This window comes from Alnus glutinosa, chromosome 2, assembly GCF_958979055.1.
Source record: "Alnus glutinosa chromosome 2, dhAlnGlut1.1, whole genome shotgun sequence".
Taxonomy (NCBI): Eukaryota; Viridiplantae; Streptophyta; class Magnoliopsida; order Fagales; family Betulaceae; genus Alnus; species Alnus glutinosa.
In genome coordinates this window covers 20569133-20713311 of record NC_084887.1, presented here as the reverse complement: position 1 = coordinate 20713311, position 144179 = coordinate 20569133, and the positions used below count along the sequence as shown (strand labels likewise).

The following is a 144179-nucleotide window of genomic DNA, read 5'->3' as shown; positions in this document are numbered from 1 at the left end:
GCAAGAAATCGGACTAGTTTCCCATTCTCGATGAACTTCTCGATCAACTGCCTCAATGATACACACTGCTCGGTCAGATGACCGTATGAATCATGGAAGGCACAGTATTTGTGAGCCAAACGCGAGGGCGGATCTCCTGGAATGGGTCTCGGTCTCTGATAATTCGGATCTCTTTTGAGTTCCATGAGCACCTTGGTGAGGGAGGCGTTCAATGGTGTCCACTTGTAATCTCCGAAATTCTTCTTCACCTTCTTGTATTCTCCTGGACCGGTGTCCTGTACAGGCTCAGGATTCTTCTTCTTCTTAGGCTTCTCAGTGGATGACTGTTGTTGTTGCTGGGAGTTATTGAGAAGGGCTCGGAGCGTTTCTTCCTGATTGATGTACCTGTCCATCTTTACCATAAAGGTATGAAGATCTTTCGGTGGTTTCAACGCCAGTTCTGCCATCAGAGGCCCATCCTTCTTCAAGCCTTGAAAGATTGCTCCATAAATGAAATCATCTGGCGCACTCTCTGTGTCCAGATTCTCCTGGTTGAATCTCCATAGATAGTCTTTTAGAGACTCGTTTGGCCCCTGCTGCACAGAGAGTAGGTATCCTCGGGGTTTTCTTCTAGCTCTCCCGGATACAAACTGGGCCAGGAATTTCCTTCCAAGGGCGTCAAAACAATCAATCGACCTTGGTGTGAGATTCCTAAGCCAGTCTCGGGCTTTTCCTGACAAGGTGAGTGGAAAAGCTCGGCATGCCACAGCATCTGGTGTCTTGTGCAAGGAGACATGGGATCAGAAATTGTCCAAGTGCTCTACCGGATCTTCACTGCCTGAAAAAATAGGGATATCAGGTACCTTGAATCTTCTGGGTAGATCGAAGTTGGATACTTCTTCGGTGAATATTGACTCCTTGTGCTGAAAGAGGTTGTCCACTAGAGACTCCTTCCCATCACGCTTCTGATCAATTGTTTTTAACAGCGCGTCATATTTTGCGCCCAGGTCCTGGACCATCTTCTGCAACCTTCTTTCCGATTCTGTTGGTGGAACCGGATTGATGGGCTCTCCATGATCTTCGTTCTGCGGCCCTGCTTTCTCTCCTGACCCTTCTGGGTTGCCACCAAGGTTTGTCCCTTCTGCTGCATCATGATTGAATGGCGGCGGCGTCTGAGCAGCTTGGAGCAGAGCATTTTTATCCAGCAAATCCTCCACATTCTTCTGCGCCTGGACCAACTGTTGACTCAGTTGGTTTATTCTGGCCTCCGGTCCAGCAGATTCTGCTTCTCCATGAACATCGTCTCGGCTGGTAGGCGGTGCATCGTTTTGAATCGACTTGGAGCGTCTCGTAGTCACCATCGCGGATTTGTTTTTCGTAAGAACAACTTATCGTTCCCACAGACGGCGCCAAACTATTGGTACAGTTTCCGGTATGGTGACGTGTCGCCTGGTGATTCGCTGTTGGGTTCTGATCTACTACCTCAATCCTGCAAAAAGAACAAACAACTCGTCGGGGGTGCCGACTACGCCCACTTCGATGCCTAAGTCAGTTTAAATCAATTTTCTGCAGAGTATTCTTAATCTTAATCTCAAGAGCTTAGAGAATTCGTGATTTCATACCTGGCGCGGCTGTCGTATTTATAGGCTGGACTTGCAGTCTTACCAGATTTGCAATCTTACCAGAATTCTTGACACCTAGTTGGATTAGGAGTTTGAGTCCTAGCTTAGTTGAACTTTAACCATATCTTCAGGGAATTCAAATGGGATTGTAGAGTCTGAAGTTGATTGCGTTTGTACCTCTTTAAACTTGATTCCGTATCAATAACTATCTTATCCCATTAATTATGGAATTGTGGTTTATCCCTGATCTTCTGGGATTCTATCCTCATCGCATTCTAGGACAACAGCGGCACACTTCAGCCAACCTCCGAGGTGATGATACCCGAGATATGTTCGCTCCGACTTGGAGATCTCGGGGTATCGCCGTACCATACCAGGGTTGTGTGAGGCCGAGATGTTGTCGCGCTAAATCGATATTACACCGAGGCGTTATTACCCCGAGGCGCTATTACCCCGAAGCGTTATTACTCCGAGACACAAATACCCGAGACATGTTTGCTCCGTTCAGACTAGGAGATCCCGAGATATTTTATATACCGCAGCCTAGAATATGAAGACCGAGACGTCGTTATACCTCCGAGATGTCTTTATATGTCCGAGACATCTTTATATGTCCGAGACGTCTTTATACCTAGACGATCTTTCTTTGCTGGGCGGAACAAGTGTCCGAGGCTTAACTCCGAGATGTCTTTGAATCCACGTGTCTCTAAGGTTGATTTTATCCCTAACACATTCTTCTGATTATCTTGCAAAACATGGCATAGTGATGAAGTCTATAATGTGGCCGATAAGCTCGGAGAAACATTACTACAAGAAAACATGTAAGTAAATAGAAAGAGCTTCCACCTAGGGCAGGAAAAACACCACAGTACTCAAGATAAGTTCCTCTCTACCCACTTGATTGGCAAGAACTAGTTATAAAACGTAGAACAACAACAATGGTTACTAATAGTTACTAACGATTATTAACTGTTACTACCACTAACACTAGTAACCCACTAATAGTACAAAATACATATAACTATCATCCACCTCCTCTATTACAACTTCCCCGAGCAGATCCATGTTGTGGTGACAAGTTATAAAAGCCTATCATTCACTGCCCCTTCAGCTGGAACCTCGTCCCCAAGGTTTATGCTTGTTGCTCTGCCATTTATACTCCGAAGTATAACGTTCATTGCAATTGAAACATAACCCTTTTTCATGCCTCTTCTGCATCTCTTCATAAGAAAGTTTCTTTATCGAGTAAATGGTACAAGGGTCAGGTGATGTTGTTCCATCACTATCTGGCATGTGAACTGCCCTATGTACATCTGATTCATTCAGTTGATGTTATCGTGCCAATCTCTCATCCTGCATTTAGACAACTAAATGGTTTTCCAAAGGGACTTGGGTCAAAACATTTTCACACGCATGGCTGTCTCTGTCTTAAGTCTCCAAGGAAAGTTCCAATTAGAGCCTTTTGTGGCCATCCAATAACCCTATTAGCCAGTGTTGTGAGTTTAAAAGAGTACTCACAAGCGCACGAGTCGTTTGCAATATAGTGTGTGTAAGTGCGAGGTCGAATCTACAAGGAAATGGTCAAAAATCAGTGTTGTATTTAACTAACCTCATTTTAACCTAGTTCCAAATATTGAGGTTTAAACATGCAAAATAACACTAAGTTAAATATGTTGAAACAAAATATGTAAAAAAGAACTAAGGCTAAAGAATCCACCAAACTAAATCCAACAACTCACACTCTCGTTTACTAATTAAACACCCAACGAACATTTAAGCTTAAGTTGCCATTCAAGTTCTTAACCACAAATGTTAGAACCATTTAATGAATCCAACTCAAAGATAAATCACAAAGAATACCCATTTGAAATCAAATCATCCATTGTATCCATTCAAAGAATAAATCACAATAGTTATCCTCTTTCAAACCGAGAAATCGATGTATCCATCAGTTGAAACATACTAAATGTCCTACTTCTTTAACCAAACACATTCATTCCAAAAGATAAGGCATTAAAGTGAATGAAACTTGAATAACATATTAATAAAACATCAAATGTACAAATAGCATAACAAGAGTGTGAGTGTTATCAATGGTGAAGTTTCATCCTCAACCTTAGTTGAGAGTTCTAGCCTCCCATGACTAAAAACACCACAAAAGCTTGAAGAAATAACATAAACTCAAAAAAGACTTAAAGAAAAGAGTTACAAAATGTAAAGAGTTTTTGAAACTAAATTATTACAGAAGAGAAATGGCCTAAGACTACTGCCCAATTCATTGGTTTACAAAGGAGAGAATGCTATGGCTTTATAGAGGAGCATTAGGGTTTGAAGGCCATGTAGAAAGACTCATCTACCCCCCTTTAGGGTTCATCTTTTGCAAGAGATAACCAAAAACACGAAACCAGCATGTTTTGCTACGAAAATCAGAGGGAGAAGTGCCTTTGTGAAAAGAAATGGTCTGATTGGAGTTCTGGTACAAGTCTGTATTTTTGCCAGTTTTGCAGGGTGCGCTCGAGCACAACAGGCCTGCGCTCGAGCTCACTCAGGCTTGAAAGACTTCCTTTCGCGCATCCTGGTGCTCTGATGGCTGCTGAAGGGCAGGTGTGATGGCTGGGCTCGAGCTCAGCATGGCTGTGCTCGAGCCCATTGCCTTAGAATTCGAATTTCCAGACTTTTATGCAATTTTGCCTCAAAACCTCAATTTTTCACTTAATGACCTGCAAAATGCTAAAACACCAAAACTACAAAATACATTAGAAAATAACAAAGCTAAAGGCCTAACAAGTGTGAATTAAGGAGTCCAAATATACAGTATTTGGCACTCATCAGCTAGCCTCTCAAACTCTCTTTGATAGTCACATAACATCCCATGTTATTTGATGCATGATAACATTTCATCAAAGTTTTCATATTCAGTGGAACGAAATCGAGTCTCTAGTTCTCTTTCAAACACCTCCCAAGTAACCACCACACCTTCCTCCCTGTAAAATCACACTTCACTTAGTACATTTGACTTTAGTAACTCTGACTAAAATGCTTTAGCTAGAGACTTAGAATAATCAATTTCCATTAAATATATCTCAATGAGATATTTCATGTCGCTTTGATTAAATAAAATGATTATGGATTCCTTATTGAGGAGCAGTGCTCCCATGATGCCACATGTGATCACCTTACATACTGAGATTATGATCATTAAAGATCTCACTTCTGAATGTATCAAAGTGATATCCACTTTACATTTGAGTTCAAATTCCTCTCAAAATTAAAAGTCAATGCTATAAGTAGTCGTGAGTAAGTTATTCATATTGACAGTAGTTACTGTTAGTATTATATATTAGGAACATTCTGGTTGACAAAAATACTTTATGTAACGGTTACTTTTTAACAAGATTATCGATTCTATTTAGAGTCTTCAAGTAATATGGACAATGTCTCATTTCGTACCTTGTGTATGGTCACAAGTTTCTAAGAAGATGTCCATGAAGATTCCATGTTATTTCCAAGTCAGAACAGCCGGTTCCTGTGCAACCGTCCGGACGAGCCTTTGAAGGCGTCCGGATGCCCCGCAGTGTCTAGAAGCTTCAGCGTTGAAGACATCCAGACGTCAGAGCAACACCATCCAGATGGCTAGGTCAAACAGTATACAACACGGAGTTGGATTTCAGAAGCCGACACTGTCAGGGAAGTCTCTGCAAGTCGTCCAGAAGATGTGGCAACACGTCCAGACGTTGTCTAGCATTTCAGAATATTCCAGTGTTCCGTTTGAACGCAGGAAGGAGTTATAGCGAAGACCGTCCGGACGCTCGGCCAAGCCGACCGGACGTCGACCTGATAAAGATAGAATTGCACTGTTTCTGAAAGGATAGCGCCAAAGATTGTCCAAACGTGGCTAACTTCCGTCCGGACGCTCGACAGCCAGAGTCCGAACCTCAGCAGATTTAGGTTTTCTATAAGCCTATAAATAGAAGGCCCTAGGATTGTCAATTGTATGAATTCTGTATCGAATTCCATAATGCTTTGAGAGGTGTTTAGGGAGAATCGAAGATCCGGTAGCTCTTAAGCTATTGCCGGTGTGTGCTCAACAGTTCGTGTGAAGTCTATCTTAGGGATCGGCCCTAAGGTAAAGGAATCCATTGAAGACCCCTTCAAGTAGAAGACTTGGTTGGGAAGCATTCACGATGGGCTTCGTGTCAGAGTTAAATGTATGACTACTGCATAAGGGTATGTGAGTACGAGTGTCTTGTAACTAGCTTTGTTTTCAGTATAGTGGATATCCTGGGTTTGGCTGCCCCGGAGTAGTTTTTCTCTTCACAAAGTTTCCACTTCGTCAACAAATATCTTGTCTTCTTTAAGTTTCGCGTTTAAGATATTTTATTGCACACAAACACACACTTGGTTTAGAAGTCATTATTTTATTTTCATTTGGTATCAGAACGGGTACACTTGTGTTTGGATTTATTTCCTAAGTGTGATCCATGACTTCTTCTAACATAAATCTTCCTAAGTTCTCTAAAGATGATTTTTATGATTTCTCTGAAGATACCTTTTTGATAGGTAAACTCTTGAAGAAATCCAATAGAGAACTCAAAAAGATTAAGTAAGAAAAAGAGTCTTTGATTTTACAATTATCTGAATGACATGTTTTGATTGACTCTTTGAAATTTGAGAATACCATGCTTTTTGATACTATTGATGCATTAGAAAATAAATTAAAAGAATCAGAGGATCTCTTGGAAAAATTCTCTAGTAATAATTTGAAAAGCATGCTTTGTATTCATACAGATATTTCTTACAAGCCTGATTTAATTGTTAATGATTTAAGCACTTCTACTTCACATGCTTCTGATTCTGAATTAGATTCTATTGATATTAAGCCTGTGATAGAAGATACAGCTTGTTTAGATAACTTTTGCTTAACTAATCATGTGATGCCTAACTCCAAGGAATCAGGAATACAAGGTAAGTTTATTCCTAAGTGTCATAATTGTGGGAAGATTGGTTATATTAGGCCAAATTGTTATGTTTTGAAATCCCACACGCTTTGGATTAAGCAGGATGCTTTGAGGAAAAGTAAAGTTGAAAATTCTTCCTCATCAAAATATGTCCATCCGCATAAGAGACATATAAAAGGTAAAGACAATATTGTTTGTAAGAATGCTAACCATATTTCTGTAGAGAAAGTCAAGCAACATTCCAACAAAATAAGCATGCCCACCTGTCATCATTGCGCCATCATCGGTCACATCCGACCCAAATGTCCACAGCTCCAAGCTTAGAAGAAGAAGGCTCAGAGGAAGTTGCCTACTAAGACCACATCAGGTACTCTACCTTCGGCGGGACATCAGGTTCCATGGCATCAGTGGCAACAACAGTGGTTTATTCCGAAGAACACATCAAGGCACTACAAGAAAAGGCTGCAAAAGCCCGATAGCAACCATGCCTATGAAAGGTTGCTAAGCTTGTTACAAGGGATGTTGAGGAGAATGGACAGTATGAGCAATACCCGATCACATCTACCACGGGTACACCAGGGTTGGGTCAGAAAAAATGAGACCATTCACCCTTGAGGGGGAGTGGACTCACCTAGTATAGGTACAGTCTCACCATGCCTAGGATTTTGGTTCCTAAATCCTAGTACATACTAGGTATGTTTTGCATTGTATAGGTCAATCAGTATTCAACACAGAATTGGATTTCAGAAGTCGATACTGTTAGAGAAGTCTCGGCCAGTCGTCCAAACGACATGGCAACACGCCCGGACGCTGTCCAGCATTTCAGAATATTTCAGTGTTCCGTTCGAACGCAGGAAGGAGTTATAGCAAAGATCGTCCGGATGCTCTGCCAAGCCATCCGGACGTGGACCTGATAAAGATAGAATTGCGCTAGAAAGGATATCATCCGAACGTGGCTAACTTCCATCAAGACGCTCGACAGCCAGAGTTCGAATCTTAGCATATTTAGGTTTTCTGTAAGCCTATAAATAGAGGGTCCTAGGCTTGTCAATTGTATGAATTCTGTATCGAATTCCATAGTGCTTTGAGAGAGTGTTTAGGGAGAATCGAAGATTCGCTAGTTCTCAAGCCGTTGCCAGTGTGTGCTCAACAGTTCGTGTGAAGTCTATCTTAGGGATCGGCCTTAAGGTAAATGAATCCATTGAAGACCCCTTCAAGTAGAAGACTTGGTTGGGAAGCGTTCAAGATGGGTTTCGTGTCAAAGTTAAAGGTATGACTACTGCATAAGGGTATGTGAGTACAAGTATCTTGTAACTAGCTTTGTTTTCAGTATAGTGGATATCTTGGGTTTGGCTGCCCCGGAGTGGTTTTTCTCTTCATAGAGTTTCTATTTCATCAACAAATATCTTGTCTTCTTTAAATTACGCATTTAAGATATTTTGCTGCACACAAACACACACTTGGTTTAATTAGAAGTCATTATTTTATTTTCAGTTACAATAAAATAACAACTCACATAGTGTAACGCTCTAAAAATTAAATAATTACATTTATTTAACTTGGAGAGTTATTGATGATTCCTCAAGACCAATTAACTGGTAACTGACTGGTGGAATTACCCATAGACTTAGCAGAGTAAAAAGCATGCGGAAATCGAAAATCATGATATGAGATTACAAAGTATAACCATCTACTAATGACACTACGTATTATCAATATAGACTTAGAACTTCCAATATCTTTCTAAAACAAGACTTCATTCAAACCAAACCTGCTACAATGAGTCATTCACTTGACATTTTCGTCCTAGCGAATTTCCTACTCGACATACTGGCAAACCTGTTGAAAATTATTTCATGAAAATTTACGTTTCCCTCAAATTTCAGTATTTCAGTATTTCAACATTCCCTTTATTTTTCAATTATAATTTGTCCCACGTTGAAAAGCTATGAGTTTTTTTTTGTTTTTTGTTTTGTTTTTTTTGTTTTTGTTTTTGTGTACTTTATAAGGATTTATCTTACTCTTATTCTAGATTAGATTTTGGGTACACACATGCACGCATGCATGCATGTCGCAATAGTCACTTTAGACGCATTTCACACGTACTCATCGTCTCACACGAGCGGCAAGCTTATTATTTACATGTGCATCTTTTTTTTTTTATGTGTACAACTGTTATTTTAACAGTCATATTTTTAAAGGAGTTAACTGTTTTTTCAACAATCAGAAACCGTCATTTCAAACTGCATTTTCAACAGTTAGAAACTATAATAAACTGTTTCTGTAATATAAAAAATATATATTTTCAACATATTTGAGAGTATCTCTCTCTCTCTCTCTCTCTCTTCTTCTTCTTCTTCTTCTCTGCTGTTACAGAATTTCTTATTGAGAGTAGTATTCAGAATTTGCAATTTGCACACTACATTCTAGCAGGTATTGTATCCTAATAACAGGATTGTTGTATTTGAAAAATAAAGACTTCTAATTTAACCGTGTGTGTGTGCAATGTGTAACAAAATATCAAAATGTGGAATATAAATGAAACAATTACTTTGTTAACGAAGTAGAAACTCAATTAAGAGAAAAACCACTATGGGGCAGCCAAACCCATGAAATCCACTATTCAGAAGACAAAGCTAGTAACAAGACAGTAATACTCACATACCCTTATGCAGTGATCGTATCTTGCACTGTAACACATATCCCAATGTGAACGCTTCCCAAACAAGTCAGCTACTAGAAGGGGTCTTCAGTGGATTCCTTTATCTTAGGGTTTCTCCCTAAGATAAACTTCAACACGAGCACAACAACAGCATAACGACAACGTCTTGAAAGCAAACTGATTAGCACAATAACTCTTAAATTATACTCTCTAAGCTCTACGGAATTCAATACCGAATTCTTACAAATTACACGCTTAAAGGCCTCTATATATAGGCTACAGAAGACCTAAATCGAGTTTGGAACGATTTTCTCTAAGCGGCGTCTGGACGGTAGTTGAGAGCGTCCGAACGGACAACTGTGCTACTGGCTTTCCAAAAGCGCTGATATTCTTTCCTGAATAGGGCCGCGTCCAGACTGTGTTGCCCTAGTGTCCGGACGGTTACACTTCAGCTGCATGCAATTTTCATAATAAGGACTAGCTTTCGGACGGTGTTGCCCTGATGCTCGAACGATTGCAATTCTTTTCCACGTCTTGCCTTGTCAAGGATAGAGTCAGGACTGTTGCAGTTGTCTTCCCATATCTGTGTCTGTGAAAGAAATCCTTTTACTTGTCGAACACTGAATGATGTCTAGACGTGTTGCTGAGACGTCCGAACGGATGCAAACTTGAACAGTTCGAATCTTCTGGACACTGATGGCAGTCTGGACAGAATAACCATGTCGTCCGAATAGATGTTGCTTGACTGATGAGCGTTCGAACGGTTGACAGGGACATCCTGACGGAATCTTGGGATCCGACTTCTCTAACTTGGAATCTGTGTAGAATCTACTTGAAGCACATATTTGAATAGAAGACTCTGAATTAAACGGTATTCTTGATTAAAAAGTAATATCACATAGAAGTGATTTTGTTTGACAGAATGCAGCCAATCATAAACTAACAGTATTCCATATAGCAAAACTTATTGTATAAGTGGGAGACAATATTTGTCTATAAGATAGATTTATATCCGCGTTACTCTCCAAGAGTTTAGTGATTTCCATATATATATATATATATATTTTACTTTCATTAATTTCTGGTGTTGCCACATCTTTATTTCTAACAACCTGCTAAGCCGTAAACACCGATGTCTTCGATGGGTGGAAGGAAAGTAACTACATAAGCACACGATTTAGTAAATAAATTATTACAAAACTAGTTATGCAAGGATCCTTCAATGACAGTTTATGTCTCTAGAATATCAAACGTGAGTTTTTCATAAAAATGATATGTGTTGCCTCCGTTATTATGCCAAATAAAAACGTAGTTTATTCTAAAGAAATGATGAAACATAATTTCGATAACAATCACTAATATTTTAATGAAGAGAAAACTTGTTATACTATATAAAGTCATAGTTATCATTTATAAGGTTTACCCAGGATAATAACCCCTTCCTGGCAGGGTTGGCGTTGTCCCGAGTGACCTGTAATACAACATCGGTGCCCTAGATATTGTACACATAACATCATATACTAGCAGCCCGACCGAGTTCGACATCAAGTGCACTCCACTACTAGCAAAGCCGTAACCATGACCCTCATTCGTATATGGTGCGCCGGTCACAAAACAACTATTGTATCCAAAGCCCATTATAAAATAAAAGTAAATCTCTATGACAACAGGGTATAGTAAGCCCATGACCGTTCTACGTTACATACTGGTATACTATGTCATACAATGAAAATATTGTTAATTTATCATCATTATAAAATAAGTAAATAATTATTTTGAAACAATTATAAAAATTAGTGGGCTCATGACATAATTCTTGAAAAATAAAACATGCTCATTCAACTCACATATCGCATGTGCAAGTAATAATGGTTTCTTGAGCATTTATTTACCTCGTTCGCTTATCCATAATCTCGACATCTAGATCTTCCTGAAACATATCTTAATAGTAAGAATAATACCTCGAGAGTCTAATCCAAGCTTGAAAACCCTGATAAAGAAAGAGACACAATAACCAAACACTAAAACCCAAATTCCTCATTTTAGTCACATTCGAATGTTCATCTCACGCATCAAACGTTCGGTAGGCAAGGTTCGATCGTTTGATCAGGTTTAGTGGAACGTTCGATAGGTACTAGAATGCATGAAAGACCCAAAACGTATCGACCCTTAACCAAAGCTTTCAATAGCCTAATAAAAACATGTTAAAACATATTAACGTGATAGATCATGAAAATTAAAAGTAAGTTCATAACTTTTTAGAAAACCATTTTCTTTAAAAGGGATAATTTATAAAACTCATCATGCTATGCTTAAATTTTTTAAAAAGCATAATAAATCACATGGACTAAAAATTAATAGTATGAAAAACAAGTTCAGGTGCCAAATTTTATCTCAATGAGGGTGGAACAACCTCAAAATGACCTCATTCTCTCTCAAGAAATATGGTGGCTAGGATTCATGCGTGAGAGGTGGTGTCTGAATGGAGTAGGGGGGGCTGTATTTATAGGATGGGGGAGGTGGATAAGATTTAGTGAGGTGGATAGTAAGTTAAATTTGCTTTTTAAACATGTTTAAATGTTCATGGAAATGACACGTCGATCGTTCGAATAAAGCATCAAACGTTCCAAGAAAATACAAAGGTGACGCTGGCTAGGGTAACCATTGAAAGTTCTAATTAAAGTTATTCGAACGTTCGTCCTAGGGTTACCTTCGAACATTCCAAGGAAGGTAAATGAACAATCGAGGCTACAAAATGTTGGATGAGGATGTTATTGTGGCTTATGACTCTGTTAGAGATCATGTTAAGACCTTAGACTCTATCTAGAAGTGGTTTGGTTGGGTTTTGTTTTAAAAATGGGTTTTTGACAAGGACCAAACGTTCGGCGAATTTGGATCCTCTCCAGTTCACTTGAACTGAAGAGGAGCCAGTTAATGGTTATGATTGTTTTAAAAAAAAATCGAAGGCTTAAAAATAGCCACGCCATCAAACTATGATGGACCTCCTTCATACCCAATTGTCTTATTCTTCTCCCACAACACCCTCCTCCAAATTCAATTTTACCAGCAGCAAGTTTGCAACAAAAAGTCGTAAACCTGTCTTCCACCCATTTTATCAAAAACACACCTATTCCTGCTTCCCCAACCAACACGACACCAAATCATTAACCCATTCTCAAAACCAAAGCAAACCCGCATTCTTGTCAACTTGGATTCCCTGCATTAGCACCTTTGACAACTCTCTCTCTCTCTCTCACGCATAGAGCTGCTCGTGTTTTGAGGACTCGCATCGAGTTTGAGATGCGTAGGGTAGGAAAAGAAATGCTTTCCTAGAACTTTGCAAAAGAAATTTGAATTTGTCCTTCAATTTCATGTTCCATTCATTTCTACCGGCATTCAAGATTGATTTGAACATTAAGGAAAAAAAAAAAAAAGATTGATTTGAACAGTTTTTGGCTTATATTGTGATTTTTACGCACCCACATATATATCTTCACACACAAAGGGCAAGAATTTGAAATGGGTTTTTTTTTTTTTTTTTTTTTTTTTTCTATTTGGGTTATGTTCACCCTAATTGTAAACTTGAATTTATGAGATTGTCTTTTTTTAGAACATCTCCAACAAGCTCTCCAAACTTTAACCAAATCTAAGCTAAAAAATTTACTTTTGTTATTTTAACTACTACTTTTAACAAACTTCTGACACCAAGCTTTCCAAATATTTCTCTATTTTAACTAAAAAAAAAAATATTAATTTTTTATTGGTATTAAACAAATACTCTTAACAACTTTAACTGTCATGAAATAAACAACCACTCCTAGCAACTTTGATTTTGTTTGACTGAGTTGGTGATACGTGTAATCTAGAAGCAAGCAGATGTGTTCTGCATTACAAGCAAATGTGTTCTGCATTAAATATTCTGCAAAATGCTTGTTGAAGAGTCGAAAACTTTATAACAAACTATAATTCTCACAACAAAACTCATCCAACCGAATTAGAGAAACCATAATTCTCATTGTATCTTTTACAGTTTTTCAAGTCCATGACTCCATATACTTGGATCAATCAAAAAACTCTGTTTGTTACAATGAGAAACGATCATTACACCTTACAAAGTGGTGGCCAAATATAGACATGTACCATTTACCTTGTCTTAGCAGAGGGTTAGGAAGTCTAGTAAAAGTTGGGGAAAAAAGATTATGATTCTTGCTAACGTGTTCAGGTCAGACAAATCACTCCAACTTGCAGAATCAAATACCAAACATATCAATCCAAAAACTCATTTTACAACTATGGCAATACAACAAGTACTAAAAAGTTCCAAGTTGCAGAATCAATCAACTCTTTAAAGCAGGTGTAGAAAATCATCAAAATCTCTAAAGCAAGTGCAGAAATAAATACCCAGATGAAAAAATTCAAATCTTTGTAAAAAAATTTGAAATTTTCCATAAAAAACCATCACCCAGTGTAGCTCAAGTGCAAATCAGTGATAAAAACCTTCACCCATCTATGTATTCTGTATATTCTATAACACACACACACACACACACACACACACAGAGTAGTACCAAACCTGGAGCGTGGGTGTACTAGAGCTGGAGCATGGGTGTGCTACAATAGGGAAAGTTAAGTGAAAGGGGAGAGGAAAGTGGAGTGGAAAAGTGAAAAGAAAGGCGCAAATTGAAATGTGAAAATGATTAAAAAAAAAAAAATCAATAGTTCATGGAATTTGTGAGCCAAATTTAGGGTGAAATTTTGACAAGAGACAAAATAGAGAAATTATAGAGAGTTTGCTGAAGTGGGCTTTTTTGAGATATTCACCAAATTTTAGTGAAAACTTTGAAATGGAGAGCTTGTTGAGGATGCTCTGAGGTCTAAGTCATTTGGTGGAAGACAAAGGAGGAGGGTGGCGTGCGGAGAAAAAGAAGACGATTGGGTGTGAAGGAGGTCCATCATAGTTCAATGATGCGACTATTTTTAAGCATTCAAATTTTTTAAAAGCAATCATAACCATTAATCAGCTCGTCTCCAGTTCACGTGAACTGGAGAGAATCTAGATCCACGTTCGACCCCCATGACCGAATGTTTGAATTCGTGGTCGAACGTTAGACCCTTTTAGACCGAACGTTCGATGGTTAGGCAAAAGACCTATTTTGAGCACATTATAATTTAGAACAAGTTTTAGCTTGGGATTATGAATAATGATATATTTTTTTTTTGGGTAATTATCTTTTCCCCCCATGAACTACAAAAAAATGTGCGATGCTCCCTATCAACTCGACCAAAAAAGAGCATCCAACTATCAACTTTACACATTTTGCCCCATTCCGTTAGTCAGACCCGTTAACATGGACGGAATATACCAATTTTGGACGTTAATTTTGATTAAAAGACAAAAATGCCCTTAATTGATAAATAAAAAAAAATGCTTTATTAATTTAATTTAAATTTATTAATAAAAAATATTAAAACTAATATATATATATATATATATATATATATATATATATATATTAAAAAAAGAGCATAAAAAAGCAAAAAAAAAAAAAAAGAAAAGAAAAAAAAAAAGAATAGGGCACCCCTTCTCCTTTTATTTTTGTTTTTTTTTTTTTTTAAGTTGATGGCATTTAGGTCATTTTTTAAATTGAGTAAGGGTATTTAAGTATTTTCACGAGTTAGGCTAACAGAAAGGGGCAAAACATGTAACTGTGGTAGTTCAATGCACTTTTTTGGTCGAGTTGGCAGTTCATGGGGGCATCGCGCATTTTTTTGGTAGTTCATTGGGGGAAAAGGGTAATTACTCTTTTTTTTTTAAAGATTTCGAGGCAGTGGAACATCAGAAGGATTTTTTAGATGAGCTTTACAATACAAGTAAGTAAAACTCATACGGACACTTGTTATTATATTTTTCGCAAAAGCATGATTATTTTATATACATAAAATCTGCATGTTTACAACTCATATGAAATACTTTTTAAACAATTGTGAACTCTTCTACTTGTGAAAATGAGCGATGTATTAATAAGATGAAGAAAATGATGTTTTGTAAATAAATGCTTATAAAAAACAGTGAAGAATAATTGCATTGTATCACATGGTACACCGATACGTGCGGGATAATGGTCATTGCCTTGCTATACAAGTTAATCCTATGGTTAAATGTTTATTTTTATGTTTGGCCATAGGTCCAATGGTTCTTGTAAGCGGCGTAACCAAGTTTGATTGGTGATCATATAGGCTGATGTAATTAGTGGCGTGGGCCACCCGAGGTCGAACTCAGTCGGCTGCTAATGATAGATGGTAATTACAGGTCTCTCGGGACAGCTCCAACTCTACTGGAAAGGGGTTAATGTCTTAAGTAAGCCGTATGGTATTGAGATATGACATGATTTTATTATTGCATCATATATTATATCCATACTGCATCCATGATGACATAGTCAAATGATAAAGTTTAACCTTGTATTGTTGCTGCCATTTATAAATAACTGAGTTCATTACATGATAACCTGTACCCCATTTGAATTATTACTAACAAAGTTGTGGACTTACACTTGAATCTTTTCCACCAATGAAATATGTTTTGTTTTATAGTTGGACCACCTTTAGATGTCAGATTTGAGATGGACCTCGAGGATGATACAACTGTTTGGCGTAACTATATTGATTCAGTTAATACTTCAGAACTGATTGCAGGATTTTGAAGGCTACTTATGGTAATTAGTACTTTCTGGTCTTGATTGTATATTAAGGTTTTGTTTGAATCTTTTATATTCAGTTAATGTGATAAATCTTAGTAGATGCTCTGGTTGTAATTAATGTTGATAGAATATTTTATGTTTTCGCTGCATAGTATTCTCTTTTTGAAGAGTAGAGATCCCTGAATATTATTTCTTGTGAAATGGGACTAAGAGGCGAACTGTGAAATTAATTATCAATTAATTAATTTTTTGAGGCTTATGACATCTGAACCTTATGCTCGAAATACTATAGAAACTAAAATGGTAGGTGTTAGGAGATATCTACCAGAGCATATAGTGTGATAAGTGCACAATAAGGATTTTGGAGGATATTGGACTAGAGGATTTTAGGATAGGACATGGTTTAAAGTCGGGATTAAGATTGCTATGTTGATGTCGCTGTAGGGATTTGGAATAATCTGAACTAGGATAGTTCAATACAAGTGCTAGGTATAGATCTTCGTTAAGATATAAGATAAGTTGGTATTAGGATAGAAGCTTTGTAGGGTAAGTTTCGTAATAGGGTTCAATGTCTTAAGCGAGACTCGACGCGTGTTTTGGAGCAAGGACTAACGATCGTAGTAAATGTAGAGATGTCCACACAACCAAGACAAGACGACATAGGCAAGGGACCCTCCCAACCCAATGAAAGAACGGAGAATGTATTGGACACCACCCAGGCATTGGAGAAAGTGACAAGTCTTCATGTGGAGGATTTGTTCAACGTTCGAGGAGAATTGACTCCGAGTGGAAAGAAAGGTTGCTCTTTTAAGAAATTTGATGAGCATCCATTCCCTGTGTTTAAAGGGAATCTGAACCCCAAGGGAGCGAAGAATTGACTTTTGATCTTGGAGGAATAACTACGAGCTTTAGACTGCACTAAGGAGCAAATAGTCAAGTACACGACCTACAAGTTTTTTTTGGAAAGCGAGACGATGGTGGTACACCAGGAGGGATTTGCTAGTGATGAAATTAGGAAGTCCAGAGTCTAATAGGTGGACCTAATTCGAGAAAGAATTATGTCGAAAGTACTCCTCGAGCCCGAGAAGGATGATACCCCTAGAGTTGCGGCTTAGAGGAAGCAGAGACGTTTGTGCAAAAAGTGTGACAAACTACATTTTATGAAATGTAGATTAGGAACGAATTGGTGCTATTGATGTGACAAGGTGGGACACTTCGTGCAAAACTGTAACTAACCAAACAGGAACGATACTGATCTACTAAGACAAAATTAATGGACAAGAATAAGAAAAGCATGACCATTATAATTTCTTAGGGCATGTGGGTTTCCCTTTGTTTTGAAATATAAGGATGAGTTATTTTGTGTATGTTCAGTCAGTAGCTAGTTTAATTTTGTAATAAACATACGCTTGACTTGGAGCTTTGGACTTGAAGTTGTAATATTAGCTAAGAATTTTGTTAATGCATGACCTTAGTTACAGTAAGTTGAATGTGTTAATAATAAGACTTAGGCTTTTGTTAATTGCCTACTATAAGAATGCTAAGCCGTGATATTGTTAATGCTAATTATGGTAATATTGGGCTCGGATAATGCTATATGGATAGTACTAACGACGTAGTAGAGGGAAGTGACTTAATGAATAAATTATTCTGTGCGTGGCTCGAGGAATAAGGAGAACAATTGGATATTGGATCTTGGAATATGATCGAGGTAAATGGTAGCTGGTAAATCGTTTAACTTTTGATTATATGATCATGCATTGTGTATGAGGTAAGGAGTTTTTTAGAGAATGTTTCGATACATTTAAATGATTGGACTAACAAGTTCTCGGGTAGAGGTGTTGTTCGTTGAGGACTTCGATTCATAAGATGGCGACTTTTTAAATAATGGGGGAATGGACCACGATAGCATGGAGGATTAAGTAAATGGACATGTTGCAGATATGTGTCTTAAACTTCGGGAGAAGTTGGATTCAATATCTACCGCTAATTATGTTTACCTACAATACTAGCTACTGGGTGACTATTGAAATTCCACCTTGTGAGACGCTCTGTGGACGAAAGTGTTAGTCGCCATTGTATCAAATTAATGTTGGTAAAAAACAAATAGTGTGAGACTTGTCTAAATCACCAAGGGTATGCTTAATTACATACCAAGTTGCCTTGTCACTGCACTTGGTAGGCGAGCACGATGTCCTTCACGTGTTGATGAGTTATTTCAGGGAGCATAAGATCATGGATAAAATACATACGGACCTAACTATGAGCGGAACTATACTTTTCATGAATCAAGGGACATAACATGACGATGATGGGGATACCCTAGATAATTTAGACTACGACGCCTTTGATGATCTACAAGTAATTTTGTGAGGATGCCGTCTTGGATTAGTTTTGATGGATGAAAAGGCTCTAGTTTCGAAAAATGGATGGGATGAGGATGAACAAGAATTTACCGAGTATGGATCTCATGAAACTACAGACGTTGAGGTAATTTTACTATTCCTTATTGTGTTATCATTTTAGGATTATGAAATTTCGAAGATGAAATTTTTATAAGGAGGGAGGAGTGTAATACCCCGATTATTAATTAGGGTTAAGTGAGTTTTGGTTGGGCTAATGGTTTAATAAGGATTGTTAGAGTTCATTTAAAGAGAAAATCTTGACTTTTGTTCATGGCTGAACATTCGAAGTGGGATAGTTGAACATTCGAGTCAAATCCTAATGACAAACGTTCGACGAAAGAGGCCTGAACGATTGCATAAGAATGTTCGACGGTATAGTCCGAACATTCGAACATTTGTCATTTATCATATATTAGAAAGTACAACCCACGCGTTTGGTATGTATGTTAGATCGTACACCGAATGTTCGATTCGTACACCGAACGTTCACGAGAACCCTAATAGTACACGAACGTTTGACAGTTAGCCCGAACTTCGACAAGTGGCAGTAGTGTAAAAAATTAGATCATCCTTATTCTCAACACTTTTCTCCTTTGTAAATACTCCTCCCCTTCTCCCTTTTCACCTCCTTCCTGCCCTTATACTGCTTTACATTCCTAGTAAGAATGTGAGAGTGATTTGAAGAGAGAGAGAGAGAGAGAGAGAGAGAGAGAGAAGTAGCTCCATTGGTTATTGTTCTTCAAATGAGGTAACATTATTAGCCCAACTCGTTTCATTTGTTGTTGTTATGCTATTGGTTTCTTTTATAGCATAAGCTCGTAGGTTTAAGCCTCTAGATGATTTTGTTGGCCTAGTACTAGCTTAACAATGGTTTAGCGTATTGATATATTAGACACACCTTGTGTTGTATGAGGATGCTATTGTGGCTTATGACTTTGTTAAGGATCACGTTAAGACCTTAGGACCTGCCTAGAAGTGGTTTGGTTGGTTTTTAGTTGTAAATGAGTTTATGCCCAGCACTGAACGTTCGACCCTCCTCGACTGAACATTCGATGGTCAGACAAAAGACCTATTTTGAGCATATTAGAACTTAGGACTAGTCTTAGCTCGGAATTATGACTAATGATAGGTATTTTTTCAGATTTCGAGGTTGTAGAGCATCAAGAGGATTATGTAAATGAGCTTTACGATATAAGTGAGTAAAACTCACACGGATAATTATTATTATATTTTCCGCATAAGCATGATTATTTTATATATATCACACGTGCATATTTACAACTCACTGTAATATTTTTTAGGCAACTGTGAACTCTACTTTATGAAAATGAGTGATGAATTAATAAGATGATGAAAATGATGTTTTGTAAACGCATAGATATAAAAGGTCTTTTGCTTGACCATATACGTTAATGATCTTATTAATTCATCGTATAAAATAGTGGATGTTTTGATTGTAATTAATGTTAATAGAATATTTTATGTTTCCACTGCATAACATTTTTTTTTTTGAGGAGTAAAAATCATTGAGTCTTATTCCTTGTGGAATGGGACTAGGAAGCAAACCGTGAAGTTAGTTACTAGTTAATTAATTTTTCGGGGTGTTACACAAGAAGACTCTGACATTCTTCCCTAAAGAAGATGATTGCCGCAATTAGGATGCTCGCTTATATAGTAATGACAGATCTTACGAACGAATACTTACAGATTGGAGAAAGCACCGCAAATGAAAAAGTTTTGAACAATTTGTTAAAGTTGTAGTTTAAAATATGTGAGCAAGTCACTTCTGTAGTTCTTTAACGTAATTATTGATGGAAAATAAAAATATAGCTAAAAAAATGTCACACATTAAAAAACTACATAATTGATAATATTAATTACAACACATCTACATTAATTACCAATGTCACTTCTAGGACGTGACCGGTGGTGTGCAGAGGTTTTTGGTGGCCGCCTTGCTGCAAGGGTTTCCCCGGGATGGCGCGTATTCTTCACATGCCATCTTCGGTGACAACAGTCTCCCGACGTCGGCTCTGTGTTGGGTGCTTTCTGTATTTGTTTTTCTCAGTTTTTTAGAGTAGTTGTTTGAAAGTATGTCTGTTAAATTTGCAGATATTACTGAATTTTTATGGCTTGTTTAGCTAGATCAGATATCTTTTATTTGTGAGGGGTGCTTTATTGTTAAAGAGTGACTTAAACGTTTGTCGTTGTAATATTTGTTTATTTGTAAGCAGCACCAAAGTCAGATTTTTCTGGCTTAGTGGGTGGGGTGTCGTTGTACCTCTATTCATTGTATTTGCCTTCGGGCCTCTTTAGATTAATGCATGATAGTTCTAGTTACTTTGTTAAAAAAAATAAAAAAAATACCAATGTCCTACAGGTGATCACAAGTTTACAAGTGGAATCGTGTCAATAGCTTTGTATTGAAATAAATGTGCAGATTTCTTTGGAAGAAAATAAGAAAATTATACCTGAAATAATTACATACATAATTTATTGTCAAAAATAGCTGTCAATTAAGTGAATGACAGAAATTGAATCTTTCATGATGATTTGTGTCCTCTTGGATGAAATTATGGGTGTAAAAATTGTTGAGACGAATTCTCCGACATAAAACAAATCCAATTCTCCACTGTGCATCTTACAAATTTGCTAGATTATGTAAATTTGTAAGATGTGCACCGGAGAATTGGATTTGTAACATGACTATGATATTAGAATGGAATTTACCTTTAGTACCTACAAAAAATATTTATAAACAATCAACTTTTATAAATTTATCTTTTATTTCAGATTATAACATCAAAACAGTTGAAATAACATTTTCTTTAAATAAAGAATATGAAACTATTAAATTATTTTCAAAAGATAATATTGAAAATTATAAGTAAAAATATTCTTTTATACATATAGGACTTGTCCAAGTAACTGTTAAACCCTTAACAAGACAATGATTAAATAATAGCGTCTTATTATATTTAAGAGATGGTAGACATTTAAATTTTAGAGATTCGTTTTAGGTTCAATAGAATCATCTTTCTTGAAGATTTCGTTCTTGATTCATGATATTAATTTTTTCATTATTTATGACATTGTCACTATTATCAGAAGAAGAAGGCATATGAGATCTAGAGGAAGAACTCTTAAAGATTGAACTCATTGTTTGCTTTAAGACTCTAAGTTTTCAAAAATCAGGTTCAAACTCTATCGAGACCACTGCTAGGACTACCCTATATATATTTTTAAGAAAAGAGATTATGGGTCGAAATGTGTGTAAGAGAGGAAATGAGGTTTAGAGCCGGTTTAAGATTGCGTTAATGAATTTAAAAAGTATTTTAAGTACATAAGAAATTGTGCTGAACAAAAACTAACTCGTTTGGTAAAAAACTCAAAAAAATAAGTCACTGATTTTTTTGTTCTAAAAAAAAAATGATAATGCCCTATTGAGAATAGCTAATAAAGCTTTTCCCTCTTTTTTTTTTCTTTAAAAAAATTTAAATTTAAATTATTCTATTTTCTAACCCAGTTTCAAACACACTCTTTCAGGAGGCTAAAAAGCTCGTGTTTTTATTAAAGGCGAAACTAGTTTTACTTGTGCCTAACACCTGGCTTTGCCAGCTTTCCTTTCAAAAAAACATGTTAGGAAGAGATGCTTATGCCATACCACGTGGATTGCTGCGGCATGATTTGTCATTATGATTTGGATAATACTATAATCTACGACTTAGATCTACATTTTGTAATGGGTGGAAGATTGCCAGCTTTTCTAACCATGTGAACTAACTAAAATAGAGGGTTTAAACAGCATTTGTTTTGTAATTTGTAATGGGTCGACTGTTGCAAGAAGCCAACTCTCCATTCCACCTATAGTCTTTTTCATACTATGAAAGTAGTAAAAACACATACGAAAAAAATAGTCCCTCTGAAATTGTGTTAAATAGCACATAAAAATTTGGAGTAATTTTATATATAATCATTTTATTCCCATATTTAAAAATTAATTTTCATGCACCAAATGTTACGAAAGACCAAGCAAAATCAACTTTAAAAAATAAAAGATGGATAAAGGAATAATATAAAGCATTACTTAAAAAATATTTGCCAAGCAAAAATAGTCAATTTCGTAACAAATTGAAGTCATTTTATTTATTTTTTGATATTTTTGTTCTAAAAGAGTTTAAAATTGTGTTTTGAAATAAGTTTGAGAATGAGGCTTTGGGAAAAGTTATTTTTAAGAGTAATGTTATATACTCTCCCACTTCTTTATATTTATTTCTCCATACCCTTAGAGGTGGCTTTTAAAACCACCATTAGATTAAAATCCAATAAAAATCTATATCAAAACTAATGGTGGTTTTAAAAACCACCTAAAGGTGTGGAGAAATTGGTGTGAAAAAATGTGAGTGTGTGTAGCATTACTCTATTCTTATAGACGACAATTTTTCAAATATCAAATTTTACTCATATTTTATCCAACTTTTTTTAATTTTATCTCAAATTTTTATAAACCATTTGAACATAATTTTAAAAAATAAATTTTTTTGATATTCATAATTTTTCAAAAAATTGTATACTCAAACGAGCGATATATATTTTTTAACGCAATTTCAAACCTGCTGTGATTTGCCACCGCCCTCTACTGGGCCTCATCTGCCAAATTTGGGCCCAAGCTCGGACCGGGCCAGATGTGGGTAAGCACTACATGCTTAACCCATGGTGCGCTCCGTTTCTCTCACTCTTTCGACTGTTTCCTTTATTGTCATTCGTCACCTTTCTGTGATCCCATCTGTTACAGAGCGGTAGAGAGAGACCAAAGACCAAAATCACTCACCAAAAAACAACAACAATGGCAGGTGAGGAGAGGTGGTGTGTGGTGACGGGAGGGAGAGGGTTTGCTGCGCGGCATTTGGTGGAAATGCTTCTCACACACGATATGTTCTCCGTCCGCATTGCTGACTTGGGCCCCACCATTGACCTTGAACCGGTCGAGGAGAAGGGAACCCTCGGCCAAGCCTTGCGCTCTGGCCGCGCAGTATATGTTCCCACCGATCTCCGAAACAAAGACCAAGTAGTGAAAGGTCTCAACTATCATTCTACTTCAACTGCTTGATAAAATGCCCAGCTGAAAATTTGTAAAAGCTTTTAAAGACTTTTTATTTTTTATTTTTAATTTTAAACAGCATGTGAAGGAGCTGAGGCTGTGTTCCACATGGCTGCGCCAAATTCGTCTATTAACAATTATCAGCTACATCATTCGGTAAATGTGGAAGGTACAGCGTGGTTTGCGTGATGGGTGTTTGGCTTTGTTGCTTTTGATGTGCTTTCAGACTTGTAAATCTTTGTTTGCTGGTCGGACTTGCTTGTTTTATGTTATGAGTCAACTATGGTCTGCAGGGACAAAGAATGTTATTGATGCTTGTATTCAGCTAAAGGTAAAGAGATTGATTTATACTAGCTCTCCTAGTGTGGTCTTTGATGGGGTTCATGGGATTTTCAACGGGGATGAATCATTGGCGTACTCGGCTAAGGTACTGAATTCACTAAGTCTCAACTTTATTATTGCTCGAGAGTCAAGTTTGTTGTTATTGCTGCTTACCGCCAGTTATAACGTGATTGCGACACAGCTGCTGTCTATTTTTTATGCATCATATCACATTCTTCTTTCTTCTTTTCTTTGGCGTGGAGTGATATAAAGCAAGTTAAATTTATTTTTATTTTGAACAATATCTTTGCTTAGAATGTTTAATCAATGCCCATATTGTCTTCACCTGTTTCAGCACATAGATTCATACTCGTCAACTAAAGCTGAAGGAGAGGCATTGGTCATCAAATCGAATGGGACTAATGGACTCTTAACATGCTGCATACGTCCTAGCAGCATTTTTGGCCCTGGCGATAAGTTGTTGGTTCCATCTTTAGTTTCTGCTGCAAGGGCGGGGAAATCTAAGGCAAGTATGTTCATTGTTCTGCTTAATTTTGAATTTTCCTCCTTTTCAGTTTATAGTTGTGCATTAGATATACAAATTCCATACTTCGGCTATGGTTCAGTCATCCACATCCATTATTGGATACATGAATGCCATACATGTGCACATTGTACTTTTGAAGGATGAGATATCTAACAGTTGTGCTCCATGATCTAAATCTTATTGGCCTAGGATCAACCAATTGGTTTGGATGCCTGAGAAAAATAAGTGCCTTTTTGTTTTTGTTTTTTGTTTTTTAAATGGCTAAAGTCCATAACATAAAACATTTGATCCTAGAATTAATCTGTGCGACCATAAAATTTTAATTCCTGTTCCACTTTATAGGGGCCAACTGCCAATTACATATTGGTATGATGTTCATAGTGCTTAGCATCTTTTGTTAAGTTTCTCTATATGAATATGGACTAGTGGCTTCTACTGGCTTGTAATTCAAAAACTTTTCTAGAGAATGAAATATAAAGTTCATGACTATGAACCATTACAATAAGTTCACTTGTCAATTCTTCTCTTCCAAGAACTTTTTTTTAGGGGTTCTCTTGTATACTTCCCGTGTATAAGGGTTGCGCCCCTCTGCGCTTTTTATATTTATATAATTACAATTACTTATCAAAAAAAAAAAAAAGAACTTTTTGACGTGGTGAGGAGAACTTAGATCTAAAGTAGATTTGAAATGAACCAGCCAAAAATGCCACGTTTCAAGAAAATTGACTCATACAAAGGGTTTAAGAAGAAGTTCAAGCAATAATCAAGGCTATATCAAAGAGAAGAAGATAACACTGAAGTTGGAACAATATAAGATCAATTTCTAGGCTCCAAGAAGTCAAGAACTCAGATATGAAATTTCATATGATAGAGAATAAAAGGCCCCTACAATGACTCAAAAGAGGTTATTTATATTAGTTTTTAGTAATCCTAGAATCCTTACCCTTCATCTATCATAGAGCAAATAAATCTTAACCATCCAACTTCACTAAAAGTCACATGCTAGTCACATGACCTTTTTAAAATACTAAAACATAATAACATAAAGAATAAATAATAAAAGACTAGTCTTGAAATAGCTAATGGACTGGATAAAATAGACTAGGGGGCCTTCTTTGCTTTGGGCTTAGATGCTCCTGCATTAGTCCCTCTGGGTTGGAAAAAAAACTTTGCTACGATGAGAAAACCTCGACTTTTTTTTTTTTTTTTTTGTTTCTAATTAATCGAATTTCATCAAGCTTAAAGGCTGGAACGTTCTTCCCAACCTTGCAAACCAATGCATACGTAACTCCCTTATCTTGACTCTCAGCTTCAAACTTTGCAGTAGTCAAGAAGCCATTAACCTTATTGTGTTTAGAGGAACTAGTGTCTACTTCCCTAAGAGGATGCAAGGTATAGTTTTTGTTACCCCTTTGGAATGAATAAGTGTTGGCTCTAGTGCGATGGATCATGTCATTGTCATATAATCATGGTCTACCCTATAGAATGTGGCATGCATCCATAGGCACAATATCACACACAGACTCATTGTCAACATTGTCACCCAAGGAAAGATTGACTAAACAACAAGATGTGACCAGAACTTTGTTACCTTTTTGAAGCCACATAATTTTTTAGGGATGAGGATGCTTTTCAATAGGCAATTTCAACTTTTCGACTACCTCTTTGGAAATAATGTTCTCACAGCTACCCCTATCGAGAACAACGTTACATACCTTCCTACCACAAAGAACTCGTATTTGAAAGATATTATGCCACCTCAAATCTTCCTCCTCCGTGCTTGGCGTTGTCATTACTCGTCGTACCACCAAAGACTCTCCTTCTACTGGGTAAATATCAACATCCTCTTCCGTATCATTAGAGACATCATAAGTCGTCTCCTAATAGAACTTCCTCTTCCTCTTCAAGTTCTACTAGGTTCACCCACTGCTGTGGAAAACCATCTGAAGTGTCCCCTCTCTCCACACGCAAAACATTGCACTTGTGATCCAGAACCAGCATTGGTAGATACTGGACCAGAATTACTCTGTGCACCATATCTTACTACTTGCCGTTTTCACTTTTGTCAATATTGGCAGTATTTCTACCCGCTGTCAGGTTTATTTATTATACTAGTATCTCGACCAATCTTTTGAGCTGTTTGGTCACTACAAACATTCCGAAAAATTGTTGAACCCCTTTGTTTTGCACCCTCAACTTTGCTAGACAAAGGTCTCCTTGCTTTGTAACGCAACACCTGATTTTCTACCATTAAGGCATATTGTCGAGCATCTTCAAGATTAAATAAATGAACCTCTCCCGATTCATCTCTAATGAATTGGTTCAGGCCAGCAAGATAACGAGATGTCATTTGCTTGTTAGTCTCATTTAAACCAACTCGAATAGAGAGGTTGTCGAAATCTGACGTGTTTTCTTCCACAGACATCCCTCGTTGTTTCAATCAGTGGAATATTTCATACAATTCCATTGCATAATCAGTCGACAATTTTTTTTTTTTTGATAAGTAAGAGAAAATTCATTAAAACACAAAAAGCGATCAAGTACACAGGTAGTATACAAGAACGGCCACTAAGAAGAAGAAGAAGAAAACAATACAAGAAAATCATTAAAACTAATCACTAAGGGGGCAAGGAATGAGCCGTCCAATAGTACAAAGAATAAAAGAAAAAAGAAATGAGCTCCTCAATGGTTCTTTCTTTGTCCTCGAACTGTCTATCGTTGCGTTCCCTCCACAAGCACTATATAAGGCAACAAGGAACCATCTTCCTCACAACCACACTTCGTGTGCGACCACCTGTCCACTAGCAAGCGAAAAGATCAACCACCCGACGAGGCATAACCCAAGAAAGGCTGAAGCGGCTAAAAATAGCATTCCAAAGAACACAAGCGGCATCACAATGAAGAAGAAGATGATCCATAGACTCCCCATTCTTTTTGCACATACAACATTTATCAATCACAATGATCCGCCTCTTTCTAAGATTGTCCAAAATAAGGATTTTCCCTAATGTTGCCGCCCAAGCGAAAAAGGCCACTTTCAAAGGAACCTTGGTACGCCAAATACTTTTCCAGGGGAAATGACTTGTCTCCTTAAAGGCAAGAGCCTTATAGAAAGATCTAACATCAAACTTACCTTTACGAGGAGACCACCAAATCTTATCTTCCCCATCACGATCAAGACCGATGGAATACAATAAGGTAAAGAAAGAAGTCAAGACGTCCACCTCCCAATCGTGTGCCGCTCGAATAAATCTGACATCCCACTGAAAAGATCCGCTCTCCAGAATCAAATGAGCTGCCATGAACGAATTCTTGTCGCAAGCTATGTCATACAAACCTGGGAAAGCTTCTTTGAGGGGCATCTCTCCGCACCACACATCATCCTAGAATCTGATCCTGGATCCATTGCTCAAAAAAAATCTAGTATGGCTATTAAACAAGCTCCACCCCTTCCTAATGTTCTTCCATAGCCCCACCCCGTGAGACCCATGGGGGTCTAAGGAACACCAACCAACCCACGTAGAACCATACTTTGCATCCACAACTGATCTCCACAGAGCCTCTCTCTCATGCGCAAAACGCCACAACCACTTCCCTAACAAAACCTGATTGAAAATCCTCAAATTCCTGATGCCCAAACCACCTTCTGAAATAGGGGAACAAACTGTGGACCAGCTAACCAGGTGATATTTGAATTCTTCACCTATACCTCCCCACAAAAAATCTCGATGCAACTTCTCTATACGACTGGCAACACTGGATGGAATGGGGAACAAAGAAAGGAAGTACGAGGGTAGGTTAGATAAAGTACTCTTTATAAGGGTAACTCTGCCGCCCTTAGACAGATACATTCGCTTCCGCAACTTCACTTTCGTGTGCTCCCATGTGTTAATTTTTGGCTTGCCTTGTTGAGCATGTTGCTCTTCAATTCTCTTCCACCTTTGAAGCGCAGTATCCTTCAATTCAAGCCTCACAAACAGCACCTTTTTGTCTTCACTTATGGGCTTCCACTCAAAGTAAGTCTCCAAACTAGCTTCCCAATCTAAATAATCCTTTGCATGCATCTTGCCAAATAAAATCAACAACCTCTATTTTGATTTCTTCACCATTTAAGTCAAGTGCATGCACCAACCGATCCTCTAGTCCGCCTCGTGCTGCTTGTTCTACGGGCCTGACATCGTGAAAAGGGTTTTCATCTTCTATATCATCACTCTCATCCTCAAGACCTCCTTCTGCCTTCTGGTATGTCCAAGGGCTTGCGTTCTCCTTCCAATATCTCCATACGGGCTCCCACTAGTTGCCTTCACTGAAGAGCTTGTACAGCTAGCGACAAATCTTCAATCATACCCCTCATCTCAGCCATCTCTGTTTGCTAGCCTTGATTTCCTCTAGCCCCTCGACCTTTACCATGACCAACCATAGCTTAAAGTTGCAACTTTGGGATAAATGCAAAATCAGTCTCTGTGGTTGGCCTAAATTATAAATTGCTCTCTACATTATAAAAAATAATTCAGAGGTCCTTAGGGTAGACCAAAATAACAATTTAGTCCCTGTAGTCAAATTTCGTTAAAAACTTGATGGATTTCATTAGTGTGCCATGTTATCACTAATAGAATGATGACATGTGCCACTCGTTTTTTTTTTTTTTTTTTTTTTTTTTTTTTTTAATATAAATATAGAAAACTTACAAAATTAAAAAATTAAATTTAAAAAATAAAAATGAAAAAGAAAGGGGATGGCTGCCGGGGCACCCCTAGTCACCCCCTTCCTTTTTTTTTTCTTCTTTAAAAAAATTAATTTTATGTTTTATATATTTATATATTTATTGTATTAATATATTGTTTTTATTAAGAGTGACACATGTCATCATTCTATTGGTGCTTACGTTGTAAGCTAACATAATCCATTAAGTGTTTTGACGAAATTTGACTGCAGGGACTAAATTGTTATTTTAGCTTACCTTCAGGACCTCTGAATTATTTTTTATACCGTAGTGAGCGATTTGGAATTTAGGCTAACCACATGAACTAATTTTGCATTTATCCCTTAAAGTTGCAACTTTTGTCTCAAATCTGAATTTTGTGGCTTCTATCTAGGATTTGTTGCTCCAATACCACTTGATGCGGTGAGAAGAACTTAGATCTAAAGTAGATCTGGAATGAACCAGACAAAGATGCCACCTTTCAAGCAAATTGACGCTTACAAAGGGTTTAAGAAGAAATTCCAGCAACAATCAAGGCTATAGCAAAGAGAAAGAAGATAAGATTGAAGTTGGAACAATAAAAGATCAATTTCTATGTTCTGAAGCCTGTGTACTTAGGGACGCCTTACACTTTTTATAAAATTTCTATTACTTGTATATAAAAAAAAATTCTAGGCTCAAAGAGTCCAAGATCTCAGATCTGAAATTTCATATATTAGAGAATAAAAGCCCCCTACAATGAATCATAAGAGGTTTTTTATATTAAATTTTAGTAACCCTAGAATCCTAGCCCTGCATCTATCTTAGAAGAAATAAATCTTAACCATCCAACTTCATTAAAAGTCGCATGACTTTTTTATAATACTAAAATATAATAACATAAAACATAACATAATAATAAAAGACTGGTCTTGAAATAGCTAATGGACTGGATAAAATAGACTAGGGGGCCTTCTTTGCTTTGGGCTTAGATGCTCCTGCATCACTTTTGTTGCATGACCGTGGGTGTAAACTCATCCTTATGCAGCTCTTCTTCATCTGCACTTCTTTGTTGTAATTCAGGTGTTTAATTTCTTTTATTACGATATGTGCTCCCATACTGTATTCATTGGAGAATCGTTATTTGGATTCAGTATCAGGGTTTGACATGAATTATAGCGGAGGAATGGGGAGGTTTAGGGTAGTAGTAGGAAGGTACTCCTATTGTGTAGCCTAGCCAATGAAACCAAAAAAGAAAAAAAGTGAAAAAAAAAAGGAAACCTACAACTCTCATCTTGTCTTGCTCAAGCAATTCGAATCAAATTGTGAAATGATTCAAAAGATCAATCAACTCCTGGGGAAACAACTAGTAGCTGCCACCCAATCGTACATAGGACACAAGAATAGAAGTTTCAACTTCAACATGGGTAATTCAGTTCCTTAAGTTTTGTGCACTCCTCTTTCCAATTATACCACATGATTGATTGCTAATGTGACTATTGGATGCTCAACTCATTTGATGGTGGATTTTAGCTAGTCTAATGACTCTAATTGGTAAAGTCTCTTGATGTTGTACTAGAGAGATGAGATTAAATCCCAACCACATTTAGGATAGGGCTTAAGGAAGAGGAGTGCTACTTGCTGTATAGCCCAAACATTGGAAAAAAATAAGATAAGAAAGAGAGAGGGAAAAAAAGAAAAGAAGAAAAGCTTAACCTATCTCTTGGGAACTATCTTTTGAAATGTGAAACTCCAATTGTGGTACATATGATATTTGGGTCTTTATATTTGGTGACCCAATTTTTTTTTAAAAAGAAACAATTAATTTTTTTGAGCGAATTCTCCTTGACGCTTTCTTTTCCTCCGCTCTCTCTTGTGCTTGGGACTTCATTCTAAATTAGGTCCCCCGTTTTCGCAACAATTTTTTTGAACATGAGCAAATTGATAGTCATGTTGAGCTAGGGTACTCCCCTATTTTTTTTTTTGATAAGTAATTGCAATTTATAAAAATAAGCGCAGAGGGGTGCAACCCTTATACACGGGAAGTATACAAGAGAACCCCTAAAAGGGACGAACAAAGAATAATTTTAAAAAGTCTACATAAGTAAAAACATTCAAGCTATGATGGGACGCTATCTAAATATATAACGTATTGAGCAACCGCTTCCTTAGCTTCACCATAGATGTCTCTAGATCTTCAAATAGCCGTGCATTCCGCTCCTTCCAAATACACCACAATAAGCACAAAGAAGCTAACCGCCAAGCTTTTTTAGCACGACCATACCCAATTGCCGCCCCCAACTATTCAACAACTCCAACACCGTTCGTGGCATAACCCACTCTACCCCAAATAAAATAAGAATGTAGCTTCAACGATCCCGGACGATTTCGCAGTGAAGCAACAAATGATCAATAGACTCCCCACTCTTCTTACACAAACAACACCACTCAATCACTATAACATTCCTCTTATGCAAGTTATCATGCGTCAATATTTTGCCCAAAGCTGTTGACCATACGAAGAAAGCCACCCTTGTTGGAGCCTTAACATGCCATATATTCTTCCAGGGAAAAGATGGAAAAGATGGGTCATCTTTCCTAATAAGCTCTTCATAGAAGGATCTCACCTCAAATAAACCTTTTTTAGAGGGATTCCACACTAACCTGTCACCCTCTCCATGTCGAGCCGAAATGGAGTACAGTCGATCGAAGAAAGAAAGGACCATATCATCTCCCAATCCTGGATTTGTTGCGTAAAAAGAATATTCCACTGAATAACACCATTATGAACAACCAAATTATCCTCCACCATCGCATCTTTGTTCCTCACTATACTAAAAAGAGCTGGAAAGCATTGCTTCAAGGATCTAACCCCACACCACCAATCATGCCAAAAACTAATATGTGTTCCATTCCTCACCTCAAAACGAACTGAATTGCGAAACTTCTCCCACCCCTTCCTAATATGTTTCCACACACCCACTCGAAAGGAACCTGACACCTCTTTCGAACACCAACCACCCTTGAGGCTCTCAAATTTTGCGTCAATCACAATCGCCATAAAGCCTCTCTCTCCCTACCATATCTCCACAACCATTTTCCCAGAAGTGCTCGATTAAACTGGATGAAATTGTGAATTCCCAACCCACCTGAGTGCAATGGAGTACAAATCCTATTCCATTTTACTAAATGAAATTTGACCTCATTCCCAATGCCGCCCCAAAGAAAAGCCTTTCGAATATTATCAAGACGATTAGCCACCCTCACTGGAATAGGAAACAATGACGAGATAAGTAGGAAGGTTGGAAAGCTTACTTTTAAGAAGAGTCAGCCGCCCACCCTTTGACAAATACATATGCTTCCATCCAACCAATCTCATTTCCATTTTCTCAATAACACCATTCCAAATAGACACGGACTTGTAAGAAGCACCCAATGGCAAACCCAAGTATGTCATAGGCAAAAAAGCGACCCGACATCCAAGTAAGTGAGCCAATCCTTCGACATCCTCTACCGCACCAATATGAGCAATTTCTGATTTTCCTAAGTTAATCCTTAAACTCGAAGCTGCCTCAAAGCAAAGGAAGATACATCTCAGATGGCGAATTTGTTTTTTCCTGCGCCCCACAAAAAGTCAATGTGTCATCAACAAACATTAAATGGTTCACAACTAAGGCCTCAGGCTCCCTAGATCCCACTGAAAACCCAGTCAAGTTGCCTTGATCCAATGCAGCACTCAGCATCCGGCTCAAAGCCTCCATAACCACCACAAACAAAAAAGGAGAAAGAGGATCTCCTTGCCGCAAACCCCGAGAGCTGTTAAAGAAACCCGACGGGGTTCCATTCACAAGAACAAAAAATCTCACCGTAGAAATACAAAACCGAATCCAAGTCCTCCATTTTTCCCAAAAACCACAACGGTGCAACAAATATAGCAAGAAATCCCAATTCACATGATCATAAGCCTTCTCCAGATCCAACTTACATAGCAGCCCAGGGTCTCCTGATCGAATTTGACTATCCACACATTCATTGGAAATAAGCACTGAATCCAAGATTTGTCGACCACCTATAAACGCATTCTGAGTGTTGGAGATAATCTTGCCCAAAACTGATTTAAACCTGTGCGCGAGGACCTTGGAAATAATCTTGTAAATGCCCCCTACCAAACTAATAGGGCAAAAATCTGTCACATCCATGGCACCAGTCTTCTTTGGAATCAGAGAGACGGAAGTAGCATTAAAGCTCTTCTCAAACTTGCCTCGAGTGTGAAATTCTGCAAAAACATCCATAATGTCAGTTTAAATGGAAGAGTTATCCTAGCTGTGTAATCCTTGACTATTTTGCTCTCTTGGTATATTGCAGACATATAGGTATGGTCATGTGGTTAGGCAAAATCAGACGCCTACTCATCCGTCTTGAGTGTCATTGCCTTCATGAACCTAGTATATCTCATCACAAGTCATTTGTGTCACACTTTATCTTGAATAATCTGTCATAGTTTGTGAGGAGTGAGTGGCATGTAGAAGTGCTTGCTAAATGATTTAGCACAAGTTTTGAGTACTTAAAAATATTGATCATAATTATATGATAACGTATCTCTTGTTCTCTATTCTTAGTATATATATATATATATATATATAGATAGATTTTTATTGGTTTTTCTTAACAGTGTTTGGTTGTTAGATAGATTTTTATTGGTTTTTCTTAACAGTGTTTGGTTTTTCTTAACAGTGTTAGTGGTACAGACTTTCTTCAATATAAACCTATTGATTTTTATTCCTTTTTCAAATGGTCAGTTCATTATTGGTGATGGAAACAACATTTATGACTTCACTTATGTTGAAAATGTGGCACATGCCCATGTATGTGCGGAGCGAGCTCTTGCATCAGAAGGGACGGTTGCAGAAAAAGCTGCAGGGCAGGTACCTTTGTTATTGCCATTGGATTAGTATTTGAATGAGAAACGCACACATAGACACATATTAGAGAGAGAGTTCAGTTGATTGATTTTTCTACAGCTTCCTCCATCTCTCACGTCCAATAGTCATATGGGGAAAATTTGGAAAAACAAAGTTACAGTCGGGGTAAAGTTTGAGATGCATTTTTCTTTTGTTGACGGGTTGCACTTATTTTCTTCTTGGTTTGATCATGCACTACTAGATTCAGTTTGGCTTTTATCCAATTTATTGCATGCGTGAGTACATTCTTGTCATCTTCTATGTAAGGGCTTGATCAGTGACACTTAGAAGCAGGAGCGAGATATGGCAATTTCCATTGCTAATGTTTGAATAACAATGAAGTTTGGTGGTAGGCTTTGGGTGGAGATATGTTAGTTGATATGGTTGATGGTATAGAATCATTAACTTGAGTGGAGAATGGAGTGACCTGATGTAACGACTTGGGAAATTATTTTTGATAGGTAAGCAGAAAAATTTATAAAAAGCGTAAAGGTGCCCCCAATCATACAAAAAAGGCACCAAAATAGGAAAAAAGAAAGAAAAACACCCATAAAACCCAAAAACAGGGGGAAACCCAAACACCCCAACATGAACCAGTACCACATGATGTTATTAGGTTGTACTGATACCATTTTAAGAACGAATTAAGAAAAATGCTAGCCATATTTGTGCAATCACTTTAAAATGATGAGTCATTTGGAGTTTTCCTAGGATCACTTACAAAGCCCAATCTTACCTAGTAAGGAACCGATATTGGACTTACCACCCATGCGTATTTTTATAAACCACCCTCCCTATGTGGGCTACTCATTTTCCTAATATGGGATTGAGATGTTACACCTGAGTTAGAAACTAGGAGGAGTCAGTAGTGTTTGTGTGGGATTTTGGCCTAAATGGACTTTACCTCATTAATTTTTGGGGCATATACTTGTTTTCGGGAGAATAGAGTGCAGCCAGAAAGCCGGGATGCCCAAACCTGATTGTGGGTGGGGCAGCACCTTGGAGGCTTTCTGTGTTGTGACAGGCACTTCAAAGCTTCCTGGTACCTATTCTTGATCCAGGTAGGCATTTTGCATCACAATGCATCGTCTTAATCTCAAGGCACCTTTGGGTTGAACAAAGGTTGTTGCAGTTGGCTCTTGCATGGTATGCGAAGTGTCCACCTACAATGAAAAGTTAGGGCCTTTTCTTTTTTTTGGAGGAAAGGGGGAAGGAACTGTTGGCAACTTTACTTGTCAACTGGAAATTTATATGAACTTAAGACCAATCTAAATCTCTTTTCACTCTTTTGTGCCAAAGTCCAGGTGGCATGTTCTTTGGAGCTTTAATTCATTTAGTGTAGGTGATGAAATGAGCAACCTTTTTAATTTATGGACCTGCAAAGAAAATTTATACTGGATAGGTTCAAACATGTTTATTCAGAAGAAATTTGAAGACCTTTGGGTTATAACTATCAAAAATTGTGTTGATATGTGTCCCCTTTGTCGATTAGTTTTAATGATTTTTAGTTCGTTTTTCTCTTTCTAGTTATGCAATTCCTTTTGTATACTCCCAGTGTACTGAGGGACGCCTTATGCTTTTAATGACATTGGTTATTGCTTTTAAAAAAATCAATTTAATATTCTGTTTCATAGATTTTTCTTTAGAAATTGCAAATTCATGTTTTGAGATTAATTGGCGTGTCTCCTAAGAAAAACAAACAGAAGGATATAATATAATTAAGGACATGTCAAACTAGGATATCATAAGTTGGTTTTGGCTTTCTTTGCTAAATGGAGGTTGGTTTCACAGGCATATTTTGTTACCAATATGGAACCCGTAAAGTTTTGGGAGTTTATCTCACTTATTCTCGAAGGTCTTGGCTATGAAAGGTATTTCTTTTTCTTGTACTTTCATTTTGAGCAGATGTAACCAGCTGTTAGTTTGTTGGTTTTATCCTTCTTCCTCTTTGATCTTTGTCTTATTTAGGGTCCACTTTGCCATTTCTTAGTTAGTTATGTTACATCTGGCAATTTTGATTCTTCAAATTATATTGTCTTCTCATCTAATCTCCAAATTATTATGTCATTATGTTTGTTTTCTCTTTTTCTATCCATCAATATATGAAGTTGGACTCTAACGTTCTTACGAGGGCTTAGCAGTTAACTTTTTCTTTTCTATCCATCACAAGTATGTTATTTATTTATTTATTTTTTTATAAGTAATCGAACTATCATAAAAAGCGTAAGGCGCCTCTAGGTCTATAGTAAATATACAAGAGAAAACAGCTAGATAACTAGAAGGAGAAAAAAGAACAAGAAAATCATGATAACTAAGCACCAAGGGAGAAATAAATGTGGCTGTCTAAAGAAAAAGAATACAAAAGAAAAAGGACTCAAGCTCATCCTATGTTCTCTCACTAACACCAATCAAAATGTGTTGTTAATAGCTAATAGCTCAGAGATCATGCATATATTCTTGATATGTCCTGTTTACGTAAAGAAAAAAGTAGTTTCTACTGTGGTCTCTTATCTTAAATATTGTGCTTGCTCCTGTAGTCCATTGGCATTTTCTTCTGCTGAAAATGTCATGCTGTCTAAAGCATATTTGTTGGTAGCTGTTGCGATGGACATGCGGCACCAACAGGGTTCGATTATTGCCTTCCTATGAGACACCATACAAGGAAAAGCGAATGGCATTCCAAGACTCAATACTATTTTGAAATCTCCTTTCCAGTTCATAAGCAACTCCACTACTATCCTAGCATCATCCCTTGGACCATGAATGCGGTAAATGCCAACGAACAAAGTGCCCATACTATTGAACCATGCAGTAGCAAATGGTCAACTGTTTTGCTGCTATTTTTACACGTGGCACTTATCCATGATTATCTTTATTCACATAAAATTATTCGGCTAAACTATTTTTTCAGTCCTTGAATATGAAATACCAAATTTGATTCCTAGAATATAAACAACTTTAAATTTGTCCCTCAATAGTTTTATTTTCAGCAGTTTTGTCCTTCTGTAAACCAGCATTGACAGAAATTGAGGTAAGTTGTTGCCATATCTTTGTTTTTTTTACTTGGCATGTGGAAGGTCCACATGGTATGTTGCGCATCAACAATTAAGAAAAACTATATATCTTTTAATTTTTATCCTTTCTTAAGTAAGAAGATCTCTCTCTCTCTCTCTCTCTCTCTCTCTCTCTCTCTCTCTCTCTCTCTCTCTCTCTCTCTCTCCTCTTCCACCTGCCAGCCCAAACTCCAGCATCACAACCACCAGTACCAAGTTCAAATCACCACTTCCTTAACCTTTTTTAAGTACAGTGGCCCCAATTACTGTCCCATTATTACTCTCCTGCGAGCTTGGTACCACTGAGTTTGTTGGTACGAAAACTCTACCATTGAAAACTGAAACTCGCTCCCCCTCCTCCTCCTCCTCCAACTCTTTTATCTATTCAAGCTATATCAAGTTCACCATCAGCACAAAGAAAGGAACTTTCCATTTCACTTCTACCATAGAAACACTACATATTGAGTATATCCAACATCACATACAAAGTAATTACTAAGACCCTGCCTCAAAATCCAAAGAATTCAAAGTACCTGCCTTAGATCTATCAACAAACTTTGGTTTGACTGCATGGGCATGTTGACTCTTGGTGGCTTTTGGGTTGGGATTTGAGATGGTGCACTGGCATACGGTGTTGGATTTGGTTATGCATTGCAGAACTCTTGAGAACATAAGCATAGAATCTACCCTTGGATTTTGTGGGGAAATATAAGAAATTGCTTCACCCACTGCTGCCAGTTGAAGCCCATAATTATAGATATCTTGATAATTTTTTATGAGCAAAGGAGGCATGGCAAGGGCATTGCCAAAGTGATTTCTATTCAGATCTCAAGGTTTGCTTCAGTTTTCTCTGATTTTGGTGGAGGGATTTTTTTTTGGTAAGTGATTTTAATGGAGGGAATTTAATTTGTAGATATTTTGGGATTTTTCTAAGGCTTATGTATTTCCGTGTTTAAGTGATTATTAGCATTTCAAAGTGTTGGTGTTGGAATTTGTTTGCAGTAGGTAGGGAGGGAGTGGATGACTTATTGTTTTGTTTATTAAAAAAAAAAGCAAAATATTCTTCTTAGATTTTGATATGGCATGTGCCAGTGAAAAAAGATGAAGAAGTTCGGAAAAAAGGCTTTGTTGGAAGAGATTCAAAATCTTGATGATTTAGAAGAGGAGCAAGAGTTGGCAACAGATGAGAGAGATAGGAAGGAAAAGGCTAAATATGATTTGGTAGAAGTGACCCTTATGCAAGAAATCAGTTGGAGGCAGAAATTTAGGGCTACTTGGCTTAAAGAAGGAGACTGTAAGTTAAATACAAAAGTAGGGTAAAAAGCTTTAGACGCTTGATACTTAGGTTTAGTATTGATACACTATTTATAGGGATTTACAGTGTGCGTGTATATGGCATGGTATAATGTCATAAACTAACTAAGGTAAGTAATATTCTATCCTAGGAAAGTAAAGGTGGCAATATAGCCGTTGTGTATACAATAGGAAAGGAATGAGAGAATAATGAGTGATAGCTAGCTATAGGTTTGATATGGTGAGGAAATTAGAATCTGTTCTTGTTTAGGAAGATCCCCTTGAATCACGGCTGATTGTACTAGGGCTTGTTTGCTGTCATCGAGTGATGTTGAGGCTGTACTGTAGGGTTTGTCAACTGTAGTGGCAGCTGCTGAGTAGGATCCGGGTGTGTGGCGTGAGTTTACTATTGTATCCTTAACAGAGACCACAACAGAGGGTTCTTTCATCGTCTTGCTAATTTTAATAGAAGACACAATTTTATCTTTGGCCTATGCATCGATGGCAATGTCACTTCCAAGATAGAGTTGATTAAAGATTCTATCACTCAATATTACTTGAATCTCCTCACCGAATTAGCCCATTGACGTCCCTCTTTAGATGGTTTAGCGTTCCCTTGTTTAGATTCCTCCGAAGCGGTTTGGCTGGAAAGACCGTTTCAAGAGGAGATTTTTCAAGCCATGTTGAGTATGGAGGTACACAAAGTGCCGGGTCCAGATGGCTTCACCATTGCTTTTTTTTTTTTTTTTTTTTTTCGTTCCTGTTGGTCTATTGTGAAGGCCGGCCGATCTCATGAAATTATTTCATAATTTTCATGAGCATGAGAGGTTTATGAAGAGTCTTAACGCTACTTTCATTACCCTTATTCTGAAGAAGCTTGGTCGATTGGAGACTAGGGACTTCAAACCTATCATCTTGATAGGGAGCGTCTACAAGATCCTGATAAAAGTTCTTGCGAGGAGATTGCGGCCAATAGTAGGAGCTCTTATCTCCAACAGCCAGAATGCTTTCATTGGGGGGCATCAGATTCTAGATTCAGTTCTTATAACCGATCAATGTCTGGATAGCAGATTGAGATAAGGAATTCCTAGGGTTTTATGCAAACTTGATATGGAAAAGGCTTTTGATCATGTTAATTAGGACTTCCTTTACTATATTTTGAGGTGCACATGACTTGGCCCTAAATGGAGGAAGTGGATTGTGATTTGTATTTCTACGGCTCGCTTCTCGATCCTGATCAACGGCAGCCCGCATGGCTTTTTTGGTAGTTCACGGGGTCTTCACCAAGGGCACCCCCTCTCTTCTCTTCTCTTTGTTTTAGTCATGAATGTTTCATTAGGATGCTTTCTAGAACAATGGATGGGGGCTTTCTTTCGGGCTTTCGAGTTGACAATCTCAATAATTTCCCCATGGAAATTTCACATCTTTTTCTTGCAGATGATACTCTTATTATCTGTGATGTTGACGCAGATCAAATCCATAATTTGGACCACATTCTATTGTGCTTCGAGGCCATTTCGGGTTTAAAGGTTAATCTTTAAAAATTCGAGTTAGTCGCAGTGGGGGAGGTCCCGCACATTGAGGAGCTAGCGAATACTCTCGGTTGTAATATCTATTTTTTTTCCGTTACGTTACTTAGGTCTTCCTCTTGGTGCTCTCTTCAAATCTAAAGCCATTTGAGATGGGGTGGTTGAGAAAATGGAAAATAGGCTAGCGAGTTAGAAGAAGATTTACTTTTCCAAGGGAGGATGTCTTACTCTCATCAAGAGTACTCTTTCTAGTATTCCCACTTATTTTTTATCTCTCTTCCCTCTACCAGTTGGCGTAGCTTGAAGGCTTGAGCGTTTTCAGAGCGACTTTCTGTGGGACAGTTGAAGCAGAGACCACAAGCTACATTTGGTAAACTGGAAGACTGTTTGTTCCCCAATTGCGAGAGGGGGATTAGGTATCAAAAACCTTATTCTGTTTAATAAAGCCCTGCTCGGTAAATGGCTATGGAGGTTCGGGAATGAACAAGATTATTTATGAAGGCATATGATTGCTTTGAAGTACGGGATCCGAAGGGGGTGGTGCTCAGAGGAAGTGCGAGCTCCTTATAGGGTGAGTCTCTGGAGGTATATTAGGCAAAATTGGGGAGCTTTTTCCAATTTTGTTTCCTATAAGGTGGGGGATGGCCTTTGCATCAGTTTCTAGCATGATATTTGGTGTGGTGATAGTGCTCTAAAGTGCTCTTTCCCTGAATTCTTTTCCTTAGCTCGTAACAAGGAGGATTTGGTATCAGAGTACATGGATTGCTTCAGTCCCCACACCCTTTGGAATCTTAACTTCATTCAAGATGTTAGTGATTGGGAAATTGAATCTCTGGATTCTTTTCTCACTCTTTTATACTCTATGAACCCACCTCCAGGAGATTCGGATAGCATGGTGTGGCTCCTTTGATCCGCCAAGGTTTTGTAGTGAAGAGCTACTTTACCATGTTAACTTCCCCTTGCAGAGAAGAGCTTAGTTCATTCCCATAAGAAGGCATTTGGAAGGTGAAGACCCTTCTGCACATTGCTTTCTTCATATGGGCTACAACTTTGGGTAGAATCCTTATAGCAAACAATTTTAGAAGGCGGAGGTTTGAGCTGATTAACCAGTGTTGCCTTTGTAAGAAGGATGAGGAAACTATTAATCATCTTCTCCTTCATTACAAGTTTACCGTTGACATCGGGCACTTAGTTCTTAATAGCTTTGGCGTCTCTCGGGTCACATCTGGTAATGTTCTTCAGCTTTTCCATTGTTGGAAATTTCTTGGGATTGGACATCCTAGCTAAGCTATCTGGAAAGTTATTTTCGCCCTCTTAATGTGGAACATGTGGAGAGAAATGATACGTTGGCTCTTTGAGGATATTAAGATGAATGTGCTTATTCTTAAATCCTCCTTCCTGAGATCTCTCTTGGATTGGGCCATTGTTCATGTTACTAACTTTCCTTCAAAGAATTGTAATAGCAGCTAGTTCTTTGGTTTTCTTGATTGTCTTGTATACTCTTCATGTACGGGGATTTTTTTTTTTTTTTTTTTTAATAAAATTATTATTATTCATAAAAAAAAAAAGATGACATTTCAGCAATTTCCATCAACTTCTGTCAATCAACTCCCATGGGCGGAATGATGGAATTGCTAAAAGTTTAGTTATTGAGGGAGAAAATTGGAACCTAATTCTAAGAGCCAAATTGGAAATTCATATATATTTCAGGGACCAAAAGTACACCTTACCTAGATGTTCTAATGTTAAAATCTTTCATGAGACAGTTGGCTAAACAAAAAAGTAACTGTTTGCGGCAGCACATCAAATATTGTTCCAAGAAACATGATATCTAGTAGTGCCCTGCAAAGCCTCATGGTAAAAGCAAACTTCAAATTTACCATTCTTAGTTGGCTGCCTGCACATTCTATCATCACTTACTGCAACTTGAGCTGAATACAAGTAAAGAGAAAAAACAAGGAAGCTGCAGATTCTAGCTTCTAGTCATGTATTGCTCTTACAAAACCAAGGATATACAATGAAGAGTCCCAACATTTCCATATTAGAAGCAACAGATGTATCCTTATCAAATGCTACAAGCAACAAATTTAATTTGGAAGAGGTTTCTAGTGCGGCTTCCCTAATTCATACATCGTGCCAGCAATTGAAGTCTGATACGAACTTTATTGAAGTTTGGAAACAAGTCCCAACAATTCTGATGCTTTTCCGTAAGTTGTCCATTGAATCCTATCTTCATTGCATTTAATCCAATGCATCTCCAAAGATGATCCCTTTCCTCTTCATAATGTCACAACAACTTCCCTAGCAAGGCATAATTAAGGTACACAAGCTCTCTCACTCCCAAGCCTCCTATATGGGTGAACAATCATCTTCCAATCCAATAAGTAATTGAATCTCATAAAGAAGCACAGTGGGGTGCAATCCAAGTACTCAAGAAGTATACATGAGAAACACTCAATTATGAAACAGTACACATCAAGAAATTCCAAAAAAATTAGAAAAACAAAATAGTTGTAAGCAGCCATCCAAACATAAAAAGATTTGAACATAATGACTTTTAAGTTTGTCACCGTCTTCTTATTAAAAAAAAGTTTGTCACCGTCCTCTCACAGTCTTTGGAGTTCGCGCATTGCGTTCTCTCCAAATATACCACATTATGTATAGTGGAATTGTCTTCCAAACTTCTATATTGTAATGTCTTCCAAACTGTTCTCTCCAACAAGCCAACAACTCCACTACCCATTGAGGCATGACTTACTCTATTTCGAATAGATGGAAGATCGATTCCCAGAAGTCTCTCGCTACTTTGCAATGGAGAAAAAGATGATTAATGATTTTTTTTTGCTTTTCTTACACATACAACAACAATTCACCACTATGATATGCCTCTTTCTCAAATTATTCATAATGAGAATCTTCCCTAAAGCTACCCTCCATACAAAGAATGCCACCCTCGAAGGAGACGTATTCCTTCAAATGCTTTTCCATGGAAAGGGAGAGCCATTGGGGTGAATCCGTGCATTGTAAAATGATTTGACCTCAAAACCTGCCTTTTGGAAGGTATCTAACAAATCTCATCCTCACCGCCTCATTCCAATGTGAGATAATACAAAAGATAAAAGAACGAGGTAATCGAATCCACCTCCCAATTAGTTGATTTGATAAAGGTTTTAAAGTCTCGCTCACTTAGCCACAAATCCTCCCAGACTTCTCAAACTGTGTCGGATTGTCTCTTGGATGTCGATACCAGTCTTCCTTCCTGTTCTAGAGAGGATTCCAATGAACCATCGAGTTTGTGTCTTCCAGCTGTTCAGGAAGACCCTGTACACATCTCCCGCAGGGAAGGAAGCAACATGCCTAGGGGAAACATCTTTGCTCCTCCTGCGTCGATCATATCAGTGTCTAGGTCTTCTCATGACAGCATAGAGGGTATTCCCTCAAAACCCCAGACGAGTAAGGTGGTGCCTTCATAATGGGTTAAATGACCCATGTATAGACTACAAAATTCCTGGGAATTTCTTATGAAGGTCCTAAGCAGGAGGCTTCGAATATATTTTCTGCTATTGAATCCAGACGCAAAGAGCACTCCATGTCTCCGAGACCTCTCAAAAAAGTTTCAGGGAGCAGGGTGAAAGGGGTAAGAGAACTCATCAACTTATCAAGCTCAGTGTACTACGACTATAGTAGAAACCTGTCCAAAACCCGTCCTTGGATTTGTGGCAAGGCTTCCACCCCACTAGGAAAAATCTTTAGCTGGAATGTTAGAGATCTTAACGATGCAGGGAAAAGACTTAGCACCACCAATTTTTTGAAAAGTTGGATGCCTAATGTAGTATGTCCCATTCAACCTATGTGGGTATTCTCATAGTTCATTTCAGAACAAGGGTTGATGGATTTACCATTGACTAGAGGTTCTTTACTTGGTCCTCCCCCTTTTTTTTATGTCCAGGATTGATAGATTCTTAGCCTCTCTTTGGGAAGAGCATTTTTCAGACTTGATTCAGTGCTGACTTCCTCGTCCTTTATTATATAATTTTCCATTATTGCTTGATTGTGGAGGTATGACTAGAGGTTCAGGCTCATTTAAATTTGAGAACATGAAGGTAAAAGTAGAAGGTTTTGTAGAGTTAGTCAAACAGTGGTGGGATTCATATCTGTTCTTCGGCACTCCCTGTTATGTTCTAGCTAACAAATTAAAGCAGCTGAATTTGATTTGAATCATTGGAACAAGGAGGTTTTTTGAAATGTAGAGGTGAGGAAGAAAGCTTTGCTGGAGGAGATCTCATTTCTTGATGGTTTAGAAGATGAAAGAGAGTTGGCAGATGAGGAGAGAGTGAGTGAAAAGGTGAAAAAATTGACTTGGAGAAAGTGGCTCTTATGTAAGAAATCAGTTGGAGACAGAAATCAAAGGCGACTTCACAAAAAGAAGGGGATCACAACACCGGTTTTTTCCATCGTCTTGCCAATTCTCATAGAAGAAACAACTTTATCTGCAATCGTTGTATTGAAGGTAGTGTTACTTCCTAGCAAGAGGTGATCAAAGATACAATCACTTAGTACTACAAGAATCTCTTTATCGAAACAGCTCCTTGACATCTCAAATTAGATGGTTTGCAGTTTCTTTGTTTAGATTCTACAGAAATGGTTTGGTTGGAGAGACCGATTCAGAGGAGGTTCGTCAAGCTTTGCTTAGTAAGGATAAAGACAATGCGCCGGGCCCTGACGGCTTCACTATTGCTTTTTTTTTTTTTTTCATTGTTGTTGGTCTAAAGTGAAAGCTAATCTTACGAGTGTCTTTCATAACTTCCATTAGCATTAGAGGTTTGAGAAGAGGCTAATCTTATTGCTCTCATCCTTAAGAAGATTGGACAGCTAGAGGTAAGGGACTTCAACCTATCAGTTCGGTGGGGAGTGTTTATAAGATCTTGGCAAAAGTTCTTGCTAGTAGGTTGAAACAAGTGTTGGGTGCGCTTATTTCAAACAGCCAGAATGCATTTATTGGGAGGAGGCAAATTCTAGACTCGGTACTTATAGCCCAACGAGTGCTTGGACAGCAAGACGAGTTCAGGAATTCCTGGTGTTTTGTGCAAAGTAGACCTGGAAAAGGCTTATGACCATGTCAATTGGATTTCCTCTCTTATCTCTTGAGGTGTAGTGGGTTTGGTACTAAATGGAGGAAGCGGATTTCTGCTTGTATTTCCACGGCTTGCTTTTCCATCCTGATCATTGGTAGCCTACATGGCTTCTTTGGAAGTTCTCGGGGCCTTCGCCAAGGGGACCCTCTCTCACCCTTTCTCTTTGTGTTAGTCATGGATGCTCCCAATATGATGCAATGGGCCTTTGGCACAATTTTACAGTGCTTGCTAACTAAATTCTTGTACTTGATCAACCTGTTTCTAGAGGATTGCTTGTTAGCCTTTTTTATAGGCTGGGCACTGGTCGATCAGTTATTGGGTTTTGCTGTATGGCATGTAGCCTCTTTTAAATGAATAACCTGCAATTTCTTTATGGTGTAGTCCGTTTTTTTTTTCCCAAGAACTAGGGAATAAAATATAGTTACGTAATTGTTTATCTGAACCAATGTGGTTTGCAGGCCAAGAATAAAGATCCCTGCCTTTGTAATGATGCCAATTGCACATTTGGTGGATTGTACATATAGGCTGTTAGGTCCATATGGGATGAAGGTTCCACAGTTGACACCTTCAAGAATAAGACTCCTCACTTGCAGCAGATCTTTCAATTGTTCGAAAGCAAAGGATCTACTTGGCTACACACCCATCGTATCACTTCAGGTTCTATCATTTTTCATGACAAAGATAAATAAGTTGCTCCCAAAAAATAAAAACGGAAAAAAGAAGCAGAAAAGTAGCATATATAAGGATTCACCATATGAAAATATTTTCTTGATTGTTTTAAATCAGTTAGGTGTCTTCGGTAGGGAATTATTTTCTTGATTGTTTTAAATCTAGTTTAATTATTTGTATTTGATGATTTGTATAAGGATTCACCAAATCTGTTTAGTTTATATCATGTTCTGCTGCATTCCCATGAGTTTTATGGCCCTGTGGTTTACCTGTAAACTCAACTTCAAGGATTTGCCCTATGAAATGTGGGCCCTTCTAATCTTTCTGGTCTCAACCCTCTAAATGATTTATTTCGGATGGTTGATGCAAATTTAAATGCCCATAAGGATTCTTCCCCTCTATGTTTAGACTATTTTAGGTTTAATTTTGTGCTCTGGGTCTTATGTACATAATGTGGCTTTGAACTGGATAGTATTGGTTGATGGGCAGTTATCAATCGCATTAATAAAGGTCTATTCACCCGTATAATCTAAGTGCAAATTCTTGTATAGGTAGCATTCTTTTAACATTAGATTTTATCTTTCTGCAGGAGGGTCTAAAGAGGACAATTGAGTCATACTCGCACTTGAGGGCTGAACGACTACCCAAAAGAGAAGGGCCTTCTAAAGCTTCCATATATCTTGGAAGGGGAAGGGGTATGAATCGTCAATTTAATGTCATTATTTTATATATCTGGCTGTGTTACATTTCCCTATGTTATACTCTTGGGTGTTTTCTTACAGTATGTTGTAGAATGCAATCATCCAGGGCCTTGTACAAATCAAATGATGGATGCCTCTTGCACTGCCCTAGCCAACTACTATACTGATTAGGTGTCTATTTAGTTAAGGCTGACAGGCCCTGATTGGCACGCTGTATATAGAGGGTTGTTTTGGATTGGATTATATTGTCCAATCATGTTCTTGGGATACACCTGGATTGGATTGAATAAAAATAATAATTGGTATGTTTTCTTTTTGATGGTTGGCTGGAAGCTTGAGTGATCGGTGGGGAAAAGATGATATTGAAAAAAGAAAACTTATTGGTGGTTTTTCACTGTCAAGCTTAAGTAAGCAATGTTTGGATGTTGGCAGCAAGCTTGAGTTGGTGGCAATTTTGAGACCATCGCTGGTGATCTCAGGTAATCACAGTGTTTGGGCATATGACAAGGAACACATGTTATCCCCATTACCGTAATACCACCTCCCCCCACGGTATTGTCATATACGTTGTATGGGGTACTAAAAAGATCAAAAGGGTATTATATTCAATCCAATTGCACAAGCTTAGATGTTAATACTTTTGTCCAACCGAACCTCTATTAAGTATTTTTTTTTTCATCTCAAGATGACATAACTAATGACCTTAAATTAGGGGATCTGAAGGCTGCAAGATGGACAGGCCGAGTTTAAGGAGGTTGCAATTGAGTTGATAAGAAAGAGTATAAAATTTGTTTCCAACATATAGACACGCAACACTCATATGCATATGACAATGTATGTTTGTACGCACAAGTGGTAGTGGTAGGATACGGCCTTCCCCTTCCATGAGCTAAACCTAAGTGCTTCCTCCTTTCAAGTGGACAGAGGTATTACTTTATACAAGGATTGGTGGTATAAACATATTTTGTTGTATTCAAAATGCAACATGGGAAGATTGTTGACAATTGACATTGTATGATGGTTTATTATTCTCCTTTCTAATTGTAAAATATAGGCATTTGCAAAAGAGAGTATATTTTGGCCTTCACCTTATGTTACTATTTATAAAAGCAAAATACATCATTCTAAAGGAGAGGACAGTTGGTACAATAGGGACACCGAAGCCTCTCCTTAAAGCGAGATACACTAAACTTCTTTGGGAAGACTGCCTTCAAAGTCTGATCCCCACCACACACTTCATGCCAAAATATGATCTTAGAATCATCACCCACCTCAAATTTAATAAATCTAGGAGAATTCTCCCCACCCCCTCATAATATTTTTCCACACGCTAACCTCGAAAGACCCAATAACCGCATTAGAACACCCACCCTCCCCATATGTTGTTGTATTTAACTTACACAACTGATCTCCACAAAGCCTCTTTCTCTATGGCATAATGCCATAATTACTTCCCCAAAAGAGTTCGATTCAACAAAAACAAATTTCTAACCCCCAAACCACTTGACGATATCAGAGTACAAATCTTTGACCAACTTAATCTTCTCTCCATCTTCATTTAATACCGTATGTTTAACAAGTATAGGTAAAAGATAGTTATGGTGATGCAAGTGCATTCTCTCGGCAGAGGAAAGGTAAGGCTCACGTGTTGTAGAAGGGTGTGCTTCTTGAGGGTTCGGGTTTAAAGGCTTTTGGTTTTTGAGGGTTTGTTGGGTTTCTTTCTTTTTGTGGGTTGCTTCGCCTGCTCTTGTGTGTACTTCCTGTGTACTTAGGAGTGTCTTACATTTTTTTAATAAAATTTTATTACTTATAAAGAAAAAACAAATATAGGAACCTTTTTGGATTGTATCTTGATCTTTATTTAATTCCATATTTTGTCCGTAATTACACTATTATTGTTCTTCTTTCTTATTTGCACAACTTCGAAAGTAAAATAGGTAAAAGATAGTTATGTTACACCTTATAAGGTAATTTGTTTTGCATCATTAATAAAAACTAGGGAAAAATATAAAAAAGCTCCCTAAACTAGTAACCAATTTTAAAATAGCCCCCTGAATTTCAAGTGCACTAATGTGACCCATCAAACTACCAAAGTGTGCCAAAAATGTCACTTTTGTCGAAATATTCATATAATACCCTTATTCTCTTAAAACCTAAAATAAAAAATAATAAAAAAAAACTTTTTTTTTTTAAAAAAAAAGAAATTTTAGAAAACTATTAAAAAAGGGGTGGCTTCCAATTAAAATTTTTTAATTTTTTAAGTTTTTAATTTCTTTAAATTTTTTAGTTTATATATATATGGGAACGACGACGTCATCCAACGAAAACATAATGATGGGGATGAGGGCGCCATGTGCCTCCAACCCCGACCTATAGGTAACAACTTAAGTGTGCAATCCCAAGTGCAGGTTGTCGCGAAGTAGTAAATTCTTTGGAGTCCGAGTGTTGAACCACAGGGATTTGGGAAACAAAAAGCACTAACAAAATTAGATTAGGAAAAATCTATGACAATTGATTTGGTTGAATGATTTTATAAAATGCAATAAAAGATATAGGGGAAACAATAATTAAAAGAAACTGCTAAGGCATTGGGGTTTTACTTTTAACAAAACCATAATATTTATTCTTTAACTCATTTTATAACTCAATTGAGAGGCAGCTAAGGAGTGCATCAAATCGGAAAATAGAGCCGTGATCATATAGAGAAAATATCATTGTCCTGTTGTAGAACTAGTTGAGGAAAAGGAAAAGAGAAGGAAGAAAAGAAAGAAAAAGGAAAGAAAGCGAAGGAGAAAGGCTCCTGCTGTTTGTTAATTTCTAAGCTCTGATACCATGTAAAGTATAGGGATTTTTAAAACAGAGGCATGTTATTTTTTAGTCCTCACCATATGTTCCTATTTATAGAAGAAAAATACATCATTCTAGAGGGAAGGACAGCTGGTACAATAGGGACACCTCATTTTCAAACATTTATAAATCATTTCACTAGCTTTATGTTTTACAAACCAACATGTAGCATACTCACCGAGACATGTTGGAAATGAGCGCTTATATTCTTGTCAAGTTTATATATTCTAATCCAATGTGTTTGAGCATCCAGGGTGAACATAAAGATATTTATCATATGGGACTTTTAATTTTTTTTTTCTTCTTTTACCACGACATTGTAAGCAGCTGACACATTGTGATTGAAGTCGTAATATACATCTATATCTATGTGTTGATGAAGTGACCCATTTGCCTCTATTCCATTTGCAGTTGCTGACACGTTACTCTGGAGGGATAAAAAGCAGACTCTTACTGCTTTGTTAGTTTTGGTTGCAATTTACTGCAACTTTGTAGCATCTGGATTTACCCTCTTGAGTGCCCTTTCAAAGCTTCTCTTGGTGACATCAATGTTCTTGTTTATCCATGGCATTTTACCAGGAAAGATGTATGTCTGACTATTCTCTTATTCTGACATGTCTATATGCTAATGAACATGCACACTGCTGTTAACATGTTTCGCCCATAGACCTGATTAATATGTTATGAATTGATGGGAGGCTTTCAGAAGCATTGAAATAATGATACTAAGTTTGGTGCTAATTATAAACGTGTCTGCCATTGCAGAATGGGATATACAATTGAGAAAATACCTGGATCTTGCTTTCACTTGTCAGAAGAAATGTCGATAAGGGTTGCTTCGTCTGTGGCCTTATCTTGGAATGCTGCTGTTACTGTTTTAAAATATCTGTCGAAGGGGAATGACTGGATTCTGTTCCTTAAGGTATTTGCCATTCTCTGCATGTTTCCGCGCTGTTTATGGCTCTTAAGTTATGCATTTTTTTGGTGGTACCGAATTAGTTTCTACTTCTTTTTGTTTTCTTGACAATTATTAAAATGAAGGGTTCAACTTAATACCCAGGGAGTGCAAAAGGACCTTTTAAAGAGCGACAATTAAATTCTTCGTTGTCCAAACAATCCAAAAAAGGAGGAAAAAACAGTCTGCCCAGCACAGTCATCCAGTGAGAGCGATTTTGAAAACTTAAGCTGAAGTTCAGTAACTTCACAATTTCCATTGATGCATTGTCTTATGATCTGTAAAATTGACGGAGGATCCAACAGGTTTTGGATGATACTTATTCCTAAAAACTTCCATAAGTTAAAGTTGTGTTTCAAATTATGTTATTTAGCATATAAAAGTAAACTAACGTAGGACAAGGAGTACCATTTAGAAAAAAGAATAAAGAAAGACAGCGTTGTCAGAAGAATTTTGTATGCTCTAAAACTAAGCACTGGTTTAATGCAGGAAAAGTGGCAAGTATGATTTTATTCTTATAAAGTACCTTGTCAGATGGTTTTTGGTTGTATTTTGTCATTTTTTCTTTTTTTTTTTTTGGGGGGGGAGAGGGGGGAGGTGATTCTATCCCAAAAAGAGAGAAAACAAGGTCTGCTTGCTACTTGGACAATTTTGGCAACCTAGGAAAATGTCATTTCAAAAAGGAAACTATTGCTCCTAATGTCCAGAAATATTTAGGGAAAATCAACTGCCCCTTACCAATTTATAACATTTTCTGAGCTGTCGTCCAAATCTTTCCTTATAATATACTAGATTTGATCTTTCATAGACTCCAACTAATACGAAAACTGGTCTCACATAATAAGTATGTCTGTTTGAAGACATTTTTTCCTGCATAATATGCTGATATACAGTTGATGCATATCTGGTAGAAATTTAAGATGATAATTGGAACCACAAAGATTGATGGAGCTAGCCAAAGTTTTTTTTTTGCTGATGAATTAGTCATTTCATCCAACCAAAAGAAGTACAAGAGGTGAAATCACAGTACAAAAGATACTAGCAGTAGAAACTTCAGTCAAATCGTAAAACTCCTCTGCACATCAAATACAGAAAAATGAATTCTCACAAACTACAAAAACCCTATTCCAGATGGAATTTGTAACACTCCTGCTTGTAGCAAGTCTCAACCTCACAGCAGTCATAATGTTTTGAATCAGGCATTCCTCGGATTTTATATACCAGCATGTAAGCTAGAATTTCTGTGAAGCCAGATAATAAACATTTGCTGAGCGGCAGTTTACAGAGTATTTGTAAAAGTCTCCCTTTCAGGATCCATTTGTTTTTGTCGTCCAAGTGGACTTGGATGATGATAAGTCACTACTCTTTACTCTGATGTTTAGATCCTTTCTTTCTTTTGTTTTCCTTCCTGCATTCTTTTAATGTTTTAATGAATTTGCTTTACTTATAAGAAAATGTGTTCTTTTAATGAATACGCATTGGAAATCACCACCATGCTTTTATTTGTACATACCATTCATGATGAGGCACACCATAGCCACCTAAAAAGAGGAGATGTGTAATACACTGCTTCTGAGGCCCCCTTGTTAACGTTTGTTTATTGTGTAAATAATGCAAATTCGAGTTTGGTTCCAACTTGTTTTATGCCTATATTTTTTTGTTCATTTCAGCAATTCTGATGGGGGTTCTTGATTCAATTTGGCTGATACTTTTCTCTGCTTGTCTAATATATTAGGTTGTTCTCTCACTACTGCTTCTTAGCTTCCTCGGAGCCATTTCACTTCATGGCTTTTTTGTTATAGGTTTGCTCTCTCTCTCTCTCTCTCTCTCTCTCTCTCTCTCTCTCATGCGCATGTGTGAGTGGCTATTGGAGAAAAAAAAAATTCAGTGTTTGAATGGTAAAAACAGTTATCCTAAACTTTGTCAAACAAGGCCTTGTCCAAAATTTCTGGGAGAGCTTGAAAAAAAGGCTGTAAATGAATCTGATTGGATGGTCTTGAGGGAAACCTGTCAGATTGTTGGATAAAAGAATATGTAGCAAATGTCATAAAGTTTTGTAATTGTTGGTTCTTACTCCATTTGGCGACTTAGGTTGCTTTTTATTTAGTCATTGAGACTTGAATATGAGCTTCACTTAGGTTGCTTTTGTTGTTTTTGCAGGTCTTCCTGCTGCCTTTGTAGCCTTCTTTATATATGAGAAAAAAGAGCAGGAAATTGATGCTATGGTTTTGGAAACTCTCTCTCTTGGACGCAAATTAAAATGCAAAATTGTCGGAAAATTTGCTACTTCCAAGAAGATTGACAGCTAGTAGCGCAAATTTTATTTGCTAAGACGTGGTGCTAGGATTGTCTGTTTCCTTGTTTGGACAAATGTCTTTCCTTGGGATAAAGTGAAGTACAGAGCCATTTGCCTGATATTTTGATGATTTGAGAAAGGGCATTGGCATGTCAATGCTGTGTGAATTGAGTTCTATTTGTGTCAGGCTTTGAGAATTCTCTAGAAAATATGAGGTGCTTGATATGCTTGTGCACCTGATGATGATTCCTCTCCTTTTTGGCGCTCTTCTTGCACACCCCCTTCTCTTCCCAATTGATTTGTAATAATTTTGTTTCAGCTACATTGCGTTTTCTTACAGTATAACTTACCATCTTACTTTTATTTTGACGAAAGATAATGCTTTGATGAAATATTTGGATTTTGCTTTTTCTTCTAGTTTTCTGTTCTCCTAAATCATGTTTTACGTCATGTTTCGTTAAGTAGCTTTAAGAAATATTTTCAAAAGCACTATCGCGAAAAAAAAAAATATATCTCCGAAGATTTATCATCGTCTCGATAGATATTGTAGATTGATGGGGAATTCCATAGCTCTGTCAACCTAGTTAATGAGCCATTTGGTGCCCAAACTTTAGCCCAAAGAACCCACCCAATTGCAAGCACGTCTACCTAGGGCCGTATTCGTGCCCTATTCGTCTCAAACCAACTGTCCCAAGGAGAATATTCACCTTTTTTATTTTTTATTTTTTCCTTAAAAAAGGGGGGGGGGGGGGGGGGGGGGGCGTGGAATTTGGTCATTTTGACATCTTCCGTTAAGATTTAACAAAAAAATCTTAATGTGAGAGTAAAATTAAAGGAGGTTGAAAAATAGAATACCTATATTACAACTTTTGAAAATTTGGCGGTGACATTGCAAACTTGTCACACATTGAGATTGTGAAAAGGGGCCCAAAAAAAAAAAAAAAAATGAAAAAAGACAACCGTAAGACGTAGGGATCTACTGCATTTTGTGCACCTGCATGTGTATGATTGATTTATGCCATTAGTTTAATTGGACTCGACCTATGACAGTTTAATGTGGTTGAATAAAGTGAAATTTTTGTAAGTATCTATATCCTTCTTTCGTTTTTATAGGAAAAAAAAATGTAAAATTAGTCATTGTAGTTAGCATAAATTACAAATTGCTCAATGTCATATCAAAATGAATTCAAAGTTTCATGTGGTATGCTAAAAAAAAAAAATTTAGTCCATGGAGTCAAATTCCGTTAAAACATTTAATGGATTCTGTTAGGTGTCACGTCAGCGCAAAAAAAAGGACGACACGCGCCACTCTTAAAAATTACAAAAAAATACAAATAAAAAATTATTTTAAACAAATTGAAAAAAGAAAAAGAAAAAAAGAAAAAAATGAAAGGGGTGGTTGCCGGTTCTTTTTGGGGTCACAAGCCACTTCTAGAGGTGGCTGGGGGTGGTGTGCGACCACCCCAAGTTTGATCTAGGGATGATCGAAGGCCACTCCCACTTCTGGGATGGCCATGCGCCACCACTAGAGGTTGCCGGGGTGGCGTGCGGAATCCCAAAAGAGGTGGCTGCCAGTTTTTCCTTTTTTTTTTTTTTTTAAATATATATTTTCTTAAGTCATATATATATATATATATATATATTTATTTATTTATTAAGAGTGACACATGTCATTTTATTGGTGCTAATGTAGCACCTAACGGAATCTGTCAAATGCTTTAATGGAATTTGACTTTAGGGACTAAACTATTTTTTTTTTTTTTTTTTACATACCCTAGGGCCATCTGAATTCACGTTGATACGACAAATCGATTTATAATTTAGGCCAACCACATAGATTGATTTTATATTTTTTTCATTTTTATATGTTGAGAGCTGATACATGGGGGACTGTTTTTCGTCCCCCACAAATGATTTTCGTTATATGTCACTAGTTGATTGTGACTCGTGAGTGGTTGGTTATGAGGGAGATAGTAGTTGTTGTGATACCCTAAAAAGTTAGTTAGGTGTGTGGATTATAAAGACACTCAATAACGTTAACTACTAGTCTACTATGGTGGTTTCTTACAGATTGAGATCCCATGTAATACCTAAAAAGTGAGAAAGAAACATGTAGAAATAAAAACAACTTTCGAAACGAAGGGGACTAAACAGAAATAAGATAAATTCACTAAAGAAAAGGACGATCCAAACAAAATTAACGAAACAGAAGAGATTCGAATGAATGAAAAAAAAAAAACTAAGGATGAATTCCACTTCAAAGAGACTATAAAAATAGACCTATTTATGGAACTTTTTACCTAGATGGGAATCAAGAAAATTCGAAGTCAGAAATATTTAAAGATAAATAGGATAAAGAGATATTCCAATTTGAAGGTGCAATAACAATTTTTTGGAAATGAACAGTCTAAATCATGATAACAATGCAAAAAAAAAAGAAAAAAATTGGAAGGTGACCTTTTGGTGTGTGTTGGGGGCAGCTGAACCAAGAGTGGTTCGGCCACCCAACATCATGTTTAAAAATCTAAACTTGTTAACCTTATAATTTTTTTTTAATGAATAATTCAGATCTTATTGAGGAAAAAAAGAGCTAAACCCTCGTACATGAAAAAATATACAAGAGAGACTTAACCCTTTAAGCTGTAACAACCTTGTTAATCTTATCATTAATTCGAATTAAAGAGTTGTCCTTTAATACCATAAAATTCAGTATGTTACTAAAATTATACTCTACAAGTAGAGAGGCTAAGTGCTCAAAACTTTTCTAAAACACTGACAACTTTTTTTGATAAATAGTTGAAATTTTACAAAAAGCGAACGAGTACAACCTGAGTACATAAGAAATATACAAGAGAGATATCTAAACAAAAAGATTATTATTTATTTATTTGAAGAAAATCCTAAAAGCGAGAAGAACGAAGACAAACAACCTTAAACACCAAGAAGTATATACATAGTTAAATGAAACATATCCTACTCCCCACTTTGTTGGTGGTGTCCATACCCATACTCCAACATTCCTCGGACGCTCAATGCAGAACATTTCTGCTGTCTCATCTCTATTCCTCCCTTCACCAAATCCTGGGATGCAATATGGAGAGGAATGCTCATTTCCCCTTCCTCGCCCACAAAAACATTCCCACTTATCATCTCCTTTCCACACTCAAAATCACCAACAATCTCATCCCCACAACCTTGGCCTTCCATTCCGTGCATTATGACATTTGTTGTTGACGTGAGTGCAGTTGAAGCCAATGTTTGATCCACACTTTGTTGTAAGTCGGCAATAATTTGTGCCCATAAAGGGCAAAGTCAAGTAAGAACCCTTAGCAATGGGAGGCCCGTTCTGCAACCTGAAAATATTTTCAGATAACCAAGGAAAATAACCTTTACGAGGTGTAAAATGGTTTACGTTTCTCATTTGCATAAACCATTTTTTGCCTCACTCTCACACCCGCGGGATAGGTAATTATGAGAGAACTCTTTATGTTATGGGACATACTTGCCTAAATAGGTCTTGATTTGTTCAAACGGGTCCTACAAGGACCCTTTCACAATTGCCTACCCAAATTGCAAGCAAGATGGCCATGCAAATGCAGTCGCATTGAATTTCAAACTTACTCTCAAAAGCCTTCCTACTCTCACACACTCTCTTCCTCCTCATCTCTGTTAGAAAATATATTGATACCGTATATTACGGTACTCTCCATATAGATGTTAGAGAATATAACGATACCGTATATTACGGTACTCTTCATATACTGTAGGATTTGAATTAATACTCATTAATTGTAATTGATTATAATCAAATCAGATTTGAATACATTTAATTCTGATTTGATTTGTAAAAGTCCATGGGCTTTACTCTCTCTCAAAAGATGCCTTAGGAAAGGGGGATACTTAACACGCCCCCTCACGTGTGGCACTATTGTCCAATCACGTGTATTGCATCAGAGTGGCAGCGGGAGGGAAGGCTCAATCCTCTCTCTAAGATGCCTTAGGAAAGGGGGAAAAAGCCCTAAGGCTACATTATGCTCTTATTGCTTGATTGATTTACAATACAAATTATTCCTATTTATAGGGATATAGAGAGAATACAATCAAATCAGAATTGAATGAATTCAAATCTAATTTGATTATAATCAATTACAATTAATGAGGATTAATTCAAATCCTACAATATATGAAGAGTACCGTAATATACGGTATCGTTATATTTTCTAACATCTATATGGAGAGTACCGTAATATACGGTATCAATATATTCTCTAACAATTTCCTCTTCGTTGTTTCTCTCTTCCTCGCAACTTCTCAAATTACATGAAAATATATGGGATATTTGGCAATTTTCCACACGAGCCAAATGCTAGAAAATGTTTTTCAAGTCATTTTTAAAGTTGCAAACAAACAGCAAAAAAAGCCTTATCTTTTTTTTTTTTTGAAAAAATGTTACTAGCTTTTCGACAAAAAAATATTTTATGCTGAAACAAACCGGCCCTGACTTTGAAAAAGAGAACCGTACGTACCTTAGTGGTGCTCTTCCTTTGCTCTCTTTCTATCTCAGCAATGAGGAACATTTCTGTTTCATAAGCCTACATTTGGAAGCAATTAGATGAGGTTTTTTATTTGTTTTTGGAACAGCTAGCTAGCCTTGTGCAAGAAAGCTATACCTGGGCATGGGACCTCCAGATTAATTGCATGAGATCTTCAATCGTTTGAAGGTTCTGCCTAAACTGATTCTCTATGACCTGCATACCATAAATTTCATGAGAAATGCTCATGCTGTTTCAGCCAATAAACCACAAAGAACAGACTCACTCACCCGTATGCCCTCATCTCCATAGACATCATCAACTTCAAGTATATTAAACAATTGAGCGTCTTTCGCTGTTACGATGATTCCACTTCCCGAACCAAACCAATCGCGCTTTCTAGCAAGTGCATTTAATTGGTCCAACTTATTCACATCATCAAGAACTGCAAGAATCCTTTTGCTGCCTAGTTCCTTTTTTATCATTGTGGTTCCGCTTTCAACGTTGTCTATGTTCAAATTGTCTTCCCTTAGGATATCAGAAAGGAAATGTTTTTGTAAAGCAAGTAGTCCACCTGGTTCTTCTGCAATTATGCTTACATTGGAAAGGAAACTGCTGCCTTTCAAATCTCAGAAAATTTTGATTATAAACAGCTTTGGCAATCAATGTTTTGTCCATTCCAGAGATGCCTATTATGAGAACATCATCTGATATGACAGTTAACAAGAGATTGAGGTACTGTTTACCAGAATCCATTCTAGACGGGAAGATCGAAGCACTCATGTGTGCATCTTGATGTCTGCCCATAACATGTTTCACAATTTCCTCGATGAATTTTGACTGATGCATGCCAAATTTGACCAAAACCAAAACATTGTAAACATCATTGAGCTACAACAGACAACACATCGGGGGATATACTCTAATAAGAAAACTGCATCCATAAATTTGTCAATTAATATGGAGAGTGTGTTAAGCAGCAGCCTCACCTGGATGAGGCAGAGCAAGACACAGATCAAACACAACTCAGCACAGCCAGCTCAACAGTAAATGATATATATCTTCAGATGAGCTTCATATGTCGAGATAACAGGATCATATTGTTAGAGTTGTAATTTTTGAATTTCATATTTGAATTTAGTTAGTTGTACATTGTAGATTAGATTGTAGATTTTTTTTTTTTTTGTTGGATGAATGAATTTCTATTAACAAAACAAAGAATACAACACGCTCTAGCAGAAAAATGCTAGAACCCCAGTTGCCATCAACACATCTTGCTACAACCAACATCCAGCCCAAAACAGCCAGAAAACCAGAGTGTCTGAGATTAAACACTCTAAATCAACAAACTATTCAGTATAAGAGCAACTACAATTCAAAATAAAAAACAACAGAAACTAACAGCAAAGCACATCAACTAAAAACCTGCAACCAGAGCAGAGAGTACTGACAGCACTCTTCAACTGCTACGATACAAAAAGTACTCCAATCCCCCAACTTCTATGCCAGCCGCAAACAAGCAGACACAAAACAATTCAGCAGCAACATAACAGTAGCTCTAAGCATCCAACAGCAATCAGATACCCCAACTTCCATTCTAAGTCAGAACATTTAGAAAGATGCCCCAATTTTTACAAATGGCCACATTTTCTTCATTTTTCTTGAATTTCCCCTTTCCCACAATTCTAGTCCTAACCTGCCAACATATTTTTGCAAGGTTTTTTCTTGGTTCCCATGTTTCATATTATTCCTATACCTCCAAATATTATAAACTGTAGAGCCCTGCCATTCCTTCATTCCTTTCCTTAGAATCTCTCATCCCAATCAGTAGGTATAGTAAACAAGTGGTCTCTACATCACAGCTTCTACAAAACAAGCATTTAACTTCACCTTCAACCCCCCACTTCAACAGATTAGATTGTAGATTATCATCTAGTTGTATGTATTTCAAATCTTCTGTAATATAAAAGATCTAACCACTAGCTTTGCCCCAGCAAACAGAGGAAAATATAAATATGCATGGAAATTGATAAAGAAGTACCAGCTGGCAACATTCTGCAAATCCCATCCTTGAGACAGAGTAGCAGCCTCTGTCAAAGCTGCCCTTCACTTCTCTAGCTTGCTTTCGGCCAAATTCCCTCCCCTGAAACGCTCTTCATGTGTGGCAAACGCTTCCGCAAAACTCCCAGGGTCAACAGGATCAACATCGTAAAAGAGAGGCAGAAGCAGCTGCCCAGCTTGGTTCTTGCACTCTACGATCTTCACCAGCTCGTCCAGGCACCACCCCGAATTCGCATAGTTTCTTGAAAAGACAATGACGGCAATCCTCGACATTTGGAAGGCTTTTAGCAGCTCGGACGCGATCTCTCCCCCTTTGTGGAGTTTGACGTCGTCTTTGAAGGTTGGAATGCCTGCCGCCTCCAAGGCCCTGTGTAGCTGCTGCGTAATGTTGTGGCGGGTGTCTTCGCCTCTGAAGCTCAAGAACACGTCGTGCCTGCACCTTGTGACGGCGGACAAGAAGGACAAGGATGACGAGTATACCCTTGTGAACGCCATAGATGTGGAGCAGAGTGGATGACACAATTGAAGTTGCAGCTCTGCTGGCATTATCACTGCTCTCCACCTTCCAAGTTCCGAAATTACACCACAGATAATATTTATACGCATTTTTTTAACACTATGTATGAATACTCGCATGTGTAACATACATGCATTTGGAATTCGTTTTGTATGTATCGTCCCATACCAAATATGAGTATATATATAAAGTGTGTAGAAATAACACATCCACATCTTACCCACAGCTTCTTCCTTCAAAGATTTTTTTTTTTTTTTTGGAGAAATTAAAAGATTAAAACTTCTTTAATTTTATAAGCTTGAGCTTTAAAGGTACATAATGATTTTACGTGGTAGTAAAGTAGCGATCCTAAACTTAAACCCTATTTTCGTTATATATATATTTTATTTCACACGTTAAAAAAATATTGAAGAAAAAATTTTATATACCCTTCAAAATATCATTCAAGTGACATGTTCTCTCCAAACTTTCAATTAGAATAATGTCCATTCAAACTAACAAAAATTGTCCAGACAAAAATATTCTTAATAAATTTTTAAAAAAATAATAAAAAATTTAAAATTTTACTTTTTTAAAGAAAAAAGTTCAAAGGTTTTTTTTTTTTTTTTTTTTTTTTTTTGAATTTAAAAATGTATGTTTGTCCTATTAAAACAATTTTAGGATATTTTTGTCTTCTTCTCTTGTTTAGAGACATTGATAATTTTTGATAATTTAGAGAAAATTTGTCACAATTAAAAGTTTAGAAGAATATTATCAATTATGTGATAATTTGAGAAGAATATGTAAACCTTTTCAAGTATTAAAATAAAATTTAAATAGTTATATTCATACCTTTGTATAAATTTATCTTTGGGAGAACTTTACAAAAGTGTACTGAACTATCATGCATTTTGATGGAAGGATATTGAACTATCATTTCTCTTGAGCCGGAGTTTTAAATTATCAAAAACCCTCACATGAGGGTATTCCCTCAAGATTCGATGTTAAAACCTGACGGAACCCCCATCACGTGCAATTTACTTAAGCAATACTACTTATTATGCTCCTCAAGAAACCACTCAAATACACATGAAGGACAATATAGTAATAATAAAATGTGGGGCCCACTCTCCCTTCACCTTGACCGGTGTAATAAAATGCGGACCCCACTATCTCTCGCGGTCTTCCTCTCCATTGCTATGCTCTTAGAACATTCCGATCAGATTTCCAATTATTTTCTCTAAATTTAGAGAAAATTTAGGAAATCAGACCACTTTTTGTTTTCTATTAAAAAACACCCTACAACAGCTTCCATTTATATTTCCCTATATATTAATATATGTTTTTTTTTTTTGTTTTTTTTGTTTTTTATTATTTTTTTTATCCTTTACTTCATTTTTTTTCTTTCCTTTTTAACTTTCCAGAAGCATCTCCTTCATTTTCTCCTTTTGTTCTCAATTTCTCTCTCTACAACGCAGAAAGCCAGAAACAAACTAGTGAAACCACCATGGACAGAGACCTTCGAACCATGAGATAAATGCGTGCTAGAGCTCACTACTGATGGAGATTTAAGGTTGAAGGATCCAAAAGAGCAAGAGAGAGGGCGGATAGGGACTTCCGAACAAGGTGTGGAGGTAAAACTCTACACAGAATCATTTCTATCAGTAAGCAGCCAACAGATTCTAATGGGTGTATTTTTTTTTTTCTTTTGCTCCCTTCATTTTGATGCAGAGATTACAGATAATGGACTCCGGGAATCTGGTTCAAGTTGACACATTGAATCGGATAAAATGGCAAAGTTTCAATTTTCCGACTGAACTTAATGCTCTGGGGCCAAAGACTCAACGTGGCCACTCGCTTGACTTCTTTCCCACGCAACTCAGATTCTTTCTACTCCTTAGAAATTCATTACAACAAGATTGCTTTGTACCTAAATTTGGGTAAGTGGAACTATTCATACTAGGAATAGTGGCTTCAACGAGATTACAGTTATTCAGTTATCTGTTTTGGTTGTTTTGTGAGAAATTTGAATAAGATTTGGGAATTTGTGTTTTCAACTTTGTTTGGTTCACGAGAAAATGGAGGAGAAGATTGTGCAGAGGCTGCTGTGATTCGCGGGAAGAAAGAGAAGGAAAGAAAGATAAAAAGGAAGAAGATGAGTGAATCGACCAGAAGGAGGGAGGAGCTCTTTTTTTCTTTTTCTTTTTTAAAATTAAAATAACTTGTTAATTGGAAAGCACTGCAGCTTCTCAATGTATTGGGAAGCACTGTAGCTTCCCAATAGGCCTCATGTAAATATAGGGTGTGGTTGTTGAACTACTAAAGATATGAAATTCAGAATATATTTTTGAAAGGAAAAAAAGGGAAAAAATACACATAATTCTCTCAAACTATCACCTCATTGTTAATGTCCCTCCAAACTACCAATTGTATCAATGTCTTCCCTAAACTACCAAAAAATATCAATGTCCCCATAATGATAAAAATATCTTTCATAAAATTATTAAAATAAAATAAAATAAAAACTCAAAAAATTAAGGGATAACTTCACAAAAGGGTATCGAATTATATCCCGTTTTGATAGAAGGGTATTGAATTATCATTTCTCTCGAACCTGGGGTTTTAACTATCAAAATGAGTCATAGAAGGGTATTCTGTCTGTTCTCGACATTAAAACGTGACTGAAGTCTATTCACATGACTTTTTTAATGTGTTTGATCTTCTTTGCCCCTGACTTCAACGAATTGATCAAGTCTGAAAACTCCTTCAGAAAGCACTTATCTCATACATTGATACACTCTCAGCTCATACATACACTCCCAGCTTCGGCCTATCTCCATCAACGCGTGAAAGGTTGGTTTTCTTGCATGAGTTAATTTCTTCCCTTCTTCACATGAAAGGGTTTACGATCATAATCTATGTCCGACAGTGAATCGAGCTCGGCAACCTCTACCAGTCCACTGTGTAAATGTGGATTGAAAGCATGTTCATGGACTTCCTTCACCATGGAAAATTTTGGTAGAAGGTTTTATTCTTGTGTAAATTACAAGGTAAGTAATTTCTTCCCCCAATTTTTTTTTTCCCTTAGGGTTCCATCTTTGTTTTCCTAATTTTTTTTTTTTTTTTTTTTTTTTTTTTTCTCCCTTAGGGTTCCACAAGTTTTGATTGATGGGATTTTCCGATTATGCAGCAAGAAGCTGTGAAATGTGATTATTTTTCATGGCGTGATCCTGAAATGTATGTGTACGGTCGAAGAGTTGTGTCGAGGTTGAGGAAGTGGCAAGAGAGTTTGAAGCTTGAATGGGAGTTGAGTGGAACCCAGGTCTCGGATGAAGCGGATAAATATAAGTCCGAAGCTGAGAGGAATAAGAATGAAGCTGATAAATACAGGGAAGAAGCTGAGAAATACAAGTCGAAACTAGAGAGACAGAAGATGAAGCTTCGGTCAGTAGAGATGAAATACAATTTGCCTTTGTTTGGTCATGGGTGATATTCCTGTTGTTGCTGATATATCCTCAATCTCACAGCCAGTGCAATACATCGAGGATGATGTTGGTATGAAACTTTTTTGTAATGGTGTAATGCCTTGTAATGTTGTGAGTGTTGATCGGATTGTGTTCAAGGTTGGTAACTGGTTTGTAATTGTTAGCCGAATTATAAATTTCCCTTGATAAGTGTATTGTAGTTGTTATCTTTGAAATATTGTTGTTCATGGGTGATATCAATTGTTGTGTTGGTTCTAAAGAACTTGTAAATGACCAATATGATATGTCTTTGTAAACTTGTTGCTACAATTTGTTACCAATTGTCGTTTTGGGTCCAAAATTGGTACCAAAATTGGATGGATGTTATTGGCCATTCAATTGGTCTATTTGTTAACAACAAGTTCACAGAGTTATAAACAATATTTGGTACCAACAAATTAAGGCAATAATGCCAATAATAGACAATACCAGAAATGACATCATAAACAATTTGGTTTCAAAATGGTACATGTTATCATTGGGTGATATTCTGTAATACTGTGTTTGTAACGACCCGCTTTTTACAAAAGGCGTAAGTAATTATATCTGGATAATTACATGTCATTAACCTTTCAGAGACGATAAATCTCGCAGCTGAAAAAATGAATATCTTTTTTTCTTTTCTTTTTAAACCAACATGGACAATTCCCTTTCAACACATATAGAGCTTTGATTGAAATACCTCAACTTACATTAAAATAAATAAAAGGTCTTACAAATAAATACACCCCAAAAGCAATAACATAAGAGCCACATGCGGCCGTATCCTACATAATAGTAGTCATATTACAAACCATAAAACATAAGATGTCTAGAAGGTGCGTAAAATAAAAACCTAATAGCAACATAAAAGATAGACTGTTCAGCAAGTCTATCACAAAAAGGAGACATCAGATAGTCTCATCTATGAAACCAGGATCATCATAAAGATCCTGATTATCCTGATACTCATCAGTGTCTGTACCTGCACAATCATCTATGAGAGGGTGGTTATTACCACAAACCCATAGTTCCATAAGTGAGCTAACTGTCGTTCAATAAAATCAATGATTTATGCATTATTTAAGGAACATATATAACATAATGATGCAGTGATAGTTTTCTATGCAAAGTTTAACAGTTCAATATAGTTATTGCACTCCTCTTGTATAAGGGTCGTACCCCCGGTTAGCATATTTGAGACGTTCGACGACGTGTCTCCTACATTACATTTTATTAGCATGGTTTCCGCACTAGCAGAGTACTTTCCACGTCACTCCACTAGCACTTTGAGAGACAGTAGCAATCAATATGAATTAAAGGGTTTTCGGTTCCAAGCACTATTCCCATCCTGAACCTTTGGGAGACGTAGCACCCAATATTAATAGGTTGATTATTAACAGAATGCAATAATCAGTCACACGTATCCAATTAAAATAAAACATAAACACAACACTATTGAAATCCAGTACTACCCTCAGTAAGTAATTTATACTTACAGTCCTTCGCTTCCACATGGTCCACAAAAATATCAACTGCAGGATTATATTCATGAAATATGAAATTAGTAAATAGTGCTAAGAAAATTATCACTTATAATAATCTCTTCTAGTCCTTTATTACATGGAACCATTAATTGTTTGGATATTTTAATAACCACATTTTTAATTGCAACTTTATCATTTTCATACTAACAAAAGAGATTATATATATATATATATATACATATCTTTTTAGCACTATATTTGGAACCTATAATTTCTTGTATTTGACACTACAATATATAGGTATCTATATATATTCTATGTTGTGTACAATACCTATAGATATATACATACAACAATAGAAATTATACATATATATTTTTCATATATTCACATCAAGAGTATACATATACATATATGACTACATTATTATTTTTAGTGCTTAAGTAAGCAACCCATGGACTCCCCATTTGATTAACTTTTTATATACTGCACACTACAACCACTATTTGTAAATTTTACTCCCTTTTGGTACAGATTTTATCCCACTTTTCTGCACTAATCCGAATACCAACTTACCAATAAGTAATTTTTGTTTTTACCCATGTGTTTCCCTTAGTCCCCTCTATTTCCCTTCACTATTTTTCCACTTGTTTATGTACACTAATCTGAACTACAGATCTGCCATTCACTTTCACACACGTTGACTTTTCTTTGATAGCAAAATCACACTCACACACTTTCTATTAAATAGCAACAGCATTAGCACTTAAACCCACACACCTTTTTACACATGTACACACGATTTTCCATCTCTAGGTGCATATATATATATATATATATATATATATATATATATATATATATATATATATATATATATATATATATATATATTTTATACTTCCATTATATACCTACACGTTTACCATAAAAGCACAACACTTGTTTACCTAAATCACTCCCACATGCAGCACCTTACACTTAATCACCCACCTGTACAGACACAGCACACACACTTTTTTTTTTTTTTTTGTTTCTTCTGTTTCATCACAGCACGCACAACACACACACCCTTTTACTTTTCTGTTTCAGCACTTTATATATATCCACAACACACATCTATAACCCATTCACACTTTACACGGTCATTTCTTAGCAAACAGGTTCGGTTTATCTCACAGCAAAAACACATCATTTTTTTGGTTCTGTTATATATATATATATATATATATATATATATATATATATATACATACAACAAATCATGCTTATCATTCCTCCATCTAAACATTTATCTACCTATATACATATCATGTTATTCTTCTTCCTTTAGGAAGCTTACCCGGTTCTGCTTAGATGAAATAAATGCTGCACTTATCTCTTTTTGCTGTTGTCAACCTAATCCAAAGGTCACTAACAACCATATAAAAAGAAGGATATGTAAGGACATGATTATATGGTGAAAAAGAGAAGATTTCCTTTGTTCAACCAGATAAATAGAGAACCTATTGCTGAAGGTGAAAACTAAGAGCTGCTGTCCGAAAATTCCAGGTTGGGTTGAGATTAAAGTTGAACTCTCCTTTGTCTCTTCAAAAGTTATTGCCCGAAGGTGTGAAGAATGAAATTGAAACTGAGTTCCTTAGTTCATTTTTCTGTTGTATATTGAATACACCGTGAAGGGACAAGATACAAGGTGTTACACTTGCTCTCAAGAACTTCAAACAAGGAGGGTAACAGGAAGTGTAAAAACAGAGAGCTGAAATTCCGTTTTTCGGTTGTCTTGCTACTGGCCGATTAATGTCACAAGGAGGAAAATATGTGTATGACTTTCTAAGTTCTTCTCCATGTTTTGATAATAGAAACGACAATGAGGGAATGATTTCAATTCTGGTTTTTCTGTTCTAACCGAAGGCAGGGAATGTTGCAGGAACTCTAATGCAGAAATGATATTCGGTGATATTTTCCTTGAACAATGGCTGAAGCTTGGTCTCATATCTATAGAGAACATGAGGGGTCCAGATTTCTTCAAGCAAAATGATCTGTGGTTAGGGAGCAACCAGGTGTTTGGTGAATGCTGGATTTAGGATAAAAACCATCATTAAATTTCTTAAATATCTCTTATCTCCTTTAACTATAATTTGAATTCTAACTAATTGAGCTAACTAACCATCTCCTGGTTTCACCCAAACTAGGACTCCTCTCTCACTCACTTTCCAATTCATTTTCACCCCAAAATATCTCATTAGTGTTGATGATTACTAAACAAAAATATCATTTCCAGCTAAGCATTCAGTTACTGTTCACTCAATAACTTTTAGCTTATAAACCCTTGTATCCCTCAATTACACATTCTGATCCATCCCAAACTGCCGAGCCTATTACATGGCCTGATTTGTTCTTATTTGAGCTGGATTTTATGGGATCTTTGATGATGGTTCATACTTTCAAAAATACCCACACAATTGATGTTTCCCACCTAGTTTACTAAGCTAGAAAACTGGTGCTCTAGAAGTCATCATCTTAGTTTATGTTTCTTAATCCGGTTGGTCACATAAATACATACATACATATATACATACATATATATATATATATATATTGCTCAATTATATATCCCTATATAATCATATAGCATATCATAAAATTAGAACCTCATGCAAGAATTAATTAAATACTTCTACATATATATATAGGCCAATTAGGTCTAATATTCTCACATGTGCATATTCACATTTACCAAAAAGAAAAAAACGTATTCTTACATTTATGCATTAACTAAACTTTTATTTATCTAACATTTCGATACATTCTTATTTTAAGCAATTTATTTATTTCTTGGGCGTTACAGTGTTGATTCCAAAGAACTTGTAAATGACCAATTTGGTATGTCTCTGTAAACTTGTTGGTACCATTTGTTACCAATTGTTGTTTTGGGTCCAAAATTGGTACCAATAGATTAATGCAATAACAGACAATACCAAAATGCCATCATAAACTACTTGGTTTCAAAATGGTACGAAATGTGTTCCTGTAAACCTGTTGGTATAAAAAACCTGAATAGAAAAGCTAGACTCATCCAATCACAAACCAAACAAATTCCTCCAATCATTAGACAAAAGTCAAATGACATCAAAACACATAAATACTATCATTAACCTTCCATTAAAACACTTCAAAAAACAAACCAATACATAACAGTTCCTTAACCTTCCATGACTCAAATAACATCAAAGCACATCAATACTATCATTAACCTTCCATTAAAACACTTCAAAAAACAAACGAATACATAACAGTTCCTTAACCTTCCATGACTCAAATGACATCAAAACACATCAATACTATCATTAACCTTCCATTACTCAAATAACATCAAAACACATGAAATTTAGCTACTGAAATTACAAATTAAACCCTTCCAAAAAATAGTACCATAAGTTAAATAACATAAGTTACAAATCATAACCATGCTGTTAAATATCATAAGTTAAGTTAATACATCCTGAAACCATGCCGTCCATGTCCTTCCAAAATACACAATAGAAATCCAAAATATACATCATAACCATGTTGTCCATGCCCTTCCAAAATGTACAACACATATCCAAAAATACACATCAGACTTGCCAAATCTTCTTCTTTCCTTTATCCTTTTTGCCTACAGGTGGAGGAATGTCAAAACTTGTTGCTTTTTCCTTGTTTATGTCAAAGTCGGGGGGAGTTAGCCTGAAAGTTATGCCACCTGCAACCCTAGGAGGACCCCATGAGCATGCAGGTCCACCTCCTGGAACCTTGGGTGGTCCAGAAGGGTTCCCAGCGAGGTCAGCCATCACCTTTCCTCGAGTGTTTGGGTTAGTTTGTTTAGGATGTGCTCTCAATCTTCCACCAACTCTGCTTCTAGTTGCCAAACTGGTACTGGCCTTCTTCCTAGTATATCTTGTTCTTGCACCCATTCCTCTAGTGCTCTTCTCACCCCTACTTGGTGCAGTAGATGTAGTGCTTGTACCCTCTCCTCTTGCTCTTACCCTCTTTTGACCCTGACCCCTTGTTGGTACAGTAGGATTGTCAGTAGATGGGGCAGTAGATGGGGCACCAGATGTTGGGGCACCAGATGTTGGGGCACTAGATGTTGGGGTAGTAGATGTTGGTGCACTGGAATGGCCTACAGATGGTGCCCAGAGGATTCACCCAACTAAAAAGAACACATCAAATGTCAGAAACCATCATAAAACAACTCAAACATATTAAACTCGCAGTATGAAGAAACATATGCCTTTAGGTACTAAATGTATGCTAAACAATCACAAACAAGAAACATTACCCTGTCAAGATTGCAGTCAATATCTGCAGCATGTTTTCTATAGAAGTTCTCCTACGTTGTTGTCTTTCATCATGCCTCATCATAACAATGCATGTTCTAGTATTGTGACCATATTTCTTGCACATACCACATTGGTTCTTCTTGCTACCCTTTCTAACTGAGTATGGATTTGATGTCTCATCAGCACCTCTATTTCTAACTTTCTTAGGTCTACCTATAGTTGCTCTTGACTTAGGTGGTTCAATCTTCGGTTGATTTATCCTAACCCATTGCTTCTCACTTGGTACAGGGTAAATGATGGGTGCATATGCCTTTAAGTACATCTCCTTTCCAAAGTAATGACTCAAATAATCATTTGGGATGCCTCCACCATGCCATATTGCCGAGATGGCATGACAACGTGGAATGCCTCATACACATCCTGAAAAGTGTTACCACACTGTAAAATCGGATCTTTCAAATCATCTTTACTAAATGGAACCCTCTTGGTGACACAGGGCCGTCTTGAAGACTCAGCCTCAGCCGCACCCTCTTCATCACTAACACTAGGTGAGATCAGTTCATCACTACCAGAAATATCTGAATAACCCTCACCCTGACCCCCACCCTGACCCCCAACCCCACCCGCACCCTCACCCTCACCCTCTTCTGCTTCACCAACTGCTACTTCTACTCCAACCTCCTGATCCACAACATCTTCTGGTTGTAGTCCAAACCCTTCATCTACTCGAATATTATCATGTTCTAATCCCACCTCTACATCTCCATCTAAATCATAAGCATCAGAGTCATCACTTAGAACCTGGTCCCAGAATGGGTCACTTCTGTATACAGACACTCTCTTATATTCTTCTTCCTCTTCCTCATCAAGAATACCCTCTTCTCCGTGTACTTCTACTTCTTCATCTACATCTACTACACCAAAGGCAACCAAATATAACTCTACAATTCCATGCTCCCTATGGTGCTCCACCATTTGAATGACATCATGGTCAGAAGAAATAAGTCGTAGCACTTCATCTAGACTCATGGTAGGTAGATTATAGTAAATTAGGTCACCATGACCATACCCATAAGTCCTAACTACCCTCTCTATCTCAATAAATGACAACTCGTCTCTATCATATGGGTCAGGGTAATGTGATATGTCCCCACCGACATATATGACCCTATGCTCCCTATTAAATCAGTCACCGTGGTGCACCTCAAACATTAGCAATTCTGGATACATTACGTGTCCTACAAATATACAAATAGACAAAACAATGACATGTCCTAGTGAGCAGACAAAAACAAAAAAAAAAAGAGTAAAGGCATTGGGTCCACAAGCAGAGTAAAGCAATTCTGGATACATCATGCATAATAAAGGCATCAGCCAGCAAACCGAAACAAAATTCACCCCATAATGGCAAACACATTAAGACCCACTAACCACAACAAATAATGTTAAAAAAATTGAACTTTTCTTCAACCCTAAGCAACAAACCCGAAATGGGACCACAAACCAAAAAAAAAGAGGGAACAACAAACCTGAAACAAGATAATGACAGGAAGAAATGGGACCACAAACCCAAACAAAATAGGACCACAAACCAAAGAATATATAAAATACACCATCTCAGCAACTTCAATAAGACCCAGAAATTGCTGATGACCAAACACATGGTCCCGTAACAACCTAAACCCTAAACAATGGGAAAAATGTCCATAAACCCCAAATAACGCCCAGCATTTTGGAAAAAAACAAATAATCCGTAAATAAACAAATATGGTTAAACAAATATTCATTTACACTGAAAAAAGAAGAAGCAAAAACGTTCATTACCTTTAGTCAAAATCAGCCTTTGATGCTTGATTCTTGTGTATACTGCCGAAACAAGCCACATTGTAATAGCATGGTTAGGGTTCTTAGTGCACGAGTACAGATGGGGAGCTCTAGGGTTTCCGAAGACTTACAAAGCAATTTGGGAAAAATAGGAAAATATGATACGATGGCCAAATTTAAGTTCGAAATTGTATCCGTTGAAGTCAAGGGCAAAGAAGACCAAACGCATTAAAAAAGTCACGTGGAAGTCACGTGAATCGACTTCCGTCACGTTTTAACGCCGAGAACAGAAGGAATGCCCTTCTGGGACTCATTTTGATAGTTAAAATCTCGGGTTTGAGAGAAATTAATATTTAGTACCCTTCTGTCAAAACGCGGTATAATTCGATACCCTTTTGTGAAGTAGTCTAAAAAATTATTAAAATTAAAACTTCTTTTTTAAAAAATTATTTTTATAATTTTTAGTTTTTTTTTTTCCTTTTTTTTTTTTTTTAAAAAAAAAAAATCATTCTTTTTGGTTTTTTTTTTTTTTTGAAAAAAAAATTGTTCTTTTAATTTTTTTTTTTGTTTTTTATTTAATTTTCTTTTGAAAAAAAAATATTTTTTTTAAGTTTTTTATTTTTATTTTTTAGTTTTAGTTTTTTTCTTCAAATTTATAAGGACATTTTTGTCTTACCGAAAAAGTTTTAGGGTTATTTTTGTCTTTTTGTTAGTCTTAGGGGGGACATTAATATTTTTTGAAAGTTTGAGGAGGGATATTGACACAATTGGTAAAATTGATAAAATCCTATTTACGAATGACTATGGCATAAGAAAAATTAAATGGATTAGTTATATTATCTATTAAAAATAAATATTGAGTCATCCTTGTAACGCCTCCGAAATCACCTAGCTGGTAATTAACTCGGAGTGTCACTGTAAAATTCCTGTGCTTATTTATTAAGTAAATAATTATAAGAGTTACATAAACCCCTTGATGAGAAGCAAATGCATCAGAAGACGCATCTTGTTTTTTCAATATAAAACAAGATAGCCACACAACTACGTTGCATAAAATGATAGCTAGAGCAGTTATTAAAAAACATCATAATATGACTTAAAGGATAAAGGGGAACATCAATTATCTCAATCGTAGACCGGTCACCAAAATTAAATCTCTAAATAATACATATCAAGTCTCAATAGTCAGGAAAACAACATCCATACAAAATAACTTCAAGGGTAGCAAAATATTTGGTACCACATATATAAGAACCCTAAGAATGTACTACCCATCACATCACAGTGCCACTCTCCTCCACAACATCCATAGTATCAGAGGCAATCTCAAAAAACAACCTAGTAAGGTCATATAACGCCATCCCCTTGTTCGGGCTCCCATGCACCGTCATTTAAAGAATGACCGACAATAAAACAAAGATATTTTATAGGTGAAAAAGATAAAGTGTAAGTCCATAACTTAGTAAGTTAGCACACGGAGAAACATGTCATTTATACAATGAACTCAGTAGCTTCATAAAAGAAAGATAAGTCACAAACTCACACGCAACATAATGCAACAGGGTTCTTGTTAATAGGGGTGTAAATCTGGCCAGTTATAACCGGTCGGGAACCTGTAACCAGGTATCAACCGGCTCTAGGTAACCGGAAAACCGGTTTGGTACCCTGTTATTTATAACCGGATAACCGGGCACCCGGAGCCGATTTCGGCTATTACATTCCTAAAAACCTGGTTATAACCGGGTAACTGGCTTCGGGTTTGTTGATAGAGTGTTTAGCCTCGAGCTTTACCCTTTATAGAGCCTTATAAATTAGTTTCTGTAGCCACATAGCAGGGTATGTATTATGTATACTTAATGACATAAATTGTAGACAGATTCTCTCTTCCTTTTGCTTTAATTGAATTGTTAATTAAATATTCTCAACTTGTAGCATGTTAAATCCATCTAAAGATTAAGGAGACATGGTACTTGGGAGGACTTTGCGTTCTAAATCTTATGAAACTTTTTTCTTTTCAACTATGAAACCCCTTGTACTTTACCACTGGTTGTATATTGATTGTTGGGCATGTATTGTTCTCGTTTTTAAAAACATGTGAGCAGTGTTACAACGATTTGTAGCACATGAGACCTCAAATGATTTTGAACTGGCTGATTTTTATCGAATTGCCACATTGATGTCCATTATCTTACCTGACTGAGATTTGGTGCAATGCTTAGAGTGCTGATTTTGATCAAATTGCCACATTGATGTCCATTGTCTTACTGGATTGAGATTTGGTGCAATGCTTAGAGGCAGCACCGGGTTCAATAGCTCTTCTCTGGACTTTTTTTTTTTTTTTTTTTAAAAAAAAAACTGCTCATATTTAGCACAGCAGAGAAAAAAAAAGAAAAAAGAAAAATGAAAAAGAGTATGATGGTGAAAATGGGTGGTTCAACCATCCCCAATGGCTTTTTTTTTTTTTTTTTTTTTTTGTTTGTTTGAGAGATAGTCACCTTCAAAGGTTGAGTGGCCAAACGGGGCGGTTAAGCTCCTAATAGCATTAAGATGGCTTATTATTTCTATCTCTTATGTATAGTTAAGATGATAAAATTTGAATCAACTACTGATAGTGTATGGGTGCGTGTATTTATGTATATATACATATTCGAGGCAATGAGGAGGAAAGAGGATTACATGAGGTATTACTGTTATTATATAATTAGGTTAACTACATTTTTTTCTCCTTTAACTATCATTCCTTTTGTAATGTTTCACTTTTATCCTATTTTTTTATCTCACTATGTTAACGTGGATGTGTATTGCACCCATTGTTTAAAAAAAAAAAAAAAAAAAATTCCAATAGCTACTAGACTTTGTCATATCAAGATAATGAGATAAAAATGTAATAAAAGTGTGGTGTATAACATTACTCTTTAAACAATTATTTTAGTGAGATTGAATGAAATTGGTGGATAATGATCTGAAGGGTGGCCTCGCGTGTCATATAGAGCGAATGAGGATCCCCTACATGTGGGGTGCTCGAATTTCACTGCAATTCAAGTAGCCCAAAGAGAGAGGGTTGCAGGACTCGGGCATCTTAAGCTGTGGGTCGTATCCACCCGGAATATGGGGGTTACGCACCCCTCCTCTACCACTAGAATTTCTATAAAATTAGAACACCATATTATAGGAATCCCGATAAGCCACATTATTTGTAAACTTTGGAGTCTGTTTGATGATCTATTTTGGAAACAGTTTTCTATTCTCAAAACAGCAAAACATGTTTCTGCATTGTAGACTAATGTTTCATTACTTGTTTTTTTTTTTTTTTTTATAAAAAAAATCACACAAAAAAACACAAACTATGATTAGTTACGGTCATTGAGTCCATTTCCCTGATGGTGATTCATATTTTGGAGGTTTAGTTCATGGGTTCAATCAACAATCATGGTTTAGCATAGAAGGCATCCGGAAAAATAGAATTTAGGAAAATGGTTGATGTGAGAGGAATTATTACAGGTTACATCTTACAGGGTCCTTAAAAATAGGTGTCACTGTCTTTCTCTGTTCCATATTTCATTTACTTTTATATCTGATATCGCCATTATATATGAACATTGAGGAACTCATTATCTTCCATTAGAATTTGAAAACAATAACCTGAAGTATTCTTAAAGGGGTGATTTTGATATTCAATGAGTTCCGCAGGATTTGGTAGTTGGATTAGTTTGATAAATTTTGCTATGAAGTGGTAGACTAGTAGCAGATAGGTTAGCTTTGCTTATTCTGGTTGGCTGTGAATGTTCTTATATGTACTTCCTACTACACGTTTAGCAGCTTCATATTTGTTGACAGGACACAATCAGATAGTCTTAGATCCGGATCTTCGATTTGTGGATTAAAAGTTACAAATGATTTTTTTGTTGGCTTTGTCTTTGTAGTTTTGTGTAGTCTTTTAGAGCTATTGTTGAAGGTATTGTTGTTACTATTAATATTTGGTAACAGTCTAACTGAGAATGGAATACATCCATTTTCTTTCTTTCTTTATTTACTTTCAGGTTCCAGCGATATTATAATAGCATGAAATGGTATATGATTGGGGCAAGTATGGGATGATCATGAAGATCTTAGGTGCAGTAAATTTGAGTACACCAACCACATAAGCAGATACTATACAAGGTGGTCATTTGTTATTGTGATTACGTTCCAACTCTGTATAATTCTTTTGTGATTACTTTGAATAGGAGTCTCTCATAAATGCCATGAATGATGAGCTTCCTTGGATACATGAACAAGTTTACTACGGGCATTTACATTCTCGCATTGAAATTGCTACATGAAGTTGTCACTCATCTTGGTTATTCTTAATGAGCAAGACGCAAATCTATCTTATATTTTGGATGGCTTCCTTTAGTCTTGATGAAGATGAAAATTGTTGGCGTCTATGTGACGCAGCACCGGAAGGGAAACGCACACAATTGTGGCCTTGGCGTCTCACCAAGCCAAGAAACAGCTCATCTTAAGCACATGGAAGAAAAGGGCTATCTTATTGCATGCATACGATTACATGAAAATGTCCTTAAATAGATTCACGTAGGAACCCTAGGACCCCTAACCCTAGTACATAAGTGGGCTGGGGCTTAGCCCATTATTAAAGCAACACAAGGTGGGCTGGTTATAAGTCCAGCTCGTTTATTAAAAAGAAATTAACTACGTGGACCCCGTCACTATGGCTCTTCATGATCATAACTTCATTAGGAAGCATGCAACGAAGGATATTGAGTTCCAATCATATGGTGATAATGAGTTTCATGATAGTGATTTATGTGAACTTTTTTATAGATTATGGATGATTGGACGGTGCTTCAGATAGATAATGACATTGTGCTTTTACTCCTAAAAATTTTGAGGATGTTTTGTTGAGATTTCTTATGCAAGTGTCATTTTGTTTGATGGATGTAACCTTGTCATTTTTTTGTCAAACTAAATTCGTGAATGGATATGTATCCATGATGCTTATGGAGTTGTTGTTGTTGTAACCTTGTTTTATAGCTTGGTATATTCTTCACATATGTATAACTTGGTGGGTTAAATAGCCTGTCACCCCTGTGCTTTACGACCTTTATTTTTTGCCCCATCAGTTTCACTTTTTATCAAATTTGGTACTGGTGGTATATGAAAAGACAGAAATGGTACCTCCGTCTAATTTTTTGTCCAAAACTAACGTCCAACCACGTCATCCTACAGGTGTCGACGTGCATGCGCGACACCTGTTCTCGTGATACACTTCAGTGTTGATGTGGCTATCATTTTTCTTTATTATTATTTTAATGATTTCTTTTATATATATATATGAAATTCTGTGGGGTGGCTCAAGGCCATTTTTGGGGGTGGTCGAACCACCCCCATGGCCCTTGGGGGTGGTTCGGCCACCCCCATTTTGGCCAAGGGGGTGGCTTAGCCACCCTCAAGGCCATTTTTGGGGGTGGTCGGACCACCCCCATGGCCCTTGGGGGTGGTTCGGCCACCCCCAAGGGCCAAAATGGGGGTGGCTGAAACCACCCCCATTTGGCTTGGGGGTGGCTCGGCCACCCCAATAATTTTATTTTATTTTTTTTCTTAAAAAAAAAAAAAAATCTTTAAAATAATATATATATGGTACAAAATATATTGATTTTATTTATTTTATTTTTTTGACATATCCGCACAAGAAGAAGAGGGAGGATTCAAACTAGTAACCTCCATTTCATGTGGCGTGGTCTTCAGCCGATTGAGCTATTCCTTAGGAACAAAAATATATTAATTATGTACAAAGTACCATGTGTGATATATTTATAAAACCAACGTACCATTTCTGGTAATTATTTAAACTACAGGGGGCACATCATGAAATATATAAAACCACAGGGGTATACATTGGGAAATATAGGGGTGGCTCAGCCACCTCCATTTCCCAATGTATATCCCTGTGGTTTTATATATTTCATGATGTGCCCCCTGTAGTTTAAATAATTACCAGAAATGGTACATTGGTTTTATAAATATATCACACATGGTACTTTGTACACAATTAATATATTTTTGTTCCTAAGGAATAGCTCAATCGGCTGGAGACTACGCCACATGAAATGGAGGTTACTAGTTTGAATCCCCCTCCTCTTCTTGTGCAGATATGTCAAAAAATAAAATAAAATAAAATCAATATATTTTGTACCATATATATATTATTTTAAAGATTTTTTTTTTAAAAAAAAATTGTTGAGGTGGCCGAGCCACCCCTTTAGGCCACATGGGGCGGCCGGCCACCCACATTTGGCCTGGTGGTGGGTCGGCCACCTCCAGACCGGCCGGTATGGGGGTGGCCGAACCACTCCCGTGGCCCATGGGGGTGGTTCGGCCACCCCCAAGGGCCAAAGTGAGAAAAACCTTGGCCCTTGGGGGTGGCCGAACCACCCCCATGGGCCACGGGGGTGGCCGACCCACCCCCAAGCCAAATGGGGGTGGTTTCGGCCACCCCCATTTTGGCCTTTGGGGGTGGCCGAACCACCCCCAAGAGCCATTGGGGTGGTTCAGCCACCCCCAAAAATGGCCTTGGGGGTGGCTTCCAAAATGGGGGTGGCTGTGGCCCAAAGGGGTGGCTGAGCCATCCTCAGAATTTTTTTTATTTTTTTTTATTATATATATATATATATAAAAGAAATTATTAAAATAATAATAAAGAAAAATGATAGCCACGTCAGCGCTGAACTGTATCACTGGGATAGGTGTCGCGCATGCACGCCGACACCTGTAGGATGACGTGGCTGAACGTTAGTTTTGGACAGGAAATTAGACGGAGGTACCATTTCCGTCTTTTCATATACCACCGGTACCAAATTTGATAAAAAGTGAAACTGAGGAGGCAAAAGATAAATGTTGTAAAGCACAGGGGCAAATAGGTATTTAACCCTAACTTGGTCTCAAATATGTAGAAAGGCCCACAGACCAGTTTTGCGGGTAGGTCCAAGCTTATAGACTCTTCGGATCAGGAGCCCACATATTGCACATCCCAATCTCGACTTTCCTTCTGGGTCCATTTCTAATCCCTGCTAAGCCCAAAATTGGTATCAATCAATGAAGTTCTTTGGACTAGTTTCATTCACTTATTCCTTTAATTCCAGAGGGTAATGGCAATGCTGATTGCTGAGGAAGAGAGGAGCCATTGATGTATTCGTGTTTGAGTTCTTCTTTTGCCAAAATCTCTCTATTATCAAACTTTAGACGGATTTCTCACCTGTGTTTCTCTAGTTTTACCAAAGAAAAGAATTTACACACTTCTCGCATCCATAATGAAGCTTTGCAGAAGCAGAACACACAAACCTCCGGTATGCCTCTCTCTCTCTCTCTCTCTCTCTCTCTCTCTCTCTCTCTCTCTCTCTCTCTCTATACACGTATGCGTGCCTGTGCTACTTGTGTGTTTGTGTGTATATGTTTTCTCATTGAAAGTTTTGGTTTTTGGGAACAGGTTCAGAAATGGAGAAGAGCATATACGCAATTCTTACTATAGACCGTTGGGAGTCACTGAACCATATGGAGTATAGGTTGGCTTCACTTAGACCTGTTCATGGGAGGCTGGCCTTGAAATTCCTCAACTGGGTCATCAAGCAACCCGGTTTGGAACTCAACCATCTTACCCATGTATTTTGTATCACAACCCATGTAATTGTTAGAGCTAGAATGTATGGCCCTGCAAAATCAATTTTGAGGCACATATCACAAATGGGTATTGGGCCAACTTCTGTCTTTGATGCATTTATGAACACATACCCTCTTTGCAATTCAAGTCCTGCAGTTTTTGACCTTCTAATTAGGGTGTATGTTAGAGAAGGGATGGTTGGGGATGCTGTGGAAACTTTCTATTTGATGGGTTCTCGAGGATTTAGGCCGTCAATTTTTACTTGTAATATGATTCTAGCTTCAATGGTGAAAGATTGGGGAGCTGGGCCAGTTTGGTCTTTTTTCAAAGAAATGCTTGGAAGGGAGGTTTGTCCTAATGTGACTACTTTTAATATATTGCTAAATTCTTTATGTACGGAAGGGAAGCTTAAGAAAGCCGGTTATTTGTTAAGAAAGATGGAAGAGAGTGATTGTGTTCCAACTATTGTCACTTACAATACTATGCTGAATTGGTATTGCAAGAAGGGGAGATACAAAGCGGCATTTGAGCTGATTGATCACATGGGATCCAAGGGTATTGAAGCAGATGTATGTACATATAATATGTTAATTGATGATTTGTGTAGAAATAACAGGAGTGCGAAAGCTTATTTACTGCTAAAAAAGATGAGGAAAAAGATGTTATTTCCGAATGAAGTGACCTATAATACTCTAATCAATGGGTTTGTTAAGGAGGGAAAGATTGGAGTTGCTACTCGGCTTTTGGATGAGATGTCATTGCTTAATATTTCACCAAACTGCATTACTTACAATGCTTTGATCGATGGGCACTGTAACAGGGGTAATTTTGAAGAAGCATTTAAACTGTTGGATATGATGGAAGAGGGAGGAATGCGACCTAATGATGTCAGTTATGGGACTCTTTTAAATGGGTTGTGCAAGCATGCCAAGTTTGACTTAGCGAGCAGCATGCTGGAGAGAATGAGGATGAAAGGGATGGTGGTTAGTTGTATTGTGTACACAGTAATGATTGATGGATTATGCAAAAATGGGTTGCTTGATGAAGCTGTGCAATTGCTCTATAAGATGTTCACAGATTGTGTCAATCCTGATCTCGTCACATTTTCAGTGCTCATAAACGGATTTTGCAGAGTCAGGAAGATAAAAAGTGCAAAGGAAATAATATGTAAAATGTATAAAGCTGGACTTGTACCAAACAATATCATATACTCTACATTAGTTTATAATTCTTGCAAGATGGGGAATATTGCAGAGGCATTTAAAGTCTATGAAGCTATGATTAGCAATGGGCATGAAGTGGACCATTTCACATGTAACGTGTTGGTTACTTCTTTATGTAGAGTTGGAGAACTCGTAGGAGCAGAAAATTTCATGCATCACATGAGTAGAGTTGGCCTTGGTCCTAACTCTGTAACTTTTGATTGTATTATAGATGGCTACGGAAATTTGGGTGATGGGTTAAAAGCATTTTCATTGCTTGATGAAATGATTAGATTAGGTCATCACCCAAGTCCTTTTACATATGGGAGTTTACTGAAAGGGCTATGCAAGGGGGGGAATCTGGAGGAGGCAAAAAAGTTTTTGAATAAACTCAACTGCATTCCCTCTGGAGTAGATGCTGTTCTCTACAACACAATACTTGTTGAGACTTGTAAATTGGGGAATTTGTCGGAGGCAGTGGTCCTTCTTGATGAGATGATCCATAATGGTGTGCTACCTGATAGTCATACATACACTATCCTTCTTTCTGGGTTCTGCAGGAAAGGCAAATTAGTTGCTGCTATCCTCTTGTTGGAAAAATTGTTGGAAAATGAAGCTCTTACTCCAAATCTTGTACTGTATTCCTGTTTAATTGATGGCCTTTTCAAGGCCGGACAATCAAAGGCAGCCATGTATCTTTATGAAGAGATGGAGAACAAAGGTCTGAGCCCTGATACTATTGCACTTAATGCAGTTTTAGATGGATACTCAAAGATGGGAAAAATGGTGCAGGCAAATGATGTATTTTCTACTATGAGAAGCAAAATTTTGAGTCCTAACTTGTCTACATATAATATTCTCTTGCATGGATATTCAAAGAAACAGGTTTTATTGGCATGCTCTAGATTGTATAGTGCTATGACCAGGGCAGGTTTTCTGCCTGATAAATTAACGTGCCATTCTCTTATTCTTGGACTTTGTGAGTCTGGTATGTTGGACATTGGTATCAAAATGTTGAAAAAAATGACAATGGAAGGTGTTATAGCTGATCAGTTTACATTTAACATGCTTATTACCAAGTGTTGTCAAACTGGTGAGATGGGGAAAGCCTTTGATCTGGTTAATATTATGAATGTTTCTGGAGTTAGTTCTGATGTATATACGCAAAATGCGATCTTTAATGGACTGTTTAGAACTTCATCTTTCCGAGAATCCCATATTTTTTTGCATGACATGTTGGAAAAGGGTTTCATCCCTAGGTGCAAGCAGTATATCACTCTAATTAATGGTATGTGTAGAGTGGGAGATATACAAGGAGCATTCAGGCTAAAAGACGAGATGGGAGCACTAGGTATCAGTTCCCGTGATGTTGCTGAGAGTGCTATGGTTAGAGGGCTTGCACGATGTGGAAAAATTGAAGAAGCCATGCTGGTTCTTAATTGCATGCTCCGGATGCAACTCGTTCCCACTACTGCGACTTTTACTTCTTTGATGCACGTGTTCTGCAAGGATGCTAACCTTACAGAGGCCCTAAAGTTGAAGGGCATTATGGAACATTGTGGTGTGAAGCTTGATGTTGCTGCCTTTAATGTTCTCATTTCAGGACTATGTGCTAATGGTGATGTTGTGTCTGCATTTGAACTTTATGAAGAGATGAAACAAAGAGGTCTATGGCACAACACCACCACCTATACTGTTCTTATCGATGCCATTTTAGCTGAAAATAATCTTGTCAAGGGTGAAATGCTTTTGGAGGACTTGCAGGAAAAGGGATGGATATCTTGGGATTGGGGTCAAAGTACCCAACAATTAAATGAGGGATTGATGATTGCCATGGAAAAAATAACTTCGTTGAAGAAAAACAGAAGGAAGCAATGTAGTCTGAGTTGGTACACGAAAAATAAACCTTTCTTCTAGAGGTCTGGCAGATAATGCTTACCTTGACTAAATATGGTACTGCAAGTTACTTGGCAATGAGATGTGTGTTTGTGTGTTTACTGTATTATGATATCTGTCTAATTGTTTTCTTTTTGTGGTTAGCCCCTTGGCAAAGGCCTCTTGCAGAGACTCTTGTTAAACCTATGTGCACATAGTGTTACAAGGGCAATTCTAGCGTGTCTTTTGCTTGATATGATTAAGCCTGAGGCTGAAGTTTCAGTCAATGGATTGACAACAATTAACTCCCAGAGGCTTTATGGTTGCCAGTCAAATGTTTTTTGTGGTCGATCCCAGTTGTTGGATGGTAAGAGTTTCATCTGATGTCACTAGAACCATCTGCTTAATTTTTTGTTTATGTATTAATTTTTTATTGTTAATGCTATCTCAAATTTTGTCCCTTAACAGGTCTTCCTCCACTGGTCTTGCATCGAACTTTTGAGATATTGACATATTTGGCTACTAATCATTCTGCTGTTGCCAATATGTTATTCTACTTTGATCCCTTACTTGTTCTAAAGCCTCTAAGTCCTATATGTTTGGAAAGCAAGAAGGATAAAGGCAAGAAGAAAATTGTGGAAGGAGGATTTGCGTCAAAACCTTTGGGCAACTCTCTGAATGTGGATGTTCCGTTGGTACTGTTCCTGAAGCTTTGATTTTACTGCTTTTTCTACGCAGCACTGCTCACCTTGAGCAGGTAGATCTGATGTCTTGGTCAAGTGATTTCAAAATAGCTTTGGCCACAATCTGTCTATTTCTAATTATATATTATTATATTAGCTTGTTCCATAATTTTGTTATAATTAATTGTAATAACCTGGAATCCATCTTGTTTTAATTTTATATATATATATATATTTTTCCTCAATGCTGCTGGTCAGGAGTCTGCTTCAAGTAGTTGTTTATACTGCTGCGTCAAATTTAGAGTACCAGCCTCAATCTGAACCGGCAACAGCGAATTCCCAGGATTTGCCTGTCAATGAAGCTTCTGGTGATGTCCAAAAAGATACTCCTTCAACGGAACCAGAGTCTAAGCAAGAGGATAAACATGCTGGTGCTGAGTCATCCACTTCAGACGGAAAGAGGAGCATTGGTACGTATAATATCTTTTTACGATTGCCCCAATCAGAACTTTGCAATCTGTGCAGCATTCTTGGTCATGAGCGGTACTTTTAATTCTCTGAACCTTATGTCTGGATGGTTTAGATATTCTATTTACTATTTTATTATTTTGTAGCCTGTATAACTCTCTTTAATGTCCTGCTAACCATTAGGATACTTGCATTTCACTTCATCTATGTATCCGCTTCATGTCTGCATTACCCTCCTTTTTAATTTTTCTCTGCTGCAGCATTCTCCCTCTGCTTTTTTTCCCCTTCTTTTTGTCTTAACTCAGATAAATGAGTGACTAACCTGTTCTATAAACTTACTTAGGCTTTCAGATAGAGTTTATATGCTTTCTGGTGAGGTGCTGAAGAAGTTGGCCTCAGTTGTTGCACCCCATCGAATGTGTTTTACTTCAGAGCTTTCTGAATTATCCCGTGGATTGAGCAGTTCAGCTGTTGATAGCTTGTCACACTGCGGAAAACACACATGCTAGGTTCAAGTGCTGGTTCCATGGCTGGTGCAGCAATCCTATGTGTACTACAAGCACTTAGTACTCTCACTTCACCTAGCATAAATGAGAGTACAGGACTTGAGAGTGATGGGGAGCAGGAGCAGGAGGAGCAAGCTACTATGAAAAAGCTGCATGTCGGACTTGAATTGTGGCAAGAATTGAGTGATTGTATAAGTGTGACTGAGACACAGCTGGGTCAGCTCCTTTCATACCATGTCAAATATAAATGTTGGGGAGCATATCCAGGGGACCTCTTCTTCATCTCCTCTTCCTCCTGGAACCCAGAGACTCTTGCCCTTCATTGAGGCTTTCTTTGTTTTGAGTGAAAAAGCTACAAGCAAACCAGTCTATCATGCAGCAAGATCATGCCAATATAACTGCAAGAGAAGTCAATGAATCTTCTGGGAGTTCAGCCTCTTTAATCACAAAGTGCAGTGTGGATCCTCAGAAGAAGCTTGACGGTGCCATCACATTTACAAGGTTTGCTGAGAAGCACCGATCGCTTTTGAATGCTTTTATTGGACAGAATCCAGGTTTATTGGAGAAATCACTTTCAATGCTGCTGAAGGTACCAAGGCTGATTGATTTTGACAATAAGCGAGCATATTTCCGTTCAAGAATTAGGCAGCAGCACGAGTAGCACCTCTCCGGCCCATTGCGGATAAGTGTGCGGAGGGCTTACGCTTGGAGGACTCATACAATCAGTTGTGGATGCGTCCCACTCAGGATCTAAAGGGACGATTGAATGTGCAATTTCAAGGTGAAGAGGGTATTGATGCTGGAGGTCTGACAAGAGAATGGTATCAATTACTGTCAAGGGTTATATTTGACAAGGGGGCTTTACTTTTCACTGCTGTGGGAAACAATGCGACTTTCCAGCCAAACCCCAATTCTGTCTACCAGACAGAACATCTTTCCTACTTCAAGTTCGTGGGCCGAGTGGTAATTTCTTTGGGACCAGTTCTGATATTGGTTATATATATATATATATATATATATATATATATATATATATATATATATATATATATATATATATATATATTGTTATCATAGATGGTTTTTGCAACTGTAGTCCAAAGGTTTTTTTACATTTTTCTCTGAATTGTTGTGCAGGTTGCAAAGGCATTGTTTGATGGGCAGCTTTTGGATGTCTATTTTACTCGATCATTCTACTAGCACATACTTGGTGCCAAGGTCACTTACCATGATATAGAGGCTGTTGATCCTGATTACTACAAGAATTTAAAGTGGATGTTGGAGGTCAGTGGGTTCATATGCTAACAATCCGGTGTCTTTTTATGTTTTTTTTTTTTTTGACCCTTGTGGTTCTACCGACATTTTGCTATGGCTGTTCTGTTTGGAATATCACTTTTTGTCTCATTTTCTATATCTGACCCTTTTCAGAATGATGTGAGTGGCATTCCTGACCTGACATTTAGCATGGATGCAGATGAGGAAAAGCATTTCCTTTATGGAAAAAAGGAGGTATGTAAATTACAAGTTATGATCTGTTTCTTAAATTGTATAGAATTTGGTTAGCAGCTTTTGTAAAATCTTCAGAACTTTCAATCTGATCTTCTTAAGACTGAGAAATTTTTCAAAGATTACATCAAGTTGTCTGGAGTAAGATCTTTGTTTATTGTGTGTGTGTGTTTTTTTTTTGCTTTTTTCTTGAAAAGGTTACTGATTATGAGCTTAAACCCAGGGGAAGAAATATAAGGGTTACAGAAGAAACAAAGTAAGAGTATGTTGACCTTGTTGCCTGGCACATCTTGACAAATACTATCCGTCCTTGAATTAATTCCTTTTTAGATGGCTTCAATGAATTGGTACCACGAGAACTTATCTCTATTTTCAATGATAAAGAGCTTGAGCTACTTATAAGTGGACTTCCAGAAATTGATTGTAAGTTTGGCTTTCCTATGCGGTCATTGAATATTTGTGGTGTTCTTGTGCTTTACTTAAAAGTATCTGATTGGTGTCGTTGCTTTTGCAGTGGAGGATTTGAAGGCCAACGCGGAGTATACTGGCTATACAGCAGCATCTGGTGTTATTCAATGGTTTTGGGAGGTTGTTACGGCTTTCAGCAAGGAAGATATGGCAAGACTACTGCAATTTGTCACTGGAATGTCGAATGTAATTTATTGCACTATACATGAAATGGTAGTTCGATGCACAACATAATATAAGTGGACTCATATGTTTGGCATGTATGTGACTTTTATTTTCACCCTCCCCGCGTTTCCTTTTACTTTTAAATTTATAAAATACTCCTTTGCAATAATGCTAGACGTCATTGATTAAGATGTGATGTTATGCTTTAACATATATTCTTTTGCTGTCCCACGACCACTCTTTTGTTTTGCTCTGTTTTTATTTATTTTTTAACTGTCAATCTTTCTTTCCCTCGAAATCTGACTTGACAGTGTGGGTTCAGTTCCAAGAATTTATCTTTGAATGGCAAGGGCAGAAGTTTGATTATTTCAATTAATTAGATTTTTATCTTGTTTGGGTAATGCATTGACTTCTGGTTTTCTCCTCATCTGAAATGTAATCCTTTTAAGTGCTGTAAATTTTGATTCTCAGCATTGGTTAGCCGAACCAAGTAGTTGGAGCAAGGGTTTGTAAAGCCGGTTTAGGGTTTTTGTATTAGTTATAGTAATTATGAATTGTATGTTTGATTTTAAGCCACTACATATTTATGATAATTCAGGTTCCTTTGGAGGGTTTCAAGGCTTTGCAAGGTATTTCCAGTCCTCAAAGGTTTCAGATTCACAAGGCATATGGAGCTCCTGACCGGCTGCCCTCAGCTGATACATGGTCTGTGTAAAGATATATTACAGCCTTTATCTTTTGTAGCCAGATGATGGGTACTTGGAATCAAAGTGTCTGCTTTTAGGGCTTAAACTAACTAATTCACTTTTCCCTCCCTCGTTCTGCAGCTTTAATCAGCTTGACCTTCACAAGTATACCTCAAAGGAACAGCTTCAAGAACGCCTGCTGCTTGCTATCCATGAAGCCAATGAAGGGTTTGGCTTTGGTTGACCTAAGTTTAACGTGATATTGTTGCCCCAGCAGTTCAATCTGCCTTTAAAATTGCCATGTACATGTCAGTTAGACATCCTTTCCCATTATTCCATCCTTTAAAATTTCTTATTCATCATCTACTTCTACTGCTACTATATTATTTATTCGAGTTTTTTGGTGTAACAAGTAAGGCGAGTTCTCTACAGAATCGCTAGCGTTTTTTGGTATTGGACATTGAGGTCCTAGAGAATATATCAGCGCAATAAAATTTTATTTTAATATATTTTTGTGCTTGATTGGATCGAGAAAACAACGAGTGGGAGGAAGGGTTAGGTATTAGATTGCCTGGGAAGAAAGCTAATCTAGTAAGACAGTTTATAAATTTTCTTTCCTTCTTTCTGTTTAACAACCAAGTGGGGCAAAATGCTGAGTATACATATATGGGCTGTGCATGCCTGGTGTGTCCGGAATAGGATCCTCTCCATTTCAAGTGAAATCTTGAAATGGTGTGTTCTTGATCTAGTGTGTTGATGGTTTTGATTACTACACCATTGCTCTTATTGCCATTTCCTTTTGTGGTGCAGGTAAAAGAGACTGCCCCAGGTGGACAATAAAATTCAGGAGATGGAAGGCCAGGAACTTTCTTGAAAGCTTTTTTTTTCTCTCTCATCGAGGCTGGCAATCAGTTATTATTATTATTATTATTATCAATTCAACAGAAGATAATTATGCTTTTGCGGAATGGTGGGCTGCTCAGTAAGAATTGGCTAGAAAATGTTAATTCTTTGGATTCTTGCCATGCCAATGAGTTCTAGGGAAGTGTACAAAATGTTGATGGACATATATTTTCATTGTTCATAGTAGGTTTTTTGTTGATAGAGTATTTAGCCTCGAGCTTCATCCTTTATATAGCCTTATAAATTAGTTTCTGTAACCACATAGCAGGGTATGTATTATGTATATTTAATGACGTAAATTGTAGACAGATTCTCTCTTCCTTATTCTTTAATTGAATTGTTAATTAAATTTTCTAAACTTGTAGCAGGTTAAATGCATCTAAATATTATGGAGACATGGTACTTGGGAGCACTTTGCGTTGTAATTCTTATGAAACTTTTTTCTTTTCAACTATGAAACCCCTTGTACTTTACCACTGGTTGTATATTGATTGTTGGGCATGTATTGTTCTCGTTTTTAAAAACATGTGAGCAGTGTTACAACGATTTGTAGGACATGGGACCTCAAATGATTTTGAACTGGCTGATTTCATTGATGTCCATTATCTTACCGGATTGAGATTTGGTGCAATGCTTAGAGGCAGCACCGGGTTCAATAGCTCTTCTCTGGACTTCTTTTTTTTTTAAAAGAAAAAGTAAAACATAAACGGCTCATATCTCAAGCACAGCAGAGGAAAAAAAGAAAAAGAAAAAGGGGCACCGTGCAAGTCACCAGGGTGGGTGGGTGGTTGAGCCACCCCGTGGTGAAAGGGAGTGGTTCAACTATCCCCATTGGCCTAAGCCCCCAATAGCCTTAAGATGACTTATTATTTCTATCTCTTATGTATAGTTAAGATGATAAAATTTGAATCAACTACTATTAGTATATGCGTGCGTGTGTATGTGTGTATATATATATATATTCTAGGCAATGAGGAGCAAAGAGGATTTCATGGGGTATTACTGTTATTATATAATTAGGTTAACTACATTTTTCCTCCTTTAACTATCATTCCCTTTGTAATGTTTCACTTTTGTCTTATTTTTATCTCACTATATTAACATGGATATGTATTGCAACCATTGTTAAAATAAATAAATAAAAAATAAAAAATCCAATGGCTACTAAACTTTGTCATATCGGGATAATGAGATAAAAATGTAATAAAAGTATGGTGTATAACATTATTCTTTAAACAATTATTTTAGAGAGATTGAATGAAATTGGTAGATAATGAACTGAAGGGTGGCCTCACGTGTCACATAGAGCGAATGAGGATCCCCTACATGTGGGGTGCTCGAATTTCACTGAAATTCAAGTAGCCCAAAGAGAGAGAGTTGTAGGACCCGAGCATCTTAGGCTGTGGGTCGTACCCACCTGGAATATGGGGTTATGCAGCCCTCCTCTACCACCTGAATTTCTATAAAATTGGAACACCATATTTTAGGAATCTCAATAAGCCACATTATTTGTGAACTTTGCATTTCAAATATGTAGAAAGGCAGACAGACTAGTTTTTCGGGTAGGTCCAAGCTTATAGACTCTTTGGATCAGGAGCCCACATTCTGCGCATCCCAATCTCGACTTTCCTTTTTGGGTCCATTTCTAATCCCCGCTAAGCCCAAAATTTGTATCAATCAATGAAGTTCTTTGGACTAGTTTCATTCACTTATTCCTTGTATTCCAGAGGGTAATGTTAATGCTGGTTGCCGAGGAAGAGAGGAGCCACTGATGTATTTGAGTATGAGTTCTTTGGCCAAAATCTCTCTATTATCAAAATTTAGACGGATTTCTCACCTGGCTTTCTCTAGTTTTACCAAAGAAAAGAATTTACACACTTCTCGCATCCATAATGAAGCTTTGCAGAAGCAGAACACACAAACCTCTGGTATGCCTCTCTCTCTCTCTCTCTCTCTCTCTCTCTCTATACACGTATGTGTGCTTGTGCTACTTGTGTGTTTGTGTGTATATGTTTTCTCATTGAAAGTTTTGGTTTTTGGGAACAGGTTCAGAAAATGGAGAAGAGCATATACGCAATTCTTGCTATAGACCGTTGGGAGTCACTGAACCATATGGAGTATAGGTTGGCTTCACTTAGACCTGTTCATGGGAGGCTGGCCTTGAAATTCCTCAACTGGGTCATCAAGCAACCCGGTTTGGAACTCAACCATCTTACCCATGTATTCTGCTTCACAACCCATGTACTTGTTAGAGCTAGAATGTTGAGGCACATATCACAAATGGGTAGTCTTTGATGTATTTCCCTCTTTGCAATTCTAGTCCTGCAGTTTTTTTCTGTAACAGTACCATTAGTGATAGTGGACTGGATTATTATTAGTGTTAGTAGGCTGGTTGGGTTTAGTTTTAATAGTGGGCTGAATGGGCTTGGGTTTAGTAGTTATTAGTAAAACCCATTTCAATTGTTTTTATTTTTTTTTATTTTTTATAAGTACAACAGTAATCAAGCTTACAAGAAGAATTCAAGGAACTTTAAAAGAGAAAGAAGAATCCATTCCAAAACAGGGAGGAATGGACGAACTAAAAGAACTAAACGATGAAACAGAGGTGGGAATGCAGCTAGAGGTAAATCTAGTCGTAGCCCAATCAGCCACATAGTGGACGCAGAAGTTTGCACTTCGGTTGATGTTACTAGCAGACCAGCTAGTAGTGGATGAAATAGTTGAAAAAAACTCCGATATGATGGATGAAATACGCCAGTCTTGAGTAATCGAAGGATTATTGATGGCAAGGTTAACTGTCAAGGAATCACCTTCAAATGTTACATGGGACAATCCCATAGATGAGCACAATGTAGCTGCAAGAAGAGCTGTGGTTGCTTCTCCATACAAGGGGGTGCATAAAGGACTAATTCTCGTCAAAACTTGAATAATAGCACCCGTTGAATCTCTACAAACGGCTGCCTGAGCTGAGAAGTTCCTACGGATTGCTGTATCATAATTAATTTTAAAGCATAGAGGAGCAGGCTTAGCCCAGATCTGACGAACATGAGAAATTTTATTTGACCAAGCCCGGAAGTGTGTCCGAGATGTACGGTTAACATCAGCTGAGATTGATAAAGCATTCGGAATCCAACCATCATGATGAGCTTTGTTTCGAGAGTACCAGATACGATCACAAGCTACCATTGCAAATATTTGGAACAGATGAAAATCTGCAGGTGGAATACCTATTGTTCCAGGATGAAGAATAACATTAAGCCAATCAGAAATTTCAGAAATACAGAGGGCAGTAATATCTAGTGGCCAGAAAGAGTTCCTCCAAATGACCTTCGCAATAGGGCATGAGAAAAAAAGATGAAGCTGCGAATCTGTTGAAGCAGAACATAAAGAGCATGAAGAATCCCTTTGAGAAGTTGCAATAGACTGAGCAATTCGATCCTTGGTGGGGACAATGTTCCAGATCATTTTCCAAAGGAAAAGTTTGAGTCGATGATTGAGCTTCAGCTTCCACAAACCTTTCCAACTGCTAGGAGTAACAGGCGAAACATGAGTGGATCGAGAGGAAGAATATAAATGATGGGCCGTCTTGGAAGAGAAAACCCCTGAAGCCGATGCAGTCCAAATAAGAGAGTCAGACATAGCTCGAGTCGAGATCTTAAGAATTTCTGTAACTGTTTCAGGAACAAAAAGAAAGAGTAGCAGTGATACATTCCAAGTTAAAAATTGCGGATGGATAAGATTCGAAATCACCAACGGGTAATCCAAGCAGAGTCTCAGAACTCGAGGTACAGGTTGGAAATTGGGTAAAGTAGGAATCCACGGCGAATGCCAAATAGCCAGAGAACTTGAGGCATGAGGTATATAACAAGCACCCAATTTAAGCAAAGGGACAACAGAAGTGATGCCATTCCAGATATAGGAACCTGTGCTTAGAGGGCAGGAGAGTAGAGTTCCATATTTAATGTATTTTTCCTTAAAGAGGGGGATCCAAAGTGCATCATGATTTACAAGAATCTTCCAACCAAGTTTAGCAATAAGAGAGACGCTGATATCTTTCATCAAACGGAAACCCAAACCACCCTGATCTTTTGGCAGACAGATCGATTTCCACAACTTCAGAGAAAGATTATGAGCTTTATTGACCGAGAAACCCCACCAAAAATTCCTGAAAGCAGCATCTAGTCGATTGCAAAGGATGTCAGGGAACATAAAAGAACTCATAGCATAAGAAGGGATAGAAGAAGCTATTACTTTAAGCAAAACCGATTTCCCAGCTTGTGATAAAGTTTTAGATCTCCATCCTTCTATTTTCCCCTTGACCTTTTGGAGAATATCCAAAAAAGGATATTGTTTAGAACGGCCAAAAAACATAGGAAGGCCCAAATGTTTAGCAGAATTAGGAGTCTCAACATAGGGGATAATATCTAGAATACTAGCTTTAGTAGATGCAGTAGTATTTGCACTGAACAGAATATTTGATTTTTCCATATTAACTGTCTCTCCCGACCAAAGACTATATTTAGCTAAACAATCCTTGATAATACCAACTTCCGAAGAGGTGGCATGTGTAAAGATAATCAGATCATCAGCAAATAGAAGATGATTTAAAGGAAAACATCTCCTTGAGATCTTAAATCCCTGAAGATTTTGATGAAGGAGTCTGGAAATAACCTCAGTACCTAAAATAAAGAGAAAAGGAGACAGTGGATCACCCTGTCGTAAACCACGAGAAGGCCGGAAAAGACCATAAGGGGATCCATTCAGCAGAATTGAGAAAGAAGAAGTAGAGATACAAATCCGGATCCAATTAATCCAAATTGGATGAAACCCCAATTTCTCCATAATAATTATGAGGCAGCCCCACTCCATTTTATCAAAAGCTTTTTCCATATCAATATTTACAGCCACTAAGCCACCTCTTCCCCTTTTATTCTTAAGAGAGTGGAGCATCTCGTGGGAAATAATAGAATTATCCTGAATATGACGACCTGGCACAAAAGCAGTCTGAAATGGAGAAATAATCTTCAATAAGAGGGGCTTGAGTCTATTAGCCAAGAGCTTAGAGATAATTTTGTAAATAATGTTACAAAGACTAATAGGCCTAAAATGATGAACAGTAGAAGCTCCCAACCGCTTTGGAATTAAAGCAATGAAAGTATGATTCTGTTCTCTAAGCAAAGTGTTAGAATCAAAAAAATTACCAATAGCCAGCAGAACTGTAGTCTTGATACAGTCCCAATATTTGACATAGAATAAAGTAGTGAATCCATCAGGACCAGACGCTTTTTCCTTACCCAAACTAATCAGTGAAGCATAAATCTCTTCTTCCGTGGGAATACCACACAACAGATCATTGTCAGTGTCCGTAATAACTGGATTAAAAAGGTCCAATAAGGCAGGAGAGAAAATCGGATTAGTGGAAGTGAACAACGTCTTAAAATGTGTGATAAAAGAGATACCAATATCAGCCCGGTCAGAAATCCAACCCCCACCCGGGGTTTGTAGCATAGAAATGAAATTTCGCCGACGACAGATAATAGTGCTAGTGTGGAAAAATCTGGTATTCAAATCTGTTGCCGTAAGCCATAATTCCCGAGATTTGGTCTTCCAAAGAGACTCTTCCTGTAGAAGGTACTCATCCAGCAATGATTGAAGGTGAAGCTCTTTAGCTAAATTAGCATCCGAGGGATGGGCCTGTTGAACCTCATCAAGCAAAAAAAGAGTTCGATCCACCTTAGATTTAATAGTCCCAAAATAATGCTTATTCCAAAATTTGATAGCCTCCTTTGTTAGCTTAAGTTTTTTTGTTAGACAGTAAGAAGGAGAACCAGCTATAAAAGGGGACCAAGTTTCTTCAATAACAATACCACATGTTGGATCCCTAGTCCAAAATGCTTCAAAACGAAACGGACGGGGAAGTGAAGGTAATATTTGACTAGTATTTAAAAGAAGGGGACAGTGATCAGAGCTATGTGCTGGGAGATGAACTACCAAATATGATGGAAAAAAATGAATCTAATGACAATTTGCAACACCCCTGTCCAGCCTTTCCTTGATTAAGCCAGAGCCTTGGCGGTGATTAGACCATGTAAATGGATTACCACTAAATCCCAAATCAATCATTCCAAAGCCATCCATGAAATCCGCAAATAGATTTGGAGAGAAAGAGTCAAATGCCCGACCCCCAAATTTATCATCAGGAGAGGTTATAGAATTAAAATCCCCAATGCAAACCCACATATCATTATAAGAAACCCCAAGAGTATTCATAGCCTTCCAAAAGCCTAGGCAAAGATTCTTATATGGAGGCCCATACACAAAGGTAAGCAAACATTTAACATGTGGATCATCCGAATAGTGCCAAACACATATAATATTACAAGTGACATAAAAGCTAACAATATTTACATCCGGTTTCCAAGCAAGTAAAAGGCCTCCCTGCGAGCCAGAGGGAGGAGCATGAACCATCAAAGTATACCCCAGTTGATGCAAAATAGGGGTAGTAACAAAAGGAGCAGCCTTAGTTTCTGACAAAAAAATAACATCAGGATTATGTTTCCTAATAAGAACCCTAAGACTGCGAATTGTAGAGGGTTGCGACAGCCCTCTACAATTCCAGGAAAAAGTTATCATATATCAGGAGGGGGCATGGCCAAGCCAGCCGCCTCAAGGGGAGCAGAGGTATTAGCCACTGCAAGTGATTCTGCTTCCAACAAAAGCAATTGAGTTACACTTCTAGATTTTTTCCCTGCCTTATACACCTTCCTAGACAAAGGTGCAGTTGAAGGTAGTAAGCCCACTGTATCAACCCGAGTAGAAGGAGATGATTCTGCAACAGAGGATTGCGCCAATGTGAAGGGGGCCAAATCAGAGGGACCCGAAACCCTCAGCATAAACGGTGTCGTTGGAGCTGCTGGGGAGTTCTTCAACGCAGAAAGGGATTGAGCTGCAAGGGTCATCCTGTCCTGAGTGGTATTAGGCATGTTTAATTTTTTTGATGGTTTTGGGAATAGGTCAGATATATCAGAAACAGCAACCCTTTTCTGTCCAGACACCTTACTCAACTCGGACAGCGGAGAGGGATACACTGTAGCACCATCCAAATCATGAGCAATCGAGGCAATAGTTTTCCCCTGATCCATTGTAGCAGAATTAGGTCTCTAAAAATGATGAAGTCGGGGAGAAGACCTAGAGGGCCGAGAATGGGAGAGGAGAATGGTAAAATAAAGCCAATTCACTAAAAATATAGCCTAATCGAGTGTTTTCAATAATGAACATATATATATATATATATATATAATAGATCTCTAAGACTCAATCAGTTGAAAAAATTGCATATAATTCAAATTCATACATAAAATATATTCTTAAAAACATAAAAGTAATTTTCATTTTTATGTCATCTCATAACATATATTTTTCTTTAAAATAAAAATAAAAATACCCCCTAAACATATTAACAAACAAAGTCAATTTTTTTTTTTCTTGAGTTTGAGAGGATGTTAATGTAATTAATAACATTTTTGGCTTTGTATTTTATAAACCAGACTCATTTGTAATACATATTTAAGCAATAATTCAATATGCTATAAAATATTTCTCTATTCCTCCAAATATTGTTATGCATATTGGATTAGAAGCATATATATACATCAGCATGACTAGCTCGTTCATTGTCACAATAATTAAAGCTTCTTTGACACAGAGAGTCACATGTATATTTAGTTGATGGAATTGATCAAAATCAGTCTCATCATATCTCATTATCCTCTATTAATTAAAGCTTCTTTGACACAGAGAGTCACATGTATATTTAGTTGATGGAATTGATGAAAATCAGTCTCATCATATCTCATTATCCTCTATTAACGTAGAAGAATTCAAATTGAATACGAAGATATTTATATAAATATAAAAAAATATATAAAATAGGGTAGGAAAAAGCAGGAAAACGACGAAGTAATGGTAGAGACTAGACATAAGACATAAGAATGAGGTAATAATGGAAAGCATTTGACGGTTCTCACATACTTCTCTCTCCTCCTTTTCCTGGAGTTTGTTGCCCCAACAGTACTTCTCACATACTTCTTGTCACTTACTCTTCACCCATCTTTGTTTTCTTCTACGTTACTCACCTTTCTCTTTCACCTCACCATCACCTTTCCAACCTTTCCACCTGTTTCTATCCAATAACCAACTCTGCCCTACCTTACATCATGTCTTCCGCTTCTGCTTTGCTGAAAGCTCTTATTGCAGCAACAGAGGCTCTCAACTGTGAGGATCCTTTTCCCCTGGAATCTGTCCCTCTGGCTCTCCCCTCTTCTTATGGTTTTCGTTTACTTGGCCGCCTCATTTCACCCAATCCGCCATCATTGCATACAGTACGTGACTTTCTTGTTAACGCATGGAAGTTTGTCGGTTTATTTACGGTTGATCCTCTATCTGGTGACCGACTACTGTTTACTATATCCTCTGCGGACCTGGTTCGTAAAATCATGGACAATGGTCCATGGAATGTTAAGGGGGCCCTGTTGGTTGTTAAGCCATGGCCGCAGGAATTATCCATTGAAGAGGTTAATCTTTCCACTTGTGAATTTTGGGTGCAGGTCCATGGTTTACCTTTGCAGAATATGACTGCTGTTAATGCTATAAAGATTGGTAAAAAGTTTATTGGTGAGGTGCTCAACGTTAAAAATAGGGATAAGAAGGGGATTATTGCTCATCATCACCTCCGTATCAGAATTGCAGTCAATATTTTACTTCCTCTTCATCCGGAGAAGGTTGGACAGGGGATGGTGGGAGGGAAATAATAGGGTTAGTGTAAACCTGAGGCTGATTGGACATGGGAAATTGCTGGAAATCCGGTTGATAGGCATGCTGAGAAATTCCATGTGATCCAATATTATCAGTGAAAAAAGGAGAGGATGAAGGGTGGCTTACAGGCAGATCACGAGGCAAGGGAGCATGAGACGGTAGCAATGTTTCAGAGTCCCGATTGGAGATATCAGAGAAGACTGAGCTAGGCCCATGATAAAAGTGAAGGGCAGATGGCCCAAACAAAGTGAGGCCCGAAGAAGAGTGACCCATAACACCCGTCAATTGCTGGGCGAGCTGCAGGTGGCCCGAAGTACTATTATGATCTGTAGGACCTTGGATGGTTGGCCCAGTGATGGACGGGCCCATATGAAGAGGAAGCACCTTTGAAGGCCCAAAACCCGGTGGACAATCTGGAACATCTGGAACAGATGAGGGCAAAAATCGGGCGTCTAGATAAGCCGCCTGGGGGGGGATATTTCCTGTATCCTGAGGGTAGACAATTTTCTCCTTACCCTTTGAACACATGTCCCCAGCTGAATGGGAAGACGTGGCAAAAGGATGGCCAAGTAAACCAAAAAAATCCCTGCCATGCTTCACTGAAGAAAGATCTATGGCGTCGGCTACTGTGGGAAACCTCCATGGGAGAGTGCAAACCAGAAGCGAAATCTTCAGAGCCACGCAAAGAGGTCGAAGAGCCAGCTGAAGGAACATGAGCTGGGCGTGTTGTTGGAACTCGAGTACTAGGATAAACATACCCACGGAGTGAATGAACATACAACTCTTGCTGATTAGGATGCAGGGGACCCACGCAAAAATTCTTCCTATGACCAATTAAGCCACAGTAAACACAATAATCAGTCAATCGCTCATATAAGAACTTAATCCAAATAGAGGAAAGTCCTTGGCGAGGAAGGAAAAAACCCGGATGAAGAGGAAGTAAAATATTGACTGCAATTCTGATACGGAGGTGATGATGAGCAATAATCCCCTTCTTATCCCCATTTTCAACGTTGAGCACCTCACCAATAAACTTTTTACCAATCTTTATAGCATTAACAGCAGTCATATTCTGCAAAGGTAAACCATGGACCTGCGCCCAAAATTCACAAGTGGAAAGATATATTAACCTCTTCAATGGATAATTCCTGCGGCCATGGCTTAACAACCAACAGGGCCCCCTTAACATTCCATGGACCATTGTCCATGATTTTACGAACCAGGTCCGCAGAAGATATAGTAAACAGTAGTCGGTCACCAGATAGAGGATCAACCGTAAATAAACCGACAAACTTCCATGCGTTAACAAGAAAGTCACGTACTGTATGCACTGATGGCAGATTGGGTGAAATGAGGCGGCCAAGTAAACGAAAACCATCAGAAGAGGGGAGAGCCAGAGGGACAAATTCCAGGGGAAAAGGATCCTCACAGTTGAGAGCCTCTGTTGCCGCAATAAGGGCTTTCAGCAAAGCAGAAGCGGAAGACATGATGTAAGGTAGGGCAGAGTTGGTTATTGGATAGAAACAGGTGGAAAGGTTGGAAAGGTGATGGTGAGGTGAAAGAGAAAGGTGAGTAACGTAGAAGAAAACAAAGATGGGTGAAGAGTAAAGTGACAAGAAGTATGTGAGAAGTACTGTTGGGGCGATAAACTCCAGGAAAAGGAGGAGAGAGAACGGAGAGAAGTATACCCATTTCAATTGTTATAGCTTAAGGTCTATGAATACATGAGGCCTAGAGTCTAATTGTTGAGATATTTGAGAAGTAAATAGAAAAATGGAGGTTGAGCACGCTCTAGGATACTGGACATCTCGAATGGTCCATTTCAATACAATTTTGTTACAGATTTCATTCATCAATCTACAGATCTGAATATTTCTTTCATCAATTCATCATTTCTTTCCATTTCCAATTACAATTTCATAAATCAAACCCCAGAATTCAGTAACAGTTAATCCAACTATTACATTGACCTTCTAATTAGGGTGTATGTTAGAGAAGGGATGGTTGGGGATGCTGTGGAAACTTTCTATTTGATGGGTTCTTGAGGATTTAGGCCGTCAATTTTTACTTGTAATATGATTTAATGGTGAAAGATCGAGGAGCTGGGTCAGTTTGGTCTTTTTCCAAGGAAATGCTTGGAAGGGAGGTTTGTCCTAATGTGACTACTTTTAATATATTGCTAAATTCTTTATGTATGGAAGGGAAGCTTAGGAAAGCCGGTTATCTGTTAACAAAGATGGAAGAGAGTAAATGTGTTCCTACTATTGTCACTTACAATACTTTGCTGAATTAGTATTGCAAGAAGGGTAGATACAAAGCGGCATTTCTGCTGATTGATCACATGGGATCCAAGGGTATTGAAGCATATTTATGTACATATAATATGTTAATTGATGATTTGTGTAGAAATAATAGAAGTTTGAAAGCTTCTTTACGGCTAAAAAAGATGAGGAAAAAGATGTTATTTCTTAATGAAGTGACCTATAATACTCTAATCAATGGGTCTGTTAAGGAGGGAAAGATTGGAGTTGCTACTTGGCTTTTGGATGAGATGTCATTGCTTAATATTTCACCAAACTGTATTACTTACAATGCTTTGATCGATGTGCACTGTAACAGGGGTAATTTTGAAGAAGCATTTAAACTGTTGGATATGATGGAAGAGGGAGGAATGCGACCTAATGATGTCAGTTATGGGACTCTTTTAAGTGGGCTGTGCAAGCATGCCAAATTTGACTTAGCGAATAGCATGCTAGAGAGAATGGGGATGAAAGGGATAGTAGTTAGTTGTATTGCGTACACAGTAATGATTGATGGTTTATGCAAAAATGGGTTGCTTGATGAAGCAGTGCAGTTGCTCTATAAGATGTGCACAGATTGTGTCAATCCTGATCTTGTCACATTTTCAGTGCTCATAAATGGATTTTGCAAAGTCGGGAAAATAAAAAATGCAAAGGAGATAATATGTAAAATGTATAAAGCTGGACTTGTACGAAACAATATCATATACTCTACATTAGTTTATAATTCTTGCAAGATGGAGAATATTGCAGGGGCATTTAAAGTTTATGTAGGTATGATTAGCAACGGGCATGAAGTGGACCATTTCACATGTAATGTGTTGGTTACTTCTTTATGTGGAGTTGGAGAACTCGTAGAAGCAGAAAATTTCATGCATCACATAAGTAGAGTTGGCCTTGGTCCTAACGCTGTAACTTTTGATTGTATTATAGATGGCTATGGAAATTTGGGTGATGGGTTAAAAGCATTTTCTTTGCTTGATGAAATGATTAGATTAGGTCATCACCCAAGTCCTTTCACATATGGGAGTTTACTGAAGGGCTATGCAAGGGGGGGCAATCTGGAGGAGGCAAAAAAGTTTTTGAATAAACTCGACTGCATTCCCTCTGTAGTAGATATTGTTCTCTACAAGACAATACTTGTTGAGACTTCTAAATCGGGGAATTTGTCGGAGGCAGTGGTCCTTCTTGATGAGATGATACAGAATGATGTGCTGTTGACAGCCACACGTACACTATCCTTCTTTCTGGGTTCTGCAGGAAAGGCAAATTAGTTGCTACTATCCTCTCGTTGGAAAAATTGTTGGAAAATGAATCTCTTTCTCCAAATCTTGTACTGTATTCCTGTTTAATTGATGGCCTTTTCAAGGGCGGAAAATCAAAGGCAGCCTTATATCTTTATGAATAGATGGAGAACAAAGGTCTGAGCCTTGAAGTTAATATTGCACTTAATGTAGTTTTAGATGGATACTCATAGATGGGAAAACTGGTGCAGGCAAATGATGTCTTTTCTACTATGAGGAGCAAAAGTTTGAGTCCTAAGTTGTTTACATGTAATATTCTCTTGCATGGATATTCAAAGAAACAAGTTTTATTGGCATGCTCTAGATTGTATAGTGCTATGACCAGGACAGGTTTTCTGCCTTATAAATTAACATGTCATTCTCTTGTTCTTGGACTTTGTGCGTTTGGTGTGATGTCCCGAATATTATTTACTATTTTAGGAATAAAATTGTATGGAATGGACAATTAAAATTAACTAGACGACTAAAAAAATACAATGGGACGCGCAGAGAATATTTTATGGGCCAAAGAAATAAATTATACAATGAGAAAATATATGAGAAATGGAATCAATGCAGAAAATGGGATAAATAAATAAAAATTAATATGGTGCATCGGGATGGCTCAACAGGCTCGTCCGGACAGTACCTTATCATCACGTGGCGGACGCCCATTCCACGTGCGTCCGGACGCCTGCTTTAAAGCGTCCGGACGGTTCACAACGAGCGGTGCACAGTCTTCTTAAACGACGCGCGTTTGGACGGTAGTCGGTGTCTGTCCGGAAGGCCTGCTATGCGGTGCACGTCTTCTTAAACGGCGCGCGTCCGGACGGTTTGTGATGCCTGTCTGGACGGGGTCCGAATTAAAGAGGGCAAAACGCCCTTTTCTTCTCGGCAGCTCCGTTTCCCTCTCGATTTCTCTACGGTTTTTCACCTAAAAACCGTGATATCTTGAAATCCAGCCGTCCAATCTTAGATCCGACTTCGATAACGTAACTCTCGAAGCCCGATCTACGTTTTGACAGAACGTTTTGAGGTAAATAGCTAAACTCGCATTTTTGGGAGATTTTTAGTAAATCTTATGGAAATGAGTTTAACTTGGTATTTTCTTAGGGTTTGGTGTGTCATGCTCTAGATTGTACAATATTTTATGGGCCAAAGAAATAAATTATACAATAAATGATACAATGATGTTGGTTCTTGAAGCATTTAGAAACCATCGACATAAGATCAACATACAAGCATATACTTTTATAAAAACAATTCGACTTACACTGAAAGTCATGTAACTTATGCTGGCAAAATCAATTCAACTTTCTTTTTGTGGTTAGCCCCTTGGCAAAGGCCTCTTGCAAAGACTCTTGTTAAACCTATCTGCACATATTGTTACAAGGGAAATTCTAGTGCCTCTTTTGCTTTATATGATTAAGCCTGAGGTTGATGGATCAGTCAGTGGATTGGCAACAATTAACTCCCAGAGGCTTTATGGTCGTCAGTCAAATGTTGTTATCGTCGATCCCAGTTATTGGATGGTAAAAGTTTCATCTGATGTCACCAGAACCATCTGCTTAATTTTTTGTTTATGTATTAATTTTTTTTATTGTTAATGCTATCTCAAATTTTGTCCCTCAACAGGTCTTGCGTCGAACTTTTGAGATATTGATATATTTGGCTACTAATCATTATGCTGTTGCCAATCTGTTATTCTACTTTGATTCCTTACTTGTTCTAAAGCCTCTAAGTCCTATATGTTTGGAAAGCAAGAAGGAGAAAGGTAAGGAGAAAATTGTGGAAGGAGGATTTGCGTCAAAACCTTTGGGAAACTCTCTAAATGTGGATTTTCCGTTGACACTGTTCCTGAAACTTTTGAATCGACCGCTTTTTCTACGCAGTACTGCTCACCTTGAGCAGGTAGATCTGATGTCTTGGTCAAGTGATTTCAAAATAGCTTAGGCCACAATCTCTCTATTTCTAATTATATATTATTATATTAGCTTGTTCTATAATCTTGTTATAATTAAATGTAAGTTTTAATTTTTATATATTTTTTTTCGATTTTGTTTTCTTCTAAATGTTGCAGGTCATGAGTCCGCTTCAAGTAGTTTTTTATATTGATGTATCATGCTCCTATATCTGAAACGCTTTATGTGATGTATGCCTTCTTATATTCTGTAAACTTTGATTCACAGCATTGGTTTGCCGAACCAAGTGGCTGGGGCAAGGGTTTGTAAAGCTGGTAGGGTTTTTGTTTTGGTTGTAGTAATTATGAATTGTACGTTTGACTTTAAGCCTCTACATATTTATGATAATTCAGGTTCCTTTAGAGGGTTTCAAGGCTTTGCAAGGTATTTCTGGTCCTCAGAGGTTTCAGATTCACAAGGCATATGGAACTCCTGACCGGCTGCCCTCGACTGATACAAGGTTTGTGTAAAGATATATACACCCTTTATCTTTTGTAACCAGATGGTTACTTGGTTGTTGAAGCATTTAGGTACCGTTGACACAAGATGAACATAGGGAGCTGAATCTGTTATTGCCAACATAAGTTACATGACTTTCAATGTTTTTAGGGAAAAATGCTAAACCAGTCAATGTAATTTATCTGATTTACAACTAGTTTCATGTGGTATCTAAATGAACTCAGAGGTTCCTGATGTATGCCAAAAAAACAACTTACTCCATACAATCATATTCCATCCAGTGATCTAACAGATTCAGTTAGTATCAAATTTCATTTTTTCAGATGTTATGCGCAGTAATGTGGGTATGATTTCATTTCTGTTATGTGTGCATGCTTTCTCATCTAAACCTTCTATTTTTATTTATTTATTTATTTTTGCTCTTTTTTATCTCTATTTTTTTTCTAATCCATGAGTATCTTGGTTTAGATTTGTTTCTCACCAATACTGCCAAAGTCAGAACTAGAAGATGGAGCCTCACAGCAGCCAGTGTCAAGCAATAATGAGACATCTCTTTACATGCTGCTTGGGGGGGGGGGGGGGGGGGGGGAAGGGGGGGAATCCATTGTGGGGATCAGGATTTTTGTGAGCATTGAGCTCTGTAATGTTGTCCACTGGTTGGAAGGTCAAGACAAAAGATCATTGGCACATAATAACATATTTTCTCAATGTACATTTTTTTAGGGTCATATTTTTTTTCTCCCCAAGTATTTTGAGAAGACCAGGATTGCTTGCAGTACAGATAGTAGCCCAAAAGAGGTGGATGAAGCAACTTTATGGCAAAAGAATTTGGCCTACTAGGGAACAGAATAGTGGTGTCTGAAATTCATTGTTATTTTTATTAAATATGGCTCGTGTAGTGAGCCTCAGGCCCTCAATGTGTTGGATCTGCACCCTGTAATGGAGGCAGAAACTTGGTTGTATGTCATAGAATCTCTGCACCCTGTAATGGTGGCAGAAACTTGGTTGTATGTCATAGAATCTAACATACAAAATATAATGCATTGCTGCTGCATGGCGTACAGAATCTAACAATTTTGACACTCAAGGCCTTGTTTCCACATGCAAAAATCATGGTCATGTTTGTCTTTATTCTTTTTTGTTTTCTATTCTCAAGACAAATATATTAACAAACAACTCAAAACACATAAAACTCGTTAAAACAAGTTTTTCTCTATATGTCACATTAGAATACTTTAAAAACAAAAAACAAAAAATACTCCAAACCCTAGAAAGCAGTACTTTATTGAGCAACATTATTTCCTTTTGTCCACCATTTTTAGCATATAAGAATCTTAAAATTTTTGGTAAACATATTTTAGAATAGAAATGAGAAATGAATGGATTGATGTGATATAAAGGTGGATCGATGTGACATAAATGTAAAATTAATTTTGAATTTATTGTGAGTGAAAAATGAAGAAAAAAAATGAATTTGATTTTTTTTTTTTTGATAGAAACAAACAGAAAAAAGAAAAAAAATGAATGGGTTACCAAATGGGCCTAAATCTCCCGTTAAGCTTCAAAATCACATCTTCCAAAAATCACATCTTCCAAAAATCACATCTCTCTCCATGGACAAATGTTTTCAGCAATACTAATTACCAAGATCAGATTCAGCCATGATTAAAGGTGGCATATTTTAGACTGTGAATGCGATAATGGGATTGAAAAGGAATAGAAGATTAGTCGAGCCCACTATCGGCCTCCATGGCCTCCACTATAGCAAGAGGACTGAAGCCCACCACAAGAACTAGCCCAATACATACCAATATTATCAAACATTTACATCCTAAAATAAGAAAACAACGAGTTGAATCACTCTTAAGCCAATAGGCATAAGAAAACTTACGTTGACAAAATCAAACGGGGGATAGCTCAAGGAGATGACCGAATGAGAGAGATTAAGGGTTATAAGGTGGAACAACCCGTTCCCGTTGAGACTGGAATATGTTTTTCTTGTGTCATGTTATAGGATAGAAGTTCCAATCTTAACGAATTTAATTCCAACTAAAACATGACCCAAGCCAAGCCCTTAAAAAAATAAAATACGTACTATGAGTTGGATTTGAGTATTTAGGAAATAGGTTTTTGATATTGGCCAAGTCAAATGTTGTCTGTTATTGATCGTCACAACAAATAATCAACTCAAAGAACACCAATTAAGTTTTTTTTTTTTAAAAAAAAAATAAAAATTCAATAATATTAGACATACAACTCTTTTACGACTTGTTGATATGTGTCAACACACTATTAGAATCATTTCCATCATTTAAAAAAAAAAAAAATAACACCCTCAAATTATATGCTGATGTGTCAGTAAGTTTGTAAAGGATTATTTGTACGCCCCTTCACGTGATCCATAGGTCCCCTTTTTGCTAGAGGATGCGAGTCTCTAACTAAAATAGTTTGATTAATTAAGATTAAGACATCGAAAATACAAATTGTTAAGGCATTGCCAGCAAGTCAATATGCTCACTGCCTCGGTGCAACCCAACAGCTCCTCCTTCAATGCGTTTGCCAGCTCATCACTCCGTTCCATTATTAATTCTCTATCTCTCTCTCTTTGCTATCCGTGGCTGACGCTGACTAACAGTGATGTCACACCTCTCATGTCCTCGTCAAACAAATTTGGATCCTCTCCATTTTTTTTTCCCGAACAAAGTAGCATGTGCTACCTAATATATTGCTTAAAAAGCCCGAAGGCTTACATCATGAAAAGAAGGTACAAGACCCCTACAACTTTGAGCCAGAAGGATCTAACTTAAAAAACAGCTGCCTTAGCAGAAACTCAAACCTTACAAGAATTACATTGGTGCCTCTCTTTACATTAACGCACACTCTCAAAATAAAAGAGGGCCTATCTAGCATTTAGCCACTAAAAATTCCAGTAAAATTTAAGCAATATAAAGACAGACTGTACTGGAGAAACAAAGGAATACACAACACAACGGTAGAAAACACCCAAAGCAGGACGCCGGCAGTGGAGAAATGGCCAAACTTCGCCGGAGCGGCGGCGCGTGTAGAATACGCGCCGACACTGGAAGCACTTAGCAGCAGATTCGACACCATAGACCCTAGGCCCCGACAAGCATGGCTTAAAACGACAGAGCGTGGCCTTCACGCGCAGTCAGAGTGTAAAAACTCTCTGGCGCGTGAGGACCAAGCGTCGATCTCCGATGGACCACGAGGCCGAAACTCCCGGCAGTAGGGGCGGAAGACGACGGGGAACACAGTTGGGTGGTACGTGTCTAGCAGAAGTCGACTGATGTGCGTAGATCTGGCTTCGAAAACCGAGAGAAAACAAACTTAAATCCGGCCAAAGCACTCTGTCGACGACACCGGAAGCCGGCCACTCCCCAAACCGGACTTCTTGAGTTGGATCTCACTGCCAAAAAACCAGAAGAAAGAAACAACAAAACCAAAAACAAACACAAGCCACCATAGCCCAAAAGAGCTAGGGGAAAACCAACCACCACCGGTTCAAACCGGGGGGAACAAAATCTCTACAGTTCAAAAGGCTGAGAGAGAAGCAAAAAGCACAGCCAAGAGGAGGGAGGCCTCCCTCCTCCAGCCAGACAGAAAAATTCACTAAAGACTCTCTTTTTTCTGGACAGAGCAACCAAGGCGAATAACAATATGTTAAGTACTTGGATCCTCTCCATTTGATCCCTGTCCCCGTCAAATATAACACATTTGGCCCTAAATATTTCTCCGTTTCACATGGTTATAGAGGCCCATTTCTGGCCCAACTTACAAATCTCCTCATCACCAACCCCCCATCTCTCTCCCTCTCTCTAGTTTTTCTTGCTTTATAGCTCTGTAGTCTTTTTCTTTTCCTGGAAAAGGCTCTCTCTCTCTCTCTCTCTCTCTCTCTCTCTCTCTCTAGAATTCATGTCGGTTCGTAAAGTCTCTCTAAAAATAGTAACTTTTTTTTTTTTTTTTTTTTTTTTATAATTTTTTTTATAATTTTATATTAAAAGTAATTCATGTGATGTTTTTTGTGCTCGATTCGATTCGATTGTTTTCTTTTTGATAAGTAATAAACCAATCTCATTAAAAAAGCGTAAGGAGATTGTTGATCGATTTGATTTGATCATTTGGGTATTTTTCATTTTCTTAATTTATAAGGTCGAAGGCGTATTTGATTAATTATGTTAAATTTGAACCAGTAATATTGTATGTTATTTTTTTACCAACTATATTAGCTGGCGGTCGTCAATGAATTATAAGTAAATGATTTGTGTATTTGAATTTGGATTAACTTTGTATTCAATTTCTTGTTGTTGGAGGAAATGGAATCTTCTTGTAGAGATTTATTACACAAATGAAAAGAAACAAAAATCAAAGAGGGCATGTAAGGTGTGTAGAATGTTTTTATAGAGAAAAAATTGTTTTTAGGAAAAGGAAAAATCTTTTGGTTCAGTCTCTTTGTGTTTGTGTTTTTATGTGAAAAGTCAAGTGTTTGAATAAGTAGTCTTATCAAAAAAAAAAAAAGTTCTTATCAAAAAGTGTTGGAATGAATAGTGTAAAAATAATCGATTTTATGTTTCTATGAAAAAATTGAGTATGTTAACGACTTAATTAGAGAATCTGTTTTGCTATTTTGAGGAGCTTTGTATTGATCTAAGACATGTCTGCAACATTGTGTGGGAGCTTTGTTTTATGCTCCGTTTGTTTCGACGTAAAATGATTTCCGTCGTAAAATAACTTCGACGAAATCATTTTCAGAAAAAATAATTTTCTCGAAAATATTTTTCGGTGTTTGGTTCGCACGAAAAAATTACGAAATGCAAAAATCAGAGTTTGGCAAATGTCGCTGGAATCCGGCAACGTCCGGTCGCCATTGCCGGATTCCCGCGAGAAAGTTTGACAGGATCCGGCCAAAATGGCCGGATTTTGGCCGGATTAGGTCATATCCGGCTGGATCCCGGCCATTTTGGCCAGATCCGGCCGGAATCTTCCGGATCCTGGCCGTTTTGGCCAGATCCGGCTGGATCAATAGCCGGATCCGTCCAGATCCGGCCGGCTTGGCCGGAATTTGGTCCGCCAGTGACCGGATTCCAGCACCTGCAGAATTCCGGTGGCCTGATTCCAGTGCCGATAGGATTCCGGCAACCAGATGTTGTCGGACTCCGGCGCCGACTGGATTCCAACGACCGACAATTGTTAAATTCTGACGATCGGATATCAAACAATGCGTGTAAGGACGAAGAGTTTCATTTCGGAAAACGATTTACGGTTTTAAAAATCGTAAATCGTTTTTCGAAAATTAAAGAAGCTTTTACGGTCAAACCGAAAATGGTTTTCGTTGACCATTATTTTCGCCCCTACCAAACATCGGAAAATGCCGAAATCATTTTCCAGAAATCATTTTACGCCGAAACAAACGGAGCATTAATGTATGTTTACCTGATTAGGACTAACTGACTAGTACTTTTGAGGTTTTCTTCTATGATTGCTGTATTTATTTTATCTTTTCATTCTCCATACGGGATTTCTTTTATTATGTATGCAATTATCTAACATTCACCCCCTCCCCTCCCATCACCAGTGCCAAGTTGATAAAAAAGAAAATGTGTCGTTGCTGACCCAGCAAATCCTTAGATAGTTATTGGACCACAAAGCTTGTGCTTAATTCTGTGATTTGTTATCTTTGGTCTTTATCATGAATTTGGTAAACTGGGAATAAGCTGATCTCGATCGATTATATAATCCATAAAAGTTGCTACTACTTCTTTCACTTATTTTTTCTTTTTTAGTTAGTACACCCGAACAATTACCAATGATATTTGGATTCTGGAATGAACAAAAATGACTTAAAGACATGACAAACAACAAATTGCCATGCGTATTGAGAAATGGGAAAAGATTACGTAATATCTTGTTTAAAGATTTCACTTTGTGTTAGAGCTGAACTAATCGGGTTATTTCAAGTATGCATTTACTCAAAACAACCTAAAGTGTATAGTGGGATTGTGCTAACCGATTAATGCATTGAATCAAATGAAATTCCAACTTATTAGAGTTCACCTAATCAAGAGGGTGGATGTTTAGAATGAGGTGAATGTGCTACCTGGTTGAACACCTTACAAAGTGTATAAAGCTGTAGCTATTCTATTCATTGTATGACTGCTATGGGTTTACGAGATGGACCGGTGTTATGGGCCTATGAGATGGACCGGTCTGTGGATAGTAGTGGATGTTAGAAGAAGAGCTAAGGGAATAACTCTTTAGGAAGGATCCAGAAGAGTTTCCCAACCTATGTTAATTCCTTTGTACCCCTAGATCCAGATGTGATATAAGCATCTTTATTTCTACATTTTCATTTATGATATTGACAGGCTGAATTCGGTTAGAATTATTCAAACCGAATTGCCTATATATGGAAGGGAATAGTCAGGTAGAAAGTAGACTGAGAAAATTCTCGGAACCCACACCTTGATGAACACCCCCCACTCATTTACGGCCGGGATGACTGCCGGCTGCATGGACGACAAGGTTCTGCTGACCAGATTGGACGTGAGGACCGTTATATGGATCGTTACATGCATGATCGGGATGACCACGACAACACTCACCATTTCGGTCCTAATCACTTGGACTATTGTGATGACCGGCACTACCGAGGTGAGGAGGACTCTCGGACCATAACCACTAGTCACCCTTTCAACTGGACTTTCCAAAATTTGACGGCAAGAATCCCTTCAGCTGGTCTTATAAGGCAACTCAGTTTTTGACTACTACCAGACTCCACTCTACAAGCGCACTCGCATGGCTTCCTTCCACATGGAAGGCGATGCGCTTACCTACTTCCAGGATGCCGAGGAATCCGGCCAATTCCCAACTTGGGATGCCTTTTTACAGGCTCTCCTCATGCATTTTGGCCTAACGTACGATGATCCCATGGAGGCCTTGATGCGACTCTGGCACTCATCCACAGTTGCGGAGAACACCTCCCACTTCGAGTCTCTTTGGAATAGGCTACAGGGTATCTCAGAGAAAAACCGCCTCAACTGTTTCCTTAGCGGCCTCAAAGATGAGATCTGCCTTCTGGTTCGGATGTTGAATCCGTCTACCCTGGCGGCTGCCTTCGGTTTGGCGAAGATGCAGGAGGAATACATTTTGAGCTCTTGGCGGCCCATCCGCTCTACCTCTTCTTCGTATTCCTTTGCGCGCCAGCATACTTGGAGTCATCCGGGCCCTTCTTCGAGTTCCCATGCTCTTCCTGCCCTGGCCCAACTCGCTTTACCAGCCAAACCATCCCAGGGATTTCCTGTCCAACGCATCTCGTCCGCACAGATGAAGGAGCGACACGACAAGGGCTTATGCTACTATGGCGACAAGAAATGGCTGTCGGGCTATAGGTGCAAATCCCCAAAACTGTACTTGCTCTCAGGATTGGAGCTACCTCAAGATGAGGGTCCTGACGACATTTACTATGATACCACTGATGCAGCCGACCCTGTTCCCGAATTCGATGTGGTTGAGTGTAAGGAACCAGAGATTTTGCTTAACGCCATTTCTGGGTCCTCAGGCTCGAAATCTATGCGGCTACTTGTCCTCTTGCATGCTTATCGGGTCAGCATCTTGGTGGATTTGGGAAGCACCCACAACTTCCTAGATCCATGACTTTTGCCCAAGGTATATCTCCGGGTGACCGCTACCCCTCTCTTACATGTGAAGATTGCTAATGGGGATTCCATCATCTGCCTCGGCAAGGTGGAGGCCGTGTCTCTCAAGGTACAAGGCCACTCTATCCTTACTGATTTTTATATCATCGCCTTGGGTGGTTGCGATATTGTTCTTAGGGTTCAATGGTTAAAAACATTGGGGTAGTTCTGTGGGATTTCTCTCGCATGACCATGCAGTATACCCATCTGGGCACTCCAACCTTCTTCACGGGGTTAAGCTCTCACGAGTTTCCCACGAAAGACGGAACTCATTTTCTTAAGCCCTCCCCGTCGGCTAATAAAGGCTTATTATTGAAACTCATCTGTGACCCCAAAGAGGCTACCCCGACTTACCCACCTGAAATTCAATCCATCCTTACCACCTTCCAAACTGCCTTTACGGAACCCTCGGGCCTTCCCCTTTCCTGACCGCCAGACCACACCATCTCCCTTAAACAAACCAACCAATCAATGTTCGTTCCTACCGATACCCTTATTACCAGAAGTCTGAATTGGAGAAAATCATTTGAGAACTCCTTCTTTCAGGGGTTATAAGACCCAGCCAGAGCCCCTTCTCTGCTCCGATCCTCTTAGTTCTCAAAGCTGATGGTAGTTGGTGCCTCTGCGTGGGTTATCGGGCCCTTAACCACTACACTATTAAGGACAAATTTTCGATTCTTGTAATCGACGAATTGCTTGATAAGCTTCATGGGGCTGTCATCTTCTCCAAGCTTGACCTACGGGCTGGCTACCACCAAATCCGAACGCATTTGTCCGACATTCCCAAGACAGCCTTCAGGACCCATGAAGGCCATTACCAGTTTCTCGTCATGCCTTTCGGTCTCACCAACGCCCCCTCCACTTTCCAAGACTCATTAACGACATCTTCAAACCATTCCTTCGACGTTTTGTACTGGTCTTCTTCGACGATATACTCATATATAGTCGTTCTTGGGAGGCTCACTTGGAGCATTTACAGTCAGTCCTCCAGGTCCTAGTGCAAAACAATCTATTTGCCAAGCTCTTTAAATGCCACTTTGCCTAATCAGAAATTGAGTATTGGGGCATTCGATCTCCTAACAGGGGGTAGGGGCTGACCCCTCTAAACTGGACGCGATGGTGCAATGGCCTCGGCCCCACTCACCAAAAAGCCTTTGAGGGTTTTTTGGGCCTTACCGGCTACTACAGGAAATTCATTCGTGACTACGGTCTCATTGCCTCACCCTTAACTGCCCTTCTCAAGAAGAATGCCTTCTGTTGGACCCTGGCAGCCACCCAAGCTTTCGAAGCTCTCAAAAGGGCCGTCACGTCCCCACCCGTGTTACGACTTCCTGATTTTACCCAGCCATTTGTTATCGAATGCGACGCCAATGGTAGTGGCCTGGGCGCAGTGTTGATGCAAAAGGGTAGACCCATCGCCTTCCTCAGAAAGGCCATCAAAGGACAGGCCCTCCTCCTCTCCACATATGGAAAAGAACTGCTATCCTTGGTCACAACCGTTCAAAAGTGGCGCCCCTATTTGTTGGGGCACTCATTTGTGGTTCGTACTGATCATCAGTCCTTGAAATTCCTCTTGGAACAGAAGGTGGGAACTGTTGCTCAGTAGCGTTGGCTGTCCAAACTGCTAGGCTACGATTTTGTGGTTGAATATAAAAAAGGTCGTGATAACAAAGTGGAGGATGGATTATCTAGACAGTCGGAACCCCTCATCGACCGGGATGACTTCTCTATTTCTCTCATCTCCTTTCCCACTCCTAATTGGGTTTCCGAATTAAAGTCTTCCTATCACTCAAACGCCAAGACTTTTAGCATCCTGGAGGCCTTACAAACTGGTTCCGATTATCCTAAGGGTTTTTCTCTTCAACAGGACCTGCTTCTGCGTAAGGGACACCTATGGATTGTCAAGGCCTCTACCTTCCAACAGCGCCTATTGGAGTACATACACTCCAACCCCGCAGCCGGGCATTCGGGCTATCATAAAACCATCCAACGGGCTCAGGCTAATTTCTATTGGCCTGGAATGCGGAATGACATCAAGAAGTATGTTAAAGAGTGTAGTGTGTGCCAGGAAAACAAACATGAGTCCATTCGGCCAGCAGGGTTACTACAACCCTTGCCTATTCCAACAAGGGTTTGGTCGAACATTTCATTGGATTTCATTGAAGGGCTTCCCCTTTCTCTTGGGTTCTCCATCATTCTGGTGGTCATTGATCGGTTGACTAAATATGGCCATTTCATAGCTCTGGCCCACCCCTACACGGCTGCCATGGTAGCCCAAATCTTACTAGCCAACATTTTTAAACTCCATGGGATTCCCACCACAATTGTTTCGGATTGGGACCCGACATTCACTAGCTCTTTTTGGCGGGAGCTCTTCCAGCTCCAAGGCATCACATTGGCCTTCAGTTCGACGTATCATCCTCAGTCGGATGGCCAAACAGAGGCCCTCAACAAATGTCCGGCAACCTACCTGCGCTGCTATGCAGGTGCTAAGCCTAAATAGTGGAGTCAATGGTTATCGTTGGCAGAATGGTGGTACAACACATGCCACCATTCCTCCACTGGGTTTACACCTTTTGAAGTTGTTTATGGCTACGCTCCCCTAACTCTACTTTCCTATGTTCCGGGGGCCTCTGCCAATCTGGCGGTCAACAATCAGCTCCAGGATCGAACTTCTGTGCTCACCTTATTGAAGGAACACCTCCAGCAGGCTCAGCACCGAATGAAGCACCAGGCCGATAAACATCATTCTGAACGACAGTTCGAGATTGGGGATTGGGTTTACCTCAGGTTGCAGCCCTACCGCCAGAAGTCCATCGCTATGCGAAAAAATTTGAAACTTTCTCCACGTTTCTTTGGTCCTTTCCAAGTTTTGAGCAGGGTTGGTTCGGTCGCTTATAAGCTGGATCTTCCACCGAATGCTCGCCTTCATCCCGTCTTCCACGTTTCGTACTTAAAGAAGAAACTGGGATAGTCGGTGGCTTTCCTTTCCTCTCTCCCTCAAGTGGATTGCAGTGGCAAAATCTGCCCAGAACCTGACTACATTGTGGATCGCCGACTCATTAAGCGCCATGGCCGAGCTGCAACCGAGGTTTTTGTCCATTGGAAAGTCACCTTTGTTGACGATGATACTTGGGAGCTGCTTTGCACCATCCAGCATCAATACCCGCACCTTGTGGGCAAGGTGCTCTGATAGGGGAGGCCATGTTATGGGCTTACGAGATGGACCGGTGTTATGGGCCTATGAGATGGACCGGTCTGTGGACAGCAGTGGACGTTAAAAGAAGAGCTGAGGGAATGGCTTTTTAGGAAGGATCCAGAAGAGTTTCCCAACCTATGTTAATTCCTTTTGTACCCCTAGATCCAGATGCGATATAAGCATCTTTATTTTTGCATTTTCATTTATGATATTGACAGGCTGAATTCGGTTAGAATTATTCTAACCGAATTGCCTATTTATGGAAGGGAATAGTCAGGTAGAAAGTAGACTGAGAAAATCCTTGTAGCTGAACTTTCGAGAGATTGGGCCTCTCCAAGAGCCCTCCGGTATTATTCAGTATTATTCAGAATTCCCTTGTCTTCTCCATTCTCCTTTTCCTTACACTTCTAGAAATCTCCATTACAATGACTGCTTAGTTGGGCGAGATGACTAATACAATATTGAGAGGACCTGTAAGAATGCCATGTATGAGGTATCCAAAGCTTTATGGCAAGATTATGTGGAAGTATTGGAGTGTTATGATTGACCAATTAACATGGATGAAAGTAGGGATATAGTAGAATGAACGTATGTCCTTTTATGTACTTTGTTAGTTTTTGATTGGTAGCATTCTGTTGACAAAATCACTATTATGTAATGTTGCTGCTTTCACAGGGATGCCGTATATTTCAGAGTTTTTAGATATTCAGAGTTTATTTCTTTGATGTGGAAAGAGCCGTTTATGACAAGTTGCAAGTGCCACAAGCATCATGAAGGCTATTTCAGTGTTCAAGGAAGATTCGTTTATGACAAGTTGCAAGTGTCACAAGCTTCATAAAGGCTATTTCAGTGTTCAAGGAAGATTCATTTATGACAAGTTGCAAGTGTCACAAGCTTCATGAAGGCTATTTCAGTGTTCAAGGAAGATTCGTTTATGACAAGTTGCAAGTGTGACAGGCTTCATGAAGGCTATTTCAGTGTTCAGGCAAGATTCTGTGCAGATTCCAACTCAGAGAAGTCGATCCCAAGCAACCGTCCGGACGATGTGGTGTTCCCATCCAGACGCTCATCAGTTAGCAACATTCGTCCGGACTACGAGAACTTTCCGTCCGGACGCCCATCAGTGTCTAGAAACTTTGAACTGTTCAAGATTGCATCCGTCTGGACGTAATGGCAAATCGTCCAGACGCTATTAAGAGTTCGAGAAGAATCCAGTGTTCAAGTGCATTCGTCCAGACGACGTGACAATACCGTCCGGACGCCATTCAATATTTGACAAGCATTAGGGTTTCTGCCTCAAGACACAGTTATGGGAAGACGGCTGTAACCGTCCGAACGATGTGTGATCCTGTCCGGACGATGTCCTCCATAAGGCAAGTCATGCATATCAAGTTCAACTGTCCGGACATCAGCCTTCAGGGTCCGGACGCTCAAAGCCTTATTATGAAAATTACGTGCAACAGAAGTTGACCGTCCAGACGATCGATCAAGCCGTTCGGATGCCCTCCAGTATTTTGATCATAACTTTCTGTTCAAATATCGGATTGGGATGAAATTGGTGTCATTGGAAAGATAACGAAAAATTATACAACCTAACCATCCAGACGGCTAAGAGAAACATCCAGACGGACGCGTCCCAGAGTCCGAATCTGAGTTGAAAAAGGGTTTGTAAAGCCTATATAAAGGGGGCTCTAAGCTTGTGGTTTGTACAGAATTCGGTGGTCAATTCCATAGTGCTTTGAGAGGGTGTTTAGGGAGAATCGAATATCCGTTAGCTCTCAAGCCGTTGCATGTGTGTGCTCAAGTGTTCGAGTGAAGTCTATCTTAGGGGTCAGCCCTAAGGTAAAGGAATCCATAAAAAACCCCTTCAGGTGGAAGATCTGGTTGGGAAGTGTTCGTGTTGGGCTACACGTCAGAGTTAAAGGTATGACTACTGCATAGGGTTATGTGAGTACGAGTGTCTTGTAACTAGCTTTGTTTTTGGATAGTGGATTTCCTGGGTTTGGCTACCTCGGAGTGATTTTTTCTCTTCATAGAGTTTCCATTTTGTAACAAATATCTTGTCTCATTTAAATTCAGCATTTAAGATATTTGTTTGCACACAAACACACACTTGGTTTAAATTAGAAGTCAATAAATTATTTTCATACTTGATTGTCTAGAATCTTGGTATTAGTTTTTGTGTTGGCTGCATTCTATTGGACAAAATCACTTCTATGTAATGTTGCTGCTTTCACAGGAATGCTGCTTTATCCAGAGTCTACTCTTCAGCTTTGTTCTTCAAGAAGATTCTATGAAGTTTTCAAGGAAGTTTATTTCGGTTCCCTGTCAGCCGTCCGGATGACATGGTCTCCCGTCCGGACGCTCATCAGTCAGCAACATCCGTCCGGACGCCCATCAGTCAGCAACATCCGTCCGGACGCCCATCAGTGTCTAGAAGCTTCGAATAGTTCAAGATTGCATCTGTCCGGACATAATGGCAAATCGTCCGGACGCTCTTCAGAGTTTGAGAAGATCCCAGTGTTCCAGCGCATCCGTCCGGACGACGTGGTTATACCGTCCGAACGCCATTCAGTGTTTGACAAGTATTAGGGTTTCTGCCTCAAGACACAGTTATGGGAAGACGGCCGCTACCGTCCGGACGATGTGTGATCCCGTCCGAACGATGTCCTCTATAAGGCAAGTCGTGCACTCTAAGTTCAACCGTCCGGACATCAGTCTTCATGGTCCGGACGATCAAGCTTCAAACATGGAAATTACGTGCACCAGTTCAACCGTCCAGACTGATGCCTTCAGGGACCGGACGCTCCAAGCCTTATTATGGTAATTACGTACAGCTGAAGTGCAACTGTTCGGACGCTAGGGAAACACCGTCCGGACGTGGCCTTGTTATAGAAGCTTTCAGTGCTACTTTGCAAAGGCGGTGCAGTTGACCGTCCGGACGCTCGGTAAAGCCATCCGGACACCCTCTGGTATTTTCGTCATAACTTTTTACACAAATATCGGATTGGGATGAAATCGGTGTCGTTGGAAAGCTAAGAAAAAGTTATGTAATTTGAGTATCGGGACGGCCATTAATAGCGTCCGAAAGGCCTCCGTCCGGACGGAAATATTTACCAGTCCGGACGGCCCTATAGAAAATTCCAGAATTACTTTCCGGACAAGAAAAACTTGGCCCGTCCGGATGGCCCTGGCTCCCATCCAGACGCGCGTGCCTCAAAATCCATTTTTGACTCGATTTTGGGTTTCCAAAGCCTATAAATAAGAGGCATGAGGCATGCTTTCAACACAGAATTCGGTGGTGAATTCTCTACAGCTTAGAGAGGGTGTTTAGGGAGATATTGAAGATCTGCTAGCTCTCTAGCTTTGCCAGTGTGTGATTTGATCAGATGTGAAGTCTATCTTAGGGGTTGGCCCTAAGGTAAAGGATTCCATTGAAGACCCCTTCAGGTAGGAGACCTGGTTGGGAGGCGTTCGTGTTGGGTTACACGTTAGAGAGCAAGGTACGACCACTGCATCAGGGGTATGTGAGTGTTACTACTTTGTATCTAGTCTTGTCTTCTGAATAGTGATATCCTGGGTTTGGCTGCCCCGGAGTGGTTTTTCTCTTAATTGAGTTTCAACTTCGTCAACAAAATATTTGTCTCCTCTAATTCCGAATTTAATATTTTGTTGCACACTGTTCACACACATTGTTAAATTAGAAGTCCAATAATTTTTCACTTGGGATTTAGTACTGCTTGATTAAGGTATATGTCATATGCTTTTCTTTGCTTTTACTTATGGATGAATGCGTTGAGTATTTAGTTGCTTTCTTGGGAAATTATCAATTAGAAGCCTATTCAAGACTTTGTTATAGCATGATTTTCATTTGGTAACTGGTTGCTTGAATTGGGGTAATCAGCCGTATAATGAACATATTCAAGCTTTATGTATAATTGCATAAGGTTTTTAATTCCTTTTCCGAGTTAATTTTCATTGCACCATTAGCAATATCATTCTATTGCTTTCATAGATATGCTTGTTTGCATCTTACTGTGTTTTAGTCCCCTCCATGTTGGATGGAGAATGCTCCATATCATCAGTTTTCCACCTTAGTCTCCAATATTTTCATTATTTTTATTAATTATGTTCAGTTTTATAAGAGAACAAGAAAATTACTTGGGTTGAATTATGTGGCTTGTCTTTTCTAATTGAGAGGGTTATTTCTATGTTCCATTTTTGAAGTTCATCATTGGAAGGAGAATGAGGATTTTAGTACTTCCCTTTTGGGGTACATATTTCTCAATGACAATTTGCATAACGTTTTGTGAACATGGTTACTTATTTTTTGCTATGCGGCTGTCCTCTGCCTTTCACAGTTATCAAAATCGTTAATAGGAACTTTTACCTTCCAGTTTCTCCAGCAGGGCAAGGGTCGACTGCTGCCAAAATTTGGTGATTGGGATGTCAACGATCCTGCTTCAGTTGAGGGATTTACTGTGATTTTTAATAAGGCTAGGGATGAAAAAAAGACAGGTGGCAAACCAGAGTCGCCAGGAAAAGGTGATCCTTAAATTAAGCCTGGAGTGGATCCTGTCAAGCCTCATCCTGTAAGATGCTATTTGACCTCTCTCTCTCTCTCTCTCTCTCTATATATATATATATATATATATATATATATATATATATATATATATATATATATATATATATATATATATATATATATATATATATATTTGCTTTCTTTATTTCTAGCACTTGAAAAAATGTTTGAGATTGATGGGCTGTCATTTTTTGCCACCCACTTTTTGTATGCTAATGTGTGATAGGTGGATGATTAACTGATTTTCAGAAAAAAAAAAAAAAAAAATGGTTTTGCTGCATTCAAGACCCACCTACTCAATCTTGATAAGTTCCTTATTGTGTGAGCGCTTCAACGTAAGAGAGCATATTTTTCTGTAACTAGGTCCACCATATTGCCCCAAAGAAGATGGGAGCTGTAGAGCCATGGTGGCCTCGAAGGTTAGATTGCACAACCCCATGCATACGAGGAGTAATAGTATGTGATGCCATAAATAACAAGTGAAAAGTGAATCTTTTACTCGTTCAGGAATCACATCTTTATATCGAGTTTGATGAAAGAAGTTGACTTATGAGATATTTTTGAACATATGTTTTGTTTAATAAGACTAGGAAAAATGTTTGAGGGCAAAAAATGGAGTTGAACTTAGGTAATTGCTTTATGTTATATGCTTAAGTCTCAACTTCAATCTTAATGTTACTTTATTTCAAAAGGTCCCAACCTCAATCATTTTAACTCGGTTGGGAATATTACTTACTGAGCCTTTCTCTCACCTCTTACTTTCTTTCCCTTTTCAGGTCTCGAGACGATTGATATAGGTGGCCGGGATGCTTAGGTTTTATGAGGGAATCATGACATTCCCTTAATTTACTTTTGTTGCATCTATGTTATGTTGTCAGTGTGTGTCTCAGGCATAGACAAGACAAAAGACCACTTGACTTTTATTAGTTTAGATTCTTATGCACTTATTATACTAAGACCTTATGCTTCCAATATATATATATAGATCAAGTGCTCTGGATCCCAAATAGGTATCATTTGCGCGTTTGAGGCTTTGAAGTTAAAAAATTGAGCCCCTCAGGATTAGGTCATTACAACCGATCTTCGACCAAGTTACTTGATGTTATCTTTTTTTTTTCGTTAAGTTATATTATGATGTTTTACTATGTTGCTCGGGCTATTATGTCATGTGACTTAGTTGTGTGGATATCTTGTTGTGTTAAAATGGATTTTTTCTCCCACTGCTTTGCCATCTGATAGAGGGTTCTAGTAACTCTTCCACTTATTTTCTTGAAAAGTTAGCTGAAGGAAGTTACGGTGACACTCCGAGTTAATTAATTTAAAGGCATTCATTATATCATCAACGGAGGTGAGGCTATAAATAATCCTCCATTGGATGGGTTGAGGTATCAGATCACTTGTCAGTAATCTCAGTGACTGTTAAACTCTCTTAGTGTTTTTTGAGTTATTTTAAACTTTGGGTCTTGTTGGTTTGTAATTGCCCACATTCTATTGGACAAAATCACTTCATTGTAATGATGCTGTTTAACAGGGATTCCGCTATTCAGAAGAGCTTCCAGAAGATTCTGCACAGTTTGCAAGTCAGAAAATTAGGTTCCTTGCCAGCCGTCCGGATTACGTGTCATATCGTCCAGACGCTCATCTGTCAAAGCATCATCCGTCTGGACGACGAATACTTTCTGTCCGGACGCCCATCAGTGTCTAGAAGCTTCGAACAGTTCCAGTTTACATTCGTCCAGACGCTCTTCAGAGTTCGAGAAGATCCCCGTGTTCCAGTGCATCTTTCCGGACGACATGGCTATACAATCCGGACGCCATTCAGTGTTTGACAAGCATTAGGGTTTCTGACTCAAGACACAGTTATGGGAAGACGGCTGCAACCGTCCGGATGATGTGTGATCCCGTCCGGACGATGTTCTCCATAAGGCAAGTCGTACATACAAAGTTCAACCTTCCGGACGTCAGCCTTCATGGTCCGGACGATCAAGCTCCATATATGGAAATTACGTGCACCAGTTCAACAGTTCGGTCATCAGACTTTAGGGTCCGGAAGCCCAAAGCCTTATTATGGTAATTACTTACAGTTGAAGTGCAACCGTCCAGACGCTAGGGCAACACCGTCCGGACGCGGCCTTGTTATGGAAGCTTTCAGTGCTATTTTGGAAAGGCAGTTGCAGTTGACCATCCGGACATTCGGTCAAGCCGTTCGGACACCCCCCGGTATTTTGATCATAACGTTTTACTCAAATATTAGATTGGGACAAAATCAGCGCCATTGGAAAGCTGACAAAAAATTCTGTCAATTGACCATCCGGAAGGACACTAGAAGCATCCGGACGGTCCCCGTACGGACAGAAACATCTTGCATCCGAACGGCTATGCGGAAAATTCCAGAATTACTTTTCGGACAAGGAAAACGTTGCCCGTCCGGACGGCCAAGGCTCCCGTCCGGATGCGCGTGCCTCAGACTCCATTTTTGACTCGATTTAGAGCTTTCTAAAGCCTATAAATAAGGGGTTCTAGGCATGCTTTCAACACAGAATTCGGTGGTGAATTCTCTACAGCTTAGAGAAGGTGTTTAGGGAGATATTGAAGATCTGCTAGCTCTCTAGCTTTGCCAGTGTGTGATTTGATCAGCTGTGAAGTCTATCTTAGGAGTTGGCCCTAAGGTAAAGAATTCCATTGAAGACCCCTTTAGGTAAGACCTGGTTGGGATGCGTTCGTGTTGGGTTACACGTTAGAAAGCAAGGTACGACCACTGCATCAGGGGTATGTGAGTGTTACTACTTTGTATCTAACTTTGTCTTCTGAATAGTGGATATCCTGGGTTTGGTTGCCCCAGAATGGTTTTTCTCTTAATTGAGTTTCCACTTCGTCAACAAAATATTTGTCTCCTTTAATTCCGCATTTAATATTTTGTTCCACACTGTTCACACACACTTGCTTTGTTAATTAGAAGTCTAATAGTTTTTCAATTGGTATCAAAGCAGGTAAACTCTGTTTAGGATTTAATTCCTGAGTGTGATCCTCATCTCTCGTGACTTCTATTTTTTTTTACACCTTTTATCATGGATTTCTCTCAGTTATCTGAAGAAAATCATGATATTGAGCTCTCTAAAGTTTTTGCTAAAATAGATAAAATTATTTCTCCAAAAGAGCTCAAAAAGGTGAAGCAAGAAAAAGAGTCTTTGATTGTTCAGTTATCTAAATCATATGTTTTGATTGACTCTTTGAGATCTGAGAATACCATGTTGCTTAATATTATTGATGAACTTGAGAATAAATTGGCAAAATTCTCTAGTAATAATTTGAAGAGCATGCTTTGTATTCACTCAGATGTTTCTAACAAGCCTGATTTAACTATTGATGATTTAAGTACTTCTACTTCACATGCTTCTGATTCTGATTTAGATATTAAGCCTGTGATAGAAGATACAGCTTGTTTAGATAATTCTTGCTTGAATAATTGTGTGATGCCAAAGTCTAAGGAATTAGGAACACAAGGTAAGTTTGTTCCTACTTGTCATAATTGTGGGAAAACCGGTCATATTAGGCCAAATTGTTATTTGTTGAGATCCCACAGGCCTTGGATTAAGCAGGATGCTCTGAGGAAAAGTGAAGTTGAAGATTCTTCCTCATCTAAATATGTCCCTCCTCATAGGAGACATACAAAAGGTAAGGGCAATGTTATTTGTAAGAATGCTAATCATAATTCTGTAGAGAATGTTGAGAAGCATTCAAACAAAAGAAGCTTGCCCACCTATCATCACTGGGGCATCACCGGTCACATCCAACCCAAATGTCCACAGCTCTAGAAGTTGAAGGTTCAGAGGAATCTACCAATAAGAGCTACACCTCCGATAGCTCTTTAGGCTCCACGGCATCAGCAGAAGTTTGTTCCTGCCAATCAGAGTGGCAAACCAAAGAAGAACAAATCTAGGCACTACAAGAGAAAACCGCAGAAGCCCAATGGAAGCCATGGCTATGAAGGATTGCTGAGCCTAATACAAGGTATGCTAAGGAGTATGGCCAACATGTACAAGACCTGCAAGCCACCGCCACGAGTCAAGCAGGTATGGGTCAAGAATGATGAGACCATTCACCCCTTGAAGGGGAATGGACTTACCTAGTAAGGATGAAGTCTTACCATGCATAGGATTTTGGTTCCTAAATCCTAGTGCATGTCAGGTATGTTTGTATTGCATTGTTTATCATATTCATGCCTTGCATTCTGTTTGATGAACCTTTTATTCTATCCCCATATTTTCTCTTGTTATCTTGAGAAACATCTGCAGATATATTTTTTTGGGGATGACAGTTAAAGCACGTCGGGTGGCTGTTTTTCTGTCTTGGTATTTCTAAACCTCTCTCCATGAGGACAGGTTTGGCTTTACCTTACATGCTAGGGAATAGATGCCATTTCCTTTTCCCTAAGTATGTCTTTGTTGTTTTTATTTTCGGTCTCATTTTTTTTTTTTTTTAAAAAAAGGTTTGGGGAGAAGATGCGGAACTTTATTTCTTTCTTTTGATAGCTTTTCAGATATTGCATGTGTTTTTGCCTGATATCTCAGTTCATTGTGCATTGATTAAATATGCTTATATATGATTGAGAGTTTATGCATGATATCTACTAAGTTTGAATGTTGCATCTTAATGATAGATAGTTACTTTCCTCATGCGAAGAAAATGCTATCTAAGACTCCCCTAAGGTATATCTTTTCCTTCTCTGACTTTTTGCTTCTAGAAATTCTAGATAAGAGAAGAGGTTTTGGATAAGATGGTCAAATTGACCAAATGCTAGTTGAACCTAGAACCTAAAAACTCTAGCATTCCCTTTAGATTGCAACACCATAAGAATCAAGCAGTTAATCATATGAATTTTGTGCTTTAAATTGTATATTCAATGTTTATGTGCTAAATTTTCCATATGCCTTGCCCTCTACGTGCAAGTAAAATTTTTACTTTGTCCTTCATGGTACAAGTAAAACAATTAGGTGCTGCATCTCAGGGAGAGTGTATCAGATGAGGGTGGCTAGGCCCTAGTAAGTTATAAGGTTTGACTTTTGACTAATCTTTCACTGATTTTCTCTCTTGTCTAGAAAATCTGGTTGCTTTATCAGTGAAAGTCATACCTTATGGGAAAAGTCTTCACACACACACACACGCATTGCATGAGTTGAGTAATCTATTTAAAATTTCTATCTACAGGGAAATTTGTGCTTATTGAATACTTAACTCTCATTTATATCTTTGCATATTTTTGCAATGCTATTTGATTGTGTTATCAGTGAATTATATATGCGTGTTCTGAAAATGACTTGAGGAAAAGTAAATTTTGCAAATTTTTCTTCAGTTTTATGTTTTTCAGTGTGAAGCATCCGGACGGACCGATTCTTATGTCCGGACAAGCGCAGTTTTGCCCTACGCTGTTCTAGCAATAGCCGTTCGGATGGTTAAGTGACTTGTCCGGACAGGATCACTTCAGGTTTAAGACTTGCGTCCCTTTCTCTGCCATACACACATCTTTGCATTTTTATCATGTCATGTTGTGTGCTTTTCTCGTGGATTTCTCCCAAGGTTTTGGCATTCTTTGCACATCTCTTCTCATCCCATGATCTTCATTGTGTCTTCCGTTATTCTTTTAAGTTTTTGTGCTTTTAGAATATTGGAATTTCTGTTGGGATATTTTCTTGAGATAGTGTGCATAAAAATCCTATTATGTCTGTGTGTTGGGTTTATATTGGTATATCTAGGTCATTTGGATTGCAATCTTTGCTTTTGTAATACTTGGGCATCCAATTGACAGCTGTCATAATACCATTTTCTTTTTGGGACTAACAGGATCTAATATTTCTTTGTGGTGTTATTTTTGGAGATATTTCTGTTTAAATCTTTTCAGGAATATATCATCCAGCAGCTCCCAACACAATATCTAACAGATGGATCCTTTGGAAAACTGACTGTTGTTGAAGTCGGATGTTCAATTTTCACAGGTCTTGGGATTTGAGATGAGCTTTTTCCCCCAGCTCATGCAGAGCCTTCCGTAGCATTCCCTCACATCTGCTTCAGTTAGAGGTTCAGTGGTGAATCTCCTTATTTATCTTGTAGACCAGTTGCTTAGAGGATGTCAATTTACGGATAACCAGGTTCAGGCCTTGCAAAATCAAGCGACTGCAGGATTTTTAGTCCGTGGTTCCCGGCTTCCTGAGCTAGAAGTCGAAGTAGTACAAATCTAGCTTTTATGGATTTCTCTCCGTTACTTGATTTCAGTGGATCAGCAGGATTTAGTACTTGGAGGATTTCTGTTCCTCTCTTTTGGGCCACTTGCAGACTCTTCTCTATTTTCCTATTGTTTTGGATTTTAGAACGTTTTTTTTTCTGTGGATATTATTACTTTGTTTACCCCTGTCCTTCTGAGACATTTAGGGGGAGTATTTTTTTATTACTCTATTTTACCCTTTGTCCCTTTGTGACAAAAAGGGGGAGTAATTTTTGATTTGGATCGGCATTGTATTTTTAACCGGTCAAGTGATTTTTGTCCCAGAATGGCCAAATGGGGAGTTTGTTGGTTTGTAAATGGCCACATTCTGTTGGATAAAATCACTTCATTGTAATGATGCTGTTTAACAGGGATTCCGCTATTCAGAAGAGCTTCCAGAAGATTCTGCACAGTTTGCAAGTCAGAAAATTCGGCTCCCTGCCAGCCATCCGGACGACATGTCGTACCGTCCAGACGCTCATCTGTCAAAGCATCATCCGTTCGGACGACGAGAACTTTCCGTCCGGACGCCCATCAGTGTCTAGAAGCTTCAAACAGTTCAAGTTTGCATATGTCCGGATGTAATGGCAAATCGTCCGGACGCTCTTTAGAGTTCGAGAAGATCCCAGTGTTCCAGTGCATTCGTTCGGACGACATGGCTATACCGTCCGAATGCCATTCAGTGTTTGGGGTTTTTGACTCAAGACACAGTTATGGGAAGACGGTTGCAACCGTCCGGACGATGTGTGATCCCGTCCGGACGATGTTCTCCATAAGGCAAGTAGTGTATACAAAGTTCAACCGTTCGGACGTCAGCCTTCATGGTCCGGACGATCAAGCTTCATATATGGAAATTGCGTGCACCAGTTCAACCATCCGGACGTCAGCCGTTAGGGTCCGAACGCTCAAAGCCTTATTATGGTAATTACGTGTAGTCAAAGTGCAACCGTTCGGACGCTAGGGCAACACCGTCCGGACGCGGCCTTGTTATGGAAGCTTTCAGTGCTATTTTGGAAAGGCGGTTGCAGTTGATTGTCCGGACATTCGGTCAAGCCGTCCTGACACCCTCCGGTATTTTGATCATAACTGTTTACTCAAATATCGGATTGGGACGAAATTGGCGTCGTTGGAAAGTTGACAAAAAATGCTGTAAATTGACTATCCGGACGGTTACTAGTAGCTTCCGGACGGACCCCGTCCGGATGGAAACATCTTGTGTCCGAACGGCCCTGCAGAAAATTCTAGAATTATTTTTCGGACAAGGAAAACGTTGCCCGTCCAGACGGCCAAGGCTCCCGTCCGGACTCGCCTGCCTTAGACTTCATTTTTTACCCGATTTAGAGCTTTCTAAAGCCTATAAATAAGGGGTTCTAGGCATGCTTTCAACACAGAATTCGGTGGTGAATTCTCTACAGCTTAGAGAGGGTGTTTAAGGAGATATTGAAGATCTGCTAGCTCTCTAGCTTTGCCAGTGTGTGATTTGATTAGCTGTGAAGTCTATCTTAGGGGTTGGCCCTAAGGTAAAGGATTTCATTGAAGACCCATTCAGGTAGGAGACCTGGTTGAGAGGTGTTCGTGTTGGGCTACACGTTAGAGAGCAAGGTACGACCACTGCATCAGGGGTATGTGAGTGTTACTACTTTGTATCTAGCTTTGTCTTCTGAATATTGGATATCCTGGGTTTGGTTGCCCTGGAGTGGTTTTTCTTTTAATTGAGTTTCCACTTCGTCAACAAAATATTTGTCTCCTCTAATTCCACATTTAATATTTTGTTGCACACTGTTCACACACACTTGCTTTGTTAATTAGAAGTCCAATAATTTTTCAGGTCTTGTGAGTACTACTCGAGTAAGTCTGGTAGTGTACTCCACTGGTAGGAGAAAAAAAAAAAAACTAATGGATCACGTGGAACAACGAACTACAGTACAAGTGAGGTACTAATATTTTAATTTGAAAAAAATATAAAAAAAAAGCCCCTAGAACTAATAGCCGATTTTAAATGTACTAATGTTTTTAAGAAAATAAGAGTATTATAGGAATATTTCGATAAAAATTGTCTTTTCGGCACACTTTGATAGTTTGATGGGTCACATAAGTAAGCATCAGAGCAAATATCACTGGATTATTCGAAAAAGAGCTTTGATGTTAATTTTCCAACTCTTGTTCGATTTCTTTAATAAAAAAAAAACTTTACCAACAAGTAATAAAATGATACTTCCTTAAATTCTTTTCATATAAAGATAAAAAATTAGGTCGCTCTCGCCATGTCATCACCGCTTCTGGAGAATTCTGACTTTGCTTTGTGCGGGAAAAGCTTTTCAAACAGCGATCGACACGTGAGGGCCTGTGGATGCTGGAATTATTGTCGAATTTCGATCGATGCTATTTCTCAGGTCTCTTCTCTTCCATTCTATTTTTTGTTTGGATGATTTGAGATTTTGTTGATTGTTGTGGATTGAGCGATATTTCGGGATGGCGAAAAAACCTAGTCAGGGTAAAGGTCGAGGAAAAGGGAATTTGAATGTGATTATAGGGACTCCTAATCCTGATTCCTGTGGTTGATCCTTCTGTGGTTCAACCAACTCTTATCCCTATGGTTTATCAAGAAGAATTTGTTGATGTAGCAGATATAGATAATCAGGATTTAGGGGTTCCTGGAACTAGTTCGTTGCTTGTGGATGTTTTACCGAATGACATTCTTGTTGATAATGATATTGAGAATGATGAAATTGAAGTAATAATGGAGAATCATGAAGTTGATTTTGATTGTATTAGTATGGGAGCAGAGGAGGACCCTGTCTTCGTGGATTGGAGAGGTTTGTTTAATTCAGACCGATCTTTGGGTAATCTTCAATACTTTCCTCCAATGAAAAAGGATGATAAAGTCTTTGTTTCTCCCCCGGAGGAGGATGTGGAAAAAGGAATTGCTAAGTGGAAGACTAGTCTTGTTGGTCAATTCCTTGATAAGACCCTTCCTTTCTTCCTAGTGAAGAAGTCCGTGACCATTATGTGGAAGCAATATGGAGAAATTGAGGTTTTTTCTCTAGAGAATGGCATGTATATTTTCAAGTTCCCAGATGAGGTAAGTTGTGAGGAAGTTCTTGAGGCTAAATTGTGGCCACTGATTTTGAGGAAATGGCAGCCAAGAATGCAAGTATTAAAGCTCACTTTATCCACAATTCTGGTGTGGATTAAATTGATGCATTTGCCAAAGGAGTTCTGGACATCCAATTGCCTTAGCCATATGGCTAGTGGTGTGGGTAAACCCCTGTATGCTGACAAAATTATTGAGGAGCAAAAGAGATTGGGATATGCCCGTGTTCTTGTAGAGATTGATGTTAGGTTGGAATGCCCTAAGGAACTCTTTATAAGCCGGTGCAATGGTGAGATCATCAATATTGTGGTGGAGTGTCCTTGGCTCCCTCCTAAGTGCTCCTTATGTGAAGGATTTGGTCATGCCGCCTATGCATGGTCAAAGAAAGAAAAGGTGTGGATACCTAAAGGGGCTAATAGAAATGTGAACAATGCTGTTAGGAAAACTGAAAAAGCAAATCCAGTAATTCCTTTTGATCGCACTATTAGGTAGTCGGAGAATACTCATAAAAAGAAGAATAAAGGGGAGGAAGTTAGGCTTTCTAATTCTTTTGAGGCTATAGGCAGGATTGAAATAAAGGAGGGTTTTGAGGAGGTTTCAAAGCCTATTCCTACTACATTCCTGGAAGTCTTTGAAAAGGCTTTATCTTCAAAAGGAAAAGGGAAAGCTAAAATGGGGGGCTCGAGCTAGGGTGTGTATGCTGAAAGTGGGTGCTCTCCTTCAAAGGAGCCATACATGTCCTTATTTGGAATATCAGGGGTGTTAATAAACCCTTGAAGCAAAAGAAGATGAAAAAAATGGTGGCTAGATTGAAAGTCTCTATTATTTGCCTTGTTGAAACCCGTGTTCAAAAGGCAAATATTATCAAAATTAGGGATAATATATTACCTGGGTGGGAGATTCTTCATAATTGTAATGATCACTGGCTTGGAAAAATATGGATCTGCTGGGATCTGGGTGGATTCTCTATTAATGTAGTGGATGTACACGAGCAAGTTTTAACTTGTAAGGTAAATGCTACTGATAATAGAGGATCATGGATGATGTCTATTGTGTATGGCTCAAATCAAGGTACTGATGGAAGACATTTGCTACAGAGGCTGATTATTTTGAAAAATTATGTTGGCTCGGTTCCTTGGTTGATTACTAGTGACTTTAATGTTATTAGGTCTCAGCAAGAAAGATGGGGTAATGCTGCACTGACTGGATATGAAACAGAATTTGTGGAATGTGTGAGAAGGGTGGAGGTTGAGGATGAGGATTTAGCATTCACAGGTTGTTTCAACACTTGGACTAACAAACAAGCTGGGGATGATTTTGTGTCCAAAAAGCTTGATAGAGTTATGTCCAATATGGAATGGCTGCAAAGATATGGCAATACTTCTGTGGAATTTTTAGAAGCAGGGATTTCAGATCATTCTCCTGCTTTGGTGTCAATTGAGAAGGTCAAGAGCTTCGGACCTAAGCCTTTTAAATTCTTCAATTTTTGGGCAGATCATGGGCTTTTCCTGGGTTGGGTTGAGGAGGGATGGAGGATTGATATTAATGGCTATTCTATGTTCCAGCTTTATTCTAAGCTGAATGATGTGAAGAAAATTTGAAAGTCAAGAACTTAGAATGTTTTAGAGGCTTGGGGCAGTGTGTTCATCAAGCAAGGCAAGACTTAGCTGTAGTTCAAGATAAGTTCATTGCTTCTCATGATAATGCAGAATATCAAAGGAAGGAAAGAGAATGCCTCCATGCCTATGTTTCTTTATCAGCTGCGGAGGAAAATTTTTTGAACCAAAAGTCTAGGAACATGTGGCTTAATTTGGGGGATGGAAACAATGAATTTTTCCATAAATCTGTCAAGGCTAGAAACTCTTCTAACCTTATCAAGATTTTGAAGGATAAGGATGGTCATAGGGTGGAGGATATGAACCCAATTAAGGAGCTTGCCATTGGTTTTTACCAAAGGATTCTTGGAACCTCAGATCATTCTTTTGAGATTCTCAAAGCGGATCGAGTGACTCAATTGATTAAGAAGAAGTTCTCTCCTAGCTATGTGGCAGGTATGGCTGCTGATGTGACCCCTATGGAGATTAAAAAGGTGATCTTTGCTATGAATAAGCATAAGGCACCCGGGCCGTATGGATTTTCTGCAAGATTCTATTAAAGGGCTTGGGCTATAATTGGTCAAGATGTTTCAGATGCGGTTCTGGAATTTTTCCAGACAGGTAGTCTTTTGAAAAGAGTGAATGCTACTATTATCACCTTGGTTCCTAAAAAGAAAAATCCAGCCACCGTGGGTGATTACAGACCCATTTCGTGTTGTAACATCATCTACAAGTGCATAACTAAGATCCTAGCTAATAGGCTTCTTCCGAGCCTAGATGATATTATAAGTTCCAATCAAGGGGCTTTTATTCCGAAGAGGAGTATCTCGGAAAATATCCTTCTTGCTCAAGAGTTGGTGTGTGATTATCACAAGAAGAAAGGCAAACCTCAATGTACTTTGAAGGTGGACCTAATGAAAGCATAATAAGCTGGGACTTCATTCTGCATTGCCTGAAATGTTTTGGTGCTCCTCCCAATTTTGTGGCTTGGATTAAAGAGTGTATTTCTAGCCCTAGTTACTCTATTGCTCTCAATGGAACTCTTGTTGGTTATTTTCATGGTAGGAAAGGTATAAGACAAGGAGATTCTATTTCTCCTTTTCTTTTTGTTATAGCCATGGAGGTTCCTTACTGCTGGAGGAGAATACTAGAGATAATCCACATTTTGATTTTCATCCTAAGTGCTCTGGTATCAAACTTAATCACCTTTGCTTTGCAGATGATATTCTGATTTTTTCTGCTATAAAACTGAATTCTATTAAGGTGATCAAGGATGTTTTAGCTGAATTTGAGGGTCTTTCGGATTTGAGGGTTAACCCGGCCAAAAGTACCTATTTTTGTGCTGGTATTTCAAAGAGGGGTAAGGAGAATATTCTGAATTTTTTACAGATGAATGAGGGTATTTTTCCGGTTAAGTACATGGGAATTCCCCTTATTACCAAGAGATTGATGACAGCAGATTGTGAGAGCCTTGTCTCAAAGATTACTGCCCGAATTGACTCGTAGTTGGTTAAACAAGTGTCTTTCGCAGGCCGGCTGCAACTTATCAAGTCTGTTCTTTGCAGCCTTCAGGTCTATTGGTGCAAAATTTTCATTCTCCCAAAGAAAGTCATCTTTCTGTTAGAAAAGAAGCTCAATCGGTTCCTTTGGTGTGGGCAAGATATGAAAGCTAAGGCTAAGGTGGCTTGGGATAAAGTTTGTTCTCCAAAGAAGGAAGGGGGTTTGGGTATAAAGAAGTTGCAAATTTATCAAGCAAGACTCCAACATTCAAGTTGAGCTTGAAAGAAGAAGAACCAACTTTAATCCATCTGGTTTAGTGGACTCTTTATTTCATTAAGTATAGGCTTGTGGGCCTATTTTTATGTTTCTATGGTTGTAGGCAGTTGGGCCTTTTTAATTCATTACGTGGACTTCTTTTATTAGCTATAGGCTTTTAGTTTAGGTTGTTTTGGGCCTGAAGATGTTCAGCCCATGTCTTTTAATTTATGAAGGCCTCAGTAGGCCCTAGGGTTTCTTGGAGGTATTTAAAAAGACTTCTAGCCACACTTTGAAAAAAAGCTGAATTTGAATGAAGTTTCTTCATAGAAAACTTTTCAGTTTTCTCTACTAGTTCTTGATTGAACTATGAACTTATCAAAGGCAAACCCTTTGGGGCGTTAGCACCAAATCTAGGTTCTTAGAACAAGATTTCAACGGGTCTAGATCGATCATCTTAATTTGATTCTAGGTTCTTGGAACGGGATTTCAACGGGTCTAGATTCTCTTGACTTGATTCTTGGCTTTCTTGGGTAGGTTTCAATTTGATTGTGCGTTCAAAGGGGATTTCATCCTGCGGGTTCACATCAAGATGGTAGCAAGATTTTTCTATGGTATGATACTTGGCACCCTGCTAGATGCCTTATAGATAGATATGGGTATAGGGCTGTCTATGATGTAGGTTTTTTTATTGGCCTGAAACTTTCATCTATCATTAGAGATGGAGCGTGGTACTGGAAGAGTGTTTGATCGAACAGTCTAGTTGAGATTAAAAGTGAATTGTGTGAAATTCCTATTGGGTCTGAAGATATTCCTGTCTAGAATTCTAGTAAGGGCATTTACTCTTGCTCTGCTACGTGGGATGTTTTAAGGGTGAAGTATCCGGTTGTGGGCGGTTTAAAATTGTCTGGTTTCCCTTAGCAATCCTGAGACATTCTTTCATTCTTTGGTTGGCTTTTAAAGATGCATTAACTACCAAGGATAAGATGTGCGTGTGGGGTTTTTCAGGCTTTAGCGTTTGTTTGTTTTGCTGTGGTTGCCAGGAATGCAAAGAACAGTTATTCTTCAACTGCAACTTTAGTAGAAGGGTATGGAGTGTTGTTATGGCTGCATGCTGTTGTGATGATCTGCCAGTGGAATGGGATGATGTTATTAGCTGGTTTAGAAAGGAGATGCAAGGAGAAAGTTTGAAATCATATATCTGCAAATTGTGTCTTGGAGCAATAGTTTATCAACTTTGGAAACAAAGAAATGATTTGTTAAATGGTAATACTCCACTTTCTTGAGAAGCTATTGTAGATCAGATTAAGTGGAAGGTTCGAGCTAGAATGCTGTCTAAAGGTGCAACGAAATATGCTGAGAGACATTCGGGTCTTGTTCAGAGTTGGAATTTGTAGCCTATTAGTCGGGTGTGATTTTTTGTGTGAGGGTGTAGTCTTGTTGTTGTTGTATTGTAGGAGCCTACTTTGTGTTAGTATGTGTTCTTGTTGTGTCTTCTAATTGAGGGGCATGTCCCTGATTAGTTTGTATTGATCTAGATTTTTCTGGAGTGATTGGTGCTCTGAGTTTGGTTATAAAAGATTTAATTCATCCAAAAAAATAAAATGATACTTCCTTTCTGCTCATTTTCATGTCTGGTGCTTTCAAGATTAACGTGGACTTAAGTTGCATATCTTAGAATATTTAGAAAATATTCTCCAATTAGGCTTTATTATATTTTTCCATTATATTAGAATATTTTATATTCTTGTTTATTATATTTCCCTGGTAAAGTTTATTTCATTTCCTTAGTTATTTTAGTTTTACTTGCTCACTACTCAATGTACTCATTGTCTCTCTATAGCTAAAGACTATGTAATATTATTTATTAACACTTTAATGTAAAATGTAGCCATCCCGTTACTTTAATTCTATCTGCTTCCCCTCTCTTAATTCTTTATTTTCCAAATTTTATATAAAATTCTATATGGTATCACATTTATATTCGATTATCCTCCTTCTAGCACCTCTGATTTTCTTCTTACATATTAAATAAATAAACTTTTATCTCTAAAAGTTTATATTTGAAAAACTTGGTGAAGTGGAATATCAAAACATAACAAGAAAGATATATAGAGGAATGAAATTCAAAATAAAACAACTAATTAATAAAATATAATCTTTATAGGGCAAGTTGGGTACCCAAAAAAACGAGAGGCTTATCCTTCACCCATAAAATATTTGATGTCCATGCTAATTGCAATATATTTGAAGGACTTATGTAAGTTGGAAGAGGGTGTTGAGATTCTGATGAAGCCAAGATACTCTCCCAAGTTGTTCATGCATGTACTTGTGGGTGATGGAATTTGTGTCCATCAAACTATAAAAGGAATATTGGTGAAGGGTCTACTTTAGTCAAAATCATAAAAGCATTAATATATTATATGGTATCATCCAAATGAGCATGCCACATCATATGAGAATACTAGAAGAATGCTAAATAGCATATCTCTAGGTATTTTTCCTTAAAATGAAGATTTTTCAGTTAAATGATACCATATTAATGCTTTGAGTTGTGATTAGTGGACAACAAAATTGCACAACATATGCATAACACTAGATACATGGGGTGGGACTCATGTAGTGGGTCCCACTCACATGGGTGATAAGTCTTGAATTATTCGATTCAAGACCCCTTAATTTGTATTTGTTAGACCTAGTTCGTGTTGTATATATAACGTTTTGTTGTAGTTTTGTGTTTTGTCTTATTTTTAGGTCTTAGTGGAAATCTAGTTCAAAACATTTGAATTAGACATGGAAATACATCAAGGGCAATTTGGTCATTTCCAGAGTTCGAGGCTGATCCTGAAATCGTCCAAGGCATTTCGATTGATCGATTATTTGTACAGCCAATAATTCAATCGATCGACTTTCAGTCGACTCAACTTCAATCAATCCAGATGCGATCGATCGATTCTCAGAGCACAACATTTTCAATCGATCGACTTTCGATCGATCGACATATTTTCGATCAATCGACTTTGCATCTTCCTGAAGGTCAAGATATTTCTAAATCTTTGTGCGATCCAAATCAAAAGTTGAGTTTAATGGACAGAAATGGACGGCGACCAGCTCTGTTTGTGCGGCTAGAATTGATCCTTGATGAGTCCCTTGTAAATTAAAACTCTATATATATGAGATTAGGGTTTTAGGTTTATGGATGCATCTTTTGGGGATTTCGGATTTGCTCAGGTGTATCAACTTAATTTTTATTGTTTTTCATTTACTTTGATGCTACTCTCTGGACCGAAATCCAGGGAGCTTGTTTCCTTTAAATTTCATGTTCTAGATTAGGTTTATTTTCTTTCCTTGTAATCCGAATTGTAGAAGTTTTAATCTACTGTTTTAGTTTATTTTCATCTTGTTTCTTTACTGTTTTTCATAGATTTCATGCTTAGATTAGATTCAATTATGTCTAGCTAAATTAGTTCTTAGGGTTTGATCAAAATCCTATCCAAAAACCATGAAGTGTTCATGAGGTTCTTAGGATTTTCTTGAGATGTTTGATGATTGTTAAGGGCTAGAGGATCTCAAAACCCATGCTAAAAGGTTTTGTTTTCAAGATTCCAATCTAATTATTCATGAAAAAGAGTTAAACTTGTTTATGAGTTTTCTTAGATTTCTTGAGTAAAACCAACGTTCTTGGAAACAAGAAGATGTCTTTTGCAATGGTTCTAATTTGACATGATTTATGTTTTTCTCATTAGAGTCACCTTAGAGGGTATGCTAGGGAGTACCAATCATTTCACATCTTTGGTAGTCTAAAATGTTTTTCAATTGTAGTTTAAACTTTATGTGAAATGGATTGGTGTGAAACTAGATACCTTATCATTGTGGCCTAGTTAGGGTTTGCATGTATTGTGTATACTTATTAGGATGTGTTGTAGAGTAGTAAGCTAGGGAGCATTAATCACTCCACACCTTTCGTAGTGTAAACATTTTTCAATTATAGACTAATTTTTACGTGGAGTAGATTAATGTAAAACTAGGTGTTTTATAACTACGTTTTAACGAAAGTGTTTTCACGTTGAGGTCGTCGTAATGGTTAACGCCCATTATGCGCTTATATTATGCATGTTAGGAAGAACCATATAGACTTTAAGCATTTCATTGGTTGATGATTGGATAAGATCAACACCCTAAGTTTTCTTTAAGTTGTTTTCAATTTCCATTTTCCTTTACCTTACTTGTTGTAGCTTCAATTCTACAACCCTTGCTTTTATTTTTACTCTTAAGTTAAGTTAGATACATTCCTTTAGATATCCTATTACGCAAAACAACCAATAATCTCTGTGGTTCGATCACCCTTACTATAGTATAATCGATACGTACTATTGCGAGTGGTAAACTTATAAATGTAAAATCCACGTAGCCGGTTAGTCCGCTACCAATGGGTCCCACCCATGTGTCTTGTGTTGTACAATTTTGTTGTGCAAAAATCTTTTCCTTAATCCTTTTATGATAAATAAATGTTATTTAGCATTCTCCCTGCGTCCTCAGCTGATGTGGCATTTACCCTTAATTTTTTTTTTTTAATTAAAACTAATTTTAGGGTGGATTAAGCATGTCACGTTAGTTGAGAAATGAGAATGGTCGATCAAGAATATTAAATTTCTTTTCTCATATAACTAAAGATAGGATTAAAGAATATCAAAAAATTTGTTATATGCACATTAAAAGATAAAATTAAAAAGATTTTAATGTTTTTACCAAAATTAGTCTTCTGTGTCTCGTCCGTGAAAGAAAAATTGTTTTAAACCCTTGAAAAAAATAATAAAAGAACAATATGAGAATGGAATTATTTTTATTTATTTATTTATTTTTGAAGCGAAATGCTGAAAACAAAAACAATAAAGTTCAAGTACCATGAAAATTAGAGAATCCAACGCACCATCCCAACTCCAACCACAAATGTTTGTTTTGCTGGACATGTGATTGTTCAAAATCAATTATTTTCCAATTCCAAATTAATGGACCAAATCTATTCATCCAACTTCTTGTCAAAAGGTAAATTTTGCGGAAAAATATAATTTAACCCTTTAAACTACCGGTCATTCTCCGGATAGCCTATCTAACTACTAAGGTTTGGGCTCTCCCCCCCCCCCCCCCCCCCCCCCCCCCCCAAAACTACCAAAACCTTTGAAAAAGACTCATTTTAGCGAAATATCCCTATAATACCTCTGCTACGTGTCATTTTTCAATAAAAAAAAAATTTAAAATAAAAAAAATTTTTAAAAAATAAATGAACTAAAATTTTATTTCTTTTTTTTTTTTTATTTTTTATTTTAAAAAACAATGGGTGTTTAGGGTGGCGTTATTTTCCAACTGCGACCCGATCTTCCCGACACCCTTTCGGTCACCGTTCATTTGCAACGTTGTGATAACCGATTTTATAGCCCGGCTCGGCGAGCTCCAATTCGCAATCATTAGCTCCCTGATCTTGGCCAAGCTCAAGTTCGCCCCGCTCTAGAACATATCATCCACCTAAGAGAAAAGCTTGTGATCCTTGAGCCCCAGGTAGCTATTGGCTAACGTTTTGAATGCCAAAAAATCACAGAGAGGAAAATGGATATGAACATCGACGAATAAGCTCACGGTCGTTGATTTCTCCATAAAAAACTAATCGAGGTCTTCCACAACGATGATAAACTTGCTCGTCGTTTCGTCGTTTATAACAAAACAAAATTTAGATTGGAATCATTCATAACCTTCCAAAGATTAATATCATAATCATCGGAGGATAGGAAATTAGCTATGTTTGCGTTCAGGGAGGCGGAGACGAGTTCGCCGAGTTGCAGGTGTGCATCGTGCCCAACGATGATGCTGGAAAGAAGCAGTACGTCCTCCGGTTGATCACAATATTTTTTTAAAAAAAAAAATTAAAAAGAAAATTTTAGTTTTTTTTAGTTTTTAATTTTTTTAATTTAAAAATGACACGTTGCAGTGGTATTATTGGGATATTTTGTCAAAATGGGCATTTTTCAAAGGTTTTGGTAGTTTGGGGGCCAGAATACAAACCTTGGTAGTTTGGAGCCATCCAGAGAAAATGTGATAGTTTGGGGGACAAAATTTTCCCTAAATTTTGGAATTCCATAAAAATGGACCACGTGTCAATCATTAATTGGACCTTTCACCCATTAAAAAGATCGAGGCCCTTTTATTTATGAATTGGACATTCCAAAGCAACAATTGGCTTTACAAGCTTATTTATTTATTTTTTATTTTTATTTCTTTTTCCTCTCCTTTTATTTCATCATTTTTACTCCTTTACCTCTTTGTTCTATGATTCTATCACTGTGTTTTTCTCACTCATTGTTTGTTTCATATTTTATATTTTATTGCAAAAATTATGTATTCTCTCCCATTTATTCACAAAGTGCTAGGTTCCATTATTCTAAACTATATACTTCAACTTATTTTGATTTTACTACAATTTTTTGTTGTAAAGTGTATTTGCACTGTTTATAGGTATTTGTATAATCTTAAATAATTTGGTAGAAAATATGAATATGGATATGAAAAAAAAATTTAAAAAGAAAAAAATTGAAAAATTATGATTTCATCTAATTGCAAGTGAAATGAAAATAGAGTTGTATTTTGTGAAATATGTATAAATTGTAGAAAAGAAAAAATTTAACGAAACTAATTTTTTTATCAAACAACTCAATCCACTAAAGAAAATTTTAGAATTGATTATTTCATATACATTGTAGATTCAACTATTTCTTCAACTCAATGTAGGTTTGACCAATTTGCAACAAATTAAATGAAGATTTTTTTGATTTTTTTTTTTTATTTAATTTTAACAATTAAGATCTTAGGAACCAGAGGGCTCTCTGGCAATTTCCAATTCCTGAGCGCAGAGGGCAAGGGCTTGGCGTCTTCGTGTGGAGGAGGGAAGCCCCTGTTTCCCTCCTCCCAAGGTGTTTCTCTTTGGTTTTTTTGCTTGTAGTTTACGATGGATGTTCTTCTCTCTTTGGGTGTAGTCGGCCCTTAGAGGAGAAGGTGTTTCTTTTTCTCGTCCTGTTTTGAGACTGAGAAGTAGTTTTATTGTTTTGGTTGTGGCTTCTTCTCTTGGTTCGGTGGGACGATTTTGGCGGAGGATTTCTCCATTAGCCAAGCACCGGGCTTTGTTCAGTGGGTTTACCGGGTTGATGCGTGAAGTCCGGTGCCGATTGTGTACCAGATTGGGTCTCCCTTAGGCATCAGAAGGATGTCCTGAAGCGATTGGTTTTGTTGCATTGAACAATTTTTAGTCCCCTCATCTAGAGCCCCTGGCTTCTTCTGCGCAAGGACTGTCTGAAGAGGCTGAAGCTATCTCGATGAACTGCTGGAGCCGATTGTTGCTCAGGTTTCTCCATGGATGATGCTTGCAATACCGACGACCTACGGTTATTTACTGGGACAGTTTTTGGGTGAAGAGCGGTTGCGATTTAGGGTAACCATTCTCCTACAAAGGGGTTTAGGCTGAGGATTTCGGGAAAGCACATGGGAAAAACCGACGAGCAAAAAAGGGGACACGATCCGGCGAAAAATAAGGGGGACATGGATGTTTTGGTGTTGTCCTTCCTACGTTTCTACTGACTAGTTTAGCTGCAGTTTGTTTCTGTTTTCTTGGTTGTGTGTTTTGTAGTAGTTGCTAGTGCAGCATGTTCTTTATATCAAAATCTGGTCGATAAAAGCTATTTTATAGCTTAGATTGTGTGTTCTCTCCTAGATCAAGCATAGTTATATGTTATTGTAGAAGCATCTTTCTGTTGTCTAGGTTTTTGAGCAGCTGTGTTCTGTAATGGTTTTAGTCTTTTTGGCCTGGGTGGAGGAAACTTTCACCGCTGTGATTTTGACTTGGTGTATTGGGGATTCATTGTAACCCTGCGCATTTGACCAGTTGGTCCCTTTTAATATATTGGAAGAGATTTTCAAAAAAAAAAAAAAAAATTAAGATCTTTAAATGATAATAATTTGAGAAAACAAAATGTTGTCTTTTGTCTTAAAATTTGAATAATTGCACCATTGGTTCCTGTGGTATGCCATAATTATGAATCACTCCTTATGGTTTAAAAAGTTCATGGGAGGTCCTTGTGGTAAACAATAATTACAAATCAATCCCTATAGTCAAATTCCGTTAAAAATTTTGACAGATTCTGTTAAATGCTATGTTAGCGCCACATCAAACCAATAAGATGGCGACACGTGTCCATCTTAATAAAAAAAATATAAATATAAACTTATTTTTTTTTTTTTAAAAAAAAAAAAAAAAAAAAGAAAAAAAGAAAAAGAAAGGGTTGGCTATGCGCCACCCCCAGCTAACTCTGGGGTGGCCGTGGCCTCCCCAGAGGATGGGGGTAGGGGTGTACAAACGGTTATAACTGGCAGTTATTGGCTAAAACCGCTAACTGCTAACCGCCTAGCGGTTATTGAATTTTACCAACCACAACTGCTAACTGCCTAAGCGGAGGCGGTTATTTTTATAACCGTCGGTTAGCGGTTATTATCTTAATAACCGGAGGTTTTAAAACTACTTTTCAACTTGAATTTTGGGCCCGTTTTGGACCAATTTTGAGATGGTTTTGGGCTGATTTTTTGCCCATTTGGGCAGATTTTTATTTTTCAAAAAAGAATTTAATACTTTTTGGACCTTTTGCCTTTTGGTACAAAATTAACAAACCTAAATAAAAATCCAAAATATTTATTAAAAAAAACACAAATCCAAAACACAAACAAATAGCCATATAACCAAATGACCAAATCCAAATCATTACAAATCCAAAACCAAAAACCAAAAATATTCAGTTCATCAGATTCTTCTAGGAAGCAAAAATGACTCCTTACTTCAATCTTAGGCTCCACTGGATCTTCATATCTACAGCCAAATATTTCGTAAGGCACATTTTAAGAAGCTTATTGAAAATATACAGTTCTAGAATCAAAGACTCAAGCTACCTATGCACAAGCATAGAAATATGCACAAAAATAATTCAAGTAAAAATGGCTAATGGGCTAAAGGCTAATATCTGGACCCCAGATACAGTAACTACGGCTGCACCAATGGCAAACCAAAAAAGAAAAAAACAAACAAAAACTGATGCAACAATGGCACTGTTTAGCTAACGACCTTTATTTGCTGTATTGACTGTTGACTTACAAAGAAAGCTGCTTCATAGGGTCAAGCTTCTCTACAGAAAATTATACAATCATTTTCAAGCGTTTGTGCTGCTTCCGTTATCTGAGCTTAAGACAGTTACTCTTAACATCTAGCATTAACATAACACAGAGATCCTTTGAATTTACGAACCACTGTAACATTCATCATCAATTCCTTATGGTCTATATCTGAACCTAAAGATTTCTTATGTCTTAGATGAACAAAGGTAACTCTTATAGCAAATGGATTAGCTTCATAAACAGGCAAACATGTACTAGGAAGCATGGATACTTTAAACTAACAGCCATCTCCCGAATACAAGGCATACTTCTTTATGTCACAGATTTGTCGATCCACAATAAAATCATCACAGATCTATCGATAGATAACAGAACATCGATGATAAAATATAAAGCACTAAAAGCAGCATAGATCGAAACATGCATTGAAAATATATTCGGTGGAACATGCATTAAAAAATCAATAGAGAAATTTCAGAACATGAAAGAAAATCATCAGATCTGAAATGATAAAAGCCCCAAGTCAAATCAAGTATACAAGCACATAATATGTCACAGTGATCCACAATAACAGATCTGTCGATCTATAACAGAAAATCATCTGATAAAATAGAAAGCAGCATTAAAATTTTAAAAGAATGCTCACCTAAAATCGAGAATCCAAAGGCGGTGACGCAGTGAGAGAGAACGGCTGGGGAACGATGGAGGCGAAAGGCGGCGAAAGACAGTGAGACTGAGAGAGAACGGTTGGAGATTGGATAGTGGATGAAATTGAAAGTTTCAACTTTCAAACCCTAGGTCCCAAACGGTGCAAGGCTGAAGTGCTGAACTTGTTGAGTGAAAGATGAAAATGTGAAATACTAATTAGTGATTCAGTGAAATGAGTGAATACCAAAGTTAAATGGCGTCGTTTTGGTATTTTTAAATACCAAAACGACGCCAGCCAGCCCACACTCTCGCGAGTCGCACTAAAGTATTATTATTTTTTATATATTTTAATTTTTAATAGATATAATATATTTTTAATTTTTATAATATATATATATATATATATAGGAAAACGGTTAGTGGTTATTAACTGCTTTTTAGAAACCTTATAACCGCTAACCGCCTACGCCTAGGCGGTTAGCGGTTATGCGATTATACGGTTATGCGGTTATAAGCGGTTAGCGGTTATAACCGCTTCGTTTGTACACCCCTAGCTGGGGGTAACCATTGGGCCACCCCTAAAAGGTCCAAGGGTGGCCCAAAGGCTACCCCCAGGCCACTCGGGGTGGCTGCACGCCACCTCTTCCCTTTTTTGTTTTTTCTTCTTATTTTTTTATTTATTTATTTTTTTTTTTAGAAAAAGTTTGTTTATTTATTTTTTAATAAATTTATATTTTTTTATTTAGATGAACACGTGTCGCCATCTTATTGGTTTGATATGATGCAGACGTGGCATTTAACAGAATCTATCAAATTTTTTAATAGAATTTTACTTCAGGGATCGATTTATAATTATAATTTACCATAATGGCCTTTCATGAATTTTTTAAACTATAGGGAGTGATTCGTAATTATGGCATACTCCAGGGACCAATGGTGCAATTATCCCCTTAAAAATTTCTAAAGTATGTTGAATATTCTGATATAAATGGCCTGGATTTTAATTTTTTTTTTTTCAAAATTTGAAGTGTTAAAAAAAGTTTTAACACTTGTTGCAAACATAAACTAATATTCCCATTCAAATACCATATATATATATATATATAAAATCTTCGTTTTGTAACAGTTTTGAAGATAGATTTATGTTTTCAAAATGAAAAAAATGCATTTTTCTCAAAACCATTAATAAACAATTCAAAACACTAAACACTTTTTAATTATAGACCCCACCAAAAAAACACTTTTCATCTTTATATCAATTCAAAATAATTTTTTAAACCAAAATCAAAAAACACTTTTCAAAACCATTATCACAATACTTTTTTTTTGATAAGTAAAACCATTATCACAATACTAGTTACAATTACTTCTAAAAAAAAAAAATTCAAAAATCAAAACTAAAATTGATCAAATCCTATTTACGATTGAATATATCACAAAAAAAAAAAAAATTAAAAAAAATTAAGTGGATTAGTTATATTATTTGTTGAAAATAATATATTCACAAAACTAATATAAAAAATTTGATTAGAAATTTTGCATCTTGAAAAGCGAGAACAATTATTTTAAATAAAATGTTTGAATATTTAATAATTAATACAAAAACTTATTATTTTACTACATGAAATTAAGAAGCCCTCATTTTAACTTTCTGCCTTAGGCCTCAATTTATATCGAGTCATCCTTGAAATGTCCCATAAATCAATTGACTAGTAATTAACTCAAAGTGTCACCGTATCTTATTAAGTGAATAACTTGAAGAGTTACATAGACCCCCTGATCAAAGGGTAATGGAGCGGAAGATGCTTCTCTTTTTCTCAACATAAAGCAAGATAGCCACACAACTACGTCGCATAAAATGAAAACCTGAGAAAGTACTAAAACATCATAATATAACTTAACGGATAAAGGATAAAGGATAACATTAATTATCTCAGTCGTAGACCAGTCACCAAAACTAAGTCTCTAAATAATACATATCAAGTCTTAATACTCACGAATAGGACTGTCAATTTTTGACACGACCCGTAAATTCGACGCGAACACGACAAAAAGTTATAGTGTTTGTGGTAGCCGACTTGACTACGTGGATTTTAAATTTATAAGTTTGAACCACTCGCAATAGTACGTATTAGTTGTACAATAGTAAGGGTTATCGAACCACAGAGATTGGGGGTTGTTTTGCGTAACAGGATATCTAAAGAGTGTATTTAACTTAACTTTGAAAAAGAAAACAAAAGTAAAGGTTGTAGAATTGAAGCTACAACAAGTAAAGTAAAGAAAAACGGAAATTGAAAACAAACTTAAAGGAAACTTAGGATATTGATCTCATCTAATCCTCAACCAATGAAATGCTTAAAGTCTTTATAGATCTTCCTAACATGCATGATATGAGCGTGTAATGGACGTCAACCATTACGACGACCTTAACATGAAAATACTTTCGTTAGGACGTAGTTATAAAGCACCTAGTTTCACATCAAACACTTACCACGTAAAGATTAATCTATAATTGAAAAACGTTTATACTACCAAAGGTGTGGGGGATTGATGCTCCCTAACTTACTACTTTATAAAACATCCTAATAAGCATACAGGATACATGAAAACCCTAATTAGGCCACAATGATAAGGTATCTAGTTTCACACCGATCTATTCCATGTAAAGATTAAACTACAATGGAAAGACATTTTACATTACCAAAGTTATGAAATGACCGGTGTTCCCTAGCATACCCTATAAGGTGACTCTAATAGGTAAACACACATCATGTCAAATAGAATCATTACAAAAAACATCGTTCTTGTTTCCAAGAATGTTGGTTTTACTCAAAAAATCTAAGAAAACTCATAGACAAATTTAACTCTTTTTCATGAATAATTAGATTGGAATCTTGAAAACAAAACCTTTTAGCATGGGTTTTGAGATCCTCTAGCCCTTAACAATCATCAAACATATCTATAAAATCCTAAGAACTTCAAGAACACTTCATGGTTTTTGGAGAGGATTTTGATCAAACTCTAAGAACTAATTTAGCTAGACATAATTGAATCTAATCTAAGCATGAAAATTAATGAAAACAGTAAAGGAACAAGAAGAAAATGAACTAAAATAATAGATTAAAACTTAAGAAATTTGGATTACAAGGAAAGAAAATATACCTAAGCTAGAACATGAAATTTAAAGGAAAAACAACAAAGGAAACAAGCTCTCTGGATTTCGGTCCAGAGAGTAGCATGAAAGTAAACTAGAAATACAAGAAATTAAGTTGATACACCTGAGAAAATCTGAAACCCCCAAAAGATGCATGTCTAAACCTAAATCCCTAATCTCATATATATAGAGAATTGGATTTACAAAAGACCATCAAGAGTTAATTCTAGCCGCACAAACAGAGCTGCTCGGCGTCCATTTCTATCCACAAAATCCAACTTATGATTTGAATTACATAAAGAATTCAAAAGATCTGAAAATATCTGATTTTTTGGAAGATGGAGAAATTGATCGATCGATTATAAAGTCGATCGATCGCATTTTGCTGGATCGCAGTCGGGCTTGTCCTGGTTCGATCGATCGAGTTTCGCTCGATCGACTTTTCTTCGACTGATGAACTTCAATCGATCGATTATAAAGTCGATCGATTGAATTACCTTGATCAATTCTTCAACTAACAGGAACAATCTCGAACTCTAGAAATGACTAAAATACCCTTGATGTATTTTCAAGTCTAATTCAAGTGTTTTGAATTAGATTTCAACTAAGACTTGAAAATAAGACAACACACAAAACTACAACAAAACGTTATATATACAATACGAACTAGGTATAACAAATGTAAATTAAGGGGTCTTGAATCGAATAATTCAAGACTTATCAGTTTGTGTTTAGGTTAAACAAGTTCGGGTCATAAACGGATCAACCGTTTATTAACTTATCGAATGAAACCTAACCTTAAGCATCATTTCACATTTTCATTCTTCACTCCAGTCCAGCTGTCCAACTTCAAAGTCTCTAACTCTCAATAATATTGGTATGTATAACGGTTGCCATGCCAAATTTTCATTGCACATTTTTATTTTCAACTTTTCTAATTGGTTACAAGGTTTTAATATTTCCAATGAAGATAAGAAGTCTAGGTCAAATGCCAAAATTGGATAGCCTTCCACTTGGGCATTCTTCTTTATTTTCTTCATGCGAATAGGAACTCATACTCTTAAGGGTTACATAATTTACCATTCAAAGAAGCAAATCTTTACTTGCAATGTAAAATTTGTAAGAATGCATATTATAATTATATTATCTTTGTTTTAATCTAGAAGTTTAAGCATGTGCCATGTAATGGGGTCTAACGAGTCATGCCAACCCGAAACGACCCATTACCTAAACACATATTCCGTGTCATTTCAGGTTATTTGGCAAATTAGCGTGTGTTCTGGTATAATCGTTAGACCCATTTAGCTAAACTTGTCAGGTTCGGGTTGACCCTAACAGGTTTACAGGTCAAGATGGTCAACCTAACATGCCAACCCGTTTTGTCAACCTTACTC

The 144179-nt window shown here is 37.8% G+C and overlaps 6 protein-coding genes, 1 long non-coding RNA gene and 1 pseudogene across 11 annotated transcripts; 5 read left to right on the top strand and 3 right to left on the bottom strand.

The window, feature by feature from the left end:
• The first annotated feature begins 23067 nt into the window (after positions 1-23067).
• Positions 23068-52826, top strand: LOC133861622 (3beta-hydroxysteroid-dehydrogenase/decarboxylase). 2 transcript variants are annotated; one of them, XM_062297411.1, is made up of 12 exons: positions 23069-23405; positions 23508-23597; positions 23722-23855; positions 24105-24275; positions 33777-33902; positions 35730-35809; positions 45407-45605; positions 46207-46312; positions 49577-49751; positions 49931-50087; positions 51856-51922; positions 52281-52826. In XM_062297411.1, the coding sequence occupies exons 1-12, from the start codon at positions 23174-23176 to the stop codon at positions 52427-52429; spliced, it is 1686 nt and encodes a 561-aa protein (XP_062153395.1). In that variant the 5' UTR covers positions 23069-23173; the 3' UTR covers positions 52430-52826. The 2 variants fall into 2 exon arrangements, with proteins under 2 accessions (XP_062153396.1, XP_062153395.1); XM_062297412.1 differs by lacking the exons at positions 51856-51922; positions 52281-52826 and adding an exon at positions 50226-50422 and having other exon boundaries at positions 23068-23405.
• A 2552-nt stretch (positions 52827-55378) lies between these two features.
• Positions 55379-57173, bottom strand: LOC133859664 (uncharacterized). Its single transcript, XM_062295151.1, has 3 exons — positions 57087-57173; positions 56944-57008; positions 55379-55714 (listed from the first exon to the last, which is right to left on the bottom strand). Exons 1-3 carry the CDS (start codon positions 57168-57170, stop codon positions 55390-55392), a joined length of 474 nt encoding a protein of 157 aa, XP_062151135.1. The 5' UTR covers positions 57171-57173; the 3' UTR covers positions 55379-55389.
• Positions 57174-59009: 1836 nt separating this feature from the next.
• Positions 59010-59615, bottom strand: LOC133860349 (TMV resistance protein N-like). The gene has a single exon (XM_062295974.1). It carries the CDS (start codon positions 59613-59615, stop codon positions 59055-59057), a length of 561 nt encoding a protein of 186 aa, XP_062151958.1. The 3' UTR covers positions 59010-59054.
• An 18108-nt stretch (positions 59616-77723) lies between these two features.
• Positions 77724-84955, top strand: LOC133861614 (pentatricopeptide repeat-containing protein At5g55840). Of its 4 annotated transcripts, none has more exons than XM_062297404.1 (9): positions 77724-77987; positions 78128-81419; positions 81541-81742; positions 81844-82132; positions 82317-82528; positions 82870-83995; positions 84170-84316; positions 84461-84541; positions 84762-84955. In XM_062297404.1, exons 1-2 carry the CDS (start codon positions 77828-77830, stop codon positions 81415-81417), a joined length of 3450 nt encoding a protein of 1149 aa, XP_062153388.1. In that variant the 5' UTR covers positions 77724-77827; the 3' UTR covers positions 81418-81419; positions 81541-81742; positions 81844-82132; positions 82317-82528; positions 82870-83995; positions 84170-84316; positions 84461-84541; positions 84762-84955. The 4 variants fall into 4 exon arrangements, with proteins under 4 accessions (XP_062153388.1, XP_062153387.1, XP_062153386.1 ...); XM_062297403.1 differs by having other exon boundaries at positions 78128-81453; positions 81844-82070; XM_062297402.1 differs by having other exon boundaries at positions 78128-81453.
• Positions 84956-85058: 103 nt separating this feature from the next.
• On the top strand, positions 85059-86032 carry LOC133861615 (uncharacterized). Its single transcript, XR_009899044.1, has 3 exons — positions 85059-85266; positions 85770-85876; positions 85999-86032. It is a non-coding gene; the product is annotated as an uncharacterized LOC133861615 (long non-coding RNA).
• A 3248-nt stretch (positions 86033-89280) lies between these two features.
• LOC133860348 (uncharacterized) lies at positions 89281-93228 on the bottom strand. The gene is made up of 2 exons (XM_062295973.1): positions 92862-93228; positions 89281-92747 (listed from the first exon to the last, which is right to left on the bottom strand). Exons 1-2 carry the CDS (start codon positions 93226-93228, stop codon positions 89281-89283), a joined length of 3834 nt encoding a protein of 1277 aa, XP_062151957.1.
• Positions 93229-97538: 4310 nt separating this feature from the next.
• On the top strand, positions 97539-109248 carry LOC133860347 (pentatricopeptide repeat-containing protein At5g55840-like; annotated as a pseudogene).
• A 17978-nt stretch (positions 109249-127226) lies between these two features.
• On the top strand, positions 127227-128584 carry LOC133860346 (uncharacterized). Its single transcript, XM_062295972.1, has 2 exons — positions 127227-127941; positions 128139-128584. Exons 1-2 carry the CDS (start codon positions 127227-127229, stop codon positions 128582-128584), a joined length of 1161 nt encoding a protein of 386 aa, XP_062151956.1.
• Positions 128585-144179: the final 15595 nt, after the last annotated feature.

Excerpts from the sequence above, each read along its gene's own strand:
- LOC133861622 (XM_062297411.1), top strand. The coding sequence starts at position 23,174 with ATGGCAGGTGAGGAGAGGTGGTGTGTGGTGACGGGAGGGAGAGGGTTT. Across the intron at positions 46,313-49,576 it reads ATATCTTGGAAGGGGAAGGG|TTGCTGACACGTTACTCTGG; the intron begins GTATGAATCGTC and ends TTCCATTTGCAG. Across the intron at positions 50,088-51,855 it reads ACTGGATTCTGTTCCTTAAG|GTTGTTCTCTCACTACTGCT; the intron begins GTATTTGCCATT and ends CTAATATATTAG.
- LOC133859664 (XM_062295151.1), bottom strand. The coding sequence starts at position 57,170 with ATGCAGGTCATAGAGAATCAGTTTAGGCAGAACCTTCAAACGATTGAA. Across the intron at positions 57,009-57,086 it reads TCTGGAGGTCCCATGCCCAG|GCTTATGAAACAGAAATGTT; the intron begins GTATAGCTTTCT and ends TTCCAAATGTAG. Across the intron at positions 55,715-56,943 it reads CAAAGGAAGAGCACCACTAA|GGCACAAATTATTGCCGACT; the intron begins GGTACGTACGGT and ends TTGCCCTTTATG.
- LOC133860349 (XM_062295974.1), bottom strand. The coding sequence starts at position 59,615 with ATGCGTATAAATATTATCTGTGGTGTAATTTCGGAACTTGGAAGGTGG.
- LOC133861614 (XM_062297404.1), top strand. The coding sequence starts at position 77,828 with ATGTATTCGTGTTTGAGTTCTTCTTTTGCCAAAATCTCTCTATTATCA. Across the intron at positions 77,988-78,127 it reads GCAGAACACACAAACCTCCG|GTTCAGAAATGGAGAAGAGC; the intron begins GTATGCCTCTCT and ends TTTTGGGAACAG.
- LOC133860348 (XM_062295973.1), bottom strand. The coding sequence starts at position 93,228 with ATGGTTCATGCTCCTCCCTCTGGCTCGCAGGGAGGCCTTTTACTTGCT. Across the intron at positions 92,748-92,861 it reads GATTGATTTGGGATTTAGTG|TTCATCTCCCAGCACATAGC; the intron begins GTAATCCATTTA and ends CATATTTGGTAG.
- LOC133860346 (XM_062295972.1), top strand. The coding sequence starts at position 127,227 with ATGGTGGCTAGATTGAAAGTCTCTATTATTTGCCTTGTTGAAACCCGT. Across the intron at positions 127,942-128,138 it reads AGATCATGGGCTTTTCCTGG|AATATCAAAGGAAGGAAAGA; the intron begins GTTGGGTTGAGG and ends ATGATAATGCAG.